Below are 121,896 nucleotides of genomic sequence, written 5' to 3' on the forward strand. Positions count from 1 at the left end.
GTTAACAGCTGGATTTAACTAGTCCTCTCTTCCTTACTTTTACAGCCAGCAGACCCTATGCCCAGCTTTCCCAGTTCCCTCCTAACTATCGTTCCATCCATACCGCTATACACGTGGACAAGAAAGTAACCTCAGAAAAGTCAGGCTTGTGATCTGGAGAATGCAGTCTGTCCTTCATCCACAATGACTTCACACTCCTCACTTTCTAACATTTTTTTAACGTTTATTTATTTTTGAGAGACAGAGACAGAGACAGAGTGTGAGCGGGGGAGGAGCAGAGAGAGGGAGACACAGAATCCAAAGTAGGCTGTAGGCTCCAGGCTCCGAGCTGCCAGCACAGAGCCCGAAGGGGGCTTGAACTCACAAACCGCAAGATCATGACCTGAGCCAAAGTCAGACACTTAACTGACTAAGCCACCCAGGCGCCCCCACAATCCTCACTTTCAAAGAGCAAATGCCCAGTGCAACATCTGGAGACCCTATACTGTTAAATCTGGGCCTTTGTCTACATGGACATGAAACTCTCTATGGGAAGTATGTTTTACAAAAAATGTACCTCCTTGTTCTGTTTTTTTAGAGTCACACTTTTTAAAAGAAATCATTAAACTATAGTTAATGTACAATGTTATATTGATTTCAGATGTACAGCATCTTGATTCAACAATTCTGTACATTACCCAGGGCTCACCATGATAAATATGGTCACCATCTGTCACCATACACCCTTACTAAAGTAGTACTGACTCTATTCCCTATGCTGTACTTTTCGTCTTAGTGACGTAGTTGTTTTATACCTGGAAGTCTGTACCTCTTTATCCCCTTTACCTATTTTGCTCATTCCCCATTCTTCCCACCTCCCCTCTGACAACCACCAGTTTGTTCTCTGTGTTCAAGAGTCTGTTTGTTTAGGGTACCTGAGTGGCTCAGTCAGTTGAGTGTCCAACTCCTGATTTTGGCCTAGGTTGTGATCCCAGGGTCATGAGATTGAGCCCCTCATTGGGCTCTGTGCTGAGCATGAACCCACTTAAGATTCTCTGTCTCTCCCTTTGCCCCTCTCCTCCGCTTTCACTCTAATAAAATTAAAAATTAAAAAAAAAAAAGAGCCTGCTTATTAGTTTATTCATTTGTTTTGTTTTTTAGATTCCACATGTAAGTGAAATCAAATGGTATTTATCTTTCTCTGATTTATTTCACTTAGCATAATACCTTCCAGGTCCATCCTTGTTATTACAAATGGCAAGATCTCATTCTTTTTTGCGGCTGAGTAATATTCCATTTTGTATATGTATATCTTCTTTATCCATTCATCTATAATCGACCCTTGGTTAATTTAAGGGTTGAAATTACCAGCTAAGAGGTCAGCGAATTGCTTTTTGTGAATCTACACTAACTTCAAATTAAGCCTATTCTCAGAAGTACACAGACTTAGTAATTGGAAACACTTTCAAGCTCTTCTGCAATCATTACTGGCATAGGACTATTGAGTTCACAAGGAATCACATCTTTTAAAAGTCTGAAAAAGAGTATTAATTCTTTAATTATCAATAATTATATTCAGCTTCCTTTAAAGCAAAGATACTTAACTGAGAGAAGAGACATATACTGTAAGTTCAAGCCATCTTTACACTTGCTTTCTCTTACCTGGTTCAAGAAAGTGCCTCAAGTCAACCTATTCTTTGGATTGGAAAGAGAGGTTTTAGGACAAAGTATCACTTTATAAGTTGCATATGGAACATCAGCTCCCGCTCGACCTGAGTCCCAAGTGGCACATGCCCTTGAGGGCTATAATCACATCACCAAGTGATACCCACTGGGATACTTGCCTCACACAAACTGATAAAAACTCCATTCTGGGCAATTCTCAATCTACAGGCCATGAATTCACATTCCATGTATACTTGATACTACCAGTACCATATGGCTTTCTCTGGCCGTTTTAGCCCACTGGCTCCCACAAGAAAAGAGTTTCCACAAACTTTCCCAAGGCAGGGGTTTCCAGCCCAGGCATCCAACCCTATCATCTGGAGCCACTGATTCTCCTTTCTGAGCCTCTTTTTCTAATCCTTAAAATTAGGGAGGTCTTTCTCACCACTAGGATTTTAGGATTCTTTTTTTGAGGCTCCTGTAAGTCCCAACTTCATTATGAGGAAATGGAAAGAAACCAGGGTGGTTACCCAGTTCTCAAGTGCGTGGTAGAGTGAGAGGTACAGGTAGAAGGGAGGCAGCTGGTGCCGTGCCATCCCTACGCTTAAAAACCATTTTTGTTTGTTATTCCTTAGGACTGACACGTGAGAAAAAAGTTTTACTTCCTTTCAATCAATTTTCTATCTCCTCAGAGATCGGATTTTTTGCAAATATATGCCATAAATTTGACCTTCTCCCTAAACTTATTTAAAAAGTAAATTAAAGGGGCACCTGGGAGGCTCAGTCAGTTAAGCATCTGACTCTTGATTTCTGTTCAGGTCATGATCTCACAGTTTGTGAGTTCAAGCCTCTTGTCGGGTTCTGTGCTGACAGTACAGAGCTTGCTTGGGATTCTCTCTCTCTCTCTCTCTCTCTCTCTCTCTGACCCTCCCCCACTTGCTCTCTTTCTCTCTCAAATAAATAATATTTTATTATAATTTTAATAATTATTTTAATTATTTAAAATTTAATTTTAATTTAATAATTTTAAATAAACTTAAAAAAAGTAAATTAAAAAGAAAATCAACGAATAAGTATTTAGTAAGCATCTATTTTATAGTCATTGTTGCTGTGCCAGGGCTAAGAGGTATATAGCAACTCTCTTCCCAGGAGAGTTTATAAGGCAGTGACCAAAAATTATTTAGCAATGAAATAAAAAAGTAACTGGTTCATAACAATGTGAAGGAGCAGCCTCAGGAAGGCACAGGGATGCTGCAGTGGGCTGTGAGCACTGCCCTTGAATCCCCCAGCCAAGCTGCACTCGAAGCCACCTGGCTTCAGGCCCTTTGTCACGTGCCCTCCGTCTGAGTTTCTCTGTATTTGGAAGGGCAGAGGCACCCCCCCTTCCAGAGCCCCAGTTCCACCAGCACACTGTGGCTGTCCACTGTCCCAAGCTGAGGGATTTATCCCCTCACCCCTCCCCACATTTTACATTTTGCATATGCCTTTATTATATAAATTAGCACTTACACTGTGAAGTAAACTTTCAGTTGGGTACCATTCATCTTTTTTACCACTAAACCACAGCTGCTACCACACACAGTAGATCTTCATAAGTGACGAATCGGGTTGGTTGTTCCAAGAGCTGTGATGAATGGAAGTGTTAGAGTCCCACCTGGGCGTTGAAGATTCGGGGTGAAATGTGGCTATTGACAGCCGTTGCAAAGGCATCGTGGTGCACAGGCCAGTGGGAGCAAAGGGAGGGAAAATAAAGCAGAGAGTCCCCAACGAAAAACAGATGAAAACTTAGAAGGGAGCCCGTGGTAAAGGACCTTAACCAGGCAGCAGAGCCTCAGCTTGACTTGGTGGTTGTTGGGGAGCCCATTCCCCAGCAGGAGGAGGGCATGCAGACAAAACAACTTCTTGACACTTGCCTGGCCCAGGGCAGCCGTGATTCCTTCCCGTAGGCTGAACAAGACCAGGAGACAGGGTCTGGGAAGGAAGAAGCAGAGGCAGGAATTATGGGAGGCTCTTGACTATGAAGAAGTGACCGTCCTGCTCCGTTTAGTCTAAAGGCCTTTAACTAATGTTGAAATGTATCTTTCCATGACTAACTTAGTTTAAAAATTGGGAAGAATTTCTGTTGGTTCTGAGAGACCTGAGAATACTTTACTCAAGGAGACTGTGAACTTTCCCTGTCTGCCTGTGGTTCCCTGGCAACACAGCAGAAACAGCAGCCAAGCTTGAATTGTGTTGGTTGTTACCCAGAGCAGCCAGAATTAGCTGTAGCCCAAGGGTAAGTACACGTTGTAGCCTTGGGGCGTAGCCAATGCTAACTTCAGAAGAGCAGCCACCATCAAGTACAGGGCCAATGGGATTCGGGGAAATGAGTGAGACAAAAGGTCAGGCACAGAAGCAAGAACACAAAGCAGGCTATACAGTCAAGACACTTTCTGGGACAGATGATACAAATGAAACTAAAACCAGTTTGCAAAAATTGAATTTTTTTACTCCTGTAGCTGTGAAGTCCAGGAGTGATAAGGGGTTGTGGACAATGATGCAATGGGGACTTGGTCTCTCCTCCTTCCTGCTCTGCTCAGCTCACCGACAGCTCCTTTCCGGGGCCACATGGCTCATGTGCCCTTCCCTGAGTAATGCCAACAGAAAGGAGGCACTTTCCCTTCCCTATAATCCTGTCCCAAGTCAGGAGTTCAGTTTCAAAGGGCCATGTGCCAGTCCCTGAAGTAATCACAGCAGCCAGGACATGTAATGTTTGGATGGTCAGGGCTAGGTCATGGCAGCTTCTGGAAAATGTGGAGAACAGATGGTTCGCCAAAGAAAATCAGGATGCTGTCATCCTAAGAAGAGTGACTGGCAGAAATAAGGGAAAGCCTACAACAAGAGAAATGGTTCCTACAGCAAATCCCTTTACCACTGGGTGCCAGCTCCTGACTTGAGCTGGGGCCACAAGCTCACAGTCTGGGAAGGGTATCAGGGATTTCACAGAAGAAGGAGATAATAACTTTTCTTAAATGGTTTCTTCCAGACTCGGAGGTAGAGGAATAAACTATGTGGTCAACCTCCCTGATACTTGTCCCCTTCCTAGTCCCCTGATTTTCCCACCCTTGGCCATCTGTTAGTCAGATTTCAACCAAGCTAATTATCCTTATGCTTGGCCAAATTAATTTACCATTTCTTCTAGGATTAACACCTAGAAATATGCCAAATACTCGAGAAATGAACTGTTAAAATTTCTCTGGTATCATATACCCTGGTATCTTTGAAAACACAGAGTTAGGAATCAGCTTTTCTATCAGCGATGTTTCGCTATCAGATTCTAATACATAGTATATGCTAATACCATTTACTTTCAGAATTTTACACAAACCCATCACTTGGCCTGATGACACTCAATACTGGTTTATATGGTAGTTGAATGTTTTTTTTAAATGTTCTTTGTATAATAAGAGACCTTTCTAACGGGTATATTTTCATGAATTGGTGGGCGGGGGAGAGGGGGTGGAGAATTAGGTAAACTAGCCTGGAAAGATTTATTCTTAGTGAACCCAGAGTCACTGAGATCCCATAATACCATTCAACTCCTAGAGCAGAAGTCACATTTTTCTCCCTTTTTTTCTGTTATTTTATAGTGGCCAAACAGCAAACAGGCACTCAGAGTTCACATGTAGAAGCAGAAACAACACACCTCTCAAATTAGTGGAAAGGGATTATTGGTTCCATGGTGGAGGTGGCTGTGAAATGTAGTGTGGCATTGAGTTCTGGGCACCATGAGTCAAGAGGCCCAGTGAGAGGCACAGAAAAGTTGATGGTAAAGGAATTTAACACATTAAAGAGAAGACACAGGGAAGCATGATATTTGAAGTTCCATAATGTGGAAGAGGGATTATATCTATTCTAAATTCCCAAGGGTTAAATTAGGAGCAAGGGAGGGAACATTCAGGTGGGGATTTGGGTTCAGTCAGAACTGTCCAGAGGTAGCCTGTGTTGCCTTTGGGTAAAGACCTCGTGTGCTTCTTGGCTTTGGGTGTATTCTAGAGGAGTATGGGTAAGCACCAAACGATCTTGCTATAAGATGCAAACATCTCTTCTTCTACTATGTGAAGCTAAGCTCCCTGTGTGGGGGACCTTGTCCTTCTAAAGGACTTTGATCGGCCAATCAACTTCAACATATAGTTCTTTATCAGCTCCTTCCCATCATGACTTAAGTGTCCCTGATCTTAAAAACAAGCCCAAACCCTGATATTTGTCACATCTCCTTCAGCTGCTGATCCTCCCCTTAGAACTTGCAGCCAAGCTTCTGCAATCCTTTGTCCAGATGCATTGTTTGCTTTGCCTTGAACACACTTCACAGACCAACCAGCCGTCCTTGTGTTTGTACCACTCCTCTGAAACCGACCATGCCAACGCCATTGATGATGACTGTAAATCTGACAGACACACTTCAGTCTTCAAGTTGGGTGATCTCTCAGCAGCACTGAAATGTGACTGCCCTGCCCTCTGGAAACATCCATTTTCTTATTGCTTCCATGAGACACATTCCGGGCGTTCTAACCACCTCCCTGACTGCTACCCTACGGTCTCATTTGTCATCTATTCCTGCTGTGAAGCAGAGGCTCAAGAATCTGCATTTTCATGGGTGTCCCCAGCGATTCTGGCACCGGAGACTGGTGGACCACACTTAGAGAAACAGTGCCTTATGTGATGGTGTCCCGCTGGCCTCTTTCCTGACTCTACTTCCTCTTCCACAAGCTCCCCTGGATTTAACTACCACATAAAGTAATAATTTCCAAAGGACTCTCCCTTGGGCTCCTAAACTGTAGATATAGCTTGCTTCTTAACATCTTCACTTAGACCTCAGGTTAGACATATCTGAAACTTACTCCTTATCTTCTCCCAGCTTCCTTTTCCTCCAGACTCTATGTCAGGCCATCCTCCAGGGAACAGAGCCAAGCAAAACCGAGTGTGAGATGGATCCTGAAAGGAGGGGAATTGAGAATAATCAGTAGAACCTGCCATCTATCCAGTTGTTCACGCCAGAAACTTAGAAATAGCCTTTATAGAAGCTCATTACCAACTTCTGCTGACTCCAGCTCCTAACTGTGACATGAATCTTGCCATTTCTTCCCGTCTCCATGCCTCCAGTCCTGGTCAAATCCCCAGCATTTCTCTCCCACGCTACACAGTTTCCTGTCTGGCATGTATTTTTCAAGCCCTCCTATTGCCCTTTGGACAGAATCCGCATCTTTATCTTATTCCCTAAGCCCTCTTCTGACCCTCTCCCTCTCTACCCTATGGAAGAGGCCTTCCTCAGTTCTCAAATGCATGTCCTTCTCCACTACAGGCTTCAGCGCTGGGTGTACTGTTTTTCCATCTGGAACGATCTTGTCTAAGTCCTTATCATCACTTGGGTCTCAGATTAAATGTTGGTTCCACTAGAAGACCTTTCTCAAACTCCAGGGCTCTGGGGATGTAGCCTCTTCATACTGGTTATTATTCACCTTCCTTGGTAAACGCTAAGCTCTTTGGGGCCACAGCTAGTGTTTGTATTCCCACCACACAGGACTTGTAGTGTGTAGATTCAAGTGTCAGAGGCCCTTTGAGGATCAGACACAGAAAAATATAAATGTTTATAATTGCCTAATGTGGCCTTGGGCAGGTGCACTTCTGTCCTGTGCTCCCAGTGTCTCTTTGAGTTGAGCCTGGCAGAGTGTAGGGTCTGTCTGGAGTCCTGCTCCCTCACATGCACACACTGAACCCACTTATGGTGTGCTGGCTGGATCTCCCTCCCATCGTGCTTCTTCCCTTCTGCTTGTGGGAATTCTCTGTCATGGATGGTCCGGGTTCCATCTGAGCAACAACCATCTCTAGGCATGGCCAGTCTCTAAGCTGTGATTGGACAGTCTGTGCAATCGCACTGGATGACCTTTAGATGCCTTGACTAGATTCTGTGATGCTTCCTTCTTTGCTTCCTTCAGAACCCACATCTTTTCTGGTAAGGCACACATTTAACCAAGCTTTCCAAGTCACAGGAGTTTGGAAAATTCAGGATTTGTGTGTCCTGCCCACTGCGTCTGAAGTTCTGGAGCTGAACTGTTTCACCTGCTTCTGAACCAGTATATTCCCGTTAAACGTACAATCAAAATTGCATCTAGTTAGCCAGGCTTTAGAGGGAAGGGGTAGGGGGTGGGCAAAAGGGGTGAAGGGGAGTGGGAGAATTAAGCAAGCCACAGTCAATAGGATTGTGCTAGAGCTGTGTGGTGACACTTGTGGTGAGGGCAGTGTAACCCACAGACTTGGTGAGTCACCATGTTGTACATGGGAAATAACTGTGACGTCTTGTGTCGACTATACTTCAGTCAAATGAACAAACAATAAATAGCCAGGCTTTAAACCCAGGACTCAGAAGAACATTGAAAAACCTGGGACATGCAAATCTTTCCCTCTAGATTTCCCTGCCAAGTCACCCCATGGATCCCTGTAACACTTGAAGAAAGAAACAAATGATGAGAAGTGCGTTGGAACAGAACCCAAAGTCCTGAGCTACTTGGAGCCCTCTGAAATGGTTGCTTGACCAGAGGGACCTTAAAGCAAAAAACCTTATCTTAAACCAACAACAAGTGTCAGCCATGTGCCCTCTCCGTGAGGCTTTTTACATGATCCCGTGTTTATATCAAACAAAATGCGAATGCTGTCCTGTGGATGTGTCGAAGTTGGTGGCCTTGCCAAGGGCTTCAGAAGGACTGCCCGGTCAGGCTACGCAGAGTAAGTAGCTAGAGGCCTTCATGGTGCAAATGTGGTCCATCTGGCCTTGCTTTTGTTTGGCTTAAGGCCCTGAAAGCTGGGAGCCCCAGCTGCCTCCAGCCGTCAGCAGGTATAAACACAGTACCCACAAGGGCTGGCGCTTGGCTCATGGATGATTGAGGATGAATAACGCACGAGTTGCCCCTAGGCTGTCTGTTTCTAAGGGCATCCAAGGGAGAAATTTGTTGCTATAAAGATAACCACTTGGAGAAACGCCACTGATAAACTCATTGAAATGGATGTGGGGGAATGCTTTTCAACGATAATTTTTAAAAAGCAGATTTGTTGGGGCGCCAAGGTGGCTCAGTCAGTTAAGCTTCAGCTCGGGTCATGGTCTCATGGTTTGTGTGTTCAAGCCTGGCGTCGGGGTCACTGCTGTCAGCACAGAGCCCCCTTCTGTAACCCCTTCTCTCTGCTCCTTCTCCTCTTGCGTTCTCTCTCTCTCTCTCTCTCTCTCTCTCTCTCAAAAATGAACAAGTCTTTAAAAATCTTGTATCAAATGTGCTTCTTAACATTCCTCTACCTTGTTACCTTAAAACATATAAAAAGTCAAATCTAAATCCTGATATTACTGAAGTTCTAGTTGCATATTCTTTTTTCCAGTTTTGTAGTTCACTGCAAAACAAGCATTTAAGAGGGATGAAATAACCCTTCAAATAATCACAGCTCCCTCCAGGCTCCTCAGCATTGCTCCCGGGGAGGGGGGGGGCCCATTTGGCAGGAAAGGTTATGTTGAGCGGAAGGGGCTGGCGGGCTGTGCATGATGAAGTTACAGGGATTCTCTCTCTTCAGCTGGTGGCTGCCTTCATTTGCAGCATAGATGTTACTTTGTTCATCGCTTGCTGTATTTTGATGTGCTTGTTTGCAGGACTAAATTATTGCCAGTCCTGCCAGAGCTCAAATTTATGAATAAAATTAGGTAATGCTTAAAAAATGGGCACTGTGGTGTGAACTTGAAAATTTTGTAGGATTTAGGTCAGTGGCTAAGGAATTTCTCTTCCTTTCAAGTGTCTGTCCATTTCCCTCTATGCTGCATTACCTCAGCCGGCTGCTCTGGTCCCACAGGCTGTCCCTCCGGTCACACTGCGTCTTCCCCTAGCACTGCTTCCCTCTTGGCCCTTCTGCACCCTGAGGCTGCACCATGCCCTCTGACTGCGGCAACCTGGGCCCACACTCCTGACACCTCTTCCCAGACAGGCAGGTGATTACTGAGGTTCCTCCTCCTGATACGGACCCCAGGGGAGGGGGGTATGCGATCCTGGGTGAGCTACCCAGCCTCTGGCCTCAGCGGTCTGTGTAGAAGCATATGTTAAAGGCTTTAATAACGCCCAAGTGGGACGATGCGAGTCAGATGCTTCAGTGCCGATGTCTTCCTCCCCTGCTTCCTCCTGCTGTCTACTCACAACCTCGGTGCTCTGAGGGCAGATGGAGTCACCACTGACCGGGACGCTCTCTTCCTCACTGTCATGCCCGGCAAACCTTGGCGTTGGAGAATTTTAATTCTTTCCTATCCATGGAGTCTGTCCCTTCCTCTCCAATCCCGTGGCTTTTGTTTGGATTTAGCCCCTTGCTGTCTCTTGTGGGAGCTGGATTCTTTAACGGGCCTATCTCCCTACTGACTTTACTTTCACCCCTCTGACTCCACCTCCACCCTGCTCCTGGAGTTATTTTTATTAACGGAATCTGACCCCGACACTCCTTGCCTCAACGTGTTTCCACCAGCCCCCATCCCTGGAGGGCGGGGCCCTGAGCACCTGGACAGGTCGGCCTCCTTCAGAGTCATTGACACGCGGGTGCCAGGCTGTCTTCTCAGGCCAGGCTCTGCCCAGGACGCCCACCATCAGCCAAGAAAACACCACCTCTTCCTGACAGACACAGCTCAAAGGCAGTCCCCTCAACCCAGTCCACAAGTGAGTTTGCTTACTTTTCCATTTTTGTCTCCACTAGGGCCATTCTTATGACATATTTCCTTACGGTAGAAGCTGTTTAACCCAAAACCCATAGGACCAAGTCACTGCGTTAATGAAACCGATCGATGCCCAAGGTGAGCAACGGGCCAGAGGTGACTCTAGGTGACTCTGACCCTCCCTCACACCAGCAAAGTGGGGCATTCGCTGTCCCTCAGTGTGTGCCACCTGTACTCACTAAGAAACAACACTAAGTAAGAGCACATAAACTGAAGAAGTATGAATGGAGAAGTGAAAACAGGTTTTTTGTTTTATGGTAATTCCTTTGAATTTATTAAAGAATTAATAAAGCAAATTGCCAAATATTTGCTTAAGTCAGTATCACAAAATTCTGTAAGATTTTTTTAAATCACAAAAATAACAGAATATGCTGTTCTCAGATAGCTTTTCCTCAGAGTCCTTAAATTCTTTTTCATTTTTACTCTCACAAAAAAGTGGACAGCATAAATGATGTATTATGGGTGAGGTTTATTCCAGGAAAAACATGGAGAATTCCAGACAGCAAACGTTGTCCAAGGACAAGCTATGAGTTGAACGGAAAGTGAATGTACTTTAGTCTTTAAGTTAACGTTTTTATGGATTTCTGGTCAAATTAGTGGAACAGAGGGTGCTGATAGAAGTCCCCTACCAGAGTGCATGGACCTTACCTCACCTGTGTCTCATTGCCCAGCAGAGGACCTCGCACCAAGGGGTCACGTCATGTTTGCCAAATGAGGGAAGAACAAACTGAACCAGGCCTCAGGGCAAGAAAGAAAACCGACCTCCCGCTGCCTTGCACTGAAACCCAGCTTCTGTAGAAGAGAGAATTTCAGGAAGCCCACACACAGGGCAAACCCTACAACTGGGAGCTAAAGGTAATTCTGGGATCACCAGAGCACTTTCTGGGTCATCACTTAACACTGAACATTTTCTGAAATGGATTGGTTCACTTTTCTGGCTGAACACACTTGACCCTCTGCATGATTCAGAAGGCACAGGAGCGTCTCGCTGTGATTTGGGACATGGCTCAGAATATCAATTCTCATTGTTTGTAGCAAGTGTGGGGAATTACGATGAACCTGCACTGACCCCCAGGGGTCGCCAAGCTTGAAGCTCTTCTTCCTGACCTCTCCAATAACTCTCTGTGAGCAGCTTATTTTCAGGTCCTCTGCTTCTCTCTTAAAAGTCAAGTAAAGTTCTGAGTTGCTAAATTTTGATAAACTAGAATGTCCCTGTATTGTTTCATAGCTAAGTCACTTATGGGGCCTGGCTCCACTTACGGCTACCCCAGGGATATTTTCCAGGCTCATCAAGTTTGCATTGAGAGGCCCCAAACTGCCGTGTGAACTTGTTACTTTACAGGGCACTGTCAGCCTAGAGGCATCTCACGCTGCTCAGGGCTCGTGATGGGGAATCCTGAGTGCTTCCCAGACCACCTGTGGAGAAGACTAAATTACATTTCTAATGTCCAACTCATTACAGACTAATACTGCTTTAAACACAGGAAAAATCAATTACCAGAAACATAAAATTTAAAAATGCATACACTACAGCAACTTCTTACTCAATACTTCTCCAGAGGCAAGGGAAACTAAAGCAAGAATGAACTATTGGGACCTCATCAAAATAAAAAGCTTCTGCACAGCAAAGGAAATAATCAGCAAAACTAAAAGACAACCAATGGAATGGGAGAAGATATTTGCAAATGACACATCAGAAAAAAGGTTAGTATGCAAAATCCATAAAGAACTTCTCAAACTCAACACCCAAAAAACAAATAATCCAGTGAAGAAATGGGCAAAAGACATGAATAGACACTTCTCCAAAAGACATCCAGATGGCCAACTGACACATGAGAAAATGCTCAACATCACTCGTCATCAGGGAAATACAAATCAAAACCACAATGAGATATCACCTCACACCTGTCAGAACGGCTAACATTAACAACTCAGGCAACAACAGATGTTGGCGAGGATGCGGAGAAAGAGTATCTCTTTTGCATTGTTGGTGGGAATGCAAGCTGGTGCAGCCACTCTGGAAAACAGTATGGAGGTTCCTCAAAAAACTAAAAATAGAACTATCCTACAACCCAGAAATTGCACTACTAGGTATTTATCCAAGGGATACAGGTGGGCTGTTTCGAAGGGGCCCTTGCACCCCAATGTTTATGCCAGTGCTATCAATAGTAGCCAAGCCCAAATGGATAAAGAAGATGTGGTATATATATACAATGGTAATATATTACTCGCCAGTCAAAAAGAATGAAATCTTGCCATTTGCAACTACGTGGATGGAACTGGAGGGTATTATGCTAAGTGAAATTAGTCAGAGAAAGACAAATATATGACTTCACTCATATGAGGACTTTAAGATCCAAAACAGATGAACATAAGGGAAGGGAAGCAAAAATAAGATAAAAACAGGGAGGGGGACAAAACATAAGAGACTCTTAAATATAGAGAACAAACAGAGGGTTGCTGGAGGGTTGTGGGAGGGGGGATGGGCTAAATGGGTAAGCAGCTTAAGGAATCTACTACTGAAATCATTGTTGCACCATGAGCTAACTAACTTGGATGTAAATTATAAAAAATAAATAAATTATAGAAAGTAAAAAAAATGCTAGAAAAAAGGATTAATTTGTTAAGATAATATCTAAAAAAATGAAATAATAAAATAAAAATAATAAAATACATACAAAAGCAAGTCCTGGATTTTATTAGATTTAGGAGACATAAAATCATACTTTAATAAATATAACCAGAACATAGCATAGTACGGACAAATTACCACAAATGCACGAGTAGTTCACTGAACTGTACATGCTGGGACACATATAACTTTTCATCACTCTGCAGTCATAGCTACATGAAAACTTATGAAAGCAGTTGCCCACATGCATGCTTTGAAAGCATTTCAAGTCTTGGAGGTAACAAGTGTTGGAGGCTACAAATGAAGCTGCTTCTTGCCTGGTGTATCTAATCTAAGCAGGAGAGATGAGAGACACTGTGTGCAGGGGTGATGTACAACCCACCAGTTTTCGTGCTTGGTCTTTAGAAGCTCAGAGAAACTGGTCTGACCGAGGTTTCTGGGGCATGCAGGTTGTTGATGGGTTGGAAGGAAAGATAAGACATCATTTTAGCAGGCTTAGGGTAACCCTGTTAACTTTCCTGGAGAGAAGCAAGCTGTACCCTCAACCTCTCATCAAGAATCGGTACTAACTGTGCATTCTGTAAAGTCACAGTCACTGTTCTGTCAGACTGACAAATGTGTCCTAAGGTGCCACACCCATGTGGTAGACCTGCTGTGCAGGAGTGGCCGACAGCACCCATGCACATGCAAGCTCCACACCACCAGGGCTGCCTCTGCCCACCCAGGACGGCAGGGAGCTCACACCTTGGGTTACCGGGAGTGCTACGCTGCTGTAAGGTTTCTGGAAGCTCTCTCGTCTGTCCGTGGGTGGCCACCACACTTCGAGTAGTCCCTTGCTCCTGGGGAGTTAAGTCCCCTCCACTCCTGGAACTTATCTGGAGAGGGCTGGTAGTTCCTTCAATCTATGATTTTATTGGGTTTTGGACAGCACTGATGGGCACGCATGTGTGTAAGTGTGTGCCCACATGAGCTTGCGAGGTGTGTGCTTGTGTGTACAAGTGTGCACCCCATGAATATGCGTGTATGTGTGGGATTGAGGTGCGACACAGTAAGTTCTGTGTGCTGCCCTGTTTTGTGGTTGCCTTACAGTGAACCCCTGAAAAGATCTATTTGAACAGTTTTCACACACACCCTTTCTTTAAGTTTTCAAGTTAAATCACCCACAGAAGTCACTGTGTAAAGCAGACAAGTCGAGCCTCTCAGTTTATAGGCATGGGGTGGGGAGGAGAGACCTACCTCTTCCCTTGATCATTCAGCCTTTCACTGGGAAAACACTTCTATTAGAAGATGAATGGGGCACCTAGGTGGTTCAGTCGGTTGAGGTTGAGCGTCTGACTTTGGCTCCGGTCATGATCTCACAGTCTGTGAGCTCGAGCCCCGCGTCAGGCTCTGTGCTGACAGCTCAGAGCCTGGATCCTGCTTTGGATTCTGTGTCTCCCTCTCTCTCTGCCCCTCCCCCGCTCATGCTCTGTCTCTCTGTCAAAAATAAATAAACATTTAAAAAAAACTAAAAAAAAAAAAGAAGATGATGAAGACAGAAGGCGAGACCCACCCACACAGGAGGAGAGTGCTGGAGTTCCTTCCATGGAGATCCTGCCTGTCTCTGCCTGGTGCCCTGTTCTCCACTAGGCCCAGTGTCCACAGCCATGCTCAGAGCAGAACTTGAGTTATGCAGACCCACGTCAGGGTTCCTCCTGGAGAGTGATCCTGAAGTTGACCCAAGTGGCAAATTCATTAGTATATAGGCCCAATGGCTAATACAAACGACTAAAAGCTCATTGGCACTTCCAAAGGAAGGGGAAGAAGGAGCTGTCCATCTGGCATATTCAAGGCCAGGGGACTCTCAGCATCCAGAGAGCAGGGACACTTGTTCTGACTCTCTGGGGACTGTCCCCTTCTCTGGCAAGTGGATGACGGGAGCTCACAAAATTTTATGAAGGAAGGAGGGAAAGAGAAAAATAGGAAGGAGCAAAGGGTAAGAGAAATGTGCATCTGGAATTCTGCATTGTCATCTGCAGGTGGCACATCACCACCGATAGGCTATAAGACTCATCCAAAGACACATACTAACTAGGCTGTAAGACTCGTCCAAAGACACATATGAAGGAGCACAGTCCAGCGAGAGTCTCTCACTTACTTGTCCATTCACATCTCCAGCACATGTGTACTGAACTTCTGTAACATGCCAGGATGGGGTTCTCTGACAAAACACAGTCCAGATGGGGGAACCACAGGCAAACAGGTAATTCAAAGATGTAAGATAAGCCCATGGGAGGGCCTAATTCCACAGGAGAGGCTTGGGGCAGCTTTCTCTGGGAGGGGGCCTGTGAGCTGATTCCTAAAGGAGTTAGCCAGACACATGAATGAGGGATGATTGGAGAAGTTTCCGAAGCAGAGAGCAGAGCATACAAAGCACACATAGCTCTGTGTGGCTCACATCTAGACCCAAGGCAGGGCTGGGAGAGGTGGGGCTGACTCCAAGCCACCGTGCCCCCTTATACCACACTGTCTCCCAAGGAGCAAGCAAACCATGTGCATTTTATTCTCTTCATAAATACAATAAGTAATGCAGGGTATTGCCTCTTTGATTAGGGTAGTTGCTCAAAGTAATATAATCACATTTGAGAAAATCTTGAAAACAAACTAAAGGGGAAAAATTCTTATCATTAATCTTACTACTAAGTATGGCTAACATAACCAATTGAATAAATTTCCTTAGATTCCTTTTTATATGCATATTTTGTGCAAAAAGAAAAGTAATCATAGTATATGTACAATCTTGTAATTTGCTTTTACAGTAATCTTTATACCATAAGTATTTTTTAAATTTTTTTAATGTTTGTTTATTTTTGAGAGAGAGACAGACAGACAGACAGACAGGCAGAGCATGATCAGGGAAGGGGCAGAGAGAGAGGGAGACCCAGAATCAGAAACAGGCTCCAGGCTCTGAGCTGTCAGCACAGAGCCCGACGCGGGGCCTGAACCCACGAACTGCATGATCGTGACCTGAGCCAAAGTCGGACACTCAACCAACCGAGCCACCCAGGCGGCCCTGTAGCATATGCATTTGTTCATGTTACCATACAGTCCTCACTGGTGCATATTACATCTGAGAGCCAGCTACGGCTTGGCCTCCCTCATTCCTGGATGCAATATAAGGCCAGACACACAGCATTTAGACTGAACGTCAGGAGGATCTTCAATCCTCAACCAACTGGCTGAACACCTATCTCATGCCAAGCAAGTGCCAAGAAAGTTTCCCACAGTGCTGACATTCTGGCAGGGAGGCATACAATTGAGTTTAAAAACAACAAAACTGAACAAGATGATTACAATGCATGTTGCGTTAGCATCATGAAGAAAACACCCAGGGTGATGAGACGGAGTGTCTCACTTAGGCCAATGGGCTATACTACTCTAAATTCAATAGTTTTGTCTGTGAACTGGAAATTATTTTTTGAGTTCCTGCTTCATAGGATTTTTCTCAAAAAAGATGATAACTTTTTTTGAATTTAAAAACCAAACAGAAAAATTAATATTGCTATGATTATGATTGGTGACATAGCTCATTTTTCTCTAAAATAATTGATAGTATCATGTTTAGACTAAAAATTTCACTTGAAATATTAATGGAAACTTATATTTATTACAGAAGTTGTGAGAAGGACCAGGCGGTGTGAGCTTTCCTACTGATTTATTACCAATAACAATAACAGCTTGTCTTCTTTTCCATATTAGAAGGAAAACATTCTTTCACTATTAAGCATGGTGGTTTTTCATCCTTTGGCAAGTTGGGAAAATTCTTTTCTATTCCTAGTGTATCTTGAACTTTTATCATGAGTGGATGTTGACCTATCAAATGCATTTTGAGCATCTATTGATATGATCATATAGTTTCTCTTTTTTGTCTGTAATATGATGATTACATTTTTTGGTACATTATTTTGATTATAATGCAGGAAGGTGATTTACATTGTTTGATTTTGGACTGTTGAACAAGCCTTGCATTCCTGAGATACACCTGATTTGGTCACTATGTATTAGCCCTTTTTAAATATGGATCCGATTTACTGAAATTTTGCTGAGGATTTTTCTGTCACTATTCATGAAGAATACTGGTCTGTAGTTTTATTTTCTTGTAATTTTTTTTCTGGTTTTGGCATCAGGATAACTCTGGTCACACAAAATGAGTTGGGAAGTTTTTTTATCCTCTTCTATTTTCAGGAAAAGATTGTATAGAATTAGGTTTTTTTTTCTTTGAATATTTTCTAGAATTTACCAGTGAAACCATCTATGCCTGAAGTTTTCTCTGTTGGAAGGTTGTTAACTATAAATTTGTTAGTAATATGGAGCTATTCAGATCATCTGTTTCTTCTTGAATGAGAGTTGGTAGTTTGCATCTTTTAAGAAATTGTTCTATTTGATCTAAATTATCAATTTATGGGTGCAAAATTGTCTGTAGTACTTTAAATTCCCTTTAATATTTTCAGGTTCTTTAGTGTTGTCTCTATTTAGTTCTGATAATAATAATAATATGTGTCTTCTCTCATCATGGGGTAGTCTGGCTAGAGGTTTATCAATTTTAGTGAACTTTTCAAAGCACAAGGTTTTGAGTTCATTAATTTTCTTTATTGTTTTCAATATCATCTATTTCTGTTTTTATATTTATTATTTCTTTCCTTTGTCTTCCTTTGTGTTTAATTTTCTCCTCTTTCTTTAGGTAGAGTTCCTTCTTTTTTTCCCCTAAGGAAAACATTTAATGCTAGAGTACTTGCCTCTAGCCATTGCTTTAGCTAAGTCCCACAAATTTTTATATGCCTCATTTTAGTTTTCATTCAATTCAAAATATGTTCTAATTTATCTTGATATTTACTTTTTTCTTTTTTTAAATTTTTTTTAATGTTTATTTATTTTTGAGACAGAGGGAAACAGAGCATGAGTGGGGGAAGGGCAGAGATAGAGGGAGACACAGAATCTGAAACAGGCTCCAGGCTCTGAGCTGTCAGCACAGAGCCCAATGCGGGGCTTGAACCCACAAACCGTGAGATCATGACCTGAGCCGAAGTCAGATGCTCAACCAACTGAGCCACCCAGGCACCCCTTGATATTTGCTTATTGACCCATCTATAACCTAGAGATTTTTTTTTTTGATTTCCAAGTATTTGGAAAAATTTCAGCTATCTCTCTTTCATTGATTTCTTTTTTTTTAATTTTTTTTTCAACGTTTATTATTCATTTTTGGGACAGAGAGAGACAGAGCATGAACGGGGGAGGGGCAGAGAGAGAGGGAGACACAGAATCGGAAACAGGCTCCAGGCTCTGAGCCATCAGCCCAGAGCCTGACGCGGGGCTTGAACTCCCGGACCGCGAGATCGTGACCTGGCTGAAGTCGGACGCTTAACCGACTGCGCCACCCAGGCGCCCCCTCTTTCATTGATTTCTAATTAAATTCCTTTATAATCAAATATCACACATTGTGGTCTCAATTCTTTTAACTTTAGTAAGAACTGCTTTATGATCCAGAGTGTGGTCTATCTTGATTAATGTTCCGTCTGCACTTGAGAAGATGCACTTGAAGTGTATATTCTGTTGTTAGGTCAAGTTGTTTGATAATGTTTGTCAGATGTGTATATCTTTATTGATATATATCTTTCGTCTACTTGTTCCCTTGATTACTGAGAAAGGAGTATTGACATTTTCAAGTATAATTGTGGATTATATCTTACTTCTATTAATATTTGCTTTACGTATTTTCAAGATCTATTGCTAGGTTCATGAACATTTAGAATTGTGTCTTCTTGATGAATTGACCTTTTGAGTAATATCATTTTTATGCCTTTCATTTTTCCTAGTCCTGAAGTCTACTTTGTCTCTTGATAATATGGTCACTACTGACCAGCTCACTTCTGACTCGTGCTTGCATGGTATATCATGGGTTTCTTATAGACTGCATGTAGTTGGGTCTTCTTTACTTATCCAAATTGATAGTGTCTTTTAATTGATGTGTTTGGACCATTTACATTTAATATAAGGATTGAGATACTTGGACTTATATCTACCATTTTATTTTTTTTCTTCTTTGTTTTTCTCTTTCACCTTTCTTGATTTCTTTAGGGCTATTTGAGTATTAATAGTATTCCACCTTAATTTATCTAAATTTTTGCTCTTTGTATTATTTTTATCATGTTTTTTATGGTTTGTATTCATTTTTATAGTGTTAACTTAGATTAATTAATGCACCACTTTAAGTAAAACAGAAGCATCACAGTCTAAAAGTCCTTTTACTCTCCTGCCTTTATGTTCTACTTTCCAAATATATTACATTTACATGCATTGACACCCCAAAAAGTTTTTTTAATAATTTTTGCTTTCAACAATTGTATGCTTTAAAGACCTTAAGAGGGGTGCCTGGGTGGCTCAGTCAGTTAAATGTCTGACTTCAGCTCAGGTCACAGTCTCATGGTTCATGGGTCCAAGCCCCACATCAGGCTCTGTGCTGACAACTCAGAGCCTGGAACCTGCCTTGTATTCTGTGTCTCCCTCTCTCTCTGCCCTTCCCCTGCTTATGCTTTGTCTCTCTCTCTCTCTCTCTCTCTCTCAAAAATAAATAATAAACATTAAAAAAAGTAAATTAAAAAGACCTTAAGAGAAGAAAGATAGTCTATTATATTTACCCATATATTTACCACTTTTGTTCCTCTTCTTTCATTCTTCAAGTTCCATGTTTTCTTCTGTTACCATTTTCTTGCCACCTGAAGAATGTCTTTCAGCATTTCTATACAGCATAAAAAAATATTTTCTCCTCCTTCATCTGAGAAATGTTTTCATTGCCCTCAGTCCTGAAGTATATTTTCACTAGATACAGAATTCTAGATTGACAGTGCTTCTTTCCAGCACTTTACAAATGTTTCACTGTCATCACCTCCATGCTTTCTGATGGGAAATTCAGTCACTCAAATTGCCATTCCTGTATATGTAAGATGTCATTTTTCTCAGCTGCTTTCAAGGTTTGTTTTAATCTTTGTTTTTTAGCAATTTAATGATGGTATATCTGCATGCAATTTATTTGTCTGTTTATTTGTTTTTAGTTTGTCTTGGTTGAAGTTCACTAAACTTCTTCAGTCTGTAAATATGTCTTTCACCAAATCATCAAGTTTTCAGCCATATTATCCTCAAATGTTTTTTTTTTTCTTCATCAGTCTATTTTATTTTTAGGATACTCCAAACACATAAAAATCATACTTTTTGGTATTGTCCAATGGATACCCAGGCTGTCAAAATTTTTTCCTTATTATTCTCTCTGTCCTTCAGACAGATAAATTTCATTGCTTCTTCTTCAAGTTCACTGTCTTTTTTGTTATCTCCATTCTGCTATTGAACCTATCCAATAAGGTGCTTTGCTATTATTTTCATTATTATTTTATTATTGTTGTTATTTTACATATTTTTCAGTTCCAAAATACCCAATTTTTGTAATAGTTTCTACTTCTCTGCTGAGAATTTCTGTATGTCCATGATTTCAAAAGTGCTTACAGACCATGTTTGCAATAGCTGTTTTAAAGTCTTTCCCATAATTCCAACATCTGAACCATCTCAAGGCTGGCATCTATTATCAATTCCCTTAAGAATTGGACATACTTTTTGGTTTGCAGTATTTTGAGGAATTTTGGATGGTATACTTAGCATTTAGTTTATTAAATTGTGAGGGTGCTGTTAAAATCCTCTAGGGGTCCCTGGGTGGATCAGTCGGTTAAGGGTCCAACTTTGGCCCAGGTCATGATCTCGTGGTTTGTGGGCTCAAGCCCCATGTCGGGCTCTGTGCTGACAGCTCAGAGCCTGGAGCCTGCTTCAGATTCAATGTCTCCCTCTCTCTACCCCTCCCCCACTCGCACTCTGTTTCTCTCTCAAAAATAAATGAACATTAAAAAAAATTTTTTTTAAACCCTCTAGAGAACACTGATATTTTGTTCTATCAGGCAATCAACCTGGTTAGGTTCAAACTAAAATTTTGTCCCACCTTGTATAGGTAGTAATTACAATAGCAATTCATTTTTCAAAGTTTTTGTTATGCTCATTTGGTTATGCATATAACAATTTTTGATGTATATAGTATTTTCACTTTTTTCAGTTCCAAATATTTTTTTATTTTTTGCCTTTTTTTGAACCATAGTTATTTAAAATAGATTTATTTTACCTGCTGTAACAGGTATTTTGAGAAATATACAAAAGAAGAGAAAATAGTCTCCATAAAACTATCCCTTATTTCAATAATTATCAGCCAATCTTATATAGGGCCAATTTTGTTTTATCTATCTTCCCATACATTCTATTGGATGATTATGAAACATATTCCAGTCACTAAATAATTTCATTCATAATTATTTAATCATGTTTCTTTTATAAGAAATCTTTTAAAAATTTAGCCACAATTACATATTACACACTAAAAATTAAAATAACTCATTAAAGCCAACAAATATCCAGTTAGTCCAGAAGTGTATTTTTAATTTCTAAACACAAAGAAATTTTATAGTTATGTTTTTTCCTTCTTTTATTCTAACTTAACAGTGCTGTAATCAGAAAGATATTTCATCTGATTTCAATTCTTCAAAATCTACTCAGTACTCTATGGCATGCCAATTTTTGTTCCATGTGTATTTGATAAAAATATGTATTGTGCTGTTTGGGGGATTAGTTTCCCCCCACACATATACTGACATTTTTAGATTGCTTATTCTATCAGGTACTGAGAGAAGTGCATGAAATTCTCCCATTGTTGTTGCAGGGCTTTGGGGGTTTTGTTGTTGTATTTTAGTTTTGCCTACTTTTTTCTTTATATATTTTAACACTGTTATTTGGAGTATACATAATTAGCATTAGTGGAGCTTCCAGTAAATTGTACTTTTTATCTTAACGTCTGCATTGACATATAGCTTCATAATCTTTTTATTTATGTTTGCACAGTGATTTGTTTCCTATCCTTTTACTTTCAGTTTTATCTTTATATTTTATGTGTATCTCTTAGAAGCAGCATATAAATTTGGGGGTTAATCTTGGTCCTATTAGTAAGTATCTGTTTCATTTACATGTAACGTAATTGTTGATATATTTCAGCTGAAATCTGTCACCTCATTCATTGCTTTCTATTCGTCTCATATGTTCTACATTCTGCTTTTTCTCTATTCACATCCCATTTGGTTGACTTTTTGTTCTTTCCTTTTTTTCTTCTAACTATTAGCTTGGTAGTTACATATTCTATTACTATTCTCTTTTTGGTTATACTTGAGACTACTACATGCATCTTTTACTAGAAAATTCAAATTTAAATGAGTGTTTTATCTCTTTCTTAAAATTTCAAGGGACTTAGAACATGCTTTACCTCATTTGCCACCCCAAAAATCATGCTACTTATATTATATATTTTTTATTTTTATTAAATTTTTAATGTTTATTTATTTTTGAGAGAGATAGAGAGAGAGAGAGGCAGAATGGGAGTGGGAGAGGGTCAGAGACAGAGGGAGACAGAATCCAAAGCAGGCTCCAGGCTCTGAGCTGTCAGCACAGAGCCCAACACAGGGCTTGAACACACAAATCAGGAGATCATGAACTGAGCCAAAGTCAAATGCTTAACCAACTGAGCCAGCCAGGTGCCCCATATTATATATATTTTAAATGTTTTCAGACATTATTGCTGTTATCATTGTTATTATTTTATACAATTCGTGTTCACTCAGAATTACCACACATATTCACTGTTTTCATTGGTCTTTATTCCTCCCTGAATTTCTGAGATTCTATCATCCAGTATCACTGTCCTTCTTAAATATTTTAAGCAGACTTTACATATTTCCTTTAGACAATTCATGCTTCTTATGACAAAGTTTCTGTTTTGCTTGTCAAAAATATTTTAATTTTTTTTAAAAAAGTTTGTTTATTTATTTATTTTTGAGAGAGACAGAGTATGAGCGGGGTAGGGACAGAAAGAGATGAAGACAGAATCTGAAGCAGGCTTCAGGCCCCAAGCTGGGGGTTCACTTGGCAATTTCTGCCCCTTCAACTCCTGGAGCCCCTTGTAAAAAATCTCGATCTCAGTTTTAATTAAAGAGTATGCTTATCACCTTTTTGGCAGTTAATAACATTTGGCCATGTGACATATCTTACATGATTGCCTTAGACTGCTGTTTGACACGTTAGAGTAGTGTACCTGCAGGATACGACAATTGATTCTGTTATCCACACTAAAAACATGCTTTTGGTAACGTATCTGTCCTACAGACTCACGACACCCTGCATGCCCCTCTAACACACCCCTTATACGGACTTGCAACACCGTACACATGTGTAGCACATCTCTTCTGTGGGCTCACAACACCTCATTATCCTATTGCCATATCCACCATCACCCCAAACTCTAAGCCACTTGAGGACACTCATTAAAAGATACTGATAAATGCTTGTCAAATGAAAGAATATAGGTATTTGATGTCTTCTAAATTTTTTAGCCCTTGAGGAAATTCAATGTATTTCCCACACCTCCAAATAGCCCATTACGCACCATAAGCTCCTAATAATTATATGCACATTGAATAAATAAAAAGTGAATGTAGATATGAAAAGATGGGGGAAAATATAGATCAAAACATTACAGAAACAATCCCTGAAAGGTAATTTGGAAACTTAATTCTGTTTATGACTACCAAGTTTCCTGCAGTAAAGATTAATTATTTCCGTGATTAGAAAAAAAGAGAATTTAAAAGCACCACGCTGACGAACTCATCAGGTGGAAGCGGCATCAGAATATGGAATGATCCCAGGTTGGGGGACGACAGAGCCGTGAACACACCAGACACGTGAACACAGGCTGCCTGGGCAAGTGAGGGCTCCGGGACAGTAGTGCACCCTATGAATGGCAGTGACTAGTTGTGTTGGGGCTGATGACTGGTCTTCAGAAATGAAGTCCTTTCGTCTACTAAGAATTCCTATGTCACCAGGGGAACTGAGATTTTACTGAGACAAAATGATTTCTGTAATTACTAATAAGGCAACATCAACACATACTAGTGGCATTTCACTAACAAGATTCTATCCCATGAAGCCACTCAAACTGCCAGCTGAGCTCTTGTCACTGGGTCTCTGGCAGTAGTTTCACACTGCCTTTGTACGTGAGGGACACAGAAATTATTCACACCGCCTTTGTACGTGAGGGACAACAGCCTTTGCATCCAGGGCCCTCAGATGGTTAAGTGCGCACTGGGTCCAAGATGCAAAAAGTAGGGAGGAAACACAAGAAGTGGCAGTGACCTGCTTTGAAATCGTGCCCATGACTGACGGGAATAAACGAAGGTTCTTAGATGGAAAATCTGCACATGTTAAGAAACTAGACTTCTTTCTGTCTGGAAAATAAAGTCATAAATCTTGCTTGTGCTTGTCAGTCCAGCCACAGGCAGTTCAGAACCATTTTCTCTGGCTTGCTGTGGAGGGCTTCTGGCGTAGAGAAGGGTTTGGGGATGATGGTGTTTTCCAGGGACTCCTCAGGAAGAGCAAAAGTGCCAAGGCTCAGACCTCTTGTATTATCAAGGCCCAAAGAGGCAAAAGTGACTTGCTGATGATCCCCCAGGTGTGAGGTGCCAGCGAGGTCCCTCTGTAGAGGTCTGTAGAACGACGCAGGTGGACAGACAGCATTGCACGCAGCCAGGAACAACATGTGCCCTTTAGTCTTGCAAGATGAGACGTTTGCTGTTCAGTGGAGGCTGTGGTGAACATAAGTGGGCTGGTTAGTAAGAGAGGCCCACCAAGATCAAGGTGAACATTGAAAAACACATTAGCAGGGTTAGCCTCCTCTGTCCCTAAGAACTTTTACCATTAGCTTTATTTATTTGTTTGTCTGTTTGCTTCCTTGTTTCACTCACTCCTTTGGGTTAAACCCTTGGAGGCTGAATTAAAAAGCCTGAAGTAGGAGGTCACTTGCGTGGCCTGCCACTTTAAATTGTGACCACCCATTAATAGCTTAATGCTTAATCCTGATGGAAGCTTGCCCTGTAGGGGAATCTAGGGGAACGGGACAGGGCTCCGGGGAGGGGGGGAGCAAAAGGGGGCGGGGGAGGTCAGTGCAGGGAAGAACAGACTGGCCCACAGGGAAATGCTGAGCAAAGTGGCAAGAAAGCAGGTGGAGACAAAGAGCCTTTAGGGGAACAGAGCAGTGCCAGGAGCAGAAACACCACCACCACCAGGACCAGCTAACCCCTACTGAGTGCTCACACTGCCTGGACCCGTTCTAGATTTTCTGTGTGTTTCGTCTCATTTGATCTTCATAATAGCCTGTGTCGATGAGACTATTATTGTCTTCATTTTGCTGCTAAAGACCTCATCTGCCTTCTAAAGGTTACGAAGCCCAAGCAAAGTGTCGCACAGGGACCAACACAGTGTTGGGATAAACTCGGTTTATGCTCTGAGTCAGAAACTATGTTCTGCTCTCAAAGCCATGCAAACTCAGTGATTTTCCCTGTTGCCAATTCTGTACATTATAGTCTCCCAGAGAAAAATCTTTATAAATGACTCAGTGACATCGCATGTGATAGCCAACGCCAAAAGGAGGGCAAGGTGAAGGAGTTTATTTGGCACAGCACAAATCCAGGCTTAGCATCAGATCCTCGGTTTCATTTAGTAGATGTTCCCCCAAAGTTTGTCCCAGGTCGTGACAATAAATCTCCCGGGGCCAATGGCCACATTCCTGCACAGTCTAGCCGCCCAAACATCTTGTGGTTGTTGGCTTGAAAGATGTGAATTCAGAACAGTTGTTTCTACTTCTTGGTCTTTTCCCCTTGGCCCCTCTCCCTGCAGGACAAATCGCAAGGAGAGCTCTGTTCTACATACAGCTTGCGTTTGGAGTCTGAACTGAGTTTGGGCTGCAAGCTCAAATGGAAAAAAAAATAATTTATATTCAAAATCCCTCTCTCTACTGGAAATACATGAAACTTGAGCTTGGGAGCACGCCTTCACTGAGTCTTAACAGTTTACCTTGTACTAAATAGAAGGGGATCTGAAAGGATGAGGACACCAAAGGGGAGAAAAAAGGCAGACTAATCCCCTCAGTAAAAGAGCCATTCAGGAAAGGATTTCATCTGGACCAAGATCTCTTAATTTTTTACACCAGGAGTTAGGAGATATTGTCTGAAATACCAGAGTGATTGCCTCCACTTCATCATGGTTTTAAAACCAGATTTGTGACCAAAGAAAAAGTGCTAAAGGGAAAAAAATTTTTGATTTTATTTTAAAATGTAACTTTGAAACAATTCTGGTGTGCCTGGGTGGCTCAGTCTAAGTGCCGGCTTCAGTATAGGTCATGCTCTCACAGTTCATGAGTTCGAGCTCGCGTCAGGCTCTGTGCTGACAGCTCAGAGCCTGGAGCCTGCTTCGGATTCTGTGTCTCCCTCTCTCTGCTCCTCCCCCACTCACACTCTCTAAAAATTTAGAAAGAGAGAAGAAAGAAAGAAAGAAAGAAAGAAAGAAAGAAAGAAAGAAAGAAAGAAAAAAGAAGAAAAGAAAGAAAGAATCCTGACATTTTGAATGCATGTGGGTGGGAAGCACCGGGGCTTAAGCCACTCACCTCTCCAAGGGCATGCCTGCCTTAAGGGATTCCAAGTCTCTACCTGGAACGCTGGTGGAGCGTTACTGCCCCAGGGGCTCCAAGGGCATGTGGGACTTGGAGGCTGACTGCTTTGGCATCCTATCCCCTGGGCAAAACCCTTCTGAGGCACGTTCTATATCACCCCCAGAGACCCTGAGCCCCAGCCTTCCACATGGGCAATCTGCTTGTTAACGACCCTTCCCTTCCCTGTCTCTTGTCCTGGCTGTCCTACCAGCACTTCAGGGCCACCTCCCAGTCAGACCCCTTGCACAGTGTTAGTTGCATAGGTGTGTGATGTGGAAATTTCCTCCTGATGGAGCCAAGAACAATGCTACTGAGAAATGGTGCCTGCTATTTTCAAGGAGTATTTTGATCAGCTCTCAGTTTTGTAGCATTTTCACTGTCTCTTGAAGTCATGTGAAGTGTCTAAAATATACAAGAAAATCCACCAACTGGCTAAAAAGAATCCAAGAAGTCAAATGTTAGAGATCTTAGTCTTTCCTCAAATGGATTCAGCGTATACCTCATCTGCTTCTGCTCATAAAAGGCTGTCAGGAATTGGAAATATTGAAAGAGATATTTTTCATTCAAAAGAAAGACAATGTGAAGCAGCCAAACTGCAGTAATAAGATCGTAGTGACCTTTGACCTGTGTTTAATAGACTTCCCTAATCCCCTAAATCTATCCTTCATTTATTCCCTTTCCTTGAAATTAAGGAGTTTGCTGCTACCTGGTCCATCCATTTGGGTGTCTATAAAATCAATGGCTCTTTCTTAAAATAGTCTTTTTCTTCCAGAAAGAAAGAAAAGGAGGAAGGGAGGGAGGGAGGGAGGGGGAGAGAGGAAGGAAGGAAGGAAGGAAGGAAGGAAGGAAGGAAGGAAGGAAAAGAAAAGAAAGAAAGAAAGAAAGAAAGAAAGAAAGAAAGAAAGAAAGAAAGAAAGAAAGAAAGAAAAAGGAAGGGAGGGGAGGGGAGGGGAGAGGAGGAGGAACGAAAACAGGTCTATGATATTTGTAGCAGGTTGGGCCGGGCCTTGTCTCTAGATGAACAAATGACATGTTTTCTCAAGTATAACAATGGTCCCTGGATAACTGAGGTTTTCTTCTCTGATGACCAGACAAGGACTTGGCTGTGGTGTCATGGGATTCTCTCTTCCGTAGGACACACGAGACTAGGGCCTGGCAGGGAGGTGCCCAGGCTTGGCCCTTGCCGGGCAGCTCCCTCCATAGTTAGTCTGCTCCACGTTTATCTCAAAGTGGCTGAATTAACCTTTAGGCGGCCAGGGTCAGCTCCTCTCTGGGCACCCAGCCACACTCCAATCTGTTAGAGGGCAGAGGCTCAACTGGTTCCTGCTAGATTGCCAGCTCCTGCCCTTCTGAATCCCAGAAGAAAGACATCTTAAAACAAGGAGGGAACATAAGGTAGACATTAAAGTTATGGTCCCTGAAATTAGGTGACTGCGACTCTGTATCAGGCTCTATCACCTAATATCTCAGTTTCTCACTCTCTTCTCAGTTTCCTTGTCGCCGAAACAGAAATACTAATGACATTTGCGCAATAGGGTTTAATGGGGTTTCATAAGGTATTTGTGCACAGTGCCTGACTTTCTGGCTCCCGGCCAGGGCCCGAGGGAGGCGGCCTGGAACAGGCAGCAGGTGGCTGGGGAGGACTCACAGAGGTGCCGCCCTGCTCTGCACTCGCCCAGAGCTGGTGAGCTGGACTCAAAAGTTGCCCTGAACTACAGCTTTGAGCACCCCATGCTGCCCCTCCCTTCTTTCCGGGAGCAGAATTGGTAATTCTGCAGTGTCCTGGGTCGAGTCCTCAAATCCTTTCATCACAGCCTTCTGAGAAGCCGCACCCAGCCAGTCACAGATGGCGACAGTGGCGGGGACGAAATCTTGGAGTCATGACTGTCCTCCAGGCCCTCATGCCCCATGGTCAGGGGAGCAGGGAGCATGGGTCAGGGAACTCTGTCTCGAAGCCACCAGCCCAGGTGTGCCCTGCAGCAAACACCTCACCCACCGGCTAGCCAGTGTCCCCACGGGGTGTCCTCCCTCGGCCCCTGTGGCTGATCACCTGGGGACGCCGCTAAGGAATTCCCCGGGGAACCGTGGACAGGTGGCGGCATTATGGAGTCCACCAATCTCATATAACCCAACTGCAGCCACCCACACACGGTGCCTCGGAGCAAGAAAACAAATCGGCGTCCCCGAAACTGCCGGCCTCCTATGGGTGGTGTGGGAAAACCAACACAAGGGAAATGTAATATCCTGTCTGCATTTTGCTTTTTCGGTACCTCTTCCAGATTCCGCACATTCTATTTTTAATCCTCTCAACCATATTTGACAAGCTGGAAGGACAGTACGCTCCATAAAGAAAATTAAAGCAGGATGTGACCTGTTTGAAGGATGAAACATTTTAAGTAATCAGCTAAAGTGCTCTCAATTATAAGAAGGAACATTTTCAGGAGAAATGTGGGCTGATTTGTGGGCTAACAAATCTTCCTTTTCTGCAGTTGCAATGTGTCCAAGTTGATGCATTTAGCTGTTACATTGACTCATAAAGGCATTTCACTTAAAGCTCAAAACTTTTTTCATTTACTACCCACCTACCTATCTAGTTACTCATTCTGTGTAATGGGCTAGCCGAGCTGCTAGAGCAGAGCATGGTTTTCCTGCAGTCATCGGATCTTTGTCTCCCCTGCAGACCGCAAGCCCTCGAGCCCAGCGGCAAGTCTGGTTCTCAGTGATGTCTTTCATACATACTGGGTGCTAACTAAATACTTGCTGACTAGTGAAGAGTCAGTTGGATAATCAGGTTTTCTGTCTTGTGTGGTCCTCTGAAGACAGGCTGGCAAGTGATGGAATGTTGCAGATTAATTCACAGCAAGTATGGCCATATGGGAGGCCCCAACTGGCACCACAGGGGGCAACAGAAATGTGAGTCATGGCCTGAACTTGACGAGTTTACAACTCAGCTGAGAGGTGGCACAGCCATAAACAAACAGACAGCTACATATATCAACATGGGATTAAATATCAAAATGAGTGGCACAGCCCTGTCACAGTATCTGTTCTGGACGGCCAGGCCCTGCCACGGTCTCTGTACTGCACAGCCAGGCCCTGCCACGGTCTCTATACTGCATGGCCAGGTGCTGCCATTGTCTCCGTACTGCACGGCCAGGCCCTGCCACTGTCTCTGGGCTGCACAGCCAGGCCCTGCCATTGTCTCTATACTGCACGGCCAGGCCCTGCCACAGTCTCTATACTGCACGGCCAGGCCCTGCCACGGTCTCTATACTGCACGGCCAGGCCTTGCCATTGTCTCTATACTGCACGGCCAGGCCTTGCCACACTATACTGCACGGCCAGGCCCTGCCATTGTCTCCATGCTGCACGGCCAGGCCCTGCCACGGTCTCTATACTGCACGGCCAGGCCTTGCCATTGTCTCTATACTGCACGGCCAGGCCCTGCCACGGTCTCTATACTGCACGGCCAGGCCTTGCCATTGTCTCTATACTGCACGGCCAGGCCCTGCCACACTCTCTATACTGCACGGCCAGGCCCTGCCATTGTCTCCATGCTGCACGGCCAGGCCCTGCCAGTGTTCTCCTCATTGCCTCACTGTGGCCTTGACACAACCGTGTTGGGTGGTGAGACGGGACAATGACAGGGAGGAGGCCACGGAGCCCCTGGCTTCTGGAAATGTTCCAGCTCTGGGTCCACTGGTGTGCCCATATGTAAAACACACATCAACCGGAGAAAGGAAAGAGGGAAAGGTGCTTCAAAGAACAGACATGTGCACCATTTAGTTGAATCCAGAAACGTGTGTATGCCTGGCACACAGAGACTTGCTGGCACCTGGCAGACGAGCTGGAGAAGACAGAGAGACAGACGCGGTTCTCGGAAAATGTGCCGCCAGGAAGGCTTGTCTTTGTCTTCTCCTGTCCATTTGTGTAGGAAATTTCTCATCTAAGATCCTTAAACTCAAAACTTGTCACAAATGGAATAGTTAAGTACCTGGAAGATGAGTCTTCTGACACTTTTATTCTTTGCCTCTCTTCCAGCTGGAAGTGGGACATCCCAAAATCTTAAGAGAATCTCAGCACTAAAATGAGGGATAAAATGCACCCATCTTCTCGATGAGGCGTGCTGTGTGTGCAGGCACAAGCACACGTGTTTTTCCTTAAAGACCCCGTCAGCCCCCCGAGGTGCCAGCCCCTGAGAGGCAGAGACCCACCTCCGGTGACTCACATTTCCCACACCTGGCTTGGTGCACGGCACAGATGTACGAACAAATGTGTAAGTATTTATAAAGCCTAATATAGCTAGAAACTATGAGAAAAAACAGACCAAAGAAAGTGTGTTTCTACAGGTATATATTGTTCCATTAAAAACTTCAAAAATAACTTTTGTTTTTGTTTATAAAGTAATTGTTTAGGAACTTTAACAAAAATAAACAGAAATATAAGAAAATGCAAAAGACTCAGATTAGAGCCCTGCATTTTATTTTTTTTTTTTAATTTTTTTTTTCAACGTTTATTTATTTTTGGGACAGAGAGAGACAGAGCATGAACGGGGGAGGGGCAGAGAGAGAGGGAGACACAGAATCAGAAACAGGCTCCAGGCTCCGAGCCATCAGCCCAGAGTCCGACGCTGGGCTCGAACTCACGGACCGCGAGATTGTGACCTGGCTGAAGTCGGACGCTTAACCGCCTGCGCCACCCAGGCGCCCCGAGCCCTGCATTTTAGTATGCAAAAATGACCATCACAACATTAGCTCAGCCGAGACTAAAACCACAGCAAAATTTTAAAGTCAGAGTTGACAAATTGATCCTCAGAACCTCTATCTCCCTCTTCCATGGCTCATTCCCCAATTTTTCTGCACGGCCCTCCCCTACTGTCCGATGTAAAGCTCCGGCTCCCCACCCAGTTTCTGTATTTAAATGTTGACCAAAGCCTTGGGCTAGAAGCCGAAACCCTGCTTGAGAAGCTCCAGGCAGCAGCCTTGGAGTCTGAAAGGACTGAGTGATGGTGGGTGAGTAGGGTCCTGGGTCGTTCTTGCTATGTCCTCTTTTAGTTTATGGTTAAGAAATGGCTTATCTGATCATCTTTCTAACTAATGATACAAGAATCAACTAGGTCCAGTTAAGTCATCAAAATAGCCCAAGTAGCTGGATCCACGGTTTGAGGACCATCAGTATGCACCCGTCTGACACCCAAAAGATGCTCTTTGGACCCTGGTAGCCTCACACAGGCCCACTCAGGCAGGGCTTGTCCGGGCCTCGAGTCTCTATTACACAGAGTCCACCTGGTAGCAGGACTGGCCCCCACCGAACCAAAATGCCCAGTTAAGGACCCCTCTAGGCCGTGTGATCTGGCTTCTTCCCCCTCTGGAAATTAAGACAATCAGTCCAACCTTCTTTAACCAAGGGCACAACAAAGTGCTGACCTGGGCACGCACGCAGCGAGGTAGGCAGGCACAGAATGTCCTGACACAGAGACGGGGGCTCCCAAGCTGCCCGGGCCTGCACACAGCAGTTCAGATAGCACTACAGACGGTTTTTAAAATTTTTGATAGCGAAGCACAAACGTGACAAGCATCTCCATAATGTGTCTTGATGCCGACAGAAAAGTAAAACACGAATATGTTTTCAACAAGTCGAATACAGATTTAAAGCGCCCCTGTCCCTAGACCTTAGCTATGCAGCATCTTGCCAGCCAGCCCCTCCTGAGTCCCTCGGAGTCCAGAAGCAGTTTTCATTCCTCGCTTTCTACGCAGCACTACTGGGCCTCACCTGCCTCGCCTTAGCCATTAGCAGGTGCTCCACGGGAGCAAATGTCCCACCCCCCTGCTGAAGCCTCCTCTTTGAGGCCACCTTAACCACCGTTCGTGAAAAATGTTCTCACTTCTCAGCTTTCTAAAGGTACCAAGTGCCTAGCATTTGCTTGGTTCTTCAGCCACACCTTCGTGAATACCAGGTAACACCACCTACGTGCAAAGACACCCCACTGGCATGACTTTTCAGTTCCTGTGTCTTTTTGTTTTAATTTAATATCTGCTCTGCTAATTTTTTATGGTTTTCTGTAAACTTGACTCAGAGTTTCTAAACTTCTTGGAACTTGGCCGCCAGAAAGTCAGATAACCAAGCTCCACACCCAGTGAAAATGGAGGTGACCGACCTGAGTGAGGCCCCAGCCCTGAAGAGCAGAGTCATTTGCCAGCTTTCCTGCCAGCGACATAGGCCATGCAGTGATCTCCCAGCAAGGTCATCTTTGGAGAAGTGAATGGTCACGGTGATACTTTTCTCTCTCAGATGAAGAACTCACGCTGGTTTGCAGGTTATAGGTCAAAATTGCACAGTGAGGGTAAGACCAGACACAGTAACAGGCTATTTTCACTGCTTCCAGGTGTGAAAACAGTTCTGAACTTTTGTCTTCTACAGATGCATAATAAAAGAAATTATAAGAAAGGAAATTAGGTGCTCCTGGGTGGCTCAGTCAGTTAAGCATCCGACTCCAGGTCAGGTCATGATCTCACGGTTCATGGGTTCCAGCCCCGTGTCGGGTTCTGTGCTGACAGCTCGGAGCCTGGAGCCTGCTTCGGATTCTGTGTCTCCCTCTCTCTCTGCCCCTCCCCTGCTCACGTGTCTCTCTCTGTCTCTCTGTCTCTTTCTCTCTCAAAAATAAATAAACACTCACAAAAAAAAAAAAAAAGGAAATTATTTCCAGCTTTGACAGCAGAGTAAGTAAAAAGCCTCATTTTGGGGGTGCTTGGGTGCTCAGTCAGTTGAGTGTCAGATTCCTGATTTCAGCTGAGGTTATGATCCCAGGGTCATGGATGGAGCCCCATGTTCAGCTCTGCACTAAGCATGGAGCCTTCTTAAGATTCTCTCTCTCTCCCTCTTCACCTCTCCCCCGCTCTCTCGCTCTAAAAATAAAAAAAAAAATTAAGATTAAAAAAAAGTTAAAGCCTCATTTTGTTCTTTTAAAGACTACAATAAATATGAAAATGCAGCTAACTCTAATTTTTAAATATCAATTTTGCTTGCTTTGAGAGTGTTAGAAGTAGTCAGAATAGTCTGCTAGCCTGTTCACTATCTCATTTTACAAATGAGAAGACATGTGTCCCGAGAGGCAAAATGAATGCAGGCTCATGCGGCAGGACTTGGGCAAAACCTAGATTCCCAAGTCTCTTCTCCTCAGCTATCACGAGTTAAAAATAATAGCTGGGCACTTGAGACAGAGAGGGAATTTTTCCTTAGCTTCTATTACGTGATGTCTGGGGCAGTGTCACACCAGGTAGCGCAGTGGTAAGGAGCACCCTGGAGCACTCTGCTCAGCACAGAACTGCTGCACTGGTTCCTGCCCTTTCACCCCCCCTCCCAAAGTGCCTGTGGTATCACAGAAGGACCAATAAGAGAGACTAGAAAGTGTGGGAAAGACTAAAAGGCAGAGATTATGCAACAACATTGTAATAAAAGGACAAGAACAAAACCGTTTGATATTTTCACTAATAACTCTGGTTTTGTGTATAAAAGGGTTAGCGAATGGGAACAACTGAGTGTAAAAAAGCCTTCACTTTCACGTGGCGTGTCCACTACCCCTGGGAGGACATTATCAAATATTTTAGGGCCACTTGAGTGATTAATTATCCTTCCCCGTTTATTTTAGAGGCAAACCTTCAAACTAAGTCCCATTTACGAATTTACTTCTTAATTCTCATTTCTGCTGAATATGTGGTTAAAAAGAGGAGATCTTTATTTTGTTTTCCTTCGAGCTCGTTCACTTTCTTCTCTTCTCTCTACAAAACAGAAACAAGCCATTTTGAAAGGCAACACAGTCTTCCAGATCCTGACTTTTTCTACCGGTGCACAGCTCTCCGTGCATGTGACTTCTCTCCACACCGTGCTCAGGGCCGCCTTCGTAAAAGACACGTCAGATGGGCCTCAAGACCTCTGAGAACCCTCACTCAGCCCACACCGTCGTCACCTTCACGTACACCCCTCGCTTTCTTCACAGGACCAGGTCTTATCCTCCCGAGCTTATTGTGGACAGTTTTGTCAGGGACGTTCTTTGTGGCAAAGAATTGTTCTGTGCCTTGCGGACTGCTCTCAGAGTCCAGGTGCCGGCAACCAGAAGCCCTTCTCCGGGTCCCACACAGCCAGGCAGGGGCAGCACCACCCAGAGACAGCCAGTGGTCTAAGGCACATTTCGCTCCAGCCACTCAGTTCACGACCATGGGGGCCAGTGGGAAGCAGAGCCTGCCTGGTCTCACAGGGTAGACACCTGAGTGGTGAGGAGGTGAATGCTGGGGGGAGGGGAGGCATCCAGAGCAAGTTTTCCCCGGAAGGATATCATGCACCCAAAGGGCTTGCCCTGTGCCCTGGACTCACCATCCAGGGTAGAAATAGCATTAAATCCTTGCTGGCGGCTTTGGTCCCCTAGTACAGAAATACATGCAAGTCAGGCGTCTAAAGCACTAAATGCTGTTTGTGAGGTTTTGAAAAAGCCAGGGAAGAGATGAAGCACTGGGAGATTCTGGCGTAAACTGGAGGCAACTGCCTTGTTTGAAAGAGACCTGGGAGAAGTATGAGCAGAAAAGGACGAGACAAGGAGGGGCCGTGCTTGAGTTCTTGGGCTCTGCCCTCTGTGCTCACAGCAGCCAGTAGGAAAGAGGCAGCTGCTTTGGGGCTGTAACTACACCATTACAGGGGTAATTTCTGTCAAGAGACAAGAGGAACGTAGAACAGGATGGCAGAGCGTGGGTCGTAGAAGCCAAATAGAGTTAGAAGGTGTGTTGACATGTTTGCTCTGTTTTCCCCCTTCTCTTTTGCTGCAAATAATGTACGGCCTGTACTAGCTCCAAGGATTCCAGACCAAATGGAGTGAGTGAAGCAGGTGTAAAAGGCACCAGTCAGTTGAGGTCGCTCTGCTCTCCAAGCTGTTAATTTTCAGCCTTTTGGTTTGAATTTATCAGCTCTGTAAAGTTAGCCTGCTATGTAAAATATTAAATTATACCTACTGAGGCTTTCTTGATTTTAAAAAGTACAGAAAATCTCATCATTGATTTATCCTTTAATTTGCTCATCAGTTAATCAGTTGACTCATTCTCCCTGAACTCAATCAAATGTTGAGTAAATATTGGAGTCCATCTGATGTGTACTCTGGAAAATACTTTGAAGAGTAATCTGGTACATTTATAAAAATATTCTACATTCCACTCTACCTCTGGCTTGCATTAAAAAAGAAAAAGTAGCTTTCCATAGACTTCCAATTTCTTTGTTTTTAATTTATTTTTTAATGTTTATTTTATTTTTGAGACAAAGAGAGACAGAACATGAACAGGGGAGAGGCAGAGAAAGACACAGAATCAGAAGCAGCTCCAGGCTCTGAGCTGTCAGCACACAGCCTGACACGGGGATCGAACTCCTCAAATGCGAGATGGTGACCTGAGTTGAAGTCGGATGCTCAACCCACTGAGCCCCACCCCACCCCCGTGCCCCCTGACTTCTAATTTCTAATCCAGCACGCGAGAGACTTGCAAGGCATCACTCCTGTCTTCTCAAGGAGAAAACGCTGAGGAAACTGAAAATCAAAAGCTTACCTTAGATTCGTCACAAAATTGAGGTCAGAGCACGGACCACTGCTCCCAGGACTGGAGAGACCGGCTGATGCAGAGAATCACAGCTTTTGGGAGCAGAATCCCAGCAGCAGAAACCTTTGCAGGAACCAGAGCTGGGGTAGGAGACCCTAGCCTGCAATTGATTAACAGATATAGTCATTAAGGACAAATTCGTGTGTTAAAACCTGTAGGAGGACCCAGGCCTAAGGGGCCTCACACTTTTGTGACTTTACCTCCAGGAATGGACCAGGTTCTCACAGTGAATATCAGAGAAAAATCCCTTCATGCTTCCAGTAGGGGAGAAGAAAAGAACCCATTTCCAAATACACAAGAGGACTCTGTTCATAGTAAGGCTTGCCTCAGGGGAAACTAGTTAACCCCCTCCTAACCTGCTGTGGTTCTACCAGAGCCTAGACCACCCAGAGGAAAGAGAAATACTCAACTGCAGCCCACTCGAACCATTCTGTCACACTTAAGGGGAAGAAAAACTGAGAAGTACTAGTGGAGTTCATGGTCTGGGGCCCCAGGCTCCACAAAAGACTTAAGACCCAATCCTAGGACTACAGAAGCCCTCCCTTCCCCCACCTCACACCGCACATCAGTAGGGTTCGTGTATAACAATAGGGAAAGACACTGAATTCAAACTGCACACCTCAGACCTTATTTAAGAAGTCTCTAAGAAGCCTGACAGCAAGGGAGGAAATAACAAGGACACCAAAGGGAATTTTAGCCGTTAATATTCACAACTACAGCAAACCATAAACACAGCCTAATTCCTAGCCAGATAAACATAAAAAGTAATACTAAAGGCCTGTGTACCTCAGCTCCTTTTACCCGGCACAACATGTTCAACTTTGAACAAAAAATCACAAGGCCTACTAAAAGACAAAAATCACAGTCTGAAGGGGCAAAGCAATCATTAGAAACAGACTCAGATATGGCAGAAAGGTTGCAATTATTAGACCTAGAAATTAAAACAAGTATGATTAATACATTAAGAACTCTACGGGGAAGAGTGAACAACATGGAAGAACACATAGATAATGTAAGCAGAGAGGAGAAATTCTAAGAATAAGTCAAAAGGAAATGCTTGTTGGGCGCCTGGGGGGCTCAGTCAGGTAAACCTCCAACTTGCACTCAGGTCATGAGTTCATGGTTCGTGGGTTCGAGACCCACGTCGGGGTCTGTGCTGACAGCTCAGAGCCTGGAGCCTGCTTCTGATTCTGTGTCTCCCTCTCTCTCAGCCCCTCCCCTACTCATACTCTGTCTCTCTCTCTCTCAAAAATAAATAAGCATTTAAAAAGTTTAAAAAAAAAGATATGCTAGAAAATTAAACACTATCACCAGAAATGAACACAAGTGATGGGTTCATAGAATGCATGTACACTGGGCATGACTGAGGACAGAATCAATGAACTGCAAGAAATGTCCATAGAGACTTCCAGAACTGTAATATAATGAGGGGGAAAAATGAAAAAAATGGAACAAAATATCCAATAACTGTGGCACAATTCCAGGAGCTGTAACATACACATAATGGGGAAAAGAAGAAAAGGAAAAAGAAATAAATGGAAGAAATATTTGAAACAATAATGACTGAGAATTTTCCAAAATTAATGGTGGGAACTGAAGATTCAGGAAGTTCAGAGAATATCAAGCAAAATAAGTAGCAAAAAATCTATACCTAGACATAACATATTCAAACTGCAGAAAATTAAGAAAAGAGAAAATCTTGAAATAAACCAGAGGAAGGGGAAAAAACACACCTTACATATAGAGGAGTTAAAAAAAATTGAACTCAACTTCTCTTCAGAAAAACTGCAAACAAGAAAAAAAGGAGTGAAATGTTTTGGAGCACTGATGAAAAACCTACCAACATAAAGTTTTGTACCCATGAAAATTAACCTTCACAAGTGAAAGAGAAATAAAGACTTTCTCAGACAAATATGACTGAGGGAATTTATTGCATGTAGCCCTGACTTGCTGGAAATATGAAAAGAAATTCTAAAGAAAAAAAGAAAAATGATGTAGGTTAGAAACTTGGATCTCCATAAAGAAGATTGGTAGAGAAGGAATAACTTAAGGTTTTGGGGGGGGGGGTTATTTCTAATTGATCTAACAGATAACAAATTTTTCAAAATACTGATAGAATAGGGCATTTTGTGATAGCTTATTGACACATAAAATGAATGACAAATTATAAAGGACAGAAGGATTTACTGGGAATACTCTGTTATAAGGTACTTGTTCTGCCTATAAAGTGGTACAATGTGGGTTTTTTTTCACTTTGTGAAGAAAAATTTACTCAAGAGGACACTTTCATATATTAACAGATTCCCCAAAAGACATATTAAAATCTCGAAGAGTTAGAACCAGAGGAAGGCTTGAGAGATTGTCTTGTCCAACTTCCTTATTTCACAGATGGGGACTCTTAAGCCCTAAGAGGAAGCAACGCCAGTCCCCAGCTGGGACGCAAACCCAGAGCTGCTGACTTCAGTGTTTTTTCTCTTCCTGTTCTTTGACTGTCTTGTCACTACATCTCTACAGGGATGTGTCCTCTTTCATGATATAGTGTTATTTGAAAGTGGACTTGAATCCAACTAATCAAAATTTGTGGGATACAGGAAGAACAGTGCTTAAAGGGAAACTTATAGCATTAAATGCATACATTAGAGAAAAAGAAAGATAAAAAATCAGTAATCTAAGCTTTCACTTTAGGAAATGGGGGGGGGGGACAAATTAAATCCAAAAATAAAAAAAAATAAAGAATTACAGCAAAATCAATGAAATGGAAAACAATAAGAAAGTCAAGAAACCAAAACTGGTTCTTTACAAAGATTAGTAAAATTAATAAACTTCTAGGCAAGTTATCTAAGAATAAAAAAGAGAAAATTCAAATTATTAGTATCAGAAATGAAAAAGGGTTCATCACTGTTGATCCCGTGGACATTAAAAGGATAATAAAGGAATATTAGGAACAACTCTATGCCTCAAAGTTTAATACCTTAGGTAAGATGAATTAATTCCTTGAAAGACACAATCTACCAAAGCTCACACAAAAAGAAATAGAAAATCTGAATAAGCCTATATCTATTAAAGTGAATTAAAATAAGCATTTAATAACCTTTCCAAACAGAAAGTACTGGCCCAGTTGGGTTCAGTTCAGTTGGGCCAGTTTTATCTAACATTTAAGGGAGAAAACATAAAAATTTTCTACAATCTCTCCCAGATGATAGAAGTAGAGGGATTACTCTGAAATCACTCTATGAGGCCAGCATTACCCTAACACCCAAACTGGACCAGAGCATTGTGAGTAGAGAAAACTATAGACCAATATCTCTCATGGTCACAGATACAAAAATATTCAACAAAATATTAACAAACTAAATCCAACAATTTATAAAAATAATCACACAGCACAAACTTGTGGGATTTATTCCAGGTATGCAAAACTAGCTCAACATTTGAAAATCAATTAATGTAATGTATTACATCAACAAGCTACAAAATAAAAATTATATAATTGCATGAAGTAGATATGGAAATAGCATTTTTCAAAACCCAACACTTATGCATGATAAAAACTCTCAATGAAGCAGGAATTGAAGGGACCTTCCTCAATTTAAAAAAGAACATCCACCCAAATAGCCAAAACAATCCTGAAAAAGAAAAGAAAAGCTGGAGGCATCATGATTCCAGACTTCAAGCTATATTACAAAGCTGTTATCATCAAGACAGGATGGTACTGTCATGAAAACAAACACATAGATCAATGCAACAGAATAAAAAACCCAGAAATGTATCCACAACTATATGGTCAACTAATCTTTGACAAAGCAGAAAAGAATATCCAATGGAAAAAAGACAGTGTCTTCAACAAGTGGTGCTGGGAAAACTGGACAGCGACATGCAGAATGAAAATGGACCACTTTTTACACCATACACAAAAATAAGTTCTGACTGGATGAAAGGCCTAAATGTGAGACAGGAAACCATCAAAATCTTGGGGGAGAACACAGGCAACAACCCCTTTGACCTGGACCGCAGCAATTTCTTACCAGACACATTGCTAGAGGCAAGGGAAACAAAGGCAAACATGAACTATTAGGATACATCAACATAAAAATATATATCAACCTCATCAACATAAAAAGCTTCTGCATGGCAAAGGAAACAACAAAACTAAAAGGTAACATATAGAACAGGAGAAGATACTTGCAAATGACGCATCAAATAAAGGGTTAGTATCCAAAATCTATAAAGAACTTATCAAACTCAACACCCAAAAAGCAAATAATCCAATTAAGAAACGGGCAGAAAACATGAATAGACATTTTCCCAAAGAAGACATCCAGACAGGAGTGCCTGGGTTGCTCAGTCAGTTAAGTTCCCAACTTTAGCTCAGGTCATGATCTCATGGTTCATGGGTTCGAGCCTTGCGTCGGGCTCTGTGCTGACAGCTCAGAGCCTGGAGCCTGCTTTGGATTCTGTGTCTCCTTCTCACCCTGCTCCTCCCCCACTCACACTCTGTCTCTCTCTCTCAAAAATAAATAAACATTAAAATTTTTTTAAAAAAAGAAGACATCCAGACAGCTAACAGACACATGAAGAAATGTTCAGCATCACTCATCATCAGGAAAATACAAATCAAAACCACAATGACATACCCCCTCACACGTGTCAGAATAGCTAAAATTAACAACACAGAAACCAACAGATGTTGGCAAGGATGCAGAGAAAGGGAAATCCTCTTACACTGTTGGTGGGAATGCAAAGTGGTGCAGCCACTCTGGAAAACAGTGTTCAGGTTCCTCAAAAAGTTAAAAATAGAATTACCCTACGACCCAGCAATTGTACTACTAGGTACTTGCCAAAAGGCTACAAAAATACAAATTTGAAGGAATATATGCACCTTGATGTTTATAGCAGGATATGGTTCATATCAACCATAGCCAAACTATGAAGAGAGCCCATGCTCATTGACTAATGAATGGATAAGGAAGCTGTAGTGTGTGTGTGTGTGTGTGTGTGTGTGTGTGTGTGTGTGTGTATGCCATCAAAAAGAATGAAATCTTGCCATTTGCAACAACATGGATGGAACTAGAGTATATTATGTTAAGTGAAATAAGTCAGTCAGTCGGACTCTTAATGATAGAAAACAAATTAGGGTTGATGGAGGGAGATAAGTGGAGGATCAGCTAAATGGGTGATGAGTATTAAGGAGGGCACTTGTTATGAGGAGCACTGGGTGCTATATGTAAGCAACAAATCACTAAATTCTATCCCTGAAACCAATATTACATTATATGCTAACTGTTAAAATTTAAATAAAAATTTGAAAAAGAAAAAAATAGTAATAAAAAAGGGAAAATAAGGTAAAATCAAAAAGAACATCCAGAGGAGGAGGGGACTCCTACAGTTAATATCATACTTAATGGTGAGAGACTAGATACTTCCCTAAAATCAGGAAGGCATGAATGTCCCATCTCACCATTCCTATTCAACATCATACTGGAAGTTCTAGCTAATGCAATAAGACAAGAAAAAGAAATAAAAGTATACAGATTGGGATTGAAGAAATAAAACCATTTTTGTTCACAAATGATATCGTTGTCTATGTTGAAAATCCCAAAGAATCAACACAAAAATACTTCTTACAACCAGTTAGTGACTACAGCCAAGTTGCAGGATACAAAGTTAATATACAAAGGTCAACTTCTTTCTTACAGAGCAGTAATGAACAATTGGAATATAACTTACCATTTATATTAGCACCAAAAAAAACCCTGAAATACTTAGCTATAAATCAAACAAGATGTGTACAAGATCTGTATGAGGAAAAGTACAAAATTCTGATTAATGAAATCAAAGGAGAACTAAATAAATGGAGAGATAGTCCAGGTTCATGGATAAAAAGACTCCATATTGTCAACAGGTCAGTTCTTCCCCAATTAATCTGTAGATTCAACACAATCTCAGTCAAAATCCCAAAAGTTATTTTGTGGGTATGGACAAATTGATTCTAACATTTATATGGTGGCAAAAGATCCAGAATAGCCAACACAGAATTGAAGAAGAAACAAGTCAGAGGACTAACAATACTAGACTTCAAGTCTTACTATAAAGCTATAGTTATCAAGACAGTGTTAAAGTAATATGTTAAAAGACAAAACAATTAAAAGAGTAGACAAATAGATCAGTTGAATAGAATAGAGGGCCCAGAAATAGACCAAGCAAATACAGTCAACTAGTCTTCGACAATTCATAAAGAAAGGATAGTCTTTTCATCAATAGTACTGGAACAACTCATTCACATCCAAAAAAAAAAAAAAAATGACTCTAGACACATATTTTACACCTTTCACAAAAATTAAGTCAAAATAAATCACAGACCTAAATGTAAAAGTCAAAAGTATAAAACTCCTAAAAGTTAACACAGGAGAAACTACAGATGACCTTGAGTTTAGTGATGACTTTTTATATACAACACCAAAGCATAATCCAAGAAACAAAAAAATTGGTAAGTGGGACTTTATTAAAATTAAAGAATTTTTCTCTGTGAAGGAAATACTAAGAAACTGAGAAGACAAATCACAGACTGGGAGAAAATGTTTGCAAACCACCTATCTGATAAAGGACTGGAATAAAAAAGGTACCAAAAAAATTTTTAACTCAACAATAAGAAAACAACACAATTTTTTTTTAATTGGCAAAAGATCTGAAACAGACACTTCACCAAAGAAGATATACAGATGGCAAATAAGCATATGAAAACATGCTCTTCATTATATGTCATCAGGGAAATACAAAGTAAAACAATAAGATACCATTACGCCTCTCTTAGAGTGGCCAAAATCTGGAACACTGATAATGCCAAATGCGGGCAACAGAAACTCTCCTTCATCGCTGGTGGGAGTGCAAAGTGGTGCAGCCACTTTGGAAGAGTTTGGCAGTTTCTTACAAAGCTAAACACACTCTTACCATATTATCCAACAATTCCACCTGTAGGTATTTAACTGAATGAATTGAAAACTTATGTCTACACAAAAAAAAACCCACTCATGAATATGTATAGCAGCTTTATTCATAATTGCTAAAATTGGAAGCAACCAAGATGTCCTTCAGTAGGTGATGGACAAACGTGCAGCCAGACAATCGAATGCTATTCCATGCTAAAGAAAAAAAAATGAGCTACCAAGTCTAAAAGAAAAAAAATGGAGGAACCATAAATGCATGTTGTCATGTGAAAGAAGCCAATCTAAAAAGACTATGCACTGTATAATTCCACTATGTGACATTCTCCAAAAGGCAAAACTATGGAAACAGTAGACTTCACACCTTAGTTAATAATAACATTGGCTAATCAGTTTTAATGATGTGACACAATAGTACAAGATGTTAATAAAGAGAAAACTGGGGCACCCAGCTGGCTCAGTCATGTGACTCAATCTTGGGGTCATGAGTTTGAGCCCCACATTGAGTGTATTATGACAACCTTGGAGGAGGAAATTACAGAGGTGGGAATTATGATGATTTTGGAAATTGTAACCAGCAACTTTCTAACAACAGTCAAATGAAGAGTGGAAACTTTGGTGGCAGCAGGAATATGGGGGGACCATATGGTAGCGAACGCTATGGTCCTGGAGGCAGTGGAGGAAGTGGGAGTTATGGAGGGAGAAGCCAATACTGAGCTTCTCCCTATTTGCATGGGCTTCTCTGTATAAATTGGAGAGAATGAGAGCCCAGAGGTAACAGAACAGCTTCAGGTATTGAAATAACAATGTTAAGGAAACTCTTATGTCAGTCATGCATAAACAATGCAGTGATGTGGGATGTGAAGGAGATGTCAGAATTGTGTCCTTTCTACTCAGTTTTACTGTGAACATGTAACTGCAACCACACCTTTCCAGATGCATCTTACACACCACCACCATGCTTCCTTTATTCTGGGGAGAGGGGGTAGCAGGGCAAGGAACAGGCCCCTCTCCGGTGTTTCTGAGGGCTGCTGGTCCAGGCTCAGCTCAGGGCTGTGTGAAAGAACATCAAAGGCGACTCAGCCAGTTATGTCAGAATTTAAACTCAAAGGCCAAAAAAGTACGATCAATTACCCCACATTTCAAAGTGAGGTGCTAGACCATCAACAGAAGAGTTGCCAAGGGAATGACCCCAAAGACTCTGCTCCAAGTTGAGTGGGAGAAGAAGGCCAGGAAGGCAGGACTTTTAGAGGACAGCCCCCACTGACACCGCCCTTCCCCATAAGGGAGCGAGGGGACACCTCCCCTCCCTCAGACCAAGTATAGCACCTCAAGCTCCATCTGGGGAGCTTGGCCTGTGTCCTCTGAAGGAAGCAGGAGTCACTCTGACCCCCAGGGAGTCTGAAGGTGAGGCCACATCTGGCAGACTGCCCCATTTGGCAAAACAAAGGGTGTGTTTTTATTCTCCTTAGCCAGCTGTCAACTCCCATGGAATATCCTGCAACTCTTCCTTTCAGGCAGACAGACTGGAGAGGAAAGAAAACCCCAGTAGAAGGGAAACCTGTGGGAGCTGCAGGCATCCTGAGAGGCATCCTTCACGCAGAAAGGGCTACAGCTGAGGGGTCTCCAGCATTACTGGATCAGGGGAGGCCTGAGGAACTCAGAAAGCAACCCGTGCTGTGCCAGTAAGTAGGGCTGTCTGACTCTTCCCACCGTCCCTCTGGCCTGGAGGATGCCCAAGCTACAGTGGTAAAGTCGTGTGGAGGCTCCTACCGCACCATGCCGTGCACAGGACTGGGCTGGGAGAGAGACCTTTTATTTTTATTTTTATTTTTAATCCAAGTTAGTTATCATATAGTGTAATAATGAGTTCAGGAATAGAATTTAGTGATTCATCACTTACATGCAACAACACCCAGTGCTCATCTCAACAAGTGCCCTCCTTAGTGCCCATCGCTCATTTAGCCCATCCCCCCACCCAACACCCTGCCAGCAACCCTCAGTCTGTGTTCTGTATTTAAGAGTCTCCTATGATGTGTCTCCCTCTCTGTTTTTATCTTGTTTTTTCTTCCCTTCCCCTATGTTCATCTGTTTTGTTTCTTAAATTCCATACATGAGTCAAATCATATGATATTTGTCTTTCTCTGACTTACTTCGCTTAGCATAATACACTCTAGTTCCATCCATGTTGTTGCAAATGGCAGGATTTCATCCTTTCTCATTGCCAAGTAGTATTCCACTGTATATATAAACCACTCCTTATTTATCCATTCATCTGTTGATGGATATTTGGGCTCTTTCCATACTTTGGCTATTGTCAATACTGCTGCTATAAACATTGGGGTGCATCCCTCTGAATCAACTTTTTTTTATCCTTTGGATAAATACCTAGTAGTGCTATTGCTGGGTCATAGGTAGTTCTATTTTTAACTTTTTGAGGAACCTCCATACTGTTTTCCAGACTGGCTGCACCAGTTTGCATTCCCACCAGCAGGCAAAAGGGTTCCTCTTTCTCTGCATCCTCACCAACATCTATTGTTGCCTGAGTTGTTAATTTTAGCCACTCTGACAAGTGTAAAGTGGTATCTCATTGAAGTTTTGATTTGTATTTCCCAGATGATGAGTGATGTTGAGCATCTCTTCATGTGTCTGTTAACCACCTGGATGTCTTCTTTGGAAAAGTGTCTATTCATGTCTTTTACCGATTTCTTCACTGGATTGTTTGGGTTTTTGGGTGTTGAGTTTGATAAGTTCTTCATGGATTTTGGATACTAACCCTTTATCTGATATATCATTTGTAAATATATTTTCCCATTCTGTAGGCTGCCTTTTACTTTTGCTGATTGTTTCCTTCACCGTGCAGAAGTTTTCAACTTGATGAGGTCCCAATAGTTCATGTTTGCTTTTGTTTCCCTTGCCTCTGGAGACATGTCAAGTAAAAAGTTGTTGTGGCTGAGAGGTTGTTGCCTGGTTTCTCCTCTAGGATTTTCATGGTTTCCTGTCTCACATTTAGGTCTTTCATCCATTTTGAGTTAATTTTTGTGTATGGTTTAACAAAGTGGTCCAGGTTCATTTTTCTACATGCCACTGTCCAGTTTTACTCAACACCATTTGCTGAAGAGACTGTCTTTATTCCATTGGATATTCTTTCCTGCTTTGTCAAAGATTAGTTGGCCATGCATTTGTAGGTCCATTTCTGGGTTCTCTATTCCGTTCCATTGACCTAAGCGTCTGTTTTTGTGCCAGTAACATACTGTCTTGATGATTACACCTTTGTAATACAGCTTGAAGTCCAGAATTGTGATGCCTCCAGCTTTGGTTTTCTTTATCAGCATTACTTTGGCTATTCAGGGTCTTTTCTGGTTCCATACAAATTTTAGAATTGTTTTTTCTAGCTCTGTGAAGAATGTTGGTGTTATTTTGATAGGGACTGCTAGAAGAGAGACCTTTTAAATTAAGCAGTTGAGAGTTGTTATCCCACAGCACCGGGACTTTACTACCTGGAAAAGAGATCCTCACCAGAAAAGGACCTAGGGCTGCCAGGGTCTCACAAGGCTGCAGGCATAAAGGGAATTTACTCTAAATGAGCCCACCTCACTGGATAGGTCAGCTTTGGCTGAACATAGGAAGGGCCGGAAATGGCACGGGCAGACTTGCAGCCCAGACGCCACTAACCTAGCCTGGGGCTGAAGCCTGGGTTGTATCTGTCCATCCAGGCGGCCAGAGCCAGGAGTGGGCCAAGGGGGACACATCCCCAAGGCAGCACTTCACATCCATATACTTTTAAAAACGTTTGCATAGGCTCTGCATGGCTCATATTTGATTTTTATCTTTGTCATCATCTTGAGAAATAGGCCACACGCATGTCAGGAATTCTACTCCACAGCTTGGGAAAATAATGCAATCTTATGTGGCACGATGCACTGAGCATCGGCTCTGTGCCCCAGGGTACCCTGAGGTACATAGAGCATAAGGAGCCAGGCTGCTCGGTGCCTATAGGAACTGGAAACCACAGGAGACCCATGGGGTGCAAGGCCAGGGTCTAGGCCCAGAAGGGCATGCCTGTGACCGCCTTCTGATCCCCCTAGACACACAGTTGTGAGCGGGCAAATGACTAAAAGTGTTCTCCAACACCCCAGGCTTTTTTTAGGGGGCAAGAGGAAGTACATGTTTTCTTGAAATCTAGCATCCAGGCTTTTAAAAGTCACACAAATTGGGATACAGCAAATGGCGAATTTCCTCACAGGTACAAGTTAACAATGGCCTTGGGGGGGTGTGGGAATGACCTCTGGTGCCCAGAATTACTCATCTCGGCAGAGGAACCAGAAGGACTTCAGAGTCATGTGTATTCAAAGCTTACTTTCCTCTTTTGGTATTTCGTTGTGAGCGATTTCACTCCCTTCTGACCAGGAAGATCTGAGGCTTCCCCTCACTGAATCAATAGGTTTCTGGGCTTGTAATCTGCTCAAGCTTCCACCATGAAAGATTTGGTTCTCTCCACTCAGAGCTGAGCCTGGAAAACCCAGGGGAGCCACAGGCGAAACAGTGCCAGAAAATGTGTGCTGTGTGGGCAAAGGAGTGCTGGCAGAAGAGGTGTCCAGGCAGCAGGTGGGGAGGGCAGCTGAAATGTGTTCTACAGTTCCCACCCCCTCCTGGGTGCCCTCTCCACTGGCAAGTGCAGGTGCCGAGGGCAGGTGTGGTCAGAAGACCTGGGGGAGCAGGAGGCAGAGGTTGGGCCCTTGTGACCAGAGCCCAGGATAGGCACCAACACTTCTGCAAGGCATCAGCACAACACGGTCAGTAAGTCCAGTGCCAGAGGCCCAGAAAACTAGGCCAATGCTGCACCGCATCAGGCCCCCACATAGTAACTCCTCTCCTAGCTCTGAGAACACATAGGCCCTTCTTCAAGGAAAGTGGGAACATTCCTGGGAGAGTGCGCATTTATCCAAAAGGGACAGCACCACCCATCCCACCATCAGGGGGAATTCTGAACAAGGTAAGAACAGTCAGAACTAAAGAACAGTTGGCTGTGCGTGCCATCTGCAGGGTGTATAATTGTGGCTCTCATACAGTATGGATTTTGCTGCCCATTGGGTTGATTATCTGTCAGGTTCTCAAGCCTCCCAAATTGGCCACACTTCATGATTTCTCCGATGCTGGCAGCACCTTCATTGTTCCTTGTGCTTCTGCCCAAGGTCTTTATCTGAGATGCTTTCCACTCTCTAGTCTTGGTCTCCCACCTGTAACCATTCCTCTGAACGGTCACACCTAAGTGTCCACTCCTCCAAGCCCCTCCCACAAGAAGCCAACTCCTCCTTCTCCCATTAGCCTGTATCTCATTGTCATCCCGCTTCCTTCACGTCAGACGAACTCAGACATGGGAAGACACCTTGTGTCTTGCCCTGAACCCGATGTAGTAATGTTTAGAGTGTAGGCCCTCAACAACAAAACATATATGCATGCATTAATGATCTTGGTTCTTACAGCCACACTCTGAGGTGGAAGGCAGGTACTCTTATTCTCATTTACAAATGGACATATAGCTCAAAGTTCATTGCCTTGCTCAGGGTTGAATAGTGAGTAAAAGAAATGTTTGTCAAACTGGACCCAGGATCAATAAGCTTCTAGACCCCAAACTGCACACATAGAGCATCCAGATCTTGGCCTCTCCTACTGTTCCCAGCAGGACAGATGATAGACAGACAGACAGATAGATAGACGATAGACAGATGGCTCATAGGTATTAATGGATACATGCGGGGAGGGGGAGGAGTGGTCAGAGGACACAAATGATAAAAAGCTAATGAGGTAAAACTTTAATAGCTGAATCTAAATAAAAGATGACAGCTCAGGGCCTGGAGCCTGCTTGGGATTCTGTGTCTCCCTCTCTCTCTGCCCCTCCCCTGCTCGCACTCTGTCTCTCCCTCTCTCTCAAAAATAACCATTAAAAATAATTTTTTTAACGTTTATTTATTATTTTTGGGACAGAGAGAGACAGAGCATGAACGGGGGAGGGGCAGAGAGAGACGGAGACACAGAATCGGAAACAGGCTCCAGGCTCCGAGCCATCAGCCCAGAGCCCGACGCGGGGCTCGAACTCACGGACAGCGAGATCGTGACCTGGCTGAAGTCGGACGCTTAACCGACTGCGCCACCCAGGCGCCCCTAAAAATAATTTTTAAAAAAATTTTAACGTTTATTTATTATTGAGAGACACAGAGAGACAGAGCATGAGCAGAGGAAGGGCGAGAGACAGGGAGACACAGAATCGGAAGCAGGCTCCAGGCTCCGAGCTGTCAGCACAGAGCCCGACTTGGGGCTCAAACCCACGAACCATCAGATCGTGACCTGAGCCGAAGTCTGATGCTCAACTGACTGAGCACCCAGAGGTGCCCCCAAAATAATTTTTTAAAGGGTGTTCTTTGAACTTTTCTTATTCTAACCTCTGTGTAAGTTTGAAATTATTTTCAAAGGAAAAGTCAAAACCACAACAAAATTATCTGTTTCATTCTTCATTGCTAGCTACCCAGCAACTAGCTGTAATGCTAAAATAATCCATTGGGAAGTTAAAAGCCGACGCGATGCTTCAGGAAGTGCTCATTTCTGTCTCAGGCCTCTGCACCTGCCGGCACTCCGATTTTCCTCTTAATTTCCAGTTGCCCCAACCCACCCCCACCCCTAGCCCCCTCCCCCGGCTTCGAAGGTAGCACACGCACCCTAACTGGGTTTCTGGACACTTTCCTGGGCGTCTTTTCGCTTATTATTTAACAGGGAGGACACAAGTGGGCGCAAACCCATCTCGGGTCACACCTGGAGCCTGTTCCCAAAGGGGGTCACTCCCCAGTGGCTCTTCCCCTGACCTCCCCACTTGGGGTCGGGCGGGCACTGCGAGCGTCCGGCCCCCCGCCGCCATCTCCTCTCCGCTTTCCCAGCGGCTGAAGGCGCGAGCGGGGGCAGGGGGTGGGGCGGTGAGCGGGAGGAGGGGGCGCGGGGCGGGGCCGCGGGCGCGGGGGGCGGAGCCGCGGGGCGCGGGGAGCAGCCGGGGCCGGCGGGGAAGCAGGCGGCAGCCTCACGGCAGCTGCAGGGCGCGCGGCGCTCGGACCGCGGGAGCCGGGGGTGCGCGCCCGCGGCTCGGCCCATGCGGGCGTCGGGGGCGCGGGGATGAGGGCGCCCGCGCTGCTGCCGCCCGCGTTGCTGACCTGCTGCGGCTGGCTGCTCGCCCCGGTGAGTGCGCCCCGCGACCCGGGTCCGCGCCCTGGCTCCCCGGCTGCGCTGCCCTCCCGCGTCCAGGAGGTGGAGGGTGGGGGGTGGGAGCTGGCCCGGAGACCTCCGCCCGCCCGCGCGCGCCCCGCCCCGGGTCTGGGGGAGCTGCGGACCCTTCCCCGCGGCTCAGGGAGATGCGTCTGTAGCCCCGGGTTCGCGGGGCGCGGGACCCAGCTTCCTCCAGGGCGCTGGTCCCGGCGGAGCTGCTTCGGCCGCGTCTTCCCGAGGCGCGGGGCGCCCCGAGCGGGGTCAGGGGACCGGGCTGCGGCCACCTGCACGGGCTTCCCCCGCCGGAGGGAAGTGAGGAGTCCCCCACCTCCCGTAGTTGCTCCGGGGTGTCACCGAGGGACACGCTGTGGCTAAAGAAAGTTTCCTCTCGGAAAAATACCCTTTTCGTCGCTACGAGAGCACAGCAGGAAATGATGCCCTGCAGAGCAGTTTGTTAAATGACTGTATTAGTGGGACATTCCTGTCATTTGAAGACCTTTTAAACAAAATTGTCAGCCTTGTGTCTTGCTTCCCCCGTAGAGCGAGGCCGTTGTGGCCGGTTGAGTGCGTATTGCAGCCGGTCCCGGCCCCACCGAGCCCCAGCCCCTCCTGAGGAGGTGAGGCCGAGGGCGGGGCTATGTAGGAAGGTGGTGATCGCTCTGCTTAGGGGGCAGAGAACCTACTAACTCCCCTGTCTGGTGCTAAGGCTTAGCCGGCCTCTCCTCCCTCAGAGGAAGGCGGTTAGACAAGACCTTTGTTAGTGATTTTAATGCTTTGAAAGAGCCAGCGAGTTAGAAGTACCAGGAGTTATTCTGGCTGATGCAGCTTTCATTTCTAAGATGCCCCAAAGTGAGTCCTTGCTCTGCATGTTCCAAGAATGTCAGGAACCACAGTGTCTTTTTATACCTTGACAAACATGTTTTAAGTCAACATAACTTTCCTAATTCTGAAATGTAAACCATTGACTTGTTCGGATAGGAAGGTACGATCTGTCTGAAACCAGGAGTTTCTACAGTTTGGTGGTTGTCCGGAAATGGGCTGCAGGGAGGCACTTGGTGTCTTTTTTAAAATGAGGGTAGATGTGGTGAAAGTATCAACGTTTCCCTCTTAATTCTGTTCAGAAACTGGATTTCTGGTTAGAGTTCTAGCTGACCTCTTTGATAGTAAGATAATTAAGTATAGATGGCCATAGTATACTACCCAGAGCATGACTCTCTTAGAGTAAAAATAAAATTTTGGTCAGACACGGGAGGGGGTATGCAGCCTGCTGTGTGAGCACTTGGGGTGGGGGAATAAAAACAGAGAACATTGGATTTTCATGAAAGCAAATCAGAGAATATTTTCTTCTAAGGCTGAAATGTGTCGTTTTGTCTTTTCACCGTTAATGGGCAATATTAACTACACCTTTGGTTCCTGCGACCTGTTGGGAGGGGAAATCAACCACCTCTTGTTTGGTGGCAACCACAGTGACGCAGCCCTTCCCACGCTTCGTCTCCCTGCTTACCCCTCTGATCATCCTGAAAATCTCCTTCGCACCAATTCCAAAGTTTCAGATGTGACCTGCAGTCTCTACGAATAACGTTATTCTGATAGAGCTCTGTTGAGATGCAGAGGCTGTGGTCCTTAGGTGAGGCGTGTAGGCGTCTGGGCTAGCGTGTGGGCATTGAGAATGGTCTGTGAGGAGATATGTACATCCTTTAATTAAATCAAGGACCACGAAATGGAGGGCTCCAATACTGAAAGATGATTAGGATCAAAGAGCTTTATTACTGCCAGATTAGTACCAACACCATACAGTGTATGATGTTAGTAAGCTGTTTTCCTGCTCAGTAAAAAAAATATTTTATTAGATTTTATGTTTGTTTTAGAATTCCTTCACAAAGTGAATTTGTTTTCATAACCATGCCAGAAATATGAAGGTGACTGCTTTTAAATGAGTGTTATTTGGGGAGCACTTTGGAACCGAAGGGTGTTTTATTTTATTCTGTAGAACTGTTGTTTGACTTTCCTCTTCTGGTGGAATTTTTAGTCACTTCCATTTTTTTAAACCTTGACCAGGTGAACAGCGTTCACCCAGAATGTCGATTTCATCTGGAAATACAGGAGGAAGAGACAAAATGTGCAGAGCTTCTAAGAACTCAAACAGAAAAATACAAAGGTAAGGTAGTCACGGGGTGAGTGTGATGGTCCTAGCTAGATAACCTGACGGGCAGATAGTTGATGCCTCACTCTGAACATTGAGGTTTTAAGGTCACCTGCGTCTTCAGGAAAAGGTCTGTTTCCACTGTTTTCTAATGAATGCTGGTAAAACTCCTATGAATATTAGGGGCGGCGGAATCCTTCACACAATAAACCTTTTGAAAGAAAGCCGTAATCCTTAATAGTAACGGTGTCCATCGTTTAATATAATAGCAACAGTTACTGAAATAATTTCATGGGCATTGTTATGCTTTGCAAAAGCAACTCCCATTTCTACGGAATGAGTATCTGATTTCTTTCCTTTAAAAACTGTAGTCACATCACAGATTCTTTCTGTCAAATTAAGAATGGTGGAGGAGCGCATGGGTGGCTCTATCAGTTAAGCATCCGACTCTCGATTTTGGCTCAGGTCATGATGTCATGGTTCATGGAATCAAGTCCTGTGTTGTGCTCCTTGGTGAATGCTGAGTGGGGAGTCTGCTTGGAATTCTCTGTCTCCCTGTCTCTTTGCCTCTCCCCTACACACACACACACACACACACACACACACACACACACACACTGACTCTCTCTCTCTCTCTCTCTCAAAATAAATAAATAAATAAACAGTAAAAAAAAAAACCCACCAAATATATTTAAAAAAAAAAGAATTGTGGAAATGTCAGAAATCAAACAAGAAAATGAGACTTGTGTTTTCCCAAAGACGCTATTGTGTCTATCCCCTATTGTGAATACCGTGAATTTGTTCCTTTTATTTTCTCCAGGTCAAAGGACACATGCTGGGACCACATACATTCCAGTTATATAAACTCCAGGTCTATAAACTCAGAAAGGTGCTGTGACAACACCCAAATTATAACAGTAGCAAAAACCTTTTGTCCTTCAACTTTCTTTTTCTCTGTCCATTTTCAAATTAAAATCAAAGTAAGACTATGTTATGTGTTCAAATAGTTTAGTGTCCTGCAGAGGGACTTCAGACCAGAGTTACAGACACGGGCTTTGTTCTAGACCAACACTGCCCAGAAGAAATAGAATATGAACCACATAGAGAATTTTTAATACTCTAGTTGCCACATTAAAATAAGTTTTAAAAATGTGAGATTAATTTTAATATACTTTATCCTAATACTTGTATCCAAGTCATTATCATTTTAACTAGTAGTCAATATAAAATACTGATGAGAAATTTTACATTTTTCGTATACTAAGTCTTAGAAACCCAGCCTGTATATCCAAATACATCCAAATCATTATCATTTCAACTTGTAATCAGTAGAAAATATTGATGAGAAAGCTACATTTTTTGTATACCAAGTCTTAGAACGCCAGCATTTATTTTGCTCTACAGTTTGGACCCGCCACCTTTCGGGTACTCACCACGGCCAGTGGCTCCCATGCTGGACAGTATGGCACCAGACCTCTACTAACATAGACATCCTGTGCTCTTTCTGGTCCCTTCTGGAGCCTCCGCTTGCTTGGCTGAAAAATGAGGTCTGTGACCCCAGGACTCCTCCAGCCTTAAAGATCTGTGATTTTGGTAATGCACACATGGTCCTGAGGCCACATCTTCCAAATGGTCTGGTAGAGCTCTGACCAGAGAAAGGCGAATGAAGCAGCTCAGCCCCACAGCAAATGTGGACCAGGCGTCACTCCTGTGCAGAACGCTATGCTGACCACAAGCCAGGTGTGAGGACAGAGGAGACACTGGTTCGGCCAGCCAGAACCTCAAGATGAAACAGTCGTCATGGCCACTGAGGTCTGTTCCCTGTGGTGAAAATTAAGAGATCTAAGGCAAATAAATGCTGAGAAGAGGCAGACTTAAGAATTGTCTGGTGAGTGGCCAGTGGACCCAGGGCCCTGCAGCTCCGTCCACACTGCCTCCTGCATGAAGGGGGATGGGATGCTGTCTGCTGCATCCTCGGTAGGTGACCCCGGGCTGTCCACAGACTCCTGGAGAGTGGGAACTTCACCCCCTCCCGCCATTATTGCACAGTCAAGTTGTTGACGTGTTCTGAGGCTGCCCACAAATGGCATTCACTCGCTGGCGTTAATTTTTCTCCTGGAGCATGAACAGACCTGCTTCTTCATGTGAGTTCTTCCACTCTTCAAAGGGCATTCGTTCACAGGCTCCATGGGGCCGAACACGTCCAATTCCTGCAGACTCCCCAGGCCCTCTGCCATCCGCTGTGGATACGCACAGACACTCCCGAAATGCGGGAGGGAAGATTGCCTTGACGTGGCTGGCACATGCCCACAGGTTGCACTCGATTTCATGACTGTTGATGGATTGTTTGCAGACAACACACCTGTCCCTCGCGTGCATCTGGGGTCTACTTCCCTCCCCTTGCTTCTCTCACAACTGATGTTTTAGGGAAAAGCTCCTAGAATGCTTAGCGTGGCTTGTTTGTCACTCTTGATTTCCCACATTCATCAAGAACATTTTGTTAACGAATAGAAAACTGGCACTGTTTCAGTGGGCAGCAAGGAACACTTAACATTTAAAAACTAGAATATGGCTCATGACTTCCCTTCTGAGGAATCCCGTCACGGTTGGCCAGGGGCCGGCTGGATAACGGACAAAGCAGGACAGAAGGGGCATCTGTAAGTTTGTGCCAGTGACTCACCTCATGGGTGCTGTGTGGCGGGAAATGAGACTAGTTCAGGGAAGTGAGGTGTTCTGCCATTATGAAATAGGATGTTACGATCCACAATCAGGGTTTTTTTAATATATGAAAGATTCTTTATCCCTAGTTGTCTCACATAGATGGAGTGTGGAATTCATTGGTTCAAAACAATGTCCTTTTAGTTTTACTCTGTTCCAAAGGCACGGGTCTGACCCCTGGTCCCTGGCCAGCCCTTCATGAGTCTCAAGTGTTGGCCTAAGAGAGAGCTGGTGGCCGTGTGGCAGGGCAGAGGCAACATGGGACGGTGGGGATGTTGGGAACTGTGGATGGCAGCTCCTCCTTACGACCCTCTGTTGTTACCGTGAGGAAATGCAGGTGCCAGCCCGCCCAGTTCCCGTGTTCAGAGAACACGGAAATGCAAACTTATACATAAAATATTCCAATTTCTTAAGAGTTTGCAACTAGTTCTTTTAAAAAGTTTGGCAGGAGACAAGCAAACCCCCTCTGGGGCAGACAGACACTGCCTGAAAGCTGTCAGATTCTTGCATGTGACGGTACGAAGACGGGTCAGGACGTTTCCAACGTTCATTAGGGTCTCCTTCACACGCCCTTCCTGCCTTGGTCTTCAGGGTCTCAGAGGTGATCTGTCTGTGACCCACACCAGATGGCTGGACGGCAGTATCTAAGTAAGGGCAGAGTCTTTGAAAATCACTAAGTTCACCTTGACATCAGCGGGAGCAAAGAGAACATGGTAGTTTTAGATAGAGGCCATCACACATCTTCCTTGTGTGGAGTGGTGGAGAAAAACGTCCCTCGGTTTTCTTGCAATGACAAAGTGTGAGTCCTTAGACATTTTCTTAAATTGAAAATTTTTATTATTACTATTAGCTCTATAGCAAAAATATCTGCGTGTGACCCATTTCACCTTTGGGTCTGCAGGAAGAGCCCGCTAACAGGCCAGCTGCCCTTCAGGAGACAGGTGGCATTGTGACAGTCCTTTAGGCCTGGCCACCCGTCAGCTTCTGTAAAGAGAGACAATTTGTGTTCTAAATTCCTTTTTTTCTTACTTTTTGAAATATGCAGACCTCAAATGCCAGGGTTATAGATAGTAATAAGTCACCAGAATAAAGACACTGTACATGAGGTAAGCCAGGAGCAGAGCGAAGGCATTCTGATCGGATGAAAGCGTACGTTTGCTCACTTTCTGCAAAAGTAAAAGTGAGAGGAGACATTAAGTGTCCGTAGTATCTACTTTTAAATTTGTAGGATTCAGAAATTGGTGTGAAAACAGAAACAAAGAAAACCAGCTTTCAGTTATAGTAAGGTAATTCGTATAAATCTGACAAGGAATTCTTTTTATTACATGCTGAATCTAAAACAAACACAAACACATAAATCCAGAGAAAATAAACAATTTTAATTCTAAACCCCTTTAAAGGGTTCACTTTATAAGGAAGAAAAGCTTAGGAAGTATTTAGAGCTTTGCCACTTAATATTAATTCATCGACAAGACTAACTTAATGCTCCTGATAGACGTATGAGGCCTTCCGAGGCCACAGGTGCCTAAAAATACAGCTAAAATCCGGCAGTGCTCCCTAGCGGTGGCCCGGGCTGACCTGCGTGGGGAGGGCATGAGTCCGCTCCTGCAGGCTTTGCCTGTGCACAGATCGGACAGGAACTTCTGTGGGACTTTGTATTATTCCTGCCTAGACCTGGAGGGGTGTGGACTGTGTCTGAGAGGAGCAGAGGTGGCACCTGGGTTTTCCTGGCAGCTCCACCCCCTGAGCTGGACCATGAAGGTGCCGGGCTGAAATGGCCGTGATGGCAAATGTTAACTTAGGACCAGGGCCATGGGAAGCGCTCCACTAGAAGACTTCCTTTTCTCTGACTTTTTTAAACAAAGGGTGCTTACTACGTTAATTTTGATCGATGTGTCAAGAGCTGTGAGGGGTTTGGAGTCCCCATACTTGCAAGCTAACCAGTTGGGCCGCCACGGTTTCACAGATGCCTGCGGGCCTGGGACCCTGGGTCAAAGACAGCAGGCCTGGGACCCTGGGTCAGAGACAGACTTGACCGCTCCCAGCAAACAGGCAGCTGGGGTGTCATGTTCACATACTCCCTTCCCCCAGATCCTGCAGGACTGACGCGGTGCCCGCGGACGGTTCGTGTCACAGCTGAGGAGCCCTCAGTGTCACGGGAGGCTGCTGGCCCTCCGGCCCAGCCTTTGCTCCAGAGAAAGATGCTCTCTCATTTACTGGGGTCAGCCCAGAGGGAGGCACTGTGCCTGTCCGTCAAACCTGTTTCACAGACATTCTCAAAAAGACAGTTGGGACACAACTGTCAGCGCTCGTCCCAGGACAGCGGCTTCTCAGTAGGCTTGAATGTCCTTCTTCTTCTCCACAGCATGACTGTTGTGACCACGGCTCGCTGTCCCCCCACACTGTCCTCAAGGGGGAGAGGGCATTTCGTCCCCATCACGGCCCAAGGTCTTACACAGTACTTGGCATTTAAAAAGATACTGAATAAGATTTGCTGAACAAATTAATGAAAATTTTCACATTAAAAATTAAGTGATATATGCACATGAAAAAATACCATTCAAAAACGTGTCTAATGGCTAATGTTCCCCACTCCAAACCTCCAGCACCCCTCCCTTACCTCCTAAGGACCGTGCGCACACAGTGTGTAATGTGTCCCCGTTTCCCTTTTGTACAGACGTAAGCCAGGCACCACGTACCCATACACTCCGGTCTGTGCTCGGTCTTTCTTTTTGTTTTCAACTTCAGCAATGTATTTGGTCACGGCTGTGTATTTAAATATTCTATTAAGAGATGCATAGTGTTCTAACATACTATTCATCCGTCTGTCCCAGGCTCCTGGGCTTTTAGGGAGCTTACAAGCTGTGCTCTAATGCCTGCATTTGTTCATGTGAATAAAATACTTCACCAGCGTTTGACGGTGGACTTCAAGCCACTGATCATGAAATTGAAACATTCTCCTCATGTGACTGAATAACTTGTTAACAGCTTTCTTATTTCTGTGATGGTTTTCTCACAGAAAATGTAAGTGATTACATCCCATTTTACGTCTCATCTCTTCCTTGCACCTTTTTATCACAAAGGGAACTAAACGCTTTCAGAAAATCAAGTGAGGAAGCTGTCTCTTCTGCAGACTCCTCCTGGATCCCCACCTGTCCGAGGCACCTGTTTCTGGCCAGCGTGGCCCGTGCACAGAGAGCCCTGCTGTCACATGCTTCATCTGCTTTGTGGTTGTCTTTCTCCCTGCAGAGCACGAGCCCTTGAAGAGCAAGCTCCATATTCGTGGCTTTCTATCCCTGGTCGTTACAGACACGCAAGCAGATGCGTAAACAGAGTACCCACCGTCTTCTATTCATGTGGGTCTGAAGGGAGGCATTCTGGAAGTTCACGGCACGGCCAAGGAGAATGCAGCCGCCCTTCTGATGTCAGTGTGGTGCTAGAGGCCCGCTTCTTCCCCCTCCCCTCCCCACTGACATGGTGGGCTCTTGTTCTAGTCCAAATATCTCTTTGGGCCGATAGATTAAATAGCCTGATCTGTTTTTTCCCATTGAACTGGGTCTTTTTTTTTTTTCTTGACTAGATTTCTCATAATTCTAAGCTCCTTAGAATCAGCTAGTAGCCTTGGTTATACAAATAATCAATAATCATTTATTGAATTTTCTGAAAGTAATGACTCTAAGTTTACTTTTTACAGGAAAAAAATCTCACTGAGAAAGATTCTACCTTGAATTAAATTTTTATGTTTAGACTCACAACAGGAATCGTAAACGAGAAATCGGTTTCTCGTAAGTGAGATACCTGCACACCTAGAAGCCACGGTGATCGCTGATCTTATTTGGAAGAAGAAGCCTATAACCTGAGGTTAAATCCCAGGAAGGGACTTCGAAGTGGGCTCACACTGCACTGATTCAGACCAGGGTCACTTCTCCTGTCCTCCTTTCTAAGACCGGCCCAAGTCCCTTGGTGCTGGTGACCCCAAGGCTCAGCTCAGCGGCTCAACAATGGCCTTCACTGCTTCTGCCTCTTTGCTTCGTGTGTTCCCCTCTAAGCCCAAATTTCTTCCTTCCCCCAGATTCTCACAGGACAAGTGGCATGTTCTCCTGCTCTTCTGGTTGGTGGGAATTGGGCTATGAAGCTGGGTTTCTTCTCCAGATGACCCTGGCAGCACAAGTTCTGATTCGACTGACGTTCTGTTGTTTCCCGTTTGCGCACCCATCACGTGCAGTGTGTACAGGCGGGAGTTTCTGCAGCCTGCTGTCTCTGGGGTCTTTTGCCCTGGCATGAGAGCCCTGTGGAGGCCCCCAGCCCCCCCGCACCTGTGCTCTGTGCACACACGTCGGACAGAGCCACGGTTTCTGCCTGGCGCTGGCTGTCCTGGCACGGGGCCAGTGCTGCCATTGGAGGATGGAAGGTAACTAGTATCACTATGGCATGACCCCCTCAGATCCTTGGTGGATTTTCTCCTGCACGGTTTTGATTGTTGGGCAGCCCTTCCTGACAAGGACTTGGAGATTTGAAGGTGTTCAGTTGCAAGGCTCTGTAGGGTTTTCTGGGTCAAGCACCAATTCTGGGGAGCTGCTTTGAAATGCCCTGTGGCCAAGCCTCTGGTTTTGAGCGGCTGCCTTGTATCATGGCATGAGTGAAAATGAGGCTGTCTTGTCATTTGCCGACACATTGGCTGAGTCTGTCTTTCATTAATTTTTTCAGCATGTTTTTATTGAGTGTATACCAGGAAGGAAGGCATGAAGCGAAATTGGATGGAACATGATCACCCCCTCTCGGAACCCCAAATCACGTCCCCAGCGGCATGGGGTGAGCAGGGATAACAGGGCTTTGAGTCAAAAGGCAGTAGGATTTCTGAAGGGAAACCAGAGAATGTAAGCATACAATAACATCAGTTTACTTGGAACCAGAAACTGACAGTGATAGAAAAATGATTAAGGACTTACATCATCTTTACTCAGAGATAAGACAGAGTGAGGGGGGGTGGGAACACTACCAAGAAAAATTGATGCTTTTTGATAATAAGCTAATCAGTGGCCAGTATTTTGCAAATTTACTACACACACTTTATGCACAGCAGTCCTCCTGTTCAGTGACGTCATATGTCCTGTGTCAGACCTGGGATGGATTCACTCCCACCTGGCGGCTCCCAGACACCCTGCCACTAGGCCAAGCCCTTTTGCATCTCGGTATTGCTTCTGTCATGACAGTGAGCGCACGCCCTCTTGTACTGCAGGCGTCCCTTCTCCAGGTTCCTCAGCCTCTTGGCACAAAGGCTTCTGCTGGAGGGACCCTTCCTTTCTGGCACGGATTGATCTGAGAAGCACAGGCTGTGCAAATTCCACCAGTGTGCAGGGCAGAGGGAGGCACCAGGTATGCTGTGTCCCTGAGAGGCTGGGCCATGTCTCAGGACAAAGGAGGCAGGTGTGCACACGGCAGATGTCAGGGCAGCCCTCCATCCTGATCTGGATCAAGGCGCGTCGAAGTATAGAAATGCGAAAGAACATTCGGAGAGTCTCGTCCAAAGTTGGTGGCAGACAGAGCCCAGGTCCCTGGCCTCCTAGTCAAATGCTGTTTTTACAAAGCCATGTTTGGTATCTTAGCGAGAACATGCTTTAGAAAAGGATTTTCCTTCCTCTTTAGTGTCTGCTTCAAAGAGACAGGAGATTCCTTTGACACTACACGATCTATTAGCCGAGACTGTGCCTAAGTCTCTTGAGTGCTCACTTTAACTGTCAGCATGTTCAGCTGAAGCTACCTCTTTGCATAAGGGATTCCATCATTTGTTAAATCAGCATTTCCTTTTCTCTGGCCTACAGTGATGGTTTTGAAGTTTCGGGACAGGACCTTGATTGGTACCTTGTGCCTTTGGCCTTAGTTTCCTCATCACACCCCTGGTGGGGTCCCTCAGTCCTCTGCTCTTCTGTGTGGACATAGGCCTGTCACCGGCTGCTGTGGTCTTTCTGCAGGTGGAGACCGGGAGGTCCGGGATGACAGATCCATGGCCCAGAGCATTCCCAGACGTCTGCACCCCCCTGGGATGGCATGCTTACTGTGACTCAGTCAGCAGTGCTCTGGCAGCCCAAGAGCTACTTCCGAAGACTCCCTCCCTCCTATCCCAGGGAGATATTAACACAGCTTTTTAAATCTGTGACTTCTTCACAGCTCCCTCCTTTCCTGCGGAGAGAGGACAGAGGCCTGTTTGGGAGGGCAGTGGGGGTGCAGCCAGGATGCCTGGTGGGGCCCTGCCCACGTAGCCCCAATGACAAGGGCAGCACGTCCTTCCTACTGCCCCTTCCCCAGCACTTCGGCTCTGTCCTGTGAGCCCTTGGGCTCAGTACCCTGAGACACTAAAAAATCCACGCAAGCCCGTCTGCCTGCTCCTCAGGAGTTCAGAGGAGGGAGTGTTTCCACTGGGGGGCTGGGTGCTGGCTGTGTTCTCAAGCTCCAGGGCTTGGACCAACAGTGAAAGGGAGAGGCACGTGTTGGGAGTGCAGGGCGTCAGCCCGGGGAAGGGCTAGGAACAGGGAACGGAAAACGGAGTTGACCCCCAGCCTGGATTGCTGAGAATAAAGAGCCTACCGAGGGATTCTGGAAAGTGAGCTGCACCTCAGGTAGGCTCTTGGGGCAGACGCTTCTGAGAGGAGTCGTTAGGGTGGCCCTGGGAGCGGAGCAGCCTGCTAAGTGAGTAACATCCCAGGCGGGACATGAAGGTGTCCGCTGTAGGGGAGGAGGGGAAGAGCCGTTGCCACAGATGGTGCAGCCATCAGCCCAACTGCAGAGAGATGGCGACCGGGGAGGCCCTGGGGGCTGGACACTGTGAGTCAGCTGCCCTCCAGAAGTGCAAAAGGAGCCGGAGACAGAGCTGAGGGCCAAGGAAGAGGTGCCTTGGGGTGGGGACCACTGAGTCCACGTGGGAGCCGAAGAGAAAGGCAGAGGCAGAGGGCCGCTGAGCGGGTGGGACTGTGTTTGGCAGAAGGCCTTGCGTGCAGACGCGAGCTCAAGGGCAGAGCTGAAGGAAGAGGAGGGCAGGGAGGACAGGGTGAGGTATCAGGGGCCCCCACACCCCCGGGGGGATGGGGCTGAGGAGGTCACCAGACCTGGACCCGGGGCACTGGCTGGCAGACACTCGTGGGGACCCTGGCGGCCGTGTCGTACCGGCCCTCTTAACAGCTGCACTTCCCACAGCGGCCGGTCCCAGAGGGAGCTGGAGGCACCCTTGGCTTGGAGGAGCAGGGCCGGGCGTGTCTGTGCTTGGGCTGGTTCTCACACCCAGGGTCACACTCCGCTGTGCGCCTGCTGTGCTGTGTGTGAGGACGATTTGTCATGCTCCTCATAACACTGTTAGATCTATGTCCTGGAAGGATCCTGGGAAGTCACCCAAGTCCCGATCATAAATCTGTGGAGGATTATCCTGGGAATAACATGGCAGGAGGCCCAGCATATTAGCCTCTCAGCAGAGCAGTGCCCTGCCCCGCCTGGAGTTCAGATGGTCCCGACTTGTCGAAGACATTGGGAGCAAGGCTTTGGAGAATTTTTGACATTTAAGGAAACAGAGGCTGCTTGTAAACGGCGATAACAGCAAACACTTCAGTGAGTGAAAGGCACAAGCTGGTTGACACGATTTAGCACACGCATCAGTTTCCCTAAACCGACACCATTTTAGGGCCTTACACAGGCTTCTGAAGGCGGCCTGAGGAGGGTGTGGGTGCTGCCCTGGCCTTTGAGGTGTTGGTGGCCCATCCCTGGACAGCGGTGCTGACCGGCGGGTCCCACCCACAGGCATCAGATTCACTCAGGCTCAACTTGGAGGACATTCTGATGTTTGGGATTTATTGGATTTGGCATATTTTTAAATTTTTAAAAAAAAATTTTTTTTAATTTATTTTTGAGGGAGGGAGAGAGAGAGAGACAGAGCATGAGCTGAGGAGGGGCAGAGAGAGAGAGAGGGAGACACAGAATCTGAGGCAGGCTCCAGGCTCTGAGCTGTCAACACAGAGCCTGATGCGGGGCTTGAACCCATGAACCATGAGATCATGACCTGAGATAAAGTCGGACACTTAACCACCTGAGCCACCCAGGCGCCCCAAATTTGGCATATTTTTAAAACACGTGAGTTCAAACTTGATCTCTTTTTTGAAAAATCCTTTTGTTTGGTTAACGGCCTTGGTTAATTCTGGGTTTTGAGTCTTGGTTTAATGTGAGTTTGAGTCCCAGAATATGACTCTCACTAATGGAATCCACCTGCACCACCAACCCCAAAATAAAACTTTCCTGCTTCCAGATGCAAAGTTTCAAAGCGATCTATTATCAAAGTGCCATCCAGCGGCAACGTCGTAGCAAATGGTATTTCCAGACCTTAGTTGTAGTTCACCTCCAGGCTACTGAGAAGGGCATTACTTCATTCGGCACCCTAATTAGACAGAATATTGGGGTATCCTGGCATTGTCTGAAAAATACCTTCCCTGTAAAATATTCCTTGTAGCACCTTAAATGTCTCTGGAGTCCAGGTCGGCTGTGGGACCTGGGTTTTCTAATGTGTAAAATCGAGGTGTCTCACAAGTGACCTACGGAAGCAGTATGGCCCCAGGGCCTCATCCAGGCCTGCTTAGCTGTTTCTTTCAGGGACCTAAGGCTTAGGGACCTGCTTTGTGGACTCCTGCACAAGCCCCAGGAATGATGAAGCACCAGTCCCCAGGTGATGTCTCTGTGGTGTATTCTCCTGCTGTATCTTGGTCAAGGCCCTCCTGGCAGAGGTAACTCGTGATAGTGCAGCCTTGGGAACATAGTAGCTGCTCACTAAACACGGGTTGAAGAAATGAATACTTGTTACTGCAGATGATAAGAGGGCGTGGCTCATGTCAGCTACAAGCCTGTTACATCACGAAGAAAGTGCAGGCTGTTGGTTGGACAGTGTGTTGTTTCGTTTCTGCCTCCACGGACAACAGACAGCTAGGTTGTCGCCATGCCCCAAGCTTGTTCTATCAACTTGTCTTCCAGACCCTTCCGGGAACACGCTTCTGGCGTGTGCTTGTCTTTCACCTACACTGATGGTCTGTGAATGTCCAGAGCACATTCATTAGTCCTGAAGAGTTACTGCATTGGCTACGTCCCCTCAAAAGGCCCCTTTCTGCTGTGCTGCCAGTAAGCATTATTTTCATCATTCCTGATTGCAACATTGTAAAAACATTTTTTAATGTTTATTCACTTTTGAAAGAGATAGAGCATGAGCAGGGGAGGGGCAGAGAGAGAGGAGACACAGAATCCGAAGCAGGCTCCAGGCTCCAGCCGTCAGCATAGAGCCCAACGCAGGACTTGAACCCGTGAACCGTGAGATCATGACCCGAGCCAAAGTCGGACACCTAACCGACTGAGCCACCCAGGTGCCCCATGATTGCAGCGTTTTTAAAGCAGCATTTAGCACCATACCCAGCTTAGCAAATGCATGGATGTATCTTGCCGTATCTTACTGGTAAATATTTTAAGAACAAACGATGTAAATATGCATCCTTAGAACAACAGAAAGAAGGAATCCCTCATCTAGTAAGATTTGATCATCACTTTTCGGGCTCAGATTAACTAGGGTTCTACAGGATTTAGCGTAACAGGATATTTGTAATTGGCCCCCGAACTGGCAACATGCAAAGATATATACAAGGAGGAAACCAGAAACCGAGGGAAGGACTGGTGGGAAAATTTAGGAGTAGGAAGTGTGTTTTGGAGCCTCTAGACCCAGTGGCAGGTTTACCGGTGATTCTGTCCACTGTCCACAGGGCTGGGAATCTGGACCTGCAGGGCATCTCCAGGCAGCTTCCTTTGGACTTTGTCAGCCACACTGGGGAGGCTTGTTTACAGTAAATGCTGAGACAAGCCCAGCACGAAGTGTTCTCTGCTTCTGGCAGTGCTGGAGGGAGGACTGCCGTGTCTCTCCCTCATGCACCCTGAGCTCAGGCCACAGAGACCCTGGGGTCCTTCCTGTGCTGTGTGCTCAGCTCAGGCTCCTGGGAAGCCCTGCCTTGAGTGTCGGGAAGTGGTCTCTGTGTGTATGGGGGTGGTCTCTGAGCAGAAAGTCAAAGCTGGGTAGGGAGGAGAGTGTTAAGTTGTTGCCATTTCTGCCCATTGAAGACTCCAGAAGCAGAATTAGGTCTGAGAGCAGAAATTACAAGTAGCCCAGTTTTGACTGCAGGACATGGGACAAATCTTACAGTGACCTGAGGCCCCGAGGTGGGAGGGTTACTTGATGATGTGCTGACCGCCACTGGGAGAAATTAGAGGGTCCAGAGCTGCCCGTTGGGGCTACATCTGGTCCTTTGAATCCTGGGTGCCCACCAGTATGTGGCGTCTAGAGTGAGGGGAGAATGCTCGTTACAGAGTCTTCCTGGCTCTGGGGCTCTCGGAGACTTGTGTGTGTGTTCACCTGTTCGTGAGCACCTAGCAGGAAAGGAAAAGCTCGTGTCCCCTCAGTGAGCCTGGTGCAGCACGGCCCTGGGGCCAGCTCTGTGGGGCCAGCAGGCAGGGGCTGGGCAGCAGTCGGCTTGTCCGGGGATTCAGGTCAGAACAAATGGCTGTGTTCACAGACAAAGCACTGTGTACAAAAGGTTTCTTCCAACTAAATTGGTGAGTCATCCCATTGAACTTTCAGTTCTTTAAATTGATAATAGGCATGGAGGGGGGCTGGAAATGGGAAACAGATCAATGACTTTGATGACCAAAAGGAAGAGACCATTACATAAGAATTTTAGAGCTCAGAGGATCTGTGGAAAGCTCCTAGGTGGCTGCCAAGCCATGCCTGTCGGGACTCCTCCAGTTCTCATTCGGATGGGAGGGACTGAGAACACAGTTCACACGGTCCAGGCATTCCTGGTGGCAGGCTGCATGGTGAGGCCGCATGTGCTGTGGGGCTCTTGTCTCAGCTTTTGTCTGGTTCATCCTTGTCCTACAGGAACAGAGTGCAAAGCGGGGCTCTGTCTTCAGTCAATAACAATGAGTGAGGCCACTGAAAGCAAAAGGGAGTAGCTGCTTTGGAGGCGTTTTCAGGGCCTATGGGATGAGTCCCCATGAGGGCACAGGCCACTGCCTCATCCCTGAATTCGTCCTTGTCCTCTGCCCAGGAGCCGGCCTGCAGGGACCAGGGGCTGTGGCTGAGAGACAGAAGCCCTGTCCGACTGCACAGGGAAGGAGGGGGTGGAGGTTTCCACCAAGAGAGGCTCTCAGCCTTCCAGACACACTGGGCACATCTGCCCCTTGCCCGCCCAGCCCTCGCTGCCCCTGCCACACCACAGGCCACTGGCTGCCCATATCGGATCAGGAAACCAGACTGCGCCTCAGCCCACAGTCATCAGAAACTCGAGGGGCACAGCCTGCATTTCCCACTGGGCAGGCACGAAGGGACGGCACCCTCTCAGATCAGGTCTGGCACAGGCATATCAGCGCACGGTTTAACAAACATGAGAATTTTGAGTTTCCCTGCATGCTGCACGCTAGACTGTTAGGAGAGGAACGTGGGCACAGTGTCTCCCTTCTCCTCTTTCGTGGGCTCATCTGACATGGAAACATGCTTCCAGTGGGTGTAGAATGCACACCTGGAAAAATACGTAGAATTTTAAAGACATATTTCAATGAGGTGCTTTTACTGTGACCTTAAGTACTGAGAAGTTCTCCGTGGACAGATGCTGGGGCAGTGGGATTTGATGAGGGCTTGGATGTGTTCCCAGTGGGTCTCATGACCTGAGACAGTCTCGCAGCCTCTTGAGGTAGGACCTTCCCACCGCACAGCAGTGTTTCCCAGATGAGCTGTGAGTCTCTTCCCCATAACAAAATTTTGCGTCTTTTAGAATGATTGTCCCACTGACCCTCTGAACAGTCACGTTTCCTACTTTCTTTTTGTCCCTGGCTAAGCATTGGTACTTATTTTGAGGGACCGATGAGGGCAATGACAAATGGAGTGAGAGGTGACATTTGTTTTTAAAGTGCTTTTTCCTATTCAGAGATGTCCAGTGATTAATCTGGCCTGAGTCACCCCAGACCAAAATACAGGCCACAGGGGCTGCAGGGGAGCGGCCCCCCGGGGCAGCCCCTGCAGAGGCCCCACACCCCTGGGCAGAGCCGCCTGCCTGGCACTTCCAGGGACTGCCTCATGGGCTGCTGCCCCCAAGACTGGGCCCCCTGGCTGTCGACAACCCACCCTGCTTAAGTCCCTAACACACAGAGGCTGTGTGGGCCAGGGGTTCAGGCTCTTGTGCCTGCCTCTTCCTCTGTGCCATATACACCAGTGGCCTTTTGGGGTTTTGGTGACACAATGAGGTCAGCTCTGCCGCCATCACCACTAACACTGTGGCCCTGTCTGTTTCTCTTAGTGGCCACATCTGAGGGGCTGGTTGTCGGGCTCAACTCCTGGGTTTGTGGAGGTGCAGAGGAGGGGCGGGCACTTCAGCACCCTTAGGAGCGTGTGAGGCGCTGTCCCTGCCTGGTGAGCACCCTCTTGCCTCGTAGCCTCTAAATTTTCTGCCCGGGGCACTGTCGGGGATCACTTCCACTTTGCAGAGGGGGAAACTGAGGTTTAGAAAAGTTAAGCACGTGCTCGTGGTCAGAACCAGATGTGCTGTTTTTCTAGTCTTTCTTGAGCAAGGTTTAAGAACTAAAAAGTAAATGAAAACTCAGCATCTGTCATGAAAGCCCTTGGATTTGATGGTGTGTTTCCACTGCGGGCTGAGGATCCCAGACGGAGGCCTTTCCCCTTTGCCCCTCCTGCCTCTGTTATTAAGTACTTTTCAGTGTCTCCCCCCGCCCCCATCTTCTCATGCACATGAACTCTCAAGCCACCCGCACGACAGAGACAGGGACCAGGACAGAGGACCCGTCTCTGTCTCACTGCATCAAAACCGTTTCTTTCGCGTGTTCACGCAGATGGACTCGGCTGACAGCGTTTCTTATACAGCTTCTGGAAGCCAGTAAAATGGTTCCTAGCAGAGTATGCCTCCACAGCCAACCCACTGAAATTCCTCTTCTGGGACTTTGCTCAGGATTCTGGCAGTGGGGACGGCAGAGAAGTCTGCCCTGGAGAAACTGCAGAAACTGTTTCTGCAGAAACTGCCCTGGAGAGGCACAGGGCTCCCACCTGGCGAATGCCCGGTTAACAGGGAAGAAGAAAGGCTCCTTGGTCAGCAGCCGTTGTGCCCACTGAGGGGGCTCTAGGCAGGCCTCCCAAGCTTCCCTGCAATGTCTGATTCCGGAAGAAGCTTTGCTGCTCGTGACTTTAAACTTACATTGAGTTTTTGAATGCCGGAAGTTATTGGTAATGTTTACTCTTAAATGTGGAGGGAGGCATACTGCCAACCAGTGCCCAGCCAGAAACAGTTTTCTCTTTCTCTCCTCTCCCCACTCACCTGTTCCTGCGGCCCACCCCTCACTCTGTCTAGAGCCCGGAGACTCAGAGGACAAAGCCTCCCGATGCAGGTCTCCCAGCCTGTCCTCCACAGGCAGGGCTGCAGCCACTGAGTACCCCCCCACCCCACCCCCGTCACTACTCACCGCTCTCTGGTGCATGCTGGAAAATGGGCCTCCATCACTCTGTGAATGTGGGAACCTCACAGTCCATCTCTAAGAGCCGGGCCCACCAGGGTTTCCTAAGCTTCTCTCTCTGGGAGTTGGTATTTGTAAGGGACAGGATTCTCTCATGGTCGAAAGGTAGATGGGTCGGGGCATGGCTGCCGCCCACAGTGCCCCAGGAACCTCACACAGAGAGGGCAGTATCCGTGTGTGTGGCCGTGGTCACAGCCTCGTCTGAAACATAAATCCTGATGTTTGCTGCAGGAGCACTGACAGGCATCCCTCTGTGCACATGTGCAGGTGCGAAGGGACTTCTCTGCAGTGGGTGGGTCACAGCTGTGTGGACGAAGCACAGCCTCACAGGCCTCTTTCCTGCAGAGAGTGTGACATGACAGGAGTGAGATTCACATTGTGCTTTCCCTGAAAATTCGTTGGTGTTTATGTCATTGAGATAATGAGAAAAAAATCCAGAAGTCAAAGCAACACAGGCACCGTCATCTGTGAGAGTTATGACTTGCCTGGAAATATTTTAGAAAATTTGGTAGAAGGATTAGTTTCCTCTTAATCATGGCAGATTCCTCCCCACCTGGTGAGACTCTGCCCTCTGACGAGATGATCTCAAGAAGGTTGAGCTACAGGTGCCTCCTTAGAGTTCGGTTCTCTGTGCCCGTGTTTCCAGCACATCCACGTGAACGTGTTCTAACAGCAGCCTTTCCTGAACGCTGTTCACCAATGTCCCGTGTGTACCCCATTGACAATGCTATGAGGTTTAAGAAAAGTCTGCAGGCCGCACACGTGGAGGGTCAGTTTTTCCAAGCTGCTGAGTCTAGAGTGCAGTTTACGTTGGGCACCTGTACTTGCTCTTCCCTTGAAATTGGCAGGTTCGCCCCAGGCAACTTGGCCAGGCTCCTGGCGAGGGCTCTCCCTGCCCACCTGTCACCCCCCTGCAGCCTCTGGGACACTTTGCAACATACAAGTGCCCCCTAAAGCTGTCACTCACCCTACTGCTCCATGAAATAGCATGCAAGCTGATGGAGAGCCACAGAAGCACTTGTCTCTGAGAAAACTAGCGTGTGCGCTCTGGGAAGACTAGGAAAAGCGAGGTGCCGAACAGTGGTAGAGTTGGAGGTGAGACTGACAGCTGGGGTCAGCTTTGGAAATCTAGTCTGGAAGGAGTCTGTCAGCCCATGTCCAGACTTTCAAAGTGGGAATCCTAGACAGACTTCAGGGTATGTGTACTCAGGAGAGACTCTGCAAAGCCCAGTAGGCAGGCCCATGCTCAAAGGAAAGGCTTTGGCTATATGTTCCAAGTGTAAGTAATAGACATACACTTTTGTGTTTTATTTTTTCTTTATTAAAGCTTATTTATCTTTTTTTTTTTAACGTTTATTTATTTTTGGGACAGAGAGAGACAGAGCATGAACGGGGGAGGGGCAGAGAGAGAGGGAGACACAGAATCGGAAACAGGCTCCAGGCTCTGAGCCATCAGCCCAGAGCCTGACGCGGGGCTCGAACTCCCGGACCACGAGATTGTGACTTGGCTGAAGTCGGACGCTTAACCGACTGCGCCACCCAGGCGCCCCAAAGCTTATTTATCTTTGAGGGACAGAGAGAGACAGAGCGCTAGCAGGGAAGGGGCAGAGGGAGAGGGAGACACAGAATCTGAAGCAGGCTCCAGGCTCTGAGCTGTCAGCACAGAGCCCGAAGTGGGGCTCAAACTCCCAAACCTCAAGATCGTGACCTGAACCAAAGTCGGAGGCTTAATCGACTGAGTCACCCAGCACCCCTGTGTTTTAGGTGTTTTTTTCCCCTAGCTTTTCAGTTCAACAAGCTACTAACCATCACTTAAATGAGAGGGCTTCTTCCACATCTCTTTGATGGGTTTTGAAAGACAAAATATTTGTGTGATAAGTGGAAAATACATTTTTTACCAAAAAGTCTCACATATTTCTTCATAGAATATTTCAGATAATGTGCGTGGGCACTCTTGGCTAATAAACCACCACAGGGAGACAGTCTCACCTGTCTGGACTGGCTTACCTTCAGCACTAGAGTACAGATACAGCAATGACGGGCTCCATTTTCTCTCTTCGCTTTAAGCTTCTTGATAGTTTGGAAGAGTGGCTTTTAGGGTTTGGTGGCTTCCTTTAACTAGAGCTCCGAGAGAACTTCCTGTGAAGACAGCTGTGTTTTCCACCTGAGCTGTGATGTCACAGCCACAAACCACGCCTGGCCGCTGAGCTCCAGTTTGAAATCAGCTACTGCGACTGAGGAACTGAATTTTTTTTTTTTTTTTTTTTTTTTAAAGGTTGATGGAACCCATGAGGCCCACTCTTCAACGTTTTTATTTATTTTTGGGACAGAGAGAGACAGAGCATGAACGGGGGAGGGGCAGAGAGAGAGGGAGACACAGAATCGGAAACAGGCTCCAGGCTCCGAGCCATCAGCCCAGAGCCTGACGCGGGGCTCGAACTCCCGGTCCGCGAGATCGTGACCTGGCTGAAGTCGGACGCTTAACCGACTGCGCCACCCAGGCGCCCCCTGAATTTTTATTGTATTTAGTCTTGACTAATTTAGATTTAAATTTAAATGGTCACACGTGGCAAGGGGTTGCCATACTGGAAAGTGCAGCTCTGGGACTTCTCAGTTTTATAGCAATGTACCCTCTGGGTTCATTTTCTTTTAATTATTGTTTTAGCTAAAACTGCTGGCTTTTGTTAAATAACAATGGTGATAGCAAGTTTCCAGCCAGGTTCCTGACTTTGCTTGCACACTGTGTTTAACCATCTCTAATAATACTTTCTAATTTAAATAAACGGTCTTTGTCCTATTAAAGTGTCCTATATTATTTTCTTATTTGGAGTTTTTGACCATCAGAATGGTTGCTAACTTCTGTCGGGTAACCTTTCAGAGTCTATTTGATATGCACAGGCTTTTCCTCCTTTCAGAGGGACTCGACTTTTTCGTCATCATCTTAAATACCAAGGGCTGCTACGAGTGCATGACAAGAGTAAGCTCCCCGTGCAGGCCTGACTGACTGCCTCCCCTGGCCGCTGTGTCTTAGACAATCCACACTGCTCATCATTGTTCAGACTAGTCTCTGCTCCCAAATGTAATGTCTTCGTTCATACTGTTGTTTTATTGGGAATGGCCCCGCCTGTCACACTTCCGTCCCTCCTCCAATCTGTCCTCCAGTGGTCACGTCGCAATTGTCGGTTTGCATTATTATGATCACAGCTGACCACGTAACAGTCAATATTTCCTTTCTTGTCTAACTTTATGCTTTTCCTGGAACAATAAGTGCCTGGCTTTTCTATTCCTTCATTTTCTATATATCTATTGGTAATTAGGCATCAAACTTTGTACCAGAACAACAAAATACTCTCAAGACAATTGGATAACGTGAGGTTATCATAAAGTGCCATTTCTTCCTTAGAGCCCTCTCCTCCTGGGCCCCCCACCCTCCTGCCCCAGTTGGCCTGGCTGGTCTGGGGCCTCCCGTGGTCCTGTTCCAGTTAGGTGGCAAAAGTCAGCCTCCACAAACAACTGATGGGGGAAGGAAGGATGGAAGTCTCAATGCTCAGAAGTCACACTTGACGTGATCCTCTCGAATTCAGTCACCCCGCGCCCGGCGTCTTGCGTCTGGGGCCCCTCCAAGGCGCAAACACCGCCTTCCTCTTGTTTCTCGCCCTGCTGTGGGTGCTGCCTCATTACTTAGCACATGTATGCTTTTGATCTTCAAAGTTTATTGACATCTCTGGGTGCAGCCCTTTCACACTTGTGGGTGTCATTGCTGTGAGATTGGGAAGCAGGAGAGAGAAGCCATGGACGCGTCACTGGCGGTCTCCAGCCCTCAGACTCCCCACAGGTGTGGATGCCTCATCACCAGCCTGCCATCCTCCTGCGCCCCGGCCCCAGGGCCGGGCAGATGACTCTCCCCGCTCACTGTAGGTGGGAAGGCCACCACAGCCTCTGAGTCCTGCACTGCCCGCTACACGTGGGTCCAGTAAATGCACAAATAAAGGGACGGCTTGCCAGCGATTGAAGGGATTGACCCATGAGACTCTAGGTACTTAACTCAAATCTTACTATAATGGGAAAAGTGACTGAAATGAACCCGTGGATTTAATATGTCTCCATTAAGATTTCATTATTTAAGCAGAAATTTGTCATTTCTGTGGTGAGGACGGTTGAACCTTCACAATGACCAACGGCCAGTGGTCTGACCAATGGTCAGAACACACTGCTTTCCTGACGGTGGAGAGGCTCGGCCACTGCTGTGTTTCCCTGGAGACCTGGACACCTCACTTTCCCCCTCGTTGGAGCTCTGTTGGGAACCCTGGCCCTGACCTGCCTCATCCAAGGCTCAGCAAGCTCCTGCTCTCCTGTGCCGGCGTCCGGAGGTGTCATGTGTGGTGTCACTGCAGGGCCACTCCCTGCCCTGGTCTGTTCAGCCCAGGCACAACGTGGAGTAGCTAGTGACTCATTTGTACTTGATGACTTATTCTGAATATTTCTTTAAGAACAATGTTTTCCTCACATGTGTAAGGACATTAATATAGTATGAATGTATTACTCATTTAATCATTGGTATCTAATTAAATATTTAGAATGAATATATTTTCATTTTTATTTTATTTTTTAAAATTAAAAAAAAATTTTTTTTAATGTCTTTACTTATTTTTGAGACAGAGAGAGACAGATCATGAGCAGGGGAGGGGCAGAGAGAGAGGGAGAGACAGAATCCCAAGCAGGCTCCATGCTGTCAGCACAGAGCCCGACGCGGGCCTCAAACTCACAGAGGAGTGAGATCGTGACCTGAGCTGAAGTAGGATGCTCAACCGACTGAGCCACCCAGGCGCCCCATTTTTATTTTAAAAACTTCTAGAAAGTATTTTCATCTGCAAAACTTGATTTATACCCAACTTATCAGAGGCATCTGCATTCTTGAGCTAAAACACTCCTGTGTTCGAACCAAGAATGTAAATACTTCATTGGTGTTTTTGTACAGTTCCTGTGCAGGACTGGATGGCATGTCAGAACTGTTGTTTGTTTGTTTTTACCGAGGCTAGCACCTCCAATATTGAAGTTAATACAGTAACAGTACCTGGGACTTGTAGTAAAAAGCCTTGGGTTCAAATGTGGATTGTCATGGTTTGTGTGACGTTGAGAGGTCATTGCCTTTCACCTTGGATGATTGGCACGTTTGTATCCTTGCACAGGGTGTGGTGGTTGCTAAGACCCTGTAAGAGATCTGGAGAATGGCTTAAGCCATAACAGTATACAAATTAGGTTATTTGATAACTGCATGAGGGTAACCTAAGATTTCATCACATAGATGTCATCTTGACTATTAAAATCAAGTAAATCTTGGGCACCTGGGTGGCTCAGTCAGTGAAGCGTCCAACTTCGGCTCAGGTCATGATCTCAAGGTTCATGAGTTCGAGCCCCATGTCGGGCTCTGTGCTGACAGCTCAGAGCCTGGAGCCTGTTTCCGATTCTGTGTCTCCCTCTCTCTCTGACCCTCCCCCATTCATGCTCTGTCTCCCTCTGTCTCAAAAATAATAAACGTTAAAAAAATTTTTTTAAATCAAGTAAATCTTATCAAATATTTAAATGTGCAAATTATCCTTGAAGTCAGATTCCCTAAAAGCAGAAGTATGCCTTCATCCAGGGGACCCTAAGCCTTCAAGAGTACTCATATTATACCACTGGGGGAAGCACCTCAGCAGGAGAGAAGTAACGATTCTATTAAAGTTCATCAGTGCACATTGCACATTGGATTACTCAAATACTTTCTACCACACATCTGGTTATTTCTCCAAACCTGATTAAAACGAACACAGACGCTAACTATATTCTCAGCAATTCTGTTGGTGCAAACTTGTTTCACAAAAAGGTAATTTGCAAGATAGTTGCCTAAGTAAGGGACTATCTACTTGCAAAGCCTTTGAACAGATGTGCTCCTGCTGACCTAGGCATCCCCCAAGCAGCCTCGCGTATGCTTCCGTTGCACTGGTTAGTCCTTCTTACACTGTCTCTCTCCTCCTAGCCTGCACTGGCGTCTGGGACAACATTACGTGCTGGCGCCCTGCGGACGTAGGCGAGACTGTCACAGTGCCCTGTCCTACAGTGTTCAGCAATTTTTACAGCAAACCAGGTACCGTCTGTCAGCGTTGTGTCTAAACCCCCGCAGAGGCTATGGGCTGGCTTCTCCATGGAAGGCAGCAAGAAGCAGGCTCCTTGGTTTCCTTTACTGAGTCAGGGAACAGCTGTGCCATCATCTACTGAGCTGGTTTGAGGAGCAGGAGGATGAGAAGCTTCTTGCCAGGTCAGCCACCTCAAGGGAAACAGCAGGGGAGAGCAGGCCCGAGACAAGCATGGACGAGTGAGCCTGATACGGGAGCGCCCCAAAGGGGGCGGGCGGCAATGCAGACGAGGAGCCACTGGCTTCAGGCGCCGAGGAAAACATCCGTGCAGTCCTGTGCCTCCCTGCCACTCGTGGGTGTCCGTGAGCCATCAGAGAGCGTCCTCCAGATGCTTTGAGGCGCCCTGATGCTCAGGGACAGTGGCCAGGCTTTCCTCGAGCCCAGAAGCAGTCTCTCGTCCACAGGAAACATCTTGCTCATTGGACCGAGCTCAGCTCCCAGCTCCCACTTTCTGAACCGGCTCCATGTGGTCAGAAGACCCGCTGTCTCTCTGTCTCCAGGGTCCGGGGTGCCAACGGTCCTGCGCCTTTGCTCTCCGCACGCTGCCACAACATCTCTTGGCTTGTTCCCAGGAAGGTGGTTGTGCTGTGCTGTGCTGTGGTTTTTGTTTTCTCTTGTAAAGGATCCAGACTTTTATAACATGAAGAAATCTATCCGGAAGAATAGAAAAGAGGAGATACATCTGGAAATCAGAAAGGCAGGATACTTTCAAGCACTCTAGAGAACTTATTTTCATCTTGAGCAAGCGTTACAGGGTAAAAACTCTTGAGAAGTAGAATTGTTGAAACACTTCAAGCAGAAATTTGTGGCACAGGTTGGGATGGAGGAAAAGAAAGGTTTCCTTTTATCCCTGTGACTTGCAAGGTGAGACTCTTCCTGAGTTAGTCAGTGAAGCAGTTTGAGGGGACTTGGGGTCATACCTGCATAAGCAACATTGGTCATCTTCAAGTCAGAAAAACTAAATTGTTTTAGAAAATCTAAACTCTAAAAAATATCCTATCTAATCAATACCATTTGTACTGAATGGTTTGGACTATAAATATTCTCCCAGAAACCTCAAATGAATTGGCTTAGACTTAGGCTTCCCCTGATAGATGGTAGGTTCTAAATGCCTCCAGGGGGCAGCCGGGGGTTGCACACTGGAGAGCACAAGAGCTCTGATTCTGGGCCACCTGTTGTGAGCGCCTAACCTCTGCCAGAGGGGAGCCACCTGGGGCACCCAGCCCAGGTCAGGCTAGAATCTGGCTCTGCTATGAGTCATTGTGCTGCTATGGAGAATGAAGACTCCGTGTCTGCCTTGGGTTAAATGCTTGATGCTCTTTTTTTATCCAAACAGGGAGCATGACACTGCCTTGCTGCTGTGGGGAGATCTCTACTACTAGGGAGTTCTCCTGAGTCTGTATAAAACAGCTAGGTGATCTGAAAAGTATATGCATCCCCTTATTTAACTGGTCACAAAACATGTGAACCATGAGGCACTTACACAGACTGTCAACAAATTGTGGTCCACATGGAGTGCAGGTCTCTAGGAGTGTTGGACAGAGTGTGGGCCTTAGAGAAACGTGAACATAGTCCGGAGCTGGGGGCTGAGTACGGCTGGGGCTGGGGCCGACAGGCATTGGATGGCAATGGGCGGAGGCCCCAAATAGGAAATTTGGCAGGGATAAAGTGTGGTCTTGAAATACAGTTAAGAACCAGTAGGGCTTGAAACTGTATGTTACTTCCCAGTTAGCAGAAAGCACTTAGAATGTGATAGTTGCTCCCACAGTGACCTGTGGGGAGAGCCAGATCATAGAGTGACTTGTGACTGTTTCAGCCCATAGACCCAGATGCTCAAGAGACAGATCTGTGCTTTCATGAAAATTGTTTTCTCTTCTGAGTTCTCCTACCTCCAGTAGCGGGAAATTGGGTGGGCTCTCTAGATGATGTCATGGCAACCAGCACCTTGCTGTCTGCTGTCCTCATGCTGCATGAGCTCCAGGGTCCGTGGGAGGCCCCTCTGAGCTGTGCTAGGATATGGGGTGCAAATCCACTCCCACAGGCCAGCAGAGTGACAGGAAAGCTGTGGGGACTCAGTTTAGCACCGAGGATGAATCTTTAAAAGGGACAGCGGCAAACCATCAAGTGAAGGAGGGAGGCAGGCTCATAGACTAAGATTTGTTCTGAAGAGTTGACCCCTTAGGGCATGGTGGTTCCTGCTCACTTAGCGCTTCTCCAGGGCAGGGAGACAGTGGGTGTGACTGCATCGGAGGGAAAGCCCAAACAGATGGATAACAAAATGGTCCAGAGCACAGGCCCTGCAGCCGAGCAGCCTGGCTCTGAGTTCTGGCTCTGCCAACTTGTCCCGGGGGGACAAGAGTGAGTCCCGAAACTAGCTAGGCATTGGGGTTGTGGTCAGACCTTACCCTGAGGGCTGTGGAGCCTAACGCAGTGCCTGCAACACAGAGCTCACAATTGGGAGCTGCTCTCACATCAGACTGGGTCGTCTGGAGGGCAGGGACCCCCACGCCCCAATAGGCACAGTGCTCCCCGTGCAGGCAAACTCACCCTCCCTGCCTCTGCAGACGACCAAGGACCCTCACAGACTTACACCCAGTGAGCTTATAATCAGCTTTGGGGAGCACGCAAGAGTGACACTTGTCACCGCTCTGCTCAGGGCGCCAGGCATGGCTGCTAAACTTGGGGCTACAGCAGGAAGAGTTCACAAAGACTGGGAGGTCCTCACAAAGTGGTGGGGGTTCCCACCGAGCAGATGGTCCCCACAGAGTCAGGGTGGGGAAGAGGTCCACTCACAGAGGAGGGAGAAGGAAGTCCAAGCTCCTGAGTCATAAAGCTGTGGCTTCCCCTCTTTTCCTATATGTTCCCACTCTCACCTCCCTGGACTTTCTCTCACCTCCCTGGACTTTCTCTCTTCTCCCCAGGCTCCCTCCCACCTCCTGGCCCCTCTCTCACCTCCCTGGTCTCTCTCTCACCTCCCAGCCCCTCACCCATCCCCCAGGCCCCCTCCCACCTCCCGGCCCCTAGCTCACCTCCCCAGGCCCCTTCCCACCTCCCGGCCCCTCACTCACCCCCCCAGGACCCCCTCACCTCCCAGCCCCTCACTCACCCCCCCAGGCCCCCTCCTACCTCCCGGCCCCTTGGTCACCTCCCCCGGCTCCCTCCCACCTCCGGGCCCCTCTCTCACCTCCCTGGTCTCTCTCTCACCTCCCAGCCCCTCACTCGCCCCCACAGGCCTCCTGCCACCTCCCGGCCCCTCGCTTACCCCCCCAGGCCCCCTCCCACCTCCCAGCCCCTCACTCACCCCCCAGGCCCCCTCCCACCTCCCGGTCCCTCGCTTACCTCCCCCAGGCCTCCTCCCACCTCCCGGCCCCTCTCTCACCTCCCTGGTCTCCCTCCCACCTCCTGGCCCCTCGCTCACCCCCCTCCAGGCCCCCTCCCACCTCCCAGGCCCCTCTCTACACATTGCTGCCTCAAGCATTTCCTGGAAGCATGCCTTCTGCCTCTGCCTCCAGGTGTCTTCCAGGCAAAATGGAGAACCCGTGTGGGATCTTGACATTTCAGTGTCTTCTTTAGTGTTTGCTGTGTATTAATGAGGAATGACTGGCTCAGTGCCCACTCCTGGCCGCATCCGCAGAGCTCAGGCACAGGTCCCAAGAGCTGGGCAATGAGGGCCAGACAGCAGGTGTGCTGTGCAGACGAGGAGACCACTGCCTGGGATTGGAACAGGGCCCCTCACCTGTCGGCTCAGGTCCCCCACCTGTGACGTAGGACCACTAAAGGGCCCCCATGTAGTCTCAGGGTTAAATGGGGGCCTGGGCACCAAGCCTGGCATACAGCAGGAGCTCAGCGAGCCATATGCAGCCACAGCCACTCCCACTGCTGTTCTGATTCCTGACTCTGGGCAGATCTTTATCTCCTGTGGGCCTGTCTCCCTATCTATAAAATAGGGCAGTGAGTGGGGCCTCATCTCTCAGGACTCTGTCTTGCCTCCACTCCCTACTATGGTCCCTGCCCTCCAGCCACCCCCAGACTCCCCTGGGACACCCTCTGGAGCTGGAGCAGGAGGAGGGTTGGGGGCCTGGAGTCAGAAAAATGCACGGAACGGTGGTGTTGGAGAGCGACCAGGCAGCATGAGCCCAGGTGATGCTGCCGGGGGCTTTGCTGAGACCCCCTCCCCACTTGCCAGCAGGTCAGGGTCTGGGCCCTCCCACCTGCCTCCACACGGCATGCCAGGAATCGCTTACACATATTATCACCTCCATGTGAACGCACTTTGCTTTCGATTTTGTCTGATTAATAGATCAAAGCGGGTGAACATGTAGGCTGCCCTGGGGTTGACAAAATAAGGAGTTTTTGAGTTCGAAAACCTATCTCTGCGGCTCAGTCATTACAGAACCTCGGGCGGGTGACAGAACCCTCAGAATCTCATTTTCTCAGGTGAAACGGGAGCTGTCATGCCCACCAAGTCTGCCTAACAGTCTTGGCTCGTGTGAGTGGAAAGATTTGCTGGGGCTGTGAGTCACAGAGGACCCTCTGGGGGGTCAGCTGCTGGTAGGGATCACCAAGGCAGGAAGGGCCTCCCGGGCTCCAGCCTCCCAAAGCCCACCCAGTGAGCCCCAGCCCCGCCTGCCCCCATCACAGGCCACCAGTGCCCAGCCCTGATTTCACTCATCACCACTCAATGACTGCAGTCACCTGCTGAGGACACTTGCATTTCAGTAGCCTGAGGGAACATTGCATCCCTGAGTTTAACATACACGTTTACATTAATTAGGAGCAAAAAAATGGTACTATAAGATCAAAACTGCCTTTACCTTATGTGATTTAAATCTTACACCCACAGTCTCTTCCTCCAACATCAGTGGTCAGTGGTGCCTGCCCGTGCTCCCTGGTCACTGTGCCCGGGGCAGCGGAGTGAGGGTGGACTGGGATAGCGGGCTCCGGAATGGTCCATCACTGGGCAGAACACAAGTTGTCCACTGTGCTCCATAATGATAACACCATACATTGCAGCCATCACCGGCATAGCTACGGGTACCACCACTGTGCTTCGCGACACAGAAGCCCTCCCTTGAGCCACCAAGGCCCTGCACAACCCAGGTTTCATGGGTGGGAAGCCCGGGCAGGTGAATGCACATACCTCCAAGCACTGCCTACGCTGTCGCTGCTAAGGCCGCTGTCGTGGACCCACAGACCTGACACCTGAACTTTACCTTCTAGGAAACATAAGCAAAAACTGCACAAGTGATGGGTGGTCAGAGATGTTTCCAGATTTCATAGACGCGTGTGGCTATAATGACCCTGAGGACGAGAGCAAGGTAAGGGCCCCTGCATGGTTCCCTGCACATTTCAGCCCCTTTTCCAGAAGTGCACACGAAACAGCGTCCATTGGCTACCCTGCGAGAATTGTGCAGGTTTCCTTTCCTCTACTTCTTAACGGCCCTATTTCAGTTCTGCGCCAGGCACTTGGAGTCATTTCTTGTTCTGCCGTTGTGGAGGCGGAAAGCCTGGCTCTCTTCGCCTACCTTCAGTGTGTCTGAGCGGCACTGCCCGCCTGAAGTGAGCTTTAACGAGCATCCGTTCCCCCGATGGGTTTGAGGCTTTGCCACAATGTGGGCTGTCAAGCAGCCCCGCGGTAGTTTTGTGACCCCGAGCCAGCAGCAGGGGACGGAACTGGGCATGGAGGGTGTTTGCAAACCGAGAGGGAGCATGTCGTGGCCAAGTGCCCAAGTCGCGCTGGGGCTGCGCTGGGGGCCGGCATGGTGTACGGGGGCCGTGGCGGTGTGCTCAAGATGACCCCTTTCTGAGAATGCGATCACTTAAATGATGTGTCAAATCAAGTCCGCTCAACTCTGCTCGGGGTCCTGTCTGTGGGCTCAGCCCACAGCCCCAGGGCTGGCGTCGCTGCTCTTTCCGGAACACTCACTCGGCAACGTTGTACCACTGTAGTCTTACTCTGTATATCACTAGGAAACCAGATCGCTGTCCTGCCCCTTGGGCTACATTCACTCACCCCTGACGCCATACGGACAGGTGAACGCCTCCTTACCCTGAAGTCGTGCTGTGTTTCCGCAGACGTCTGCTGTGTAGGAACATACTTGAGGCCCTTTCAAAGAGCCTGAGGGCCTACCTAGCTACTCGTGCACCTCCCGCCAACCCTGGGCCCTGCCATCCGGCCGCTGGTGAGACTGGTACTGATGTCACCGTCAGATACGATTTCCTGCGGGATCATCTTTCACGCCCCTTTTTTATAGAGGGGCTGTCTTTGCTCTCCTCACTAAGGTTTATGGTTAAAAGCCAGTCTTCCCCACCAAATCATTAAATTCTAGAAGAGGAAGTAGCTTCCATTTTAGCCGATTTCTCACTAATTGGACACCTGGCCAGTAGTCAGTGAGGGAGGAGTGCCAGAAGAGTGGACACTGTTGAGCCGTACCGGGAGCCGGGTCAGTTACCAGTACTGTCTCACGCGGTCTTTTCCCATTGAGGTGTTAGTGACAAACATCGTACATACTTAAGGTCCGGGCGCACCTCGTTTTGCTGCACGTGGCGGATACTGTGCTTTCACAAGTTGAAGGCTGTGGCAAACCTGTGTCGAGTAAGTCTCTGGGGGCCATTTTTCCAGCACCGTTTGCTTACGTCGTCTCTCTGTGTCACATTTTGCTAATTCTGACAATATTTCAAGCCTTTTCATTATTATTATATTTGTTATGGTGATCTGTGATCAGTGATTATGACTCACTGAAAGCTCAGATGATGATTAACATTTTTTAACAGTAAAGTATTTTTTAACTGAGGTGTGTGCATTATTTCCTTGGACATAATGCTGTTGTACATTTAAGAAACTACACTGTGGTGTAAACATAACTTTTATAAGCACTGGGAGACCGAACAACTCATTTGACTCCCTTTATTGCAGTATTTGCTTTACTGTGGTGGTCTGGAACTAAACCCACTGTATCCCCAAGGCATGTCTGTACACGGTACGTGTGATGTTTTGATGTGTATATGTACATATACATTGTAAAATGAATACCTCAATCGAGCCAATTATCCATCACCTCACATATTTACCTTCTTTTTTGGTGAGACACAGAACTCATTCATCCTATAACTGAAAGTTTGTGTGCTTTGACTAACTGCCCAAATTTCCCCCACCTCTTATCTAGTCTTCATGACAGCCCACCTTCCAGATAGAAAAACTGAGGCTCAGAGAAAACAGGACACGGTCAGAGGCCCCAGCTCTGTTTCTCTTGTGCACAATCACTGAAATTTGACTTTTTGCGTCAAATGTATTTCACTCCCCCTTGGCATGCAGTCGCCTTTGTGGCACCTGTGTTCTCTCTGGCCAGCAGGAGCCGCTTGGCGACCTGTGTGCACCCGGGACACAGGGAACTGCACCAGTGCACTCCGTCCCGCGTGTGCCAAGACATGCGAGCAGTGGTTTCCACCCTCAGCCGGGCTTGTGAACAGAGAGGGTGGACACAGAGCATCTCAGGACGCCACTAAAATGTAACGTATTCAGAAAAATTTTAAGTTTATTTATTCTGAGAGAGAGCAAGCAGGGGAGGAGGGGAGAGAGAGAGAGACAGAGAGAGAGAGAGAGAGAAAGAGACAAGGAATCCCAAACAGGCTCCATGCTGTCAGCACAGAGCTCTATGTGGGGCTCTAACCCACAAACCATGAGATCATGACCTGAGCCAAAATCAAGTCAGATGCTCAACCACCTGAGCCACCCAGGCGCCCCACATATTCAGAATTTAATGCCACGGAACACCCTGTCAGTTCTTCCTTCTCGCCTGCTTCCCATCTGTCCTCTGCCTCCAGGTAAGAGCCGCCGTGTGCATCCTGGGGTCTAATCACCTCGGACTTTGCACGTTGTGGGGGGCTGTGCTACACGCCAGAGTGATGCTCAGCCTTGGACATATTTCATATCGTTCTTTTTATATTTACTGGATTTTGCAAGAAGTCCCAGTGAGATGTCAGCCTCTCATGAGTTCCCTGTCGGGCAGGAAACGTGAGGTGCTAGAAAGCCCTGAACGTGGTGGCCGACAGCTGTGGCAGCCATTTGGCTTAAGCTGCCCCAGCTGGAAGATGGGGGGACTGGTGCCGAGTTCCTGGCTGCTGATAGAGCGTAGTCCTAAGTCACTGACCTGTTCATGTTGGATCTAAATTGAGAACATGTTTTCACAGGCAGATACGTGTGGATTTCCGGTTCCAGACTAGTCCCCAACTGCTGTTTAGCTATTTAATATGACCAACCCGGGAGACGGTCTTGTTGGCTTTCTAAGAATAAAACTTGAACTGGTACAGAATTTACCCCCAGTGTCAGGATGGTTTCTGTAGCAAGAAGAGTTCACAGGGCCTGTTCTGCAGACCCTGAATTCTGACCAGGAACGGAGACTGCCCCACTTCACGATGAGCAGGGCTCCAGGAGCACTGTCACGTGTCACCTGCCTCCCAGGTGACCCTGGTGGACGGCTGTCAGACCATTTCAGGGGCGAGACAACAGGTCCCAACGACCAGGAAAGTCTTGGATCTCTGTGGCCAGGGGGGTGGGGGCTCTGACACCCAAGTTCGACCACCCACACCTCTCGTTCCTCTGTGTGCAGGCGTCCCAGACTCCTGCGTGGGGTGGAAGCAGAATGTCCCAAGACATCCCGAGCAGCATTTATTCCGAGCCAGGTGTAGGTCCCGGTAAGAGGATGGGCCTGTCCTCGTTCATCCATTCGACAAACAAGCATTTCTTGGGAACCACAAGTTTCTGAGTCTGTCCTCAGTTACCATGAACCCACCCTGGTTGTACTGGAGTCGCGGGTGGGCAGGAGCTGGGAACTAACTGACATCCGAGGCAATACTAGCAACTTCTCAGCTCAAAGCCAGCGGCTCCTCCTTCTCTACATTTCCCTCGGGTCACACCTCCCAGGGAAACTGATGGAAAACTCTTCTGGGTCCGCTTGGTCCTTGGAAAAGCCTGGAACTGAATCCTGCCTGCATGAAGCACAGAGCATCCCTACTTTTCTGATGCTTTTCCATCCAGTTTGAAAAGCTATTTTTCTTCTTAATTAAACATTTTGGAGATTCTACAAATATCATGAACGCATATTCCCTACTAATGGATTAGAAAGTCAAAATAGTTTAACGTGTACAAGAGAAGAAAATGATGGCACAAAACCACAGTGAATAATTTCTCTCCCTGATTGCAGTTTCCGCTGTTCAAATACCTTGAATACTTGCTTGTTTAAGGAATCCTGTCAAAGATGGAAAGCATGTGGCGTGGCAGCGGCACAGAGGGCCTGGTGGGTCAGAGCCCAGCTGGGCCTCCTCGGGCACTGGGGGGCCGGGGGACAGCCTTGTACTGAGCCTAACGAACTCCACTTCTGATGTCACTCCTCGGCTCATCAGTGGCTCAGTCTCCTCCCGGTTTTATGATTCTGATTGGATTTCCTGCTCTCACACAGCAGCTCTGCTCTGGGTGTTGTGTGTGCAATCTTTGTTGACTTCAAAATTAATTAAGTTCAAGGAAAAAGTTAGCCTCCACCAAAGCCACAGACTTGTCTGCAATGGCAAAGGAATCACCAAATAAAATGAAGTCGGGAAGGGGGAGTCCCATGGAGAAAGAGAGTGTCCAAAGACCCCAGAGGGTCCGAAGACATGGAAGAAAAAAGTGTCAAAGACCCTCTCAGACAATGGCAGGAACGATGCTGCTGAAGCTGCTTCTCACTTTGGACCAAGGGGGCCCACGAGTCACGAGGGGTTTGGCAATGGTCTGGGCCTCGGTTTTCTGGTCTTCACAGTGAAATCATGAAGCTGGCCAGGCTTGGCTCAGACTCCGTCTGTCACCAGGTCCCTGGTTTCCATATGGCAGTCTTCCCAGTCTATGTCCCCCTCCCACCAGAACCACCTTCGGGTGTGTGCCTTGGCGTAGGAGCATTTTCCTCTTGGGCCTTTTATCTTTGGGTCTTTGCATAAAGGGCTTCATCGCCTTACGGGATTTAAGGAGCACCCCCAGGGACCCACAGGGGTCACACCAGCAGCTGCCCTGTGTCCTTTCCCATGCCCCAGCCCGTGGAACGTTATAGGGAAAGGTGGGTCAGGTATAGACCACAGGATCCTCTCAGCTGCCCCCCACCCTTTTATGGGGCACATGGGTTCCGCACCCATGGGAGCTGAGGGTCTCCTGTCCTGGCATCACATTCTCAGCCTCAGGCGGGACTTCCAGTAAGCGTCATTGCACCTGGAGTCATGTGTCTGGTCATCCGACCCTCCAGGCCATCCCCCGCCCTGGGTCTCTCCTGACCAGGGCAGCTCCCTGCCACAGCACATCGTCCAGATCCCAATCTCTTGGCTTTTTTCCTGTGGTGAAGGCTGTCTTGAGGCCCCAGGTTGGGGACACTCCTTCAACCAGGCTCCCTGCGTTAGTGTCTTCCTGCTGCCCATTGTCTGTACCTCTCCGATCTCCCAGGACTGCTGAGAGCTGGTGAAACATGGAAACACCTAGAAATTAGCACCCACAAGTCTCTGTGGGGCCAGGGTACCTCCTTTCCCTGAGTATCAGGAGTCTTCCTGATGAATCTTGAAGGACCCAGGGCTGCAGCTGACCCGGGGCTTTAGTCACCACGCAGGACTCTGCCCTCCAGCTGTACAGGCCAACCCCGCCAAAGGACAGCAGCCCTAGCAACACACCGGCGTCCTTTGAGCAGTGGACACCCAAAGCAGTGTACTCCGTGTGTCTCCTGTGTTATATATTTGCTAACATAGTTCTTCAATAAAGAGCACTTCAGCTAAATTTAGCCAAGAGAACTGTCTGGCATCTCAGCCTCCCATGCATCAAGTGGACACATTTCTTCCATATTATGCCATATTCCTAAAAATATTGTCGCACTCTCCTCTCAGCTTTCAGACACACCAGTAACTCTTTCTGCCTAACCGCCGGTGTGGCCTCCCTGAGGTTTCCCAGCCAACAACAAGGGTCACGGCCACTCGGGTGTCTGTGGTGCTCCCAGGTCAGCTGCACTTGGGCCTTTCGCTTGGTCCTCAGAAGGAGATGTAGGAGCACACTGCTAGCCCACTGCTTGGGAGGAGTCTCTCAGGGGTGTGTTGAGCAGCTGTCCACTGGACAGGGAGCCAGAGCTGGAGCCAACACGGCAAAGTGTGCACCTCCAGGTGGCAGACTTGAGGGTGCCACCTGACCAAGATCTGGGGCACCTACACCCGGTGTTTGCTTCCGTTACAGTTGGCCATCTAATTCAGCTTCTGAACAAGCTCCAAGGGCTGTGTCTGCCTCGGTTCACATCAGATGGCAGGAGGGAGCTTCCCACTGTGAGTCCAGCTGAGGTGGACCGCTCGTCAGCAGTGGGTGACACTGGGATCCCGGACAGCGAGGCCGGCACTGGGAAGACCGGGCTCAGAGATTCAGACAGGACCCAGAGGGGCCGCGGGGCAGGAGGACTGGGTCAGAATGCCATAACCAGAGCACACAACACCCTGCTGCCCACGGGGAGGAGCCTGAGCTCGCGTGAGACCGCTGCCCAGGTCCAGGCAGAAATCTGACCATGAGCAGAAATGTGATTCACAAGATTCATGGGACAGACACAGTTATTAGTAGCTATCTTTATTCTAGTTCTAACTGAACCTGTAACAATAATGTGTAATGCTTGCCCAATAAAGAAATGAGTCTTTCCCAAGCCAAAGGAGAAACAGGATGAGAAGTTAAGAAGGGATATAAAGAAAACCTGTCTTGGGAAGGAGACCCAGGGAGTCTCACAGGGTTGGGAAGGCTCGGTCACGAGCCCAGGGCCCTGCCTCGACGAGCGGAGGCCTCTGTTTCTCGTAGAACAGTGGCGGGGATGGGGTGTGTCCACGGAGCTGGGCTGAAGCGCTGGTAGAAGGGTGGGCGGCACCAGGCTGGTCTCGGCCCGGAACGGTGCTCCTGGGAAGGGTCTGACCTCCCTGATGCTCCCTTTTCATTGGGCTCGTCTGTGAGCAGCCTGCCTGGGGGGACAGGCATTTGGGGCTCAGGCATCTGGGAGTCTGCAAGCCTGGGGGGCTGGCTGCCCCTGCCGGGCCCTTAGGTGGGGACGGGAGGGAAGGCCCTGGTCCTCTGGCTGGTTGGGGAACAGCCAGATTACTCACTGGACGGTCCGACTAGTCTCTTCATTTGATGTACACATGTCAGGACCAAGCGGAATAACTGAAGAGAGGATGGAAACCAGTAGTGTTTGTGTTACTGCTTATTACCGAGCTCCGTCAAAGAGCCAGCGAAGAAAGACGAAGTTTTGACAAGGTTCACCTACTGATGGTCAGTCACTTGGACGTACTCGGAGGAGGTCGTGGCTGGACACTCGGGGAGCCAGAGGCCCAGCTGACAAAGGGCAGAAACTCCTGGCAGCGGGGAGTCGTTGTAATAGCCGTGTTCTTCCTTTCAAAAGTCTTTGTTCCATTTTCTACTTTCTCAGAAGTAAACATATATTACTTTTGTATTCAAACAAATCAATTTTAGTCCAAAAACAAAATAAAACACTTACATTTATGCCAAGTTTGTCAGATCATTTCTCAGTTACCTTTGCTTTTTAACCCTGGACTTTGTCGGGACAATGAGGATGCCTGACGGTCCCGGTGTCTCTGTCGAGCCTGGGGTATGACCTGGAAGTAGTTTCCATGTTCAAATGGTGCGGGGAACCCACACGTCGCCAGCCCGATTCTCCAGGCAGCGTCTTGCCACATCTGCTCTGCTGTGTCCCGACGAGCTGTGGGCGCATGCCTGTTGCCGCGGATAGCGGTTGCGCACACACGCCTTTTACCACTTAAAACGTGAGGGCAGGTTTTTTAAAGTGAGGATGTTCTCTGATAGAACCTCAACACTGTTCTCCAATTTGGGAAATTCAATGTTCTCTTATCCGCCATCGAGGCACCCTTTCAGTCAGTGCCCAGTACGAGGTCATGTGTTGCAGTGGGCTATCATGACTCTTCAGTGTTTTTCAATCTGGAACATTCCTCAGTCTTTCTCTTTCATATAGGCCTATGATGTTGTAAATGCCTGTCTGTTGGGGTTTGTCTGATGTTTCTCATAGTTACTTTCAGGTCTCAGTGGGATAAAATGCCCCCAAAATATCTATGGCTGTTTGCCTCAGAAATGTCCTATTTGGATTTAAAAGAAAATCGTTTTTTCCTCTCAGCCCTCCACACCAACATAGGAATGTTCCATGCAGTTACTTAAAGGGCGGAATTGCATGCTGAGTGGTGTGGCAGCCCCTTGGGACACGACCACCTCCCCACCGAGCCTCTCCTCTTTAAAATGTCAACACACAGCCATGCGCGAAGAAGCTGCAAAATCACATTTCCAGTATCGCCGCAGGCCCCAAGCTAAATAACAGTGCAGAGTTTCTCTGGAAGATCAGCCTTTATTTCGGAGTAGGAGTCATCAGACAATCTTTGACTTCACCCGCTCCTCCATGAGACATTTGAGCCCTCCAGAGGCATTTTCCAGATGTCCGCTCCTTCCTCAGAAGAGCCAGTGACCTCACAGAGGAGGGGAAAGCATAAGATGCCAGGACAGACACCTGCTGGTCACACACACGTCTCCTGGGTCATCAGCACTGAGCTCTCGTGTGCCCTCGTATGCCCTCTGACCTCGGAGCCCAACTCCTTCCTGGAGTGAGGACCTGTCCCTGCTGCCCAGATGTCTCTGATGTCTGCAGACAGGATCAGTGCCCACCTCGCCTCGACTCTGAAAGTGGGGCATCAAGGACTGGAGAAGGTCCCAAGTCACAGCTCGGGGCTCTCCCACTCCCTCTGTTCAGCCTCCAGTTGTGCCTCTGACCACCAGAATCTCCCACAGGGATTCTCTGGCTTGGGGCCCCTGCCTTGCCCCTCCCTTCCACGGCAATGCCAGTCGGGGCTGGATGGGGAAGAGGAGACCACTCTCCAGCGTGTTCTGACTTTTTCTGTGAACACAGAACATGCACAAAGGAAGTTTGAGAACTATTTCTTCAACTGAACAAGGACTTGCATCGTTGCATTAATAACTTTTAACATCTCTTTCATTATAAAAATGGTTCTCATTATAAAATCAAACCACATAACATAAATCACTTACTAAGAGCAGTTACTAAGCTCTACATGGACTATCTCATTTAATCCCCGGACAAGCCAAGACACACAGCACTGCGGTCACTTTCTGATTGGGGGGGGGGGGGGAAGCAGAGCAGAAGGGAATGAGCCTGCGGTGTCGTGTGTTTATGGGACATAAGCCTGAGCCGGAGAACGTGCCTGCCACCCCGTGCACCGTGGGTGTGGGTCTCAGCTCCACGGGAAGCGTGGGCGGTGCTCTTGTGTGGAGTGTCTCTCCGTGAGCTTACTTGCCGTCTAGACATGTCCTTGGGTGAGCTGTCTGTCAAGGTGTTTGGCCCGTTTTGTTTAAATGGGGTGTTTATTTTCTCCCTGTTGAGTTTTGGGAGTTCTTTGTTTGGAGTGACAGTCCTTTGTCAGCCTGTGCCTGCCTTCTTGCTCTCGGACGTGGGCTTTTGTAGAGCAGGAGTTTAGCTTTAATGAAGCCCACCCAGGGTACCAACTCTTTCTCCCGCGGACCATGCCTGTGGTGCTGTGGCTCTGAAGGATCATCACACCCGGGCATCTCCATTCTTTCAGACATCTTCCAGGACTTGCCAGTTTTACATTTCACATTTCAATCTGTGATCTATGCGCGTTAATTTTTGAGCAGGTGTGAGATCTGAGTGTCTGTTCCTGTTTTGTGTGCAGACGTCCAGCCGTTCCCGTGACATGTGGCAAAGAGACTGTCCTTCCTCCACTCAACTCTGCTCCTTTGTCACATTTCAGTGCCCGCTTATGTGGGTCTCTGTCCCAGCTCCCTTTTGTTCCACAGACACATTTGCCTGACCTCCTCTGCACCAGGCCCGCTGGATTACCACAGCTGAACCGGTGGGTCATAAGTCTCGTGACTGTGCCTGGCAGTGACTCCCTGTGACCGTCTGTCTGTCTAGTCCTGGGGCAGCACTTCGTCCTGTGTCCTCCGCCCCGGCAGATCCATGACGAGTGGTTGATTTGTCACGTCGTTCAGACTTTTACCATTATCAGGGTGAGGTGGCAACATCCAAGCTCCTTCAAGCAGCTAATTCCTCTTGAAGAAAAAAAATCGGGACAGAAGGGTAACTGGTCTCTCCCAGACAGATGACGCCGTGGGGCTCGGGCTCCGGTCTCACCTCTGCAGCTTGAGGGCCCTGTGTCCTTAAACTGGCTTCTTCCCTCCTGGGGTTCAGGTTCCTCATTAGTGTAACGGGAACATGACGATAACACTCAGTCCGCTTCCTTCCCAAGGTTGCTGGGAGAAGTGAATGAACTTTGGGCTACGTTTTGGATTATAGAAGCTGCAGCACTGTCTGAATATTGTTCAGCCTCCCAAGCAGAATGGCTTGTAGTAGAATAGGCTGGTCTTACACGATATTTTGCCGATAACCAGCGGGAAGAAAACTTCAACTTGGTACATTTTACAACACGCGATCCTGGGCTTCATCCTGCATCTTGAGACAAGGTGTAAGTCTCAGGCAGGGGCTTTGGTGTTCTGCCTTTCAGTCAGGAAATAAATGGAACCTTGGACCACACTCCCCCTGAAAATAGGTGGTTTCATGCCCAGAAGCCACCCCAAGGCGAAAGCCCCTGGACCTGCTGGCACATCCGGGGTGTCCTGCAGAGTGAAGCAAGCACCGCCCTCAACCCCTGCCTGCGGCCACCTGGGGGGAATGGAATGTGCAAGTCCTGGAGTCAGGGAGAAGCAGAGTGAGCGTCACCAGTGCTGTCGCTTGGGGACCGGACATCCCTGCTCCTCCTGCCCAGCGTCCCCCCAGCTTGCCCTTCCCTCCAGCCTGGACCTGCACCATTGTCCTTCCCCACCCAAGGCCCCGCCTCCCGCCACCTACTTCTTGCTCTTGCTCAAGCCTCGGCCATGCAGCCTGAATTCGGAGTTAGAAAGGCAGGTTAGCAGCGACTCGTTCATGTTTCAGGCGTGTGTTGGTCTTGTTTATCAACAGGACTTTGTGTACCTTAAGGACAGGAGCCATGTGGGCCCCATCCTGAGACACACGCTCTCTATCTGAGAGCTGTTTCTTCTGCCGCTGGTGCAGAGGGGTACTTGCTGATGGGCAGGTTAATCTTCACTAAGAGGGTTCTGGGAGACCATTGCTTTCCAGACAGTGATGCGTGTGATGAAGGCATCAGTAGGTTCAGAAGAAAACACAGCTGAGTGTCCGTCTCTTGAGTTTGCTGAAGGGAGAGGTGAGAGGTGGGTGCAGCTCTTACCAGAAAGCTTCTGAGACGGCTGAGTCACGAGTCTCTGGTCTAGCCAAGGGGCTTCCAACACCTTTGATTAAAGTGCACAGTTGGAAATCCATTTCACACTGCAACCCAGCACAAACATTCACAAAACCACACTTTCTCTGCTACTCTTCGTCAAACGTTGGTCACTGCCCACTAAATGGATCACATAACCTACTAACGGGTTATAAATAGGGTGACTGCATCATATGTCAGCCAAACCTGGCCCTTTGAGAGAGAAAGGAGGAGCTATTAATAATTACTCCAGGATACCAGATGCAAGCCAGGCCTGGCCCCGGGGCAAATCAGAGTGGGTGGTCACCCTCGTGATGACTCACTGTTTGGAAAACACTGGCTGGGCTTCTGCGTTTTGAGAAGGGCCTTGTCTGCCCTTGTAGCACCAGCACACGTGAATTCGTGGAAAATTAGAAGAAGACATAGAAATCACCTTGTCCACCACAGCTGCTGTGGGAGCAGCCCCGGTGACAGGCTGACGGGGAAAGGCCAACCCGGCCCCTTGCTGGACGTCACTGCCTCCCAGGCAGGACCGCCAGCCGAAAGCTGAGCATAGATCCTGCCTGCGCGACTCAGAAGTGACTCAGAGCGGAGGGTCCCGTCACCACCACTGCCCACCACATGCTCCTCCAGAGCCTCTGGCTTCTCGGAAGTATTGAGACAGGAAAGTATTCCTGGACTGTTTTGTCTCACTTCCCAATGTTGTGATGATGATGATGATGATGATGATGAAAACCTTTTCCAAGTAAATCAGCCCCAAATATGTGATCATAACACATGGCTCTACATCCGCAGGGGACCTGGGATTATCCTGGCACTCATGCAGGAGGGCGTGAAACATGGCCGCTCGTCGCTCGGCCTGCAGGGCGTCCCCGTGCCGTGGCACTCAGTGCCCGAAGTATCTGTAGCCCTTTCTGTGTCAGAGAACACTGCGACGTCATTTCTGGGTTCCCTCCGCCGGCCAGGCTCTTCCCACCAGGCCCCTTGTGTCCACACCCGGGAGCTGTCTGTGGGGAAACAAGACAATGTTAAAAAGACCAAAGCAAACATGAAAGCGAGTGTTTGTGAAAGTGAAATCACGGGTTCTGAAGCATCGGACGTTGAGGTCTTCAGTTGGGATCTCTTCAGATGGAGATGCTTCCTTGTCGTCGGCCACTGGTGCACAGGGACGGCGAGCCAGGGCCCTGCTCCCTCGCCTCCATCATCATCCTGGCACACCCACCTCAGGTCCCCTGAGCCCCAGCTCTCACGCTGCCTCAGGGCAGGACAGCACTGGCAGCTAAGAACAGGACATCCGTTACGTCCACTCACTGGAGGGAAAAACAAAGCGAGTTCGCCCACTTGATTGACCTGTGGTGGCTAAATCCACAGTCAGACGGCACGGCCAGAACGTATCACTTCACCTGCATGCGGAAATGGAGGCACATTTCTCTCCCATCGGTGCCCATCGACAGAGGTCTTCAGGGAGCAGAGCTGTGGCCAAACGGCCCTGACCCCTCCTTAGTCTTGGGAAAATCTGAAAGAAGTGCAAGAATCAGAATCTGAGAGATGTGTGAAGCCCCGGAGAGACATAACTTTGATCTGGAAGAAGCGCGTGTCCACTAGGCAAGGAGAGAGTGGCCACATCAGAGGCCCAGGCAGCTCTGGTCTCCTCTGGGCACTGAAGCCACTCTGATTTAGTCACTTCACACTTATCTGTTGGCTGTGCTTAACGAGCTCTGCGTTCACCCCGATGTAACCCCCAGATGCTCCTGTGAAAACCCTCAGGGAAGGCCCAGAGGTCAGGCAGTTCCACGGTCAAGCTCCCCACTCCAGTGCTAAGTCACCGAGTCTTTGAGAAAAAGGGCGTGGTGCTGTCCTTCCCACTTCCCACGGAAGGACCAAGACTTGGGGGTCAGCACCAGGCGACCAAACCCACCCCTCCCACGCCACTTATTCACTGCCCTAGAGCTGCAGTTCCCTTTCTGCTCAGCAGAGACAGTCACCCCGGCCTGTCTCCCCGCAGTCTCAAGATCGGATGACATGGTAACGAGAGATTTGAAAACCATAAAGGCTTTGCACCTCGGGTTCCCAGGGGCCCACTGCAGGCTGGGTCGGGAAGGGGACAGGAGTTGTGCCTGTTCTCACGGAGCTCCAGCCACGGCAGCGTAACCTCATGAGGGCAGGAGAGGACCAGGGAGGGTGGCTTCCCAGAGGAGGGGCCCCTCACAAAAACTGCTGAGGCCTGGGTAGGAAAATAAAGATGGAAATGCAGGGACACAGCATGTGGCTGGCACTTGCTCCCAGCTCCTTGTAGGAGGCTCAAGGTTGAGGAGGGCCAGTAGGGACCTCGTTACGGCTTCACTCACAAGCAGCCTCTGTGCGGGGTTTGGAGCAGAGACAGGGAAGGTCACGCTTACATTTCATGCCTGTCTGCAGTGTAGACCAGAGGTTCCAGAAGCAGAGCTGCATCAGATTCACCTGGAGGACCGCACCTTCCGGGGTTCTGATTCTGGGGCAGGTGGGGACAGGTGGGTCAGAGAGTTTGCATCTCAACAAGTTCCTGGGTGCTGCTGTCTCTGCTCGTCTGGGGGGTCACACTGGGAGAACCATTGGTATCACGGTTCTCAGACCCAGATGCACACTAAAGTCACCTGGGAGCCTAGGCCCCACCAAGACCAGCAAGGGGGCGCCAGGAAGTTCTCACCTGCATCCAAGCTCGCAAACGGCTGGCGTGGAAGCTTGCTCTGTGGGCCACAGGGCCAGTGCCACGGGGTAGACAGAACACAGAGGGTGTGTGCTGCATGGATGGGAAGGAAGCAAGCTCGGAGTCAGACTGCCCCTCCCCTGCGTGGTAGGGTTTGTTGACTGCTTGAAAGTGTGTGTGACAGACCGCACACAGAGACAACCCTGAATTGCTGTGCTGACGTCGGGAAATGAGGTGGGCATTAGGAGGGCCAGATTTAAGGCCAAGTGCTGCAGAAGAGGGGTGTGTTCGTGCATTAGTTTTCAAGCATGCTGAATGTGAGACGCCTAGGTAGAAAGTTCTAGAAGGCCAGAGGACAGAATTCCTGGAAGCGCCACAGAAGTCAGGCCTAGACGTTCTGGTTTCTGAGTCAGCACTGCATGTAGCCGCTGAGACCCTGCAGAGAGAGTGTGTGGAGGGGGGAGAGCAGGAGCCACATGGGGACCCACCGACACTTTGGAGAAGGAGGAGAGGGACAAGGAGGGAATGATGCTAGGAGTCCAGCAAGGGCTGGTGGACAGAGGCCCATCCATCCCGAGGGGAGGTTGATGTGCCACAAAGGGCAGGGCGTGAGGCTGAGACACGGAGCGGAGCGGGCCGCTCAGGGAGGCGTAGCCGGGGCGAGCACAGTTATGGGAGACTTTTCCCTCTGCAGACATAAGTGAAATTAGTCTGTAAGTTTTGTTTATTTTTATTGTTTGTTTTAGTATATTGTCTGGATTTGACACCAGACTTATGATAGTTTCATAAATAAAATGTTGTGCTTTTCCTTTGTTATTATGCTCTGGAACAATTTTTGCATCCCAGGGACACTTTGGCTTAGACAATATGGAAGGACTCACCTGTTAAAGCCGCTGGGTCCAGTGTCACTTTTACAGATTGTATGTCATCAACTTTTTAAAAAGGTCTTCATTGGTTATTGATATTTTTAGGTTTTCCTTAAACCTGTTGTGATCATTTTTACGCTTCCAGAGTATTATCCATTTTCTTAAAATCTTGACTTTGTTAGCACAGAGTTTAGTACTTTAATTAAAACATGTGAGTGTGTGTATAAAATACAATTTAGATATTTGTTTCGCACTATTTTTCCCCTTTAGATACTTGGCAACTGCATATCTCATCTTGGCCTATACAGAAAAAAACCACTCTGTGGTGTTGTAAGTCTGACCATTTCCTAACTTACTTATGTCAACGATTTATAGAGTCCTCGCTGTTCTAGGCTTTTCATACTTACGTCAGATAAACACTCGAAAACTTGTGTCCTCGTGGGCTTGTTTCCTGGGGAGCCCCGGCCTACTGATTCTGACTTGTGTTTCTATCATTACTTCCTTCTTGTCTTACTTGGCTCATTCCGTTGTTTTTCTGGCTTCTTTCGTTGATGCTTTATCTTCTTATTTATTAACAACGACATTTAAGGCCATAATTATGCCTCTGATTATAATTTTGACACATTTGTTATGAAATGCTCCCATTCAAAATTTTTCAAATGAATTACTGTTTTTCTAGTTCTAATTTTATTCTTTAAAAGTGTATTTAAGGGGTGCCTGGGTGGCTCAGTCGATTAAGCGTCCCACTTCAGCTCAGGTCGTGATCTTACCACTCGTGAGTTCGAACCCTGCATCGGGCTCCCTGCTGTCAGCGCAGATCCTGCTTCGGATCCTCTGTTTCCCTCTCTCTCTGCCCCTTCCCTGCTCATTCTCTCTCTCTCTCTCTCTCTCTCTCTCTCTCTCTCAAAAATAAACAAACAAAAAATCAAAAAAGGTGTATTTAAGAAAAAAGTTGGATATCCATTAGTTGCATTGCTCTTTTCAGTTTTACGATCATACATAGCATGTCCCATGGGCTTTAAAAACAAGATTTTATAGATCTGATTATTTGTGTCTGTTCTATTTACCTATGTTCTCTACTCTGACAGTGCAGTCACTCATTCATCCCACAAATACTTAATGATTCTCTGCAGTGTGCTGGGCAATATAACTGTGCCTTTTGTTCCTGTTTTTTATACACAGTGAATTCCAACTTATCAAAACACTTGGGAGCTCATATGACTCTTCATTTGTCTTATCTGGATCCAGAGTAAAAGGATAAAGCCTTTTCATCTGTTCTCTTGTGAACGCTCTTTCTAATATTTAAGGTTTCCTTCTTGTTGGCTGAACTCCCTTGGTGGGCAAGGGGGAGTCCAGGGCCCTGGGTCAAAGTTGGGTGTGAGAATGGGTCTGGACATCACTCTAAGAGCAGCTGGGAATCATGCAGAATGTAAGTCAGTATTCATGACGAGATGGACCAAGGACCATGGAGCCTCTCGGAAACAAGCATTTACTCAGAAGGCCCCAAATGGGGATGTGCGGTCTCTCAGGGGCTGAGGCAGAGGGTCTAACTTGGGACCCCCAGGGAAGAAAGCTGGTTTGGGAGGTAGGACCTGGGAAGACCCTGGAACCTGGGGACAAAAGCACCTGTGTAGACCCTCTGTGCGGTTCTTGAAACCACTTAGCTGGTTTTAGCCACTTCTAGTGAAAATAAATTTAAACTTGCATCAAAGATGGAAAACTCCACACGGTCCTTCAGGGTTCATGTTCTAAACATTAATTTTTATTCTTCAGTTCTGTCCACATAGGTGGTGTTGCAGGAGTTTGGGTGCACCCAGAAGAAACCCCAAAAGTTGTCATCCTGCAGACACCCCCGATTTTCTTGTGATTTGCCTCATTCTCTTAAAAGTCAGCTGTGTCAAAGTTTCCCGTCTGCTTAGCACTGCACGCTGCACGTAATCACGGTTCTCAGTTGTTGCTACATGGCTGTTCTGTGCTTTGTTCTGTGAGACTTCCCCAGTGCTGCCTTCCACTGAGGTCTCTAGCTCGCCCTGGGGTCTGCTCTGCTTTGCAAAGGCCTTAGCAGAGGCAATTTGCAAATGACCAAATTAACCCTTCTTAAGTGATTGAAAACATAAGATGGGGAAAATCTAAACCAGCTTTAAGCAAAGTAATATAAATTGAAATGTGTATATTCCTCTTTTTTTCTCTTATTCCTTTTTTTTTTTTTTAGTGAACACATAAAAATATCTTAATTCATACCTATCTCAATGTCCAGCTCATGCATTGTGTCCTGTTCCTCGTGGGTGGGGCCCTTCTCTCACTCATCCTGTACCCAAAGCACCTTGCTCAGTGTCTGGTTCCAATTAAGTGCTCAGTAATGGGTTGAGCAGAATGAATTAAATTAACCAGTAATACCACAAGTTCAGCAAGAAATAAAAATCTTATATAAGAAATTGGGGGTAAAAACTTCCCACTACAAATCACCCAAAAATACTAAGTAAGGTATAACAATGCTGCTTTAAAATGCACAGCTGAGATTTCAAGAAAGTAAAAAAAAAAAAAAAAAAAAAAATCTCAATAAAAGAGCCGAGAACAGGTGCCAGGCAACAGGGGCGGCTGGTTCCCAGGGCAACTGCTGGGTCATCATGAAGAGCTGGGATGAACGGCTTCCCAGTGCAGATGGTGGTGGGCGGCTGGAGTGGAGAGCTAGACCAAAAATCAGACCACAGAGGTGACAAAGAAAATTTTCTTACCTGCATTTGCTTTCCAGGAGGAAAATCTAAAAATCTGTCACCACAGGTGTGTCCCCCCGAAAGCTGGGTTTTCCCATTTGTGTCTTCTGCCTGGTACAGAAACCCTAAGCTGGGACATTCACGTAAAGTGTCCTGAACTGGACGCAGCGGGGGTGTCCGGCTCCGGTACACAGGTGCTTCTGGAAGGAAGCATCTTCACCCAGGCCTCAAGTGCCCACAGATCAAGTCCGAGGACAAGCTTGTCTCCCCAGTGCACAAACTACACAAAGAAGGGGCCACTGTGTGTGCAAGTCCGCAGGTACCAAAGTGAGGCTACATCCTCAAAGCTTCAGATAATGAAGTGAGCAGGCATGAGTACATTTGAAATGTTTTTGAAAAAGTGGAAATTAAAAATATAAACCTGAAACAAGATGCTGTAGCCAGAACTTATCTGGGAAAAAATCAACCTAAAAATAAAAGTCAGGAAGATATATTACATAGGAGCTCCGAGGCAGGCTTTGCAGTGAGGAGTGTGGGCACCAGGGACGCAGCACCGGATGCGGTAGGGAGAGGGAAGCACTCGGGAGGACAGCTGGTCAGTCTGACGGCAGGCCTGGCAGGAGAACATGCCATGGCTAACAGCCCGGGTGATGCACCAGTTCTCCAATGCGGAGAGCAGGATCACCCCAAATACAGAGAGAAGGCCACGGCCAGGCAATGGTGCCGATGCCAGAAAATGCCAGAGACCAAGAACAGACGGCCCCCTGCATGCACAAGAGCAGCAGGACAGACAGCAGGTGCCTTCCAAGGGCCTGGAGAAGACGACCGTCCACTCAGACCGTGTTGAAGCTGAACTTCCACCCAAAAACGAAAGGGAAGGAGACATCTCAGAAAAACAAACCAACAGGATCCACAACCAACAAACCCTCATTAAAAATGCCCAAGGAATGTGCTTCAGGGGAGACTATGAAGCCAGAAAGAAGAACTGAGAATCAAGAAATAATGTAAGCATAGATAGATAGATAGATAGATAGATAAGGAAGCCTAGCAAAGACTTGACTATTTAAAGCAACAGTAGGGACATCTGGGGGGCTCAGTTGGTTAAGCATCTGACTTTGGCTCAGGTCATGATCTCACAGCTCGTGGGTTCATGTCCTGCATTGGGCTCTGTGCTGACAGCTCAGAGCCTGGAACCTGTTTCAGATTCTGTGTCTCCTCTCTCTCTGCCCCTCCCCTGCTCACGCTCTGTCTCTCTCTCTGTCAAAAATAAAATTAAAAACATAAAAAAAAAATTTTAAGCAATGGTAAAATTAGGCAGAAGGCACTAAAAAACAAGGTAAAGTAAATACTGGACAGCAAATAACACAGTTGACGGGGAGATAAAAGTTACACGCAGCACGTGCACAGAATAAAACTAAAACATCAGAGCAATAGCACGAGGTACTGATCACATGCACACACCCTGTGAGGGCATCATGGGGGTCAGCACCCCAGCATAAGCAAAGTGGTTACCTGGGGCATCCCCGGGGTCTGACTTAGTTGTCGTCCTGGTTTTGGTGACTATTGGTAGGTATATTATAGATGTATTATATGTATATAACATATAACGTATATTATAGATATGTAGATGTATTATATTAATATGTATGTAACATATTACATGTTATGTATATATTAGATATTATATGATATGTATACATTATATTGTTTTCTATGCTTTTGGTAGGTTTAAAATATTGCATTTTCCGTTATTTAATGTGAACTCTGACCACAAAACAAAATCCCCAGTCCTATTTATAATCCCTCACTCAGTACAGAGAATAGAAAATGGACAAAGACTTAAAATTAGAGTTTTCAAAGACACTTTCAGAATGCCAGCATGCCCTCGCGTCTCTTCTTGAGCTAAAAAGAATGCCAACAGTGTCATCACAGGTGCAGACTCCTTAAAGTCTAAAACGGGGATCTTTCTTTGCGTCTTAAGGTTCAACAAGGAAAAATCCTCCTGATATCAGATAATACATTAGCTTGCCAGGTTGAACTTCAAGCTAATCTTGATTGCCTGAACTATTTGAGAGGCTAGACTAATTTATTTCATTTTCTCATTAAATCTTAACTAGAAACTCATTTTTCCAAATATTATAGTTTACTTCTGAAATATGTGATTACAGTATTGAGCCTCCAATAACAAGGGTAACAGAGAGGGAAAACCCTTGTTGAAGGCATCACCTTGATGTTAAGAACAACACAGGGATGGGTGGTGGGTGCAGGCCAGCCTACAGGGGTCCGCTGGCCTGTGGCGGTGGCCGAGCCCCGTGAAGCTGCAGGAGCAAAGGCCTCATCGGGCCACCCCTCCTGCCCCAGCCTGCACCCGAGTTAGCTCAATGGCCCCAGGGTGAGGGCTCTGCTCAGTGTGTCCCTGGTGGGCACAACCCCTCTCTACAGTTTAGAACTAAGCTGGTGTGAACCGGGCTATGGAGAAATCAGGGCCAGTGCAGAATGTCCCATGGTCCCCACTCCCAGGGCCCAGGGCACTGTAAACCCAGTTAGGTCAGAATACATTTGCAAAACCAGCCAGTTCCTGTGGTTGCTGGGGCTCTCTCATAGGAAGCACCCCTCCAAACCCCTCTGGTCTCAGCAGCAGAATAGTGATCAGACAGTGAAGCTGGGAACCCCTTCAGGTCAGTCTTCTCCTTGCTCCATACAAAGTCATCCACAATGAATTTTAAGGAAAAAGGTGGGCATTTAAAGAGGTGAATAAAATGTCTGGGTTCAGAATGGAGGTGGGCTTGGGCACCTGGGTGGCTCAGTTGGGTAAGCATATGACTTCGGCTCAGGTCAGGATCTCATGGTTCGTGGGTTCAAGCCCCACATCAGCTCTGCTAACAGCTCGGAGCCTGGAACTTGCTTCAGATTCTGTCTCTATCTCCCTCTGCCCCTCCCCCACTCGGACTCCATCTCTGTCTCTCAAAAATGGATAAGCATTAAGAAGAATGGAGGTGGGCTGTGAAGTGACACTGTCTCTCGTGTGCCCGGCCATCAGCAGCCAAGAGCCTTGCATGAAAGGAAGCATGTGGCCAGATGTGGGAACCTATGCTTTGTCCACTGCTGGCCACCAAAAGCTCACATGTGTGTTTTTCTTTCTTTGCAGATTGCGTTTTACGTTCTGGTGAAAGCCATTTACACGCTGGGCTACAGTGTCTCCCTGATTTCCCTGACAACCGGAAGCGTAATTCTTTGCCTCTTCAGGTAAGTATCAGAAATGAGCAGTTCTGCAGTCTGAGACCAGAAATTGTCCATTTAAGCCGTCTAGGCCCATCAGAGGAGGACAGAAGGTCACTGCCTCCAAGCCCTCTCTCTCTGTGTTAAAGCAATAAAACTCCCTCGGGCAATGCTTGTGTGAAATATGATGCTAATATTTACATTTTTATTTAACTATTCTGCATTTCTTATATAAAGAGATAATACTGCCTTTGGACAAGAATTCAGTTCAACTGCTGTTTACTGAATGTTAGCCATTGTGCAAATCTTTTGAAAATACAGAAGCAATGTGATCTCACCCTTGCTACTCAGAAAGCAGCTACATTTGGGGCATCGGTGCTTTATTAAGAGACACTACACTGTGGTCAAGAGTATGAAAGCAAAGGTCAGACTGCCTGGGTCCAAGTCCTGGGTCAGTCTCTTAGTAGCTGTGTGACCTTGGACAAATTACTTAACCTGTCTATGACCTGTAAAGTGTGGGTGCTAGTGAAGCTCTGTGGCATGCAGTCAGCACTCTAAATTTTGCGTTATTCCCCTGCTGGTGAGGTTAGAGATCCCCCCTTACCTGAACCGCTGGTAGGTCTTTTCAGTAACTAACAACATACACTGCATACAGCTGGTTGGTCAGGGTTAGAGTTAGAGGCTTTGGTTTCAGAACAGAAGCTTCTGGCTTGAAACGCTTGAGTATTACTAGCACCAAATAAACTGGATGATATCCCACTTATTTTAACAGGGATTTAATCTTATCTTCACACAGATTCGTTCAAACATTGGCCAGTATTCAGATAAAATAAAAGATAAAACAAATGGAATATTTTAGAAACTAACAGACAGCCCATTAGGAGATCCATACTTGGAAGTAAACAAGTGAAAACTGATGAAGAACGCAGCTGAGAATCCCTTCAAATGTAATAAAGTCGTTTATTTTTTTCAGGCATCTCAAACATATCTAGAGGGTAGTAATTCTCAGAAAGAGTACATCAGTACCTTTAATCCAGAACCGTGTGGGGTAGTCACCATCATATTCTAGTTCTGAAAAGAAAAGGAACAACTCTGGTGCAACATTGATATCTGTTCTATCTTTCGTATTTTATTATGTATTTTTAAATCTTCAAATGGTTAAAGATTAAAGAAAAAGAAAGGAAAAATGTAGGGAGGTAAGCTGGTGACTCAATAAGGGTAACTTGAACTAGAAGAATTTCAGCTTATGTTTAAAGAGTTCCCATCTTGAACAATCTGTATCCGTGGCATTGGCGATTTCTCTCAGATTTGTGATACATGACATACTGAATTAGCCAGCCTAATGGCATTTTGGAAGTTTTGCAAATGTGGATGTGGGTCCTTAAGAGAATCTCAGATGGCATCATGAGTATCAAACAGTCTTTTATACATGGACCTCATTAGTCACCCACTGGTGACACTTGGTTAGGAAAGGACATGTCTGCTTCGGTGTCATTCTGCTGCTGGTTCGGAGTGTCACGGCCGCCAGGAAAAGTGTCCAGAGCTGATGTGCAAGCCCTCAGGTCCGCCTCCACCTTGGGCCACAGAGGCGCTTACGCTGCTGCCTCCATCTGTCAGCTGCGCTTATGTGTCCCATGCCACAAGTGTCGATTTCAAACTCCCGACTGTAAAACTAACTCCATTTCCAACCCAGTAATGCCACTCAGGAAACAGAATTACTTACAGTCGTGAAACACTTGCTGTTCATAGTGGCCTCATAGCTAAGAAAGCATGAAGTAACCATGTTCTTCTTTTACAAACACAGAAACGGCGTGACGTATCTCCTACGCCAAGTCCAAAGTGCAGCATAGACTTGAATAACAAACACACGACCTAGTTTTGCATGGGATTCGCTGGGTGGTCGTCGCAGCCGCCATCTTTGAGTGCGTGTGAGGTCCAGGCACTTGACAAAGCAGCTCCAATCCCACGAGCCCGGGAGTAACCGCGCCGGTTGCTAACACAGACCACACCACACACTCTATAGGTGTTTATTAACTCAGTCCTTACGTTAGCTCAGGCAGGGAAGTGCCACTGCTGTCCCCGTCCTACCCGCGAGAGGAGGGCAGCCCACAGAGGTGCCGAGCACCCAGCTTGCAGAACTGGACAGATGTGCCACCACCCGCCCCTCCCTCCACCCTCGGGAGTTGTTGGGGTTCCGTTCTAGCCGCCGAGCCTGAGCGGGCTCCAGGGCAGGTTCTCTGGAGGCCACGGTCTCCGCCCCACCCTTCATCCAGTGCAGATCCATACTCGGAAGTGAAATGTTACACTGAGCGCTGAGGGATAAAGGACTCAGCTAAGAAACTCAGCAAATGTGTGGGGCGCCTGGGTGGCGCAGTCGGTTAAGCGTCCGACTTCAGCCAGGTCACGATCTCGCGGTCCGTGAGTTCGAGCCCCGCGTCGGGCTCTGGGCTGATGGCTCAGAGCCTGGAGCCTGTTTCCGATTCTGTGTCTCCCTCTCTCTCTGCCCCTCCCCCGTTCATGCTCTGTCTCTCTGTCCCAAAAATAAATACACGTGGAAAAAAAAAAAAATTAAAAAAAAAAAAAAAAAAAGAAACTCAGCAAATGTGATTTATTTGGATTTAGTGTGTGTTCATCTCTGAGTGACAGCGATAAACCCCCCACTGCACTCAGGGGAATGTCATGGGTGAGAGAGAGTGAGAAGGAGAAAAAAGAAGAGGAGAGGAGAGGGGAAGGGAAGGGGTGGGAAGGAGAGAAGGGGAGGGGAGGGGAGGGGAGGGGAGGGGAGGGGAGGGGAGGGAAGGGAGAACGGTGGTTTGAGAGATGAGTGAATGCAGCCAGCCCGAGGGGCAGTGGGCACAGGACAGCGTGGGGCAAAGAGGCCGCTTTCCAGGAGAGCTGTTCCCCCGAGGAGCAGACTTTCACACGCATTGCCTATTTCCTTCAATTTGTTGTATATTTTTATTAGTTTTCCCCTTTAAGGTTGTTATACATTCTGTTCTTCTTCTAGGCATCACCCCAAAATTGCAACACGCATCCTTGTCTCCTAGGAGTTAATCTCCAATTGCTATTTTTACCACTTCCCCATCAACTCGAGACTTTACATTTTAATTCCACTTACCCCCACCCATGCCTTTTGTGTTTTGTGCTGTATTTTATTTATTTTTTTTTAATTTTTTTTTCAACGTTTATTTATTTTTGGGACAGAGAGAGAGAGAGCATGAACGGGGGAGGGGCAGAGAGAGAGGGAGACACAGAATCGGAAACAGGCTCCAGGCTCTGAGCCATCAGCCCAGAGCCCGACGCGGGGCTCGAACTCACGGACCGCGAGATCGTGACCTGGCTGAAGTCGGACGCTTAACCGACTGCGCCACCCAGGCGCCCCATGTGCTGTATTTTAATCCGACGTCTATTTTAAGGCCATAGGTCATTACAGTTGCCGTCATTTAGAGTCAGTATCTATTTAGAGACGTCTTCATCTTCCCCGAGTTCCTTCCTGTATTTCGTGTCTCCACCTGGGGTCCTTCCCCTTCTGCCTGACGACCCCCTTCGGTATCTGTCAGCACAGGCCTGCCAGCAATGACTCCTCATGGTTTTTGATTGCCTGAGATCACCTTAATTTTGCCTTCATTTGAGAATATTTTCAAGAGTGTTGAATTCCTTATCGGCAGCTATTTTCTGTCATCACATTAAACATGAGCCTCGTTCTTCTTTTTAAAATCAGCTGCCAGTCTCACTGCTGCTGCACTGAAGGGATGCGTCGTTTTCCCCAGACGCCTCGAGGGTTTTGTTTGGTCTCGGGTTTTTAGCAGCTGCACCGTCATGGGACTTAATGCGGTTTCCTTGGTATTTCTGCTTCTCGGGGTTAATAACATTCCTTTAATCTGTTACTGGGTTCACTAGTTTCCCAAAATTCTTACCTAGTATTCTTTAAATATTGCTTCTTCCTTTTTTGTCTCCTGTTTCTTCCCAAACCGTACTGTCATGGGTTCAGGGTTTTCACCATTTTCCCTTATATTTCCTACACTTTTTCTGTGCTTTCCCTCATTTTGTCTCTGCTTTAATCTGTACTTACTCCACTGATATGTTTTCTAATTCAGAGTATTCTCATGTACTACGTCTGATCTAACATCAGACTCAGCTATTTGTTCATTTCAGGGTTCTTTCTGAGTTTTCAGTGTTCCATTTGATTGTTGTAATCAATTCCGTTCTTTAATACAATTCTCTACCTCTTCATCAGTTTTCTTGACTATGTAAATCTGAGCAAGACAGTGCATGTCTTAAAATGCCAGTATCTGAATCTCCTTCTATTCCCTGGGATTTTTGTTGCATTTGATCATTAGCTCCTGTTCCCGGCACGCTTTGTAATTCATTTTTGAAATTACAAATAATTAAATTGTAGAGGCTTTGGGTGATATCTTGCTACAGAGAGGATTTAATTTTTCTAGCAAGATGGGCAAATCACCCTGAGCCACTCGGGGGTTGAGCTGATTTGAGACCATGTCTCAAGCTTTGGGAAGTCTGTTGTTTCTGGTTTGTCATAGTTCCTAGATCATAGCTCTTCCTGGGTTTCTAATTAAAGCCCAGGAGCGCCTCTGTTCCTGCAGACCCTGAATCCCAGTAGCCGTTGCTCAGTGCGTGAGATTGCTAACATTTCTTTCCAGCCTTACTTCCTTAGCCACTGCTTTGGCCTCATCCCTCAGCCTCTCACCCAGCACGGCACACCTTGTGTGGGTAGCTGCCTCACATGAGGAGACCCGAGGCAGAGGGAGGACGTAGGGTGCATCTCGGTGTCTCCCTTCTCGCCTGGGTCTTGGTCCTTTAGGTCCTGGCCACTCTGGCCACAATCCTGAGTCCTCAGGTGGCTTTCTGAAATCACACTGACCTCTTGGGGGGAGGTGGTCAGATAAGCTGCTTCTTTCCAGCCTCTCATGCAAGACTTCTGCAGTGTGTTTTCTAATGTTCTTCAAAAATGGCACCTTTACTTAACCCTAAAGATCTAGTAGTGACTGTGGGAGTGCGCTTGTGTGAAGCTTGCTTCCTGAGGGCTCTGAATTAAAAGTCCACGTCAAATCAAATGCCCAAATAAGTGTTCTCCAGAGCAGAATTTAAGTGGTACAAGAGAATTAGAAACAAAATGTTCCAAGCACTTTTTATAGAAGCAAGGTATCATTAAAGTTGAGTTCCAAGGCAGATCACGCTATGGGCCTCGCAGGAAATGGGCTGTGAGGAGGTGGGGTCTTGGCGGCTGGAAGTGGGCACTCGCCATTGCAGGCTCCGGACTCAGCACCGTTTGCTTTACAGTGTTATCATGAAATCCTATTTCACAACCCCAGCCTGAGGAGCTCATCAGAAATAAAGGAAAATCTTGATGTAGAAAATAGTTACCATAACGCAAAACTGAAAACATCCCAAATATACAGTAAGGAACAGTAACTTCCATACAAAAAGAAGAAAACCTTAAGATTAAAGCCACATAGGTAATTGTTAATGTGTTCACAACATCCGAGTTTGATTATCTAACCCTTCCCCCACCCCTCATCCCTGCCTCCCCCACCACAGGAAGCTGCATTGTACCCGGAACTACATCCACCTGAACCTGTTCCTCTCCTTCATCCTAAGAGCCATCTCAGTGTTGGTCAAGGACGATATTCTGTACTCCAGCTCAGGCACGCTGCACTGCCCTGACCAGCCATCCTCCTGGGTAAGGCTATCCCTGTGAGCAGGATCCTGTCACTGAGGGGAGGGTGGCCTTTGTGAACGGCCCCAGAGCCCTTTGCCTCCTTACTGCCCCACCCCTTTGTCTCTGTCCCCAGCTCACACTGTGATGAAGTCCCATAGCCAGCACACAGGGGTCTCTGAGGCACTGGTGAAGGCAAGGGGCCAGGCCCGAGAAGCGCAGGGGCCTGGCCAAGAGGCTGGGGCTCAGAGCAGGTCCAGGTGGGCAGTGGAGACAAAGGCACACTCACCTTTGTCTCACCTGCAATGACAAAGGCACCTGCAATGTCCCAGGCATGTCCAGAGGCTGGAGGTCACGGGCCTTGAGCACTGAAGCCCAGGCAGAGGCAGAACAACACAAGGGCACTGCCTCCGGCGATCAGCAGCCGCTCTGGGCTAGAAAACCTGATGCAGATGCACAACGCCATTATTTTCACCCCAAATCTCCCAGATTATGAGCATAGATGCTTCCATGGGTTGCTGGGAGGAAGTCACCCGTGTGGTGAATGAACTCCTTCCTGCAGCACTTGCTGGGAGCCCAGTGCGCGTCTGTGAGTATGCCTGGGCCCAGCTCTTTGATACAAGGGAGGCCGTGCCAATGATTTCTAGAGATGCACACCACTGGTGCCGCTCTTCGCCCCTGGCTGTGTTCGTGGTGGGTGTTGGCGGGCCTTTGGTGCTTGGTGCATTTACTGTGCCCTCCGATACGCAAGTCCCTCCACTAAGTTTCGTCTGCGGGAGCACAATGCAGTGTCCTCAGGGCCTTGGGCTCTGTTGCCTCAGTCTGGATTTGACCGCAGACTCTGAGGCTGGCCCCTGTCTTCCTAAGGAGCCAGCATGCTGGCTCTCCTCGCGAGTTCCAAGCAGATGGACTCATCTGCGTGGCACTGTGGCTCTGGACTGAACAGATTGGAATTAGTTGTAAGACAGTGAAGCCTTTTGCAACATCACAGAACATCAGCTGTTTCCGAGGCTGCAGGTGAATGTATTTCTGGGGATAATCAGCTCATAACACACTTGGACTGAGTTAATAAAAGGAGTTTGCTGTAATAATAAAATTAACACAAGATCCTTCACCTAGCAAACTCCCACCCCTGAGGGGACATCAGGGCCCCTGGGGCTCACGCCCCACCATGGAATCTCCCACGTAGGTGACAAGGGGTGAGCCCCAAAGCCTGTCCGGGCTCTCCTCTTGCTGAGAAACCTCCACTCTCTTCTCTGGGGGGCCTCAAAGCTCTGCTGGAAAAAGCCCTCCTTCCTCTGCTTCTTATTAAAGGACTGGGCCCTGGTGGGGCGTCCAGCCCGGGGCCGTGCTCCCAGACACATAGACAAGACCTGGCGGGCTCCTGAGGGCCAGGGGAGTGACGGGGACCGGAGGGAGCGAGTGCCCTGCCATCGCCCGCCGCACCCCGCCTGCCCCTACACTGGGAATCACAGACCCCCTCCGCCATTCCCAACACTGGGGGCCTCGCCCAGCCATTTCTCGAGAGTCTTAGAGGACAGGGCTCTTTGCACGGACACTGAGGGTGAGTGCCCAGTGACCTTCCAGAGAGCAATTTGTGAATGAGGACACAGGCTGAGGGAAGCCCAGCAGCTGGGTGGACTCGATGGGGCTGCAGGCAGGGCTCAAGCCACAGGTGCACAGCACGCTCTGGCATTAAAGATCCCCCAAGGATCCAGGTCTGAGGCCTGAAGTGTGAGAAGGAGGGAGCGGGGACGGGGTCCCCCTGCCCAGTCCCCAGCTGCACCCCTCCAGCACGGTGCCACTGAGCTGTGCGCCAACAGGAAAGAAGGCAGGAGAGAAGGAGGACCGCGTCTTCCTTCTTATTGTGCCCAGAGAATTGGAGGTTTTGCATAAGTGAGTCAGAGATGCAGTCAGCCCGCAGCATGAGGCACAGAAAAAACATCTTTTCTTACAGTTGCATTTGTGTGGACATTTTTGTTCTCAGCTGGGTTTGAGCAAATCAACATTGTGCTCCCAGGACGAACACAGGGCACTCCACATAGGTCCAGGAGTCTGTTTCTCAAGACATCGGCAGGACCGGGAACCCGACAGAGTCTGTTTCCTTCCAAGAGAAGGCTTCTCCCTCCACCGGCCCCTCTCTCTACACACCCTGGACGTAACAGTGACCCCTGGGCTCAGTGTGTCTCCTCCTGGCTGCCGAGGGGGCTGGAACAGGCAGTCTATTCGCACTGAGACCAGAACAGATGGCATGTGTAGTTGACAAGGATTCTCAAAAACCTACCCTCGGGCTTTCCAAGGTGCTCCCTGAGAGCCTGAGTGCAGCCTGCCCCAGGGAGGGCTTGGGTCGGGACGTACATGGCAACTATGAGCTCTGCAATGAAGCCATAACATCTAAACAGGGATGCACCCAGCCCAGAGCTAAGTTCTGACCTGGCCACTGCCTGCTGCCCCAGGGGGCGCTGAGGCTAGGATGGGAGGCACAGACTCAGGCTGGAGGCTGAGCGTCTGCACATCATGGAGGCTCCTGGGCCCCCCGAGTGGCTGTGCCAGTCCACGGCCCAGGTCAGAATGGCCAGGTTCAGGAGGAAGGGAGTGAGTGAGAGTGTGCACACGCGCATGCATACAAACGTATACATGCATGCTCACAGAGGTACACACCTGCGTGAACACAGGTACTGGTGTGAAGACACACGTGCACACACACAGTCACAAGCATGGGTGCACCCACAGGGGGACTCACACACACAGGAACACACATGTACCTTCAGACTTTATTCCGTCCGTGTTCGGATCTATGCTTGAAAGGACTGCTGGTCTGGGCTTTGCGTGGTGCGGTGGGAGCCCCACATCCTCTAGTGTGGCACTGCTGTGACACAGGACACGTGTGAAGCTGCACAAGGGGGCATCACCACAGGCACACAGCTCTGTCGCTTGCCGTGCCAGGCCCACATATGCGCCAAGGGCCACGTTCAACCCGTAGCCCTCTGCTTCATGGTGTTTTCACTCATTTAAATAGCCTCTTTTTTTGTTGTTTTTAACCAACTACAGATGCCATAAGTCTCCCAGGGACTAGGGACACACCTTACATTTCTGCACTGTGAGGTGTGTTACTCATTCTTACCTTTGACAACCTGGAGGTGGGTTCAGCCTTTCCTGTTCTCTCCAGGGAGTTGGGCCTCGAGGCCAAGTGTCTTGTGTTCTATCATAAAGCCAAACAGGGGGCAGTGCCCCACCTCCAGTTCCCTACCACCGCCCAGCTCCGCACACACGGCCTCCTTCTCTGCACGGCTTTGCCTGGCAATTGTCTGGCCTCTGGAAAGGCATAGTCTAGTCTAGAGACAATGAACAACCAGGTGGGTGCCTGGACGCTGACCCTCAGCAGGAGCCCCCGGCTTGCTCCCCTTGACTCCAGCCATGCACACTTGTGGGAGGCTCCGGGACCAGGGACGGGCCTTGGCCCATGCACCTGTGTGTGTGTGTGTGTGTGTGTGTGTGTGCTGTCCAGGCTGCAGCGGGTCCCGGAGGCGCTCCTGCCACGCTCTCTGCCCTGAGGGATGCAGTTTGAAACCACCACCCAGGAAGGGGAGGTCAGCAGAGAGCTTGTCACTGCAGACCTCCTGTCCGTACACTGTGCTGATGGTCAAGAAACAAATGAGAAGAAAGGCAGAGACGGCGTTTTCGCTGTTTTACCAAGACAATGGAGTCAAGTTAAACAGGCTTTTCCTGCGTCTCTCTTCCTCAAGCGGCAGGACACCATGGCAACCCTCCAAGTCCCCTGGTGTGTCACATCGAATGGTGGCACAATAGTGTAGCGTGTGGACGTGACCTTATTTCATCGTCCCACCAGTTACAAGCACCACAAACGTCAGTGCACACGTGTCTTCATGCACCGTGTTCTTCCCTCAGAAGGAAGTCACGAGGGACCGCGGACCAGAGGGCACGTGTATTTAAAAACTGTAACAAACATTGCCGCTTGGCTTTCCCAGAGGTCAATGACGTGCAGCTTTTCAGAGCTTTGCCGTCTGGTGGGCGCGGAACACGCACTTCTGTGGCACGAAGTCACAAGCTCACTTCGGTTAGTTTCCCTGCTCCCGTACTTGCGTCCCCACATGCGCCTCTCCGCTCACAGCACCCGGGTCATGACATTCTGCGGGTGGTTTCCACGTGTCATCCCTGCTCCCGGCCCTGCGGGCATCTGGCCCTCAGCCTCAACTAGCCGCAACTACTCTCCGTGCAGCACCTTACAAAGATAAGCTGAGCCTTGCCCTACTTAGGAAAGAGAGACCGGAACAGGGTCAGGGTGGGAATACCGGAGAGAGTGCAGGGGCATCTTCAGTGGGCCACCTGGTTAACGCTCCCATCAGCCCCGGGCACCAGCTTGGAAGGGCTACCGTGAGTTTCCTGTAAGCACATCAACCCCCAAATACACAGGTCAGCATGTCAGCATATCCACATACGCACACGTGTATCTACCTCACATGTGTGTGTCCACCTGCGTACACATATACAGAACATCCGCGTGTCTCGGTATATCCACATGTATGTGAGCATATCCACATCTATAGAGGTATACTCACGCATATATCAAATATACCCACACATACATATAAGCACGTGTAAGTATGCGTGCATCTCCGTCACACCTGGATACATATGTATTCGGGAGGGGAGGCAGCAGAGATACAGAAGAATAGAAATGAAGTCCTGATCATTTTAGTACACTTGAACAAACTTACTGACTAAAAGCCTCAATTTCATATTTGCTCAAGAGGCTAAAACACCCGTACGTTCATGCGAAGGTCTGAGAGGTTAAATACATTTATTTTATATGCTGTGTGGTTGTTCCCAGTGAAAACTCTTTCAAAATGCCTGGGGACATGAGGGCTTGCTGGATTCCCTTGTTTTGCCCTTTACTTTTCTGTCTCCTCTCAAGTGGGTGGTGAGGCCGAGCGGGGCAGGTAGGTGAGCAGAGGGTGGGGGGGCAGGGGGCACAGGCGGGTGTGCTCACCACCACAGTCCCACAGCTCGCTGCCTTCAGAGGCGTCTGTGGACATCTGCCTCCTGCCCGTGTTTCTCTTCCAGCAAGTTCTGGGTCCCAGGGTTGTGGACGCCAGGGGCCTCACTCTAACACTGCTGTGCTGGTGTCCTCAGCTCGTCACACAAACGTGTGCCTGCTTGTGCCTTGGAGCACCTCTGCCCACCGTGAGCTGTCTTATCATGGCCTGAACATGTTCTCTTGCTCTGTCCGTGACTTTCCAGGTCGGCTGCAAGCTGAGCCTGGTGCTTTTCCAGTACTGCATCATGGCGAACTTCTACTGGCTGTTGGTGGAGGGGCTGTACCTGCACACCCTCCTGGTGGCCATATTTTCGCCCGGCCGACGCTTCGTGGCCTATCTCCTAATCGGATGGGGTAAGGACTGTCCTCCCCGTGTGTGCCCGACACCCTGTCTCCCACCCTGCAACACTCCAGGCCTCTGCTCCTGCCCCTCTCATCTATAAACGCAGACCTCTCAGTTCAGAAAACCCTTTCCTGCCCCTGTACGATGCACTTCAGGTCCTATCAGGAGGGGCTTTTCTCGGGTGACTAGGTTCCTGGAGACAACACCTGCATATTTCTGGGAATTAGGAACCTGGTTTAAAGCTATTCTAAGCTCCCACTCCTGGGGCTCCCCCAGTGGTGGGAAAGTCAGAAAGAAGGGCCTTGGAGGAGAAAGCCCTCTACCAGGAGGTCCCAGTGACATGCCAGGTAGCAGGAGCCTCCCCTAGTCAGGACTGGAAGGGCTGTGAGGCCACGAGACACCCACGTTCACAACGAGGGTCACCTCTTGCGATCATTGCCACACTCCAGCCCACAGTAACCACACTCACGATGCACCATGACGCATTCCACCCAGAGAAGCTCCAGCTTTCAAACACATGTGTATCGTCACTGCTTTGTAAGGCATGAGCATAAACTTCTGTGTGCTTCTGAAGCGTTTCCGCTTGATCTTTCCGTCAGAAAGCCCTTGTCTTGCCGACTCTGGTGAAGGAGGGCGCACAGCTGCTAACTAGCACGGGGTTGGGGGGAATCTGGTGTCTTTCTGCAGGCATCCCCACCATCTGCACAGGCGCATGGACCGCGGCCAGGCTCTCCTTAGAAGACACAGGGTGAGTGCTGTGTTCATACCTCTGCCCTTAAAATGAGACTGAGCTACGCTGGCTACTTGCTGGCATCGTTAAGTCTTTGGAAACTAGAAAGAAGTTTATTATCTGCTTGGAAGGCAGGTTTGCGTTTGCAGTGGCAGCCACGCGGAGAGCCACGCGGCCATCATTTGAACATTTGAACATGGGGAAGACCTTGACCTTCACAAGGGAGGAATTGTTTGGAGCGGGAGTGTTGGGAGAAGATGCGTGTGAGGGATGGGAACTGAACCAGGTCCTGCGCGAAGCTGGGGTTGGGATAACGCAGGCAGAGAGGGGAGGAGCATCAGGTAGGAGAAGCAGTGTTCACAAAAGGGAACCAAGCAAAACGCAGGCGCTGTTTGCCCGGAGCCAAGTACGGAGAGGTGACCAGTTGAAGACCAGGTTGAAATGGCCGGCGGGAGTGCAGCTCTCTGAGATAGTTGTTCTCTAAAATGCAGCCTGAGCAGGGCCCAGAGCTCCTCTGTTTCACATACACAGTGAGCTGGAGCATGGCCCCACACTCAGGTGCCACCGGTTCCCCCCATGAATGTTGTGCCTCATAAAGGGCTCTCGGGGTTTACCAGTTATCTACTCCTGGTAACAAACCACCCTGAAACTCAGTGGCTTACATAATCACGGTTTACATGGAGTGTTTCTGTGCACATGGCATTCTTCTGGCCTCCACCCGGCTTGCTCACACACCACGGGCACCTGCCGGGTTGGCCGAGAGCTGGCGAGTCTGAGGCAGCACCAGCCGGAAGGCTCCTTTCTGTCCTGCAGGTTCAAGGGCTCCACATCCTACTGCCAAAACCAGCGAAGATTCAGAGGCATGGATTGGTCTCTGCCCTTGCGGGGAGGGGCTGCAGAGCCCCACGGTGGGGGTGTGGGTGACAGACGGACTAATGGAGACACTTGCAAGCACCCCATCCTAGTTCCTACCGGGGACCACCCTTACACTGAAGACCGAGAATGGAGACACCCTGCTAGACAGACACTCCTAGCTGTGCCTGCCTCAGTTGTTCCAGAGGCATTTTGACCCTTCATTCAAGATACAAATACAGGGGCGCCTGGGGGGCTTGAGTTGAGCATCGGACTTTGGCTCAGGTCATGATCTCGCAGTTGGGGAGCTCGAGCCCCACGTTGGGCTCTGTACCGACAGCTCAGAGCCTGGAGCCCGTTTCAGATACTGTGTCTCCTTCTCTCTGTCACCCCTCCAATCATTATTTCTCTCTCTCTCTCTCTCAAAAATAAATAAACTTAAGAAAGATACAAATACAAAACATTTGGGAGGTGAGAGGAAATTAATTTTCGGGAGAGAAACTTCCCTTTTCTGATGTTGGCTGGCGTGAACACGAGCTACGCGTCAGGGGCGAGGCCACAGGCAGTGCACGGACCCTTGTGTGCTTGGTTTGTGGATGAATCAGAGGTAACATGCTTTTCCTTCTCTCTTTTCAATAGTTGCTGGGATACCAATGACCACAGTGTTCCCTGGTGGGTTATACGAACACCAATTTTAATATCTATTATAGTAAGTAATTCCAGTATCGAAACATGAGTTATCCCTTGGGTTGCACATTTGGGCAGAGAAGGAGCCCCTTTCCCTGTACTGAATATAAATAGCCCTGTTCTACTCGGTCTTGGAGAACCGCACACAAGCGTCCCGGCCCCTTCCCGCAGTCGCAGAGGTCGACTCGTCCCCCTTCAGGATGAGATCTCAGTGAGGGCGGGGGCAGCGGAGAGAGCTGCACGTTCCCCTGTGGGGAAGGAGACCTGTGGGAGTCACAGTCACCAGGTCACAATGTTAGGGCTCACTTGCTTTTCCCTTTAACATCCCTTGACATCTCACATCTCAAATTCACTTGTGAGACACGAGGCAGTCAAGAGACAAGGCTGCAACTTTGGGGGAGACCCAGGCTGGGCAGGGCTCCTGAGCTTCTGCGACAGGTGCCTGGAGCTCTGTCCCAGGCGAGGAGACGACCCAGGGGGGCTGACACATCCTGGCCACACCCACCTCACACACAACATGTTGTCTCTATTTGTGCAGGTCAATTTTGTCCTTTTTGTTAGTATTATACGGATTTTACTCCAGAAGTTGACGTCCCCAGACGTCGGCGGCAATGACCAGTCACAGTATAGGTGAGTATGTGTGTGGGTCCAAGGGCTGAGCTGCCTGGAAACCGAGAGTGGGGAGGACAGGCATGTATGGAGAGCAGAGACACTAGAGTCCTGGGTCTGTGCACCAAGAAACGGCCCAGGTTCTCCCCCTTCAGGGGCAGGACTGTGCTCGTGGCTAATTCAGCAGTGTCTTCTCTAAGGGGGGGGGGGGGGGGCGGCGGTTGCCATGGTGCCATGGTTATTATTCGGGACAAGCCTCCGTCTTTCATTTCATCATGGATATCCTCTAGTGAGCTTGCTTACCGAAACATTTGCCCACTTTTCTGTTTTGTAATCTGCCTGTTCTCCTTGGCCACACATTATTTGTGTTTTATGCTTAATTCTTCCTCCCCATCAGACCACGCGGTTCACGCTGGCACCTAATGCCAGGCTTGTGCCTCATAGTAACTCACGTTTCTTGGCTGAGTAATTACATGAAGATGGTAATCATCTTGGGGAAGAGAGCAGAGGCTAAGTAACTCACCCACAGTCATCCAGCTAATTAATGAGGACCTGAAGACTATAAAAGAACTTAAAGATTCTATAAATTTCTATCAAGAATTTATAAAGAAAAAGTAAAGCCCGCATCTCTGTTATAAAGTGGACACTGGTGTGAAGTGGTTGGTCTAGCCCGTGGAAGCCTCAGGATCAGGTAGACCAGGTTTGGAATCTCAGCCACCCAGAGCTGTGTGACCCTGGGCAGGTTATCTGACTAGTGGCCGGGGGTGGCCCCACGCAGTGTCTCCTTCCTCTCCACCCTTTAGACAACAGGAGTGGACCTAGAAGCCAGACAGGCAGCATCTCTCGTGGTCAGAGGCCCGGTGCTGGGTTTACAGACCAGCCAGAGGCCTTGGGGATGTGACTCCACTGCTCTCTGCCTCAGTTTCCTCATCTGTAAAGTGGAAATAATAGTAATTGTCACTAAGGTATGAAGATTAACTGAGTTAATATTTTAAAGACATTTAGTCCCCGGCACTAGTAAGTATTGTGGGGAAGTCTGGTAAACAGATACATCTGCTTGTGCCCCGGGGCACGTGAAATCCAAGGAACCGCTTTCTCTGCCCGGCCCGTCAGAGGAGGCTGCATAAAAGGCCAGACCTGGAGATGGGATCCCACATCGAACCACGAAGGATAAACCTGGAGGTCCTGGAGCCCACCCACACTTGCAGCTCAGGGCTGGGACTGTTCTCGGTTGCCCTGGAAACTGAAATTTTGATTTGGGGACAGTCTGGTCTAGCTCCCATGCTGACCTTTTCTGCGGGTTCTTTGGGAGTGTTCATTGGGTAGGTCTTAGAGATACTTGCTTGTATTTTAGAAACAAACATAAGTAGGGAGATAGAATCTGTACTTTTTCCAGGATAGCAAAAAAGGCAGAGCATGTCTGTGACGCTGACCTCTGGTTGTATCTTGATGTCTCTTCTCTGTAACTATTGTTATAACGTAGCAGTAACAGAACAGGACCAGCCTCGCTGGAAGTCCCTCTAGAGACAAGCATCATAGCAAGCTGCCGAGGTGCATAGTACAGGAGGGCGTTCAGACAGGCCCCCGTCTCACAGTGAACTGAAGGACACAGGCCCCCACACAGCCCCGCCTTCTGTCCACAGGCTAATGCTGAACCGAGGTGTCAAGGGCAGCAACCTTGTAAGGTTAGACGTCTGGGGCTGTGAAGGGGCAGTGCTCGCTGATGGGCCGTCCTCTGTGACGAGGCCTAGGTCATACCCCGGGCCTCTGGGGTTTGTGCAGATTGCATGAAATAAGAGACACCCTGCTTTTTGTAAATGCCACAGGACGTGGTATTTTGTTGTGAGGGAAATCAGAAGAGATGGAAACTTCCAGAACTTACATCCCAGGCTCTAGGTGCTAGCTTTGAAGCATGTGCCTCAAAAATAGGTAAAGAAATTCATGACTTTTTCTAAGCATTGGGTAAGGTCAACGAACTAGAGAAGGTCGGGGGAGGGGGGGCCTCCCCCCTCATCTCCCTCAGCATGAGGCTGCGGCGTGTTCATTAGGGCGTCTTGACCTGCACGCACATCACCAGGTGGCCTGACTGGCCTGGGGCCAAGACCCTCATTCTTGACCAGCCCCGACTTGACCCCAATGCTCCTGACACAGACCTTGTTGGAGTCGCAAGGGTCAAATTTGGCCACACACTGGAACCAGCCAGAACTGCCAGGGCCAGTGCTGCCCACAGAGACCTGATTTAGTAGGAGTGAGGAGGCTGGACTGAGCTGTTTGAATCCCTGCATGATGGTCACGTGCAGTGGTGAGAGTTCCCGGCTCAGAGCAGTAGTTCTCAAAGCAGGGTTCCCAGTCAGCAGCCGTGGCACCTCTGGGAATCTGATAGAAGTGCAGATTCTCAGATGACACCCCAGACCTCAGAGCTGGCAGCCCGAAGGTGGAGCTGGCCCTCCAGGTGGCTCTGGTGCGGCTGAGGCTCCAGAAGCACTGGCTTGGAGACAGAGACTGTGTTTGCTCAGGGGATGGCGACGGGGACACAGACAACAGGTGCAGCTGTGGGGAGGGCAGAGGCGAGCCCAGCACATGATGCGGTGAGCGGAAGATCTGCTTTCTGACCTGACCGGGGAGGGCGGGAATGTGACGGACAGAGGGTTTGCACGTGCAACACAGACCGCGTGGGACCCAGAGCGTGGGTCGCCGCCCTGCTGCCACACGTTGCGCTCAGCTGCACCCCTGCCGAGTCTGCTCTTCTGATCCCAGAGTAAAACTCTGCCCTTCAGGTGCTGGTGACGGGCCCCCACCCCGGGGCACTAAGGCCCCTCAGGCCGGCGTCGCAGTTGGCGAACTCGTCGGGACATCGTCTCAGAACTTGCCCGCGCATGCTCGTTTTCCTCTCCACGTTGGCACACCCTGACCGTGGCGGGGGCGGGGGTGTCGCTTAGATCCGTGAGCTACGAGGCCCAGACGGGGGAGGCCCTGGCCGTGGGCCTGCGTGCACGTGACGGCACAGGCCTGAGCTCGGCGCCCTTCTCTTCGGTGCAGGAGGCTGACCAAGTCCACTCTGCTGCTCATCCCCCTGTTTGGAGTGCACTATATGGTGTTTGCCGTGTTTCCTATTGGCATCTCCTCCAAATACCAGATACTGTTTGAACTGTGCATCGGATCGTTTCAGGTACACCTGGGAAGGGACCGTGCCCTCCCCCCAGCTTGGCGAGTGGCCTCTGACGACCCTTTCTCATTTTCAGGGCCTGGTGGTGGCGGTTCTCTACTGTTTTCTCAACAGTGAAGTACGTGCCCTGTCACAGCAGGTGACATTCAGCTTGTGCGGGATTTCCTCATGTGCCCCCCTCCCCCACCTGAACGAGGGTCCAGGTCTGCTGTCGGGCAGCCCCAGTGCCCCAGATGGCCACGGCCGCCTCCTTCTCTCGACACCAGCAGTGCCGGTCGCCCTGGCCTCCCCCGGCCCTGCTCGGGAAGGCTCTCCGGCTGGGTGGTTGGGAGGGACCCTGCCACTCTGCACGGTCACCATCTTGCTCCTTGACCCTGGACATGGGGCCGAGTGGGGAGGGAGGGACACACAGATGAGAATCCTCCTCCCTGAGTTCGCAGCCCACATCTCATCAGAACGTCCACGCGTGAGCCCCTCTGAGCCCTGCTCCGCCCGCTGAATGCCGTTTCCCGCGTCCTTCCTGTCCTGCGGCTCTGTGTACCTGCTCACCACATCCCTCTCCCTTCCATCAGTCAAACACCCTTCACCTCTGTCACTGGGCTCCCGAGTACCGACTCCCCACCCGATGTCAGGAAAACCCCCGGTTCCTTCTGTTTTGTCACCTGTCTTCCTGGAGCTCGTTGTTGGGGTGGCGCCTTCTGTCGGGGCCGACCCGGCCCGGGGGGCCTCCCTCGAGGGCACCTGAGTTTACGTTTCCGTGTGACCCCCACTTCCTCATTGCCTTGCCCCCACCGCAGGTGCAGAGTGAGCTGAAGAGGAAGTGGCGGGGCTGGTGTCCGAGCCGGCCCTGCGGCCGGGACCACAGGTTCCACGGCTCGTCCGTCTCGAGGAACGGCTCGGAGAGTGCCCTGCAGCTCCACCGGGGCTCCTGTGCCCCATCCTTCCTGCAGACAGAGACCTCGGTCATCTAGCGTGCCACCACGCTGCAGACTCCCCAGAGCCCTCGGGCCTCCCCTGGAGCCAGCACCGTAGAGAAATCCTCCATAACATGATGGGGCTGGCCTCTGCTCACCCATCACGGGACTGGGTTACATTGTAACTGGGTCTTAAATCCAGTTAGGGTTAGACTCCAGCAGGTAGATCATTTTGCTCGTAATGTCGTCTGGCCAAATAGACACATTTTCAAAGAGAACAGGGAGACAGAGACGGCCCCTGACCAGAACTCGGGTCCAGCTGTAATGGGAAGAAATCAAGGGGGGTTTCTCACCTCGATGCCAGTTCTGGGCAGGAGGCAGTGGCCTGACCTGGGGGCTGGGCCCTCCCTCTGCATGACCCCCACCACTGGCCAGTCCCCACTTGGGCAGCCCTCTTGTCTGCAGGACTCATGCACAGAAGCCCTTTGAGGATTTCCGTGAGACTCCGGCCAGTCCAGGTGGAACCTGCCCCTGCTGGGCGCCCCTGCTTTTCCCCTCCTGCCCCAGAGCCTCCTCTCCCTGCTTGTCCGCCAGGACAGCCGGCCTGGCCCAAGGAAAGTGCAGAGACAGCTGTCAGATGATAGCAGGAGGGGTGGCCCATCACCCCTCAAGGGCACCCGCGTTCTGTGAGGGGCCCTCAACCACTGAAACAGACTCTTCCTGAGGCCACTTCAGGCCTCTTCCCCCAAGAGCAGTGAGAAGGCTGGGCTTGTGGGATCTGGTCATCGGGGCGACAGAGACACTAGACATTTTCTTTAGTGGGAGCAGAAACTTATTCTCCTCTTAATGAAAATCATCTTACAGTCATTTCTGTTTAAATGGAGAATTAGTCTAACAAAATATAAAAATGTGTCGAGCGCTTCTGTCCAGAATTGACAAGCAGCAGTCCTAGCTTCCAGTTCCCTTGATGTCTACAGACTTGGAGAGAGGTCTGGGTGGCTGAGCAACCACAGAGGGAGCAGGAAGTCAGCGAGCAGACTGAGGCCACACTGTCCCGGCCCTAACCCTGCACACCCAATAGACGGGCGTTCTGCCCAAACCCCGTCCGGCTGCTGCACTCAGTTCCTCAACCCTTTTTATGATACCGCTGCCCCCCCAAAATGAGGCCACTAAGTCTTCTTCCTGAGGCACCACAGACCGAGGCCACAGGGCCAACGGCCTCAATGGCCGGTGCCAGGGAGTGGGGTGGGGCAGACGGGGGCAGGCCAGAGTGGAAGCCGCTAGTCTTGGGTCCCGCAGCTCAAGTTGGTGTGTGTAAAAGGCCTGGACAGACAGGGACGCAGAGCGGCTGTGTTCAGAGGCCACCTGGAGCCAGGGCCCCCACCTCAGATGATTTACTGTAACCGGGTCCACGTGACCAGCGGAGAGCCAGACCCAGGCTTATGTGGGGCCGCAGGCTGTGCTCCTGCGTTAGACATGCACTGGCCATCCGGGGACCTTCTCCTCAGCCGGCATGGCCAAGGCCCAGTGAGGCGTCGAGCGGTCTGTCTTGCCTGGGAACGGGAAAGGGGACGGGAAATTGAATATTTACTAACAGCAGGAGCTGGTGGTCTAAGAATCAACATGTGTCATCTTAAACGTTGTCAATGTGTATGGAACACCCACAAGTCACATGTGGAAACTTCAATAAAACCCCATTTCCTATCTGTAGGCTGGTAGACTCACTCTGCAAGTCCTGTGGTCCTCGGGTCTCACACTGATGAGAGGTTGCACTTTTTAGCTGAGCACCATCACCTTCAGGGGAAATCCACACCTAAAGCGGAGCTCTGATAGAGGAGGGAAAGGAGAAGGCATTGGCACCTTCGCGGCCGCTGGAAACAGCCACCCTTCCCCAAGGCACTTAGGCCGCCTTCCAGGACATCCTCCTTAGAGCATCCTGGTCCACGGTCATCATGACTTACAGTGGCCCCGGCAGCCCTGGGGGTGAGGGCCCTGCACACACACAGGAACCCGAGAACCTGCTGACCGGGGGCAGGGCCGACACACGTGTGCACGCACGTGTGCGCGTGTCTGCACGCTGACCCCAAGCCTCACGTATGTCACAGGCAAATAAAACCTAGCTCTGGCACACTCCCTGCTCACCCAGACACCTCCCTTCAGGAGGACTGCCACACACCGCTAGAACTCAGACCTGCAGGAGGCCAGACTAGCAGCAGGTGAGACGGACCAGCTTGGGCGAGTTTCCTGCGAGCAGAGCAAGAGGGCGGGAAGGAGAGGCGGCTCGGTGCCCGGTGCCCGGTGCCCGGCCGAGCCCCAGGCCTCCGGGTATCCGTCTGTTGTGAGCTATTGGCGGATGGAAGGGTCCAGTCGCTGAGGGGAAGGACACCCGGGGAGAGGGCGGGGCTGAGTGTGCTTGGGGGCCGCCCTGAGGAAGACCCCGCCTCTCCACCGATGGCAACGTGTGCGCGCTCCTTTCTAACCTTCAAAGGCAGTTTTCAAGTGGCCTTTTTTCAGGCTACAGAAATTAAACGGAGGAGTTATGGAAGTTCAAATATTATGGGCAAATGTCACCTACAACGTGAAAAATCTCTGAATTCCGTCTCCCATCTGCCCCTCCCGCTTCTGGAGGTAAATATTATGAGTCATTGATATAGTTCCCAGTATTGTCCTCTGTTTATGCAAACCTCTGTCTCCCGCTCTCCTTTTCTTCTTGGTCGTCGTGGAAATAAGCTCATACTCTTGTGTAGAAGCTTCTGCAACTTTCTTCTTTGGTTAGGACACATTGTGTGGATCTTGCCTGTGAACCTACAGTCGGGCCTTGTTTTTAACAACCGCACGCTGTTCCGTGGCACGCGGTGTATTGGTTTGTCCCATCCACGCCCGCCGATGGACGT

General features: G+C 47.9%; 1 protein-coding gene across 2 annotated transcripts; it reads left to right on the forward strand.

The window, feature by feature from the left end:
* The first annotated feature begins 50,295 nt into the window (after positions 1-50,295).
* On the forward strand, positions 50,296-120,712 carry VIPR2 (vasoactive intestinal peptide receptor 2). Of its 2 annotated transcripts, XM_086685085.1 has the most exons (13): positions 50,296-50,491; positions 52,577-52,676; positions 74,983-75,090; positions 80,360-80,457; positions 100,895-100,992; positions 106,525-106,666; positions 111,905-112,055; positions 112,732-112,792; positions 114,266-114,335; positions 114,852-114,943; positions 117,962-118,091; positions 118,165-118,206; positions 118,886-120,712. In XM_086685085.1, exons 1-13 carry the CDS (start codon positions 50,429-50,431, stop codon positions 119,057-119,059), a joined length of 1,329 nt encoding a protein of 442 aa, XP_086541211.1. In that variant the 5' UTR covers positions 50,296-50,428; the 3' UTR covers positions 119,060-120,712. The 2 variants fall into 2 exon arrangements, with proteins under 2 accessions (XP_086541211.1, XP_086541220.1); XM_086685094.1 differs by lacking the exon at positions 74,983-75,090.
* The last annotated feature ends 1,184 nt before the right edge of the window (positions 120,713-121,896 follow it).

This window comes from Puma concolor, chromosome A2 (genome assembly GCF_028749965.1).
Source record: "Puma concolor isolate L17-30 chromosome A2, mPumCon1.1.hap2, whole genome shotgun sequence".
NCBI classification, from domain to species: Eukaryota; Metazoa; Chordata; class Mammalia; order Carnivora; family Felidae; genus Puma; species Puma concolor.

Excerpts from the sequence above, each read along its gene's own strand:
- VIPR2 (XM_086685085.1), top strand. The coding sequence starts at position 50,429 with ATGAGGGCGCCCGCGCTGCTGCCGCCCGCGTTGCTGACCTGCTGCGGC. Across the intron at positions 50,492-52,576 it reads GCGGCTGGCTGCTCGCCCCG|GTGAACAGCGTTCACCCAGA; the intron begins GTGAGTGCGCCC and ends AACCTTGACCAG. Across the intron at positions 112,056-112,731 it reads CTATCTCCTAATCGGATGGG|GCATCCCCACCATCTGCACA; the intron begins GTAAGGACTGTC and ends GTCTTTCTGCAG.